Genomic DNA, 144,179 nt, shown 5'->3' with positions numbered 1-144,179 from the left:
TAAGCAGGATGACAATATACAGCCTTGACAAACTTCTTACCCAATTTGGAACCAGTCCATTGTTCCATGTCTGGTTCTAACTGTTGCTACTTGACCTGCATACAGATTTTTCGGGAGGCAGATAAGATGGTCTGGTATTCCCATCTCTTTAAGAATTTTCCACAGTTTGTTGTGATACACACAGTCAAAGGCTTTAGTGTAGTTAATGAAGCAGAAGTTTTTCTGAAATTCTGTTGCTTTTTCTATGATCCAACAGGTGTCGGTAATTTAATCTCTGGTTCCTCTACCTTTTCTAAACCCAACTTGAACATCAGGAAGTTCATAGTTCACATACTGTTGAAGCCTGGCTTGGAGAATTTTGAACATCACTTTGCTAGCATGTGAAATGAGTGCAATTTTGCAGTGGTTTGAACATTTTTTTGGCATTGCCTTTCATTGGGATTGGAATGAAAACTATTTCCAGTGCTGTGGCCACTGCTGAGTTTTCCAAATTTGCTGGCATATTGCCTTCTAGGTAAGAAGAAAAGATACAGAGAAGTAAGTCAAGTAGCAATTCAAGAACTTAAGAAAGTAAAAACATGCTGGTGAAATAAAGTTCAGATGAGAGGTGCCATGAGTTCAGAAGAAAAGAGTACTGTACTAGAATTAAGACAGATGGATTCATGGAAGGTCAGGACAGCTGAGGTTGGAACTTGAAAGTATGTGTTTGAGTGGATGAAAATTGAAAAAAAGAACAGAGCACTGGATAAGAGGACTCAATATCAGTTGGTGATTTATTGAAAAGTGTTAATGAAACAGAAGACAGAGTCTAGGTTTGATGTGTGATACCTACCTCAAGCCATAATCGTCCAGTAACCAGTCATGTAGGAACAGTGATACCCTGACATAGTAGAATGGCCTTTGACTTGGTAAGGGCTGGAGGGAAGGGGAGGTTTTTAGGAGACAGAATTCCATCTCTGTTGCGCACTAAAGATATGGATTTGGATGAGAAGCTAGCCTTTTCCTGTCTCTTTCTTTAAGCGTGAGATGAGGGATTTGAGTTTGGTCTCTTAAAAACCCATCTAGCTAATAATTTGACTGCTTGATTCATTTTGATGAAAAGAGTACAATGAGATCATTGCAGAACAGAGTGAAGGGCTTCTCAGGAAAGGGGTCCTAAAGGGTGCCGGAGGGAGCAGAATGAAGACAGCACCCTGAGAAGAGGGGAGCTGAAGAGCGGCAGCAGTCAGCGCAGAGGGCCATTTCTGTGGTTTGCAGTGACGTCTGGGTCTGGCCCTGAGATTCTGTGTCACTGCCTTCGGCTCCCTCTGCGAAGCAGCCTTGTTCTCTGCCCACTTTCCTCTCGCTGCTGCACTTCCTTCACGGCCATCACCACCCACCCACTCACCATGTGCACCCAAATAGCAGAGCGCGGAGACAGCGCAGAGGAAGCAGGCTCCGCTTCTTGTTGCAGCAGCTCCCACGCTCTTGCCGTCCCCTTTTGCTTTGTGTTTTTTGAATTGCTACTGATGGTGGTCACTGCGACTCTGCTGCTTTGGTTTGCAGGGGCAAGACCCATGACCCAGTGACTGCCTCCTTCAAACCTGCTGAGGCTACCTTGAGACAACATTCTCAAGCATCTCCAGCTCTGTGGAAGGTAGAGGAAACGTTAGTTATGAGCAGGACTGAAAAGAAACAGAATAAATGTAACTCTTGGGACCACATGGAAAAAAGACTCTAGTTATGAAAAAACAGTGACAAGGACAAGGGGACAGCCAGGGGCAGCATCTGAAGCATTTCTTTATCTGCCAAATGCAGGCTTGTGTGGGACTTCCATCAGCAGTTATTTATTGAGTGCCCACATGTGCCAGACAGTTATAGATGCTATAATTTTCTGTTAGATCTAAATCATTATGATAAATGAAAATAAAGTGAACCAGTTTCTTCAAAAAGGAGATGATTTTATAACTCTTTCTGTTTCATGAGGTAGCACTTAGAACATTCATTGTTGTGAAAATCTGTTAGCATCTGTACTTTTTTCTGGCATGGACTCTGTTATTGAAAGCACTTCAATACACTTCATGAATATTTTTCTTTAAAGTGATCAACCTAATTAAGATTTCCTAAGTATTACATGGATATGCTAAGTGTTCTGTGAGAGAAATGTCTCCTGTCATTAAAAATCATCTTGTTGATATCTATCTCATCCCTTTTCAGGGTCCTCTACCCCCCATCAATATATTGATGAACTAGCTGTTGTGCTGTTTTGTGTCTCTAGATCTTTGCATAAGTTAAACCCCTGTCTGGAAATGCATTTCCTTGCATGGAAAGTATACATGCAATACTCTTTATCACTGTTAAAAAATCCCCATTGATCAATTTTCTCCTTGTTTGGGGTCCAATGTATTCTGTACCAACTCCTATTATTGTGCTCTCAAATGGTGTTTGTTCACAGTTATTTCCTCAGTTTCTTTTCGTGGCTAGACTTTATGAATTCATTGAAAGCAAGGGTTATGTCTTATTTGTGGTTATACTCTCACAATGTAAAGAGAAGCTCAATATATGTCTAATAAATTAGATGAATGAATAAATGGATGAATGGGTGGACAAGCAAAGGATATATATATATATACGCATACCTTCAACTTCTAGGAACACATTGTGTGAGCATTGTGAAGAATGCAAAGAAATATGAGATGGATCCCTTCCTGAGAATGCTTACAAGGTGCAACAGCGATGCGCTGTGAGGGATGCAGACAGTGGTTCCTGAATAATATATCTTAAAGGAAAATGGCTCCCCCTTCTCATAAAAATAGTCTTATAAAAGTCTTTGTAAGTTGGAAGATATAGTTTTGAAAGGCAGTGTTCTGTAGTTGAAGGAAATTCAGCAGAGTACTTCGCCTCTCCGTGTGTGGATATAGTGAAAATGTTTAGCTGCCCGCCAGCACGCTAGCACTGCCGTTGACTTCTCAGTTTTAGTATCTGGGCTGTCGTGAACTTGGCATGCTCTGTTAGATTACTCAACCTGTCTGCCCCACAGAAACTCGCCTCCCTAACCACCGCTTGCTGTTTTCTCTTTTTGAGTATGCCTACACCCAAAGCCACCGTCAGATGTCATGGAGATGAGACTTCAGAAGAGTAAACGGAAAAAACAACAACAACAAAAAAACCCAAGAACAAATGCTTCTCAAAACAGAGTTCGGTGATGGCAGTGGCCTAAGGATGATAGGAAACACTACCTCGCAGGGTTTCTCATTTGGAGTGTGGAAGGGCCACACAGCCCTCATTCATGTGGAATCGTAGATGCTGTGAGTGAAAAGAGAGAGAGCCTGGGTCCCAAGTGCCCCATGTGAAAAGGAAGCAGGCTATGTTGTCTAGACAAAAGGAAATGTTTTATTTTCGAGGGAAAATTATCAGAATTTTAAAAGCCAAATGATGGCTAGAAAATATAAGTGAAGTTTTACTGATTCCTTGTTTTTTAAAGAAGACTTTCTTTTTGTCTCATTCCAAAAGTCTATCTTTAAGCCCAAAATGCAAAGTAAAGCTGAATTAGATTAGTGATTCCAAAAAGATATAGTCCTGTTGTGTGCAGCGGACATCCTCTCTTTTTTTTTTTTTTTTAATTTCCCCTCAAGAGTTTTAAACCTGGGGTGAAACCAACGAGCTGATTAAGACTTTCCTTAGACTCCTTTCAGCAAATACAGAGTACATGGCTGTTTTAAATGGCCTTTTAACAATCAATTAAAAATACTCAATGTTTCAATGTTTGAAATAGTTCTATTCCTATATTGTAATTATTAGATTATTAAGGTCTCCTTCAACCTTCTTTTTCATGAAGAGGCAACATAGATGAGAGAGATTTGTGGTCCTCTTCAAAGAGTCATCTCCCACTGACCTTCAGGCATTTTGTGCATTTTCTGGACTGTTTCCACTCCCCCATCTTCCGCCCTCATGGAATGTAAGCTTTACCAATTAAGACATATCAGTTAAGAAATGAAACCAGAGGCTTTGAGACTAGACTGTACAGTGGCAATGAGAACAAATTGCTTTTAACTTTGATTGTTATACATTGTGTACATTTTTATTGATGTAAAATATTTTCTTATATTTGAGACTCAGCACTTGGGCATGTTTTAAAAACTTTCAACACAGAATATTATGACCTGTGTTCATAGGTATTGGGCCTTTTAGCAATGTATCTTGTCCAATAACTTTGTATTATATATTTGTGTCAATTTGAAGTCTGTGGTTCTGACAATGGCAGTTATTATCCCAGAGGACATTGGACCTGAGATCACACCTGAATCCATTTTTTTCCTCCGATGATTTATATTTTCCAATGTAAAACTGTCTTCATTTTCACTGCTGGATCTAATATCCAAACTTCTCTTTGGGTTCAACAGACATGATAAGCCAACAGGAATATCTTGCATTTGTGTAAATTTTACATATATTTATTTTATTCTCTTAATACCTACTCAGGCTATGGTTAGCTTTTATGGAATAGCAAACTCAAATGGCTGACAAAAGCTGTATAGACTCTGGAGTCGGATTGCTACACTAAACTCCTAAACCACTGCTAACTGGTTAATGTGATCTTAGACAGATGCCTTAATAGCCATCTGCCTTAGTTTCCTTGTCTGTAAAATAATGATTTCTACCACACTGAGTGGTTAAATGGGATTATTTATGAAGTGTTTAGTAGAACAGTGCATGTCACACAGTGTGTGTTTTAGTTAATTTGAAAATATACATGCACTCCAATGTTCATATCTAGAAAAGCACTAAAATCATTAATGGAGACATCTGCTCCTCATAGCTAGCAGCAACCGTCTTGTGACCTTCTTGTCGCTGCTAGTCACAAGACGGTTGCCGCTAGGCAGGAGGAACAGTCATCTCCGTTAATGATTGCAGTGCTTTCCTAGATAGAAGATGCAAGAAATTGGGCTAATTTCTTCTGGAAATATCTAACTGCAGGCCTATTCTGCCAGGTTTTCCCAGAGCACAGAGAACCTCGTTCCTGATCTCTGCCCTGAGCTCCTTTCAGGGTGTGTTGAAGGTCAGCGGCTGCAGTGACTAGTGATCTGATCCTTGTAGAGGCAGATGGCGAGTGATGCTTTCTCGTCAGCGCTGTGTGTGGCGGTCACTCAGTCGTGTCCCACTCTTTGCGACTCCACAGACTGCAACCCGCCAGACTTCTCTGTCCATGCAGTTCTCCAGGCAAGAATACTGGAGTGGATTGCTATTCCTTTCTCCAGAGGAACTTCCCAACCCGGGGATCAAACCCTGGTCTCCTGCTTCTCAGGCAGATTCCTTACTGTTTGAGCTACAGGCAAGTCCTTTCTAGTTGACACTAATTTATCACTATCTTAAAGATGAACATCAGTGGTGTAACTTAGGAAGGATGTTAAAAATTATCCTAGTACAATACGAAACTGGACCAACACATAAACCATTTTGAACAGTTTTAAATTAATTCAGAAGTTATTTTTCTAAGAGGAGAAAAATGTTTAAACCTTGAGGTTGGGAGAAAGAAATCTTGAGTAATTTTTGTCTTAGCTTTAGGTTTCCTTTGAGTAATTTCCCCATCAACATATTTACAAAACCAAACTTTCCTTTTCTCAAAAAATGTTACCTATTGTAAACAGGAGAAGTGAGGGAGTAATAGACTAATACAGAGTATGAATTTTGAGTTTCTAACACGTGAGCAATGATCACCAAACAGCAACAGATTGCAAAGGTTGGTAATTGCCTTCTTTCCCTATAAATGCCATGCTTTGATGATCACTTATTTAGACAGAAGTCTTTGGAATATGTGAGCTGGTAGAGTCTGAAGTACATAAATAAGGAAATGCAAATATCCTTGTTGAAGAAAATCATAAACAACCATTTACTTCCTGTTACTTTAACTTAACTCTTCTGAAAAAAAGAGTTTGGGGTGGGGATGTTTTCAGTGTCCTCTTCAAAATTAATGTAGACTTTTTGAATAATCAAAACACGCTGAAAACCTGTACTCGGAATCCTGTGGGAAGTTTGCATCTGTTGATAAGCTCAGAAACTTACTCTCAGTACTAACATGCAACAGTCAGTTGCCTTCTGGTAGAAGTCAGTATAGATAATTAGACATCAGCTCAATAACTCTTGACAAGACAGGTTTCCACAGAGAGGATCCCCCTAGTACCTTAGGGTTTTGCTTAATTGTAAAGTCTAACATCTTTACCCTTTTTAAGATCTTGAAACCTAAAACAATTAAATAATGTACTTCAATCTTATTAGTAGAGAAAATGAGTAGCGGAAAAAGTATTGACTAAATACAATGGCCTTTCATCCCAGACACCAAGAGTCACCCTGGAGAATCTTCATCATAATTGAAATAAAAGCCTTCGCAGACTCTTCCCTGTGTTATAAATGTGTCTGCCAAGCAAAACACTCAGAAACTTATTAGTGGACAGCTATTTAAGATAATGTTCTTTATAAATGTCTTTGAATTGCTGTCTCCAAGATGTATAATTTTCTGTTCTCATCTTTAAACTAGATGAATATAATTCACTTCTAGTAAAGTGTCATCAAAGAATAATAAACAAAATGGCTTTCTTTTAACTGTACTTATGTACTGCTATATCTGTAGTACATTAAGAGGAAAATTGTGAGAAAAACAGGTTTAAAAATAATTTCATGTGGAGAGCTCACAAAATGTTTTCAATGTGATTCAAGTATGAAAATGATCACAAAAGTAAAAAATTAAGAAAAACAGACATGTTACTGGGAACATAATGAGTGATATGTAAGTGTTTTTACATGTGAAAGTAGACATCTTTAAAACAAGTATTTAAAAATGCTTAACTAAAATCTTATGTGTAGTAAAACTTCTAATATTTTGTCTCATGTTTCTCATATACAAATTTAATAAACGTTTTGCTATATCATCTCTTAATCCCATTCTTTCCTCTCTCTCTTTGCACACACACACACACACACACACACACACCCCTGCCTCTATTTCTTTACCAAATGCACCCTTGGAATATTTTGATGGCATTAAGAGATTGGGGTCCATATAAAACTTCAGATGATAACAGCCATCAGCACAAAGATTTTATTTAGAAAACTTAAGAATTTCTAAGAAATGAAAAAAATAGTTAAGTATACAGACTAATTTTCCATGATTATAGAACACATGGATAAAAATTATATACACTCTCAGTTCAGTTCAATTGCTCAGTCGTGTCTGACTCTTTGGGATCCCATGGACTGCAGAACTCCAGGCTTCCCTGTCCATCACCAACTCCTGGAGCTTGCTCAAACCAATGTCCATCGAGTCAGTGATGCCATCCAACCATCTTGTCCTCTGTTGTCCCCTTCTCCTCCTGCCTTCAATCTTTCCCAGCATCAGGGTCTTTTCCAATGAGTCAGTTCTTTGTATCAGGTGGCCAAAATACATACACTCTATTCCTCATAAACTGTGATTTGATTAAGAATTTCTTCAGTGAGGGCTTCCCTGGTGGCTCAGCTGGTGAAGAATCTGCCTGCAATGCAGAAGACCTGGATTCGATCCTTGGGGGAAGACCCCCTAGGGAAGGGAACGGCTACCCATTCCAGTATTCTGGCCTGGAAAATTCCATGGACTAGTCCTTGGGATCTCAGAGAGTCGGACATGACTGAGCGACTTTCACTTCTTCAGTGAACAATTTGATTTAGAAATGAAGAGAAATTTGCTTTTGCAACAGTAACGCACATTCTTCTGTTGGTGTTATCTACCAGAATAAAGCCTTCCCAAATCCGCTGGGTTCCCTAACCACTAAAACGTTCCTCACTTACTTCTTATGTTTAGTCCAAAGAGGTTGATACTCAAAGTGTAGCACTTCCATTGGCTTCATGTAGAACAGTGAGGAGTGAGGCATCACAGACCCTAGGAACTGAGTTTTTCACGCTTCAGCAGAATGCTTTATCCTCTGGTTGCCAATTATACCTCAATTTATTTTGTTTACTTTCAACTAGACAGGATGTTGATGAGATTCATGTAGAATGAGCCCTGGCTCTGGGCCAAGTGGGAAGTTCCTGCCCCTTTTTAACTTTTACTTTCTACCACCTTTCCCCACAACTTTTACATACTGCTCAGTAACCAACAGCCTCAAGCTTATACTTGTTTTTGTTTGTTTATCTGAAAACTATTCCGGAAGTAATTTTGTTAAAAATTGGAACTGATGCATCCAGCCTGGGCTGGTGATCTGTTTCACCCTAGATAATATACATGTTTCGATGCTGTTCTCTCGAAACATCCCACCCTCGCCTTCTCCCACAGAGTCCAGAATTCTGTTCTGTACATCTGTGTCTCTTTTTCTGTTTTGCATATAATCCATGGCTGATTCATGTCAATGTATGACAAAAACCACTACAATATTGTAAAGTAATTAGCCTCCAACTAATAAAAATAAATGAAAAAAAAAATTGGAACTGATTAAAAAAGAGTATTGCAATATAATTATGGTAAGGTTTATTCAGACTTGCTTATTGATGGATATGGCTTCTAAGCCATTAAGAATTCATATTTTCTTTTTAAAAAAATTTATTTATAAAAAAAAATTTATTTATTTATGTGGCTGCACCAGGTCTTAGTTGTGGCAGGCAGGATCTCTAGTTGCAGTATGTGAACTCTTAGTTGCAACAAATGGGATCTAGTGTCCTGACCAGGAATCAAACCTGGGCCCCCTGCATTGGGGGAGCTGTCTCAGCCACTGGACCATTAAGGAAATACCAAGAATCACATATTTTCTTGATTTGAGTTCCAGTGTGAATAAGCCAAGAAACTAAAGTAGGCAAGTGTTTTTGACTCCAAGAGGGAGAAAAATGAAGATGCAAGTAGTTTAGGAGGCAGAAGGGGAAACCATGATGGGGATAGAATCGTCCAAGAAGAGGGAAGAGAAAGAAAAGAGGAGAAAAATGGAAGCACACAAATGTAAAATTTAAACTGAGAATGAACAACTCAGAAACAGAAAAGGATCAGTCAGCAAAGTGAGAGAATGTGGGGTCCCAGAAGGGAAAGGGGACTGTGGGAAGAATGGGGCCAACTGTAATGGCAAATCAAGTGCCAGGAGCCAGCCAGGCGCTCAGGGATGCTGGCGGCCACGGTTCCGTGGGGGACTTTGAGAGAGCGGTTTGAGAAGACCGGCTGAGAAGGGTGGGAAGTGGGGCCAGTGAGAATTAACACTAAAGGGAATGTTTGGTAATGGGGAGCGGAGTGAACAGTCAGCTGGAGCGGGGGAAGACTGAGAGAAGAGATGTGTTTGATTTTTTGGTTTTTGAAACTAAAACTCCATTTCTGATATAAATATGAGAATTCGAAAAGCTCCTGTAGTATTTAGAAGGTTTCAGGGCTGGAGCTTTAATATAACAAAATAGAAATAAACTGACAAAGTTAATTTAGTCACTTGAACTAATTTACATTAAGCATAAACGAAATTTATTTTTCTTAAACTCGAATCAGCTTTATTTAGGACACAGTGACATATCTCATAAATATCAATTAAAGTGACAATGTTCACATTTACGTTTCTGTGAATACTTTATATTCTGAATGCTATTGATGACACATGTATGATAACAACATACAATGTTGTTAGTTGAACATTAAATGAGTAAGAATGCATCTTCAGAATATGCTAGCATATTTCATAGAAATAAAAGAAATATTTTCACTATGATAGTTTGGAATGAAACCTTAAAAATAATATTAAGGAAAAAATAAAAGACAATCTCTATCAATTAAGATCAACAATGATCTTGTTGTATGGGCTAATGAATAGGAAAAAGGATATAAAGACACAATAAGTTTTGTTACAGGCTATCTTAAATGGGTCTGCATTCCTACTGATTCAGCCTATAGTGAATCAGATAATGATCAGATGCTTTAAACTTGATGTAAAAGTGCTTGATATGCCTTAAACAATTTAGGAAAACCGAGCAATGTGTCAAGATCCTCTTCATTCAAAACTTCTAAATTCTGGTGTTTCTTAAGGCAGCATCCAAGGTCCCTTTCTCTTTTCTGACTAATCTTTCCTTAGGTGACTTCATTCACTTCCAGAGTCTGACGTACCATGTTCATTCTGGTGACTTCCAAACTTCTCTCTCTAGCAAACACGACTTCTCTCAATTCATGTATCTACTTTTTCCTTCTTCCATTCTCCTGCTTTTTCTAACAGCTTACAGGAATAGTTGGACATACAGTAAACTGCACATATTTAAAATGAAGTCCTTGGTGAATTTTGATATACATGTTTGCCCATGCAATGATCACCACAAATAAAATAGGGAACATAGTGACCATTCCCAAAGTTTCCTCATGCCTTTTCTAATTCCCTCCATTTCCCTCCCCCACCTCTTTAGTCCCCAGGAAACCAAAAATCTGCTTTCTATCACTGGTCATTGGTTTACATATTCTAGAATTTTATATAAATGGGATGACCGAATATAGTGTATAAGGAATCTTCCTGTATTATTTAAAGGGTTTCAGGGCTTTAGCTTTAAGATGACAAACTACAAATAAACAAGGTTAATTTAAACAGCCATTTGCAATAAGCGTTTTCATCTTTTTTGGGGGGATGGGAAGTCTGGCCTTTTCTTCACTCATCCTAATTATTCTGTGGTTCATCCATGTTGTTGAGTTTATCAATAGTTCATTCCTTTTTCTTGCTGAATAGTGGTATTTCATTGTAACGGCATTCCATTGTATGAATATATAACAATTCATTTATCCATTCACTTACTGACGGGCGTTTGAATTCTTTCCAGTTGTGCCTGTGACAAATAAGGCTGCTATTAACATTTGCATAAGCCTTTGCATGGATGCATGTTTTAATTTATCATGGGTGAATACCTAGGAATGGAATGGCTGGATCATATGGTAGTCTTATGTTTAAATTTCCAGGAAGCTGTCAAACTGTTTTCTAATGTGGTTGTACTATTGTTATTCCCACTACCAATGTATGAGAGTTCTAGTTATTTCTCATCCTTGTTAACACTTGATATGGCCAGTAGTTTAATTTTAATAGGTATGCATTATTTTCTCACATATTTTCTTCTAGAAGTTTTATAATTCAATGCTCTACCTTAGGTGCAGAATTCATTTTTACTGAATTCTTGTGTGGTAATTATGGATTCCAGCTCATTTTACTGCATATATATATCCAATTCCTGCATGAAAGTGAAAGTGTTAGTCAGTTGTGTCCGAGTCTTTGTGACCCCATGGACTATAGCCTGCCAGGCTCCTCTGTCCATGGAGTTCTCCTGGCAAAGATAATGGGGAGGGTTGCCACTTTCTTCTGGGGATCTTCCTGACCCAGGAATCGAACATGGGTCTCTTGCACTGCAGGCATATTCTTTACCACTTGAGCCACCAGGGAAGCCCAGTTCCTGCATATGGAGAGTCAGTTGCTTCAGAATCACTTTTCAAAAGACTGTTTTCTCAACTGAATTGTCTCTCATCCTTGTTAAAACCCTAGCTATCCGTATGTGTGCAGTTCAGTTTCTGGACTGTTCTGTTTTGTTTTTCTATCTGTGTATGTTCATGTCAATGCCACAGCACTTTCATTAATGTAACTTGTATCCATTTTGAAAACGGATAGTGTTACTCTTCTTCTTTTAAAGTTATTTTTATACATTGAAGTAAAATGTATGACTACCATAGCAGAAGGCTGGGAGATGCTACAGGCAAGGCTCTACAGAAGATATGCAGAGCTGTAATAGTCCTTGAAAATAGACTGGGATAAGTTTAATAATTATAGTATATACACCTATTCACTTTGGTTTTATTTTGGAGACTATGTTGTTTTTAATAAAAAAAATATATTACTTAAAAAAAAATAAAGTTATTTTGACTAATCATTCTTGATTTCCTTTAGCAAGTCATAGATTATTCCTCCAAAGCATACCTTCAATCCAGTTATTTCTCTCCATCTTTTCCATCATCCTAGTTGAGCTGGGATTATTGTAACAGTTTTCTAATCTCTCTACTTCCTGCTTTACATTCTCCTCCAGCCCACTATAACATTCATCACATAGCAGTGTTTTTGAGCTTTAAAAACTGCAAACCAAGTCAATTTACACTTCTTAAAATCCTTTAAAATACTTCTCACTGCACATAAAAGTCCTAACTCCTTACAATGTTTTATAAGAAAAAATTTGATCAACATTATCTTAAATTATTCCCACCCTCCTTATCTATGCTTCAGTTACACTGCACCTGTCCTTTCTAGAAGATTCCAAACTCTTTCCTACCTTAGAAACTTGCCACCACATGGAATTTTTTTCTTCTGGTTTTGTGGTTTGATTATGCTCTCTCATGCTTCAAGTCTTGATCTAAATAATATCTGTGCAGACAAGCTTTCACTAACTTTCCCATTTAAGTACTCTATCGTTTGTTATCATGGAACCCTGCCTGTTATCTTTATGGAACTTGATCATCTTGTGACTATATTTTGTATTCATATAGCTATTATTTACCTATTTTATATCTGTCTCTACTAAACTGTAAACTTTGGAGCATCTGACCCATATGTCTTTGCTCACTGCTATATACCCAGCACTTAATACTGCCTATCCCATAGCAGGTATTCAATACTTTGTTGACTGAATGAAGGAAATGACTGAATTTAAGTCATATTTGATGTGATTTCCTGATGCTGGAAAAACTGTCATTGCTAATTTTTAATTGAGTGCTAAAATTCACAATTTGATAATAATCTCTTTTGGTCTAAGAGTTATTACTTTACAGAAAAATTAGACTTTAATTTATGAGGTCATTTCCTGAGGATAAAGATCAGAGGGTAGAGTGAATATGTAAATATTGGTCACATGAGAAGGATATTGAGGAGAGAAAAAAGTGATAGTGGAAGAAATGAGTGAAAAAATGAATTCTGGGATGTACAACATAAACATTTCCTGTGTCATATTTACCTGTGCTAGGTGAATCCTAATCCTTATATTATTTCTGAATCTACATTTGTATTGACTGTATGTTCCATTGCCTATAATATAGTTAACTTTTAATTGCTCAGCCCTACTGCCAGACAACTTGGAGTTCTTGAAAGCTCTTTCAAATATCTGTAAGGAATATTCAGGAAAATACAGGGACTATGAAGGACAGGTGATATTTCTGAGAGATCAGATTGTATTCTGTACATTTAAAATCATTGTTTTCATTTTCCCAGGAGGCTCTCACATTGAGAATTGTGTTCTCACACATAGAAGTTGTTTTGTGAGTTTCCAACTAACATTAGATGTTGGATGACTGATCCCACTCTCCTGTGATATTTAGAATTTCTAAAAGCACTGTTACTAAACTCATGTCAGGCTTTGTGCTGATTTTTTGTTTGTGTGCTGTTGTGTGGTTACCTGTCGGTTGGAATGTAAGTTCAGAGGTTGACCTTCTAAAACTATTGAAAAATGTGGCTTACTTTTAATATCTGAAATTCTATGCAGATGCTAGTTTGTGAAAGTTTATGACCTAAGTTCTTGGCCCTTTCCACCTTTCAGTAGATTACACTGAATAGATCAGAGGTAGCTAGGATTTATTCTTTATTCATACTGGTATACTTTATTGCCCAATAGAGCTTTAACCAGCTATCATAGGGCAGGCTGATTTTACTGCCAAGTTGAGATTGGGGTCAATGCAATAGAAAGGTATGGTTTCCACTTTCTTTCCACTCTTCCTACCACATTGACCATCAAATTCTGTCTGCTGTGTAACCTGCTTCATTTTATTGCTTTCCCATTGTTTCATTCATTCATGAATATTTATGAAGTGAATACCATGCTCCAGGCACTAATTTAGTGCTAGAAATTTAATAGTAAACTAAAGGATGAAAATATGAGCTTGAGGAGTTTATATTCTAGGAGGGAGTTAAACATTAAACAAAACAAGTAAATTGTATAGTTCGTTAGGCAATGTTATGCACTTTGAAGAAAAATAAAGCAGGAAAGGGAAAGTAGAGAGCCAAGGGTGGTTTGGGATGGGAAGAACTGAGATGGTGAATAGGGTACCAGTGAAGGCCTCGCTGAAAAGATGACCTCTGCTAAGACATGAAAGAGGTAAATGAGAGATCCATGTCGGTTTAGGGGTGTGGGGTGAGAGCTTTCTCGTTAGAACAGCAAGTGTTCCATGGTGGGAGTGTGCCTGGAATACTCTAGACAGAGCAAGGAGGTCAGAGAGGGTAGAATGAAGTAAATGAAAGGAAAGGACTGTAAGGTGAAGTAAAAGGAAAAAGGTACAGAAAAACACATCGTAGGATTTATGTAGCATTGTAAATACTTTGGCTTTTACTCTTAGAAATGAGTCCCTTGGAATGTCTTCACCAGATTACTGATATGATCTGACAAATTTTAAAGGATCATTTTGGCCTCTGTGCTAAAAATAGACTTCCCTTGCTCAGTCTTTCAGTGCTGTCTGACTCTGCAACCTCATGGACTATAGAATGCCAGGCTTCCCTGTCCTTCACCATCTCCTGGAGTTTGCTCAAACTCACGTTCATTGATTCAGTACTGCCAACCAAGCATCTCATCCTTTTGTCATCCCCAATCAACCTTTCTCAGCATCAGAGTCTTTTCCAATGAGTCGACTCTTCATATCAGGTGGCCAAAGTATTGGAGCTTTAGCTTCAGCATCAGTCCTTCCAATGAAAATTCAGGGTTGATTTCCTTAAGGATTGACTGGTTTGATTCTCCTGCAGTCCAAGGGGCTCTCAAGAGCCTTTTGCAACACCACAGTTCAAAAGCATCCGTTCTTTGGTGCTCAGCCTTCTTTATGGTCCAACTCTCACAACCACACATGACTACTGGGAAAAACCAAAGCTTTGACTAGATGGACCTTTGTCAGCAGAGTAATGTCTCTGCTTTTTAAAATGCTGTCTAGGGTTGTTATAGCTTTTCTTCCAAGGAGCAAGCATCTTTTAATTTCATGGCTGCAGTCACCATCTGCAGCAATTCTGGGGCCCAAGAAAATAAAGTCTATCACTGTTTCCATTGTTTCCCCATCTACTTGCCATGAAGTGATGACATTGGATCCATGATCTTCATTTTTTGAATGTTGAATTTTAAGCCATCACCATCGTTTTCACTCTCCTGTTTCACCCTCATTGAGAGGCTCTTCAGTTCCTCTTCACTTTCTGTCATAAGGATCATGTCATCTGCATATCTGCAAAATAGTTGTCTTAGGAGGATTTACAAATAGCTGAGAAAAGAAGATAAGTGAAAGGCAGAGGAGAAAAGGAAAGAGACACCCATTTGAATTCAGAGTTTCAAAAATAGCAAAGAGTGATAGGAAAGCTTTCCTAAGTGATCAATGCATAGAAATAGAGGAGAAAAATAGAATGGGAGAGACTAGAGATCTCTTCAAGAAAATTAAAGATACCAAGGGAATATTTCATGCAAAGATGGGCTCAATGAAGAGCAGAAATGGTATGGACCTAACAGAAGCAGAAGATATTAAGAAGAGGTGGCAAAAAAAACACAGAAGAACTGTACAAAAAAGATTTTAATGACCCAGATAACCACAAAGGTGTTGTCACTCACCTAGATCCAGAAATCTTAGAATGTGAAGTCAAGGGGGCCTTAGGAAGCATCACTATGAGCAAATCTAGTTGGGGTGATGAAATTCCAGCTGAACTATTTGAAATCCTAAAAGATGATGCTGTGAAAGTGCTGCACTCAATATGTCAGCAAGTTTGGAAAACTCAGCAGTGGCCACAGGACTGGGAAAGTCAGTTTTCATTCCAATCCCAAAGAAGGGCAATGCCAAAGAATGCTCAAACTACAACACAATTACATTTATTTCAAATGCTAGCAAGGTCATGCTCAAAATCCTCCAAGCTAGGCTTCAACAAACAATATGTGAACCAAGAACTTCCAGATGTACAGGCTGGATTTAGAAAAGACAGAGGAACCAGAGAGAGATCAAATTGCCAACATTCGTTGGATCACAGAAAAAGCAAGAGAGTTCCAGAAAAAGCATCTATTTCTGCTTTATTAACTATGCCAAAGCCTTTGACTGTGTGGATCACAACAGACTGGAAAATTCTTCAAGAGATGGGAATACCAGACCACCTTACCTGCCTCCTGAGAAACCTGTATGTAGGTCAAGAAATAATAGTTAGAACAGAACATGAAACAATAGACTGGTTCAAAATTGAGGAAAGAGTACCTCAAGGTTACATACTGTCACCCTGATTATTTAACTTCTATGCAGAGTACATCATGTGAAATGCTGGGCAGATGAAGCACAAGCTGAAATCAAGATTGTTGGGAGAAATTTCTCTTGCTAGACTTTTACTTGTTTTTTAATTCTAATTTGCCTGTCACCATAGGTCAAGGATCACATCTTTACTCATAAAGCACTTAATACTACAGAAAGTGAAAGTGAAATTTACCCAGTCATGTCAGACTCTTTTGTCCAGGCAAGAATACTGAAGTGGGTAGCTATTCCCTTCCCCAGGTGATCTTCCCAACCCAGGGATCGAACCTAGGTCTCCCTCATTGCAGGCAGATGCCTTACCAGCTGAGCCACCAGGGACCCCAAGAACATGAGTGGGTAGCCTATCCCTTCTCCAGCAGATCTTCCTGACTCAGGAATCAAACTGGGGTCTCCTGCATTGCAGGCAGATTCTTTACCAGCTGAGCAACCAGGGAAGCCCCTGGCATATTACAGATGCTCAGTAAATAAGTTTTAGCATGAATGGAATAGGTGAATAGTTTGAGAGCAACATTGTTATGTATTTAACTACAGTGGAAACCTGTTAATTTTCCTCGCCAAGTTCCTCAAGATAAGATAAAAGGAGAATGAATTTTTAAAAAGTTTCCAAATCAGGCAATAAAATTAAACAAATAAAAACTAAGATGCCCAGATGTTCAGGTTATAGTAAATATTAAAAATGAAAGGGTGTAGAGAAATGAATAAGAGACAGCACCATGGAACCAGATTATACTATACTGGTATAAATTCAAGCTACACATAAGTTTTGTGATATAACTTGTGTAAACCTCAGTGTTTTCCTTTCTAAAATGAAGATTTTCATAATCTAATGCCCAGGTTATCAGTAGGTTTTGATATGTGTAAAACTTGTATGTATAGTAGATGCTCATTAAATATTAGATACTATGCTTATCCCAATTTTCTAGTCTCATTTTTATTTGGTATAAAAATGATTGAATTTAATGAAATAAAGTCCGGGGATGTAGCTTAGTGGTGAGAGTGTGAGAAGAATTGATGTTTTTGAACTGTGGTGCTGGAGAAGATTCTTGAGAATCTCTTGGACTGCAAGGAGATCAAACCAGTCAATCCTAAAGGAAATCAACTGTGAATACATATTGGAAGGGCTGATGGCTGAAGCTCTAATACTTTACCCACCTGATGGGAAAAACTGACTTGTTGGAAAAGACCCTGATGCTGGGAAAGATTGAAGGCAAAAGAAGGGGGCAGCAAGGATGAGATGGTTCGATGGCATCACTGACTGAAAGGACATGAATTTGTGCAAACGCTGGGAGATCGTGAAGGACAGGGGAGCCTGGTGTGCTGCAGTCCATGGGGTCACAGAGTCAAATACAACTTAGTGACTGAACAACAATGAAATAAAAAAGATATTTCAAATAATACTGATAACTCGTGTACAATTGTGAACTTCTAGAAGGAAAGAAAACTGTCTTGCTTTTCAGTTTATCTCCTGTATCTGGTGCATACTATGCAGTACATATGGAATTTTGTCACCAAATAGACAATAAACATGAAAATATTCATCTTTCCTTCTAGTCTCTCCTCTGTAGTATGCTTTCATAGCTAGAAAAAATTAAACCAGAATCACGAGTGTGGTCCCTGATGAAAAACTGAAAGAGACATGTGCACCCCAATGTTCATCGCAGCACTGTTTATAATAGCCAGGACATGGAAGCAACCTAGATGCCCATCAGCAGACGAATGGATGAGGAAGCTGTGGTACATATACACCATGGAATATTACTCAGCCATTAAAAATAATTCATTTGAATCAGTTCTAATGAGATGGATGAAACTGGAGCCCATTACACAGAGCGAAGTAAGCCAGAAAGATAAAGACCATTACAGTATACTAACACATATATATGGAATTTAGAAAGATGGTAACGATAACCCTATATGCAAAACAGAAAAAGAGACTCAGATGTATAGAACAGACTTGTGGACTCTGTGGGAGAAGGCGAGGGTGGGATGTTTCGAGAGAACAGCATCGAAACATGTATATTATCTAGGGTGAAACAGATCACCAGCCCAGGTAGGGTGCATGAGACAAGTGCTCGGGCCTGGTGCACTGGGAAGACCCAGAGGGATCGGGTGGAGAGGGAGGTGGGAGGGGGGACCGGGATGGGGAATACATGTAAATCCATGGCTAATTCATTTCAATGTATGACAAAAACCACTGCAATGATGTAAAGTAATTAGCCTCCAACTAATAAAAATAAATGGAAAAAAAAATTTAAAAAAAAGTATCATATTAAAAGTATCAAGGACTTAAAACTAAAGTCATGAAACAGGCAGGTTATCAGGTGGTTGGTAAGTCTGCATGATGGATTTTGCTTGACAAAACCAATTCTGACCTGCTAGACAATCGTAGTGCAATTATCTTATCTGTCATCTAACCCTTACAGTCTCTTTTGATTATTAGATAGCTCAGGTGTCATTTTTTTTTAAATTGAAAAACAAATTGATTTTGTTTTTCTGCATTGCCACTACCAAACTGCTTTTGGTTTGCCTTTCATTAGTAGAACTGTCTGTATAATTTACACATAAGGCTATCATAGACTTATCATACGAGACAGTATGCCTGGGGATAATGTGGAAATTATGCTCTTTTGAGTAACTGGGAAGGTCTCCAAGATGAGTGCCATTTCTTGGAACAGCAGAATTCTTTTCTCACATGAGCTACATGAGAGAGGAGTGTTACACAGCTCGCCCGTGGCCGCTGGCAGCCGGGTAACACCAAGACAGAGTTCTGGTTCTGCCTTATGTAATCAGAGATCCCTGCAGCGCAATAGCTTTCCTGTGTGTATGGTAACCTAAATTACCGCCTCACTTCTGCTTGGGGAGAACTAGTCAGCCAATGATTTCCATTTTTTTTCCTTTTAGTTGAGAGAGACAATTTATCTTATAGAAAATTTTAGTAGATTTTTTTTTTTTCCGCTTGTGTTTTTTGCAAAGTGAAGATATGTACTGTGCTGCCCTTCTTGCTTTTCCGCTTAATCCTTCAAAATGTATGAGCTTAGTACATCTCAGTGTGTTTGTATGTGGTCGTGTGTGTGTGTGTGTGTGTTTGCATTCATTCGGTTGCTATGTGACACTGGGAAGATGCCTTGGCTATTGCACATATCACTTTTACGTACAAAATATCTTTGCAAAATATGGGAGATACTCTTCCTGAGGTAGCAGCAAGTCTTCTGGCAGATTCCAAAACTATGCCATTGGTTATAATTAATATCAGAGCTGTTTCCTGTGACTTTCTTTCTTTCCTGGATCTATTTGCCTTTTTTTTAACTTGAAAAGTGTTACTGCTCTTTGATCCAATTTTTAATAAATGATTGTTTACCTATGGCATTTTTGTAATAAAAACATGCTTCAATGGAAATTATTTCCTTTTTTTTCATTTTTGGTATTGTATGTTTTATAGTAAAACAGGACAAGGGCTTTCACTCGAAGGGAGATGATACTGATTATTTAGAAATTGGCATTTTGATCCCTCATTGAATTCAAGGGTGTGAAAACCCTTTACCTACCATTAACCTTTACTTGTATTCTCCAGAATATTCTAAAAGGAAAACATCTTTACATGAAAAAGTGTGTCCAGACAGAGAAAGAAAATGATGTATGTTTTATGGAAAATGAAACTCTTCCTCTGTATATCACTTGCAATCATTTCTAGCTCAGCTGCCCTAATCTATGCTTCCACATTATCTTTTTGGAACCCTGGCAATAGTCTCCTAACTGGATTCTTCATAGGTACTCTGATCCTCTATAAACTGTTCTTTGCACATAGAATTCACATTGCATCATGTCAACCCCTTCCTCTCCTCAAAACCAGTCACATACCAGGCTTAACATTCTTCAATGGATTTCCTTTGTTCTTAGGATAAGAAAACAGACTCTTATCACAGCATACAGCCCCCCCCCCCATTCACTCCCTGCTTCTCCTTCTCTGAGCTCGCATCTCACTTACCTTCCTTCATGCCCTCAAAGAGGCCAAGTTCCCTCCCACCCACACATGGGTCCTCACAGTTGAAGCACAGGAGCTCACACATTTTATCCTGTTAATGCCACTCATTCTTCTGATAGCAACCTAATTATCCTTTCCTTAGGGAAGCTTTCTTCACCAGCACATTTGTTCATTTCTTTTTAGCATTATACTCCCATAAGCACTGGGTTTTCCTCCTTTACGCCACTTTTTACAGTTGGCAATTTTACATTCATTGTGTGTAATAATTTTGATCAATGTTCATCTTCTTTAAAACATGAAAGTAAAAATTGTTATCTCTTTTTGGCTTGACCTTGTATCCCACCACCAAATACAGTGCCTGGGATATGATAGGTGTTCTATAAATACTTCTTTCTTTCATTTACGGCAAGAATTTGGAATAAAGCTTTACTAGGTTTTGTTTTGGCTACGCAGCAGTCAGACTGTTAGTTCCTGTGTCCCCTGCAGTGCAAGAGCAGAGTCTTAACCACTGGACCATCAGCAAGCTCCCTGTTGAGATTAAGATAGAAAATATGTCCAGTAAATTGTGAAAGCATATTAGAGCTGTTTTTGGTGAGATGACTTTGGTTGCCAAGTTCACCAGCTGCATTTGAAAGCAAGGATCATTTAGATTTCACATGTCTGAGATGCTCATGTAAGGACACATAATCATATTGAACAGCAAACACGTATTTGTGTTCTTACTATGTGTCAGACAGTGTGCTAAGCTCTAAACCTGTGACAACTCATTTCTATCCACAAGTCTTCTGAGGCATAGGTATTTCCACCATCTGCTTTTTGTAAGTGAAGAAACTGAAATATGTTAAGTAACTTAACCTGAGATTGTACAATTATTAGGTAAATCTCAGAGCTTTGTAGGATTCTAGAACCCAGCTCTTCCACTGCCTTATTTAAAATAACATTGCTAACATCTTTATGTTTTGTTTATCAAATAGAAGATGAACATTCTGTACTTTACCAAACAAGTAGGAGTAGGAGATGAACATACTTTTGAGGATAAGTGCAGATTTTCTGCTTTCCCTCCAGTGCAAGTATAATCTGTATTATATTTTCAAAATGTAAATAATAAAATTATCATCTATTTTCCTCCTCATACTCACTCACAAAATTTGGGGGATAGTTTGAATCAGTACTAGAATTTTAATGCTGCTTATGACTGAGTTCAGGTATTAGTAATGATAACATGATGCTTTCCATTTGGATATCATTTTACAGTTTCCTAGGTACTTTTGTTTACATACTAATTTTTTAAAGTAATTTTTATTGGAGTATAGTTGCTTTACATCATTGTGTTAGTGTTAGGAGTACATCACATTGAATCAGTTACACATATATTCACTCTTTTCTAGATTCTTTCCTCATATAGGCCATACAGAGTACTGAATAGAGTTTTCCGTGCTACATATACAAGAGGTCCTTATTAGTTATCTATGTATCTATTTTATATATAGTAGTGTGTATATTTCAATCCCAGTCTTCCAGTTTATTCCTCCCCCTGATAACCATGTTTGTTTTCTACGTCTGAAATTCTATTTCTGTTTTGTAGATAAATTTGTTTGAACCCCGCCCCACCCCACCCCCTCCACCCCCGCCCTGTTTTTAGATTCGTTGCCGGTGGACTCTTTACTAGCTGAGTCACTAGAGAAGCCCCCTTGGATTACGCATATAAGCGATGTATGATATTTTTCTTTCTGTCTGACTTACTTCACTTAAGATGACGATCTCTAGGTCCATCCATGTCACACCCTAAATTTAATTCTCTCAAATATCCTATAAGACAGAAATGAAGACCTCCATTTTAAAGATACAAAGCTGAGAACCGGCTCTCCAAGCTACAGTGGATGGTGTGGTCAGGGGGAGGCTCCAGATCTTCTGACCCCAAGACCACTTATGTGGGCTTTGTCATCAGAATGCCTCTCAGTTACCCCAACAGCACAGGATAATCTGCTTCTGGGACACATATCCACAGACAATGTCTGAATGCTATTCAATGTCTGCTGAAATATTTTATTGCCATGTGTTCTCTTTTGTTTCATCTCTACTGTGAAATTTCTTAAACATGATTTGTTGTATGGAAAAGAGAGAAATAAAGTTTGGGGTATCTTTTTTTTGAATTAAGACGTTTACCTGTCAAGCTACACACGCACATACACGCATATATATTTACTTTGTGTATACTTTATATTTAAGCATTAGTGATTATTTTACAAGACTGCAGAGGAAGTATGATTAGCAACACTTTCTTCACAGCTCATTAGTATCATGATTTCTAGTAAAAATGGTCTCAAACTGAGCTTAATGCCGCTATTTTCTTATTGTTAGCTTCTGGGAATAGCAATAAGTACAAAACACTTAAAGAGATGTTAAAACAATTAAAGCGGCATTTTTATGATAGGTTATAACATTAAGGCACAAATGATGGAGTTTTTAATGCAATAATTATTGCTTTTTTTATTTTATGAAAATCTATTTTCTAGAATCTTTCTTTTTAATCTTGCTCTGTTTACACCAAACCATTAAAAGTTTCTTCAGCGTAGCATTAGCACAGGAAACAAGGACCACAGGGCGGCCTGCCTGACCACCAGACCTCCCCTTTTTTAACTTTGAAGGCCTGAGAGCTAGTTGGCATTCTACCAGCACTTGCCAGAATGTAATAGGAAAGAAAATAACAAATTTTGAAGAATGTTTTTTTCCCTATTGAATAGCCCAAAGTAGAGTAGATTTCCAAACTAGGGTTAGATTTCCTAACAAGTTTTGACTCTCTTTCATAGTAGTTATACAGACTTCCTTCCCTGGTGGCTTAGGTGGTTAAGAATCTGCCTGCAATGCGGAAGACTTGGATTCGATCCCTGGGTTAGGAGGAGGCCCTGGAGAAGGGAATGGCAATCCACTCCGGTATTCTTGCCTGGAAAATTCCATGGACAGAGGAGACTGGTGAGCTACAGTCCACGGGGTCACAAAGAGTCACACATGACTGAGCAACTAACAGTTTCCCTTCAATTTATATCAACTTGCTGCCACATTGCCTCTTGTTGTGGCTAGGAAGATGGGAATTATATGAGTGGACAGAAGTAAGATAAACATTTAACTCACTATATTTTCATTAACACATTCCTAGATATTAACCAATCAGGTCAGCCTAGGCTTGTATCAGTAGTTACAGTTGGTTATCTAACATCAAAATTACAGCACACAGTGTTCTGAGGTTCTGAGTCAAAAGCTCAAATGTTGCAATCAGTATTTGTTTCATTTTGCAAAATACAGCAGTTCCTTTTTGAGAGTTTTTGACCTTCATAGAGAAATTTCAGTTAAGACCTAGATAACATCATGCTGCTGGGTTTCTCCCTCAAGCATAGCAGTAAATTTTATTAAACATTTATATGTCTCACTTTCCACAGTTGTGGAAAGCATTTGCCCTTTGGGAAAAACGAAAACCCTGACACTTAGAAGACACAGAGTATATAATAGCAGTGATCATGAACTCAGAAAGACCATGGATAGAGTCCTGGTCCTGCCACCTACTAGCTTTGAAGCAGTAACACTAGATGATGGAAAGCATAGCTGATGACCCCTGCCCTACCTAATTGCCAGAGTCATGAGATTCTGCAGGTGATAATTCTGTGAAGCCTCATGCCAAGTACCTCCACCATTTTTATCCTTTACACAAGGTCTAACAAATTAACAGTTCTTTTATCTTCTTTCCTAATACCAGCGTCAATGATATCCAGTCACAAAGTGAAATGAAAGGTGCAGAAAGTGTAGGGACTGGAATTACTAGATAACTGCAGAGAAGTTGGTCATGTTAGCAAGGTTGTGATGGTATTCGTGTACTTCATTAGCTGTCTGTTTTTATTCTCAGCCCTATGTAGCGCTTTAAACAGCAGGGCTTTTGAGAATGGGTATCCCACATGGAGAGTCAAGGCTGAGCTTTATATAGGGTGATAGTGATTGGTGATTGGCCCTGGCTAGTTTCCTTATCTCTTTCAGGAACTGTGAAGAGTATTTATGATGGTGATGACAATGGCGCAGATAACCAAATGTCCTGTTGCTATCATTGTAACATAAAATATGGTGTGTTTTTCAACTTCTTTTAAGTTAGAAGCCAGTGTCATTGGGGTAGTAATGGTGGTGGATTAAGCCAGTAATGAATCATCTAACTTTGGCCCCTTTTTTTCTCTTAAAGCTCATTTGTCATCACAGCTAAGTATACACTTGGTCTAGCTCACTCTCTCTTATCTACTCCATACAAGGATCAAGACTCCTTTCTTCTTTTTTAAATTGACATAATTATTGAATAGATAGTACCCCAAATGACTCAAAAAGCAGAAAGTGTGCAAATACATGAAAAGTCTTCCTTGCTTCGCTGCTCATATGCTTAATTTATATACATCCTTCTCCACCCAGCAATAAACAAGGTAACCCTGCTATAGATTTCTTGTTTATATTTACAGAAATGCTTTTCATAGCTGTAACTCAATATAAATATATATTATTTGCCTTTCTTAAAAAATTGTGAATATCTTAACATACATGGGTTGGCATTTTGATTATTTTTACTTAATATCTTAATCTTTCTTTTTAGGCAATAGTCACCCATGTAATTCTATGTATAAAATTATCCCTTTGATGGGTTGGTTCTCAGGATATACTTCTGTAACTTTCTTTCAGTTTTTCTTTCTTTTTTTTTTTTTCTTTTTCAGTTTTTCTTAAGAAACTGGGGAAAAGCACGGTAACTGGTTTGTCCAGAAATTGAGAAAAAAATGTGAAAAGAGTTAGATGTAATTCTGTTTATGTTTTGAGGGTGGGTCCTCTCAGTACATGCTGTGTGAAGCTCATGAGCATCCTGTTAAATGTCCTTCCTGTTTTTCAAAAGAAAATAGTGTCTATGAATATATGTACTCCAACTCAAGGTGTTAGTATAATGACCTGACATTTAAAGAAAGTCACAAGTATTTAGTCAATTTGCCTTTCAGAGATAGCTAAGAAAAATCTTGGTCAAATTGGTGTTTATCACAGAGTTTAAATACCTAGGCATTGTCTGCATTTCTCTGTTCTTTAAGTATACATTTTTTGGAGACAGATGAGGCTTTTTTGAGCTTCTCTGATAGCTCAGAAGTGGTAAAGAAGCTGCCTGCCAGTGAAGGAGATACGGATTTGGTCCCTGGACTGGACACATCGCCTGGAGAAGGAAAGGGCAATCCACTCCAATATTCTCGCCTGTGAAATCCCATGGACAGGGAACCTGGCAGGCTACAGACCACGGGCTTGCAAAAGAGCTGGACAGGACTTAGCGACTAAACAACAAGGTTTTTCTTAGTTGGTCCTAGTGTATCCAGCTGATGTTTTCAGCATAGTTTAGCATAGTTTTCTCTCAGTAGGGACAAAAAAAAGAAAAGTTTAAACACAGTTGATAAAATTCAGAATTTATGATCTTAACTAAAAGTATATTATTTGTAGAATTGATATTTCTTAAATATTTATCCATTAAAAAACCACACACTGGTCATGAGTACCATTTGACAGCTTTTAGATATGTAAATTATTTCTCTCCTGACTGTATAATTACATGATGGACTGGTTTCTAGAGTATCATATACTTAATGTGAGTTTGTAAAAATCCTTTAATCAGATAATTGCTAGTTTATCAAGTAGAAAATATGGGTCTGAGAACACTATCATTATGTCATTATTCTCCACAAAAGACTGGGAAACACACTGAAGAGGCCATTATGAAGCAAATAACAGTTTTCTATGTGCCTAAATTTGCAAGGATTAAAAAAAAAAAGAACAGCAAAGAAAATGCCTAAAGGTAGAGAGTTTAAGATCTAGCCATGCTCTTTATCTTGTGTCTCTATCTATGAAAATCGGTCCAGACAAAGGAAGTGAATAGTTAAGAGTGGAACAGTAAAGCTGGTGGATTATTTAACTCAATGAGTGACACTAATATTTAATAATTGATTCAGTAAATTCCATGTAGAAAGGCTAAAGGAAATAAACTTGAGACTCAGTATTTGCCTTAGGGTCTAGTTTCACTGTTTTTGTGCTTGTTATGATTGAGTGTACTATGTTCAAATGTGATAGCAAGAGATAACAGTTTAAACTCACTTTGTCTAGAGAGAGTTGGAAACAGGCATATAACCTGGAATGATTAAATGGTACATTCAAATCTAGTTTTCTAGAACTCAAAGATTAAAACTTTTTTTTTTTGGACTCAGTGGGTATCATGAGTCAGAATATTTTCAATAAAGTCTAGCAAAGTGAAAAAGTGAAATTGCAGTCACTCTGTCCTGTCTGACTATTTGTGGCTCCATGGATTGTATGTAGTCCACCCGGCTCTTCCATCCATGGGATTTTCCAGGCAAGGATACTGGAGTGTGTTGCCATGTCCTTCTCCAGGGGATTTTCCTGACCTAGGGATCAAACCTGGCTGTCCCACATTGCAGGCAGATTCTTTACTATCTCAGCCACAAGGGAAGCTCAAAGCTCAAGGTAAAACTGCTCTACCTCTGGGTTTAGTGTGAGAAGACAAGACACCTATAAGCCTCTTTTTGTCGGTATATATTTGTGTTATATATACATGTGTGTGTGTGTGTGTGTATATATATATATATATATATATATATATATATGTTTCTCTCCTCCCCCATTTAAATGGTTATACCTACAGCACTGTGCAGGAGGAAAACCAAAACCATGGTGTTAGATTTATAGATAACTGGGAAGGGTTGAAGATGTTCCTATATTGTGGCCTCAAGATTAGGTTACTGTTAACTCTATTATTGTTTAATCTGCTATCAAAATTAATAATTTTGGTATTAGTAATTTTGATTAATAATAATAATAATAAATTAATCTCTAGCTCATGATTAATATATCCAGATAATTTGTGTTTTCATGTAATAAAAGCATTTTTTCTTCAATAAAGTAGTCATTTAAAAAAATAATAGGTTGCTAAATCACTGCTAAACTTTGCTATTTAATCCTTTGATTTCCCTCTGCCTCTTAAAAAAAAACTAAAAATATTGTAAAAAAAAATTATTTTTTCAAGATGCTAGTTTGTCACCAAGTTCAAGCTCACACTGCTCACCACAGGACAGGCCAATAAATTGAGAGATGAGTTATTAGGGCAAGGAATGGTGACTTTCTTTGGAAAGTCCACAGACCAAGAAGATGGAGGACTCGTGTTCTAAAGAACCCTCTTACCCAACTTAGACTTCAGGCTTCTTTTATACTAAAAGAGGAGAGAATAAAGTCAAATATTTCCTGGTTTGGGTCAGCCTTCAGAGAGGATGTGTTAATTTCTTCCATCCTGTAGTCATTCACAGGTGGCCCTGGTCAGGATCTTTCCTGTGAGCTAAACAAATATATATATATATATATATATTTTTTTTTTTTTAATATTTTTTAACTTAATGTTGATTATCTGGGAGGCAGAGTTCCCAGAGATGGACCATTTTGTGTAAGCTTAAAGGCAGCATTTCTTTAATGACTAACTTGTAATAGAATACAAAGGTTCTTTTCTATACAAATAAGCTAAAACTAGTGAAAACTGATTCATTTCTGATTATTTAGATCGGTCAAGAAAATCTGGAGCTGGAGGCCTGTTGATTGGTGACTTCTGTGAGTCAGAAGAAATAGAGTGGAGTGGGTTTTAAAGTCTGGAGTTGATGGGTCACAAAGTGTGGGTTTCAATTCTGGCTCTGCCACCTACCTCTCTGTGACTTTGATCAACTTACTTAGCTTCCCTGTATTTCAATTTCCCCATCTGTAAAATGGAGATGGGGAAATTAGTTACCTCATAGAAGATTAAAGGCCATTTTGCATGGAAAAAGGCTGAGAACTCAGTGGGGCAGGCTGTCCACACTCGTTAAAGGTCAGGTCTTGGTTTATGTCTCAGGATTCCTTGTTTGCTGGATCTTTGGCTTTCCCGCTTCCTCCTACACCTTCTTCACAAGTCTATGATACCCCCTTTCACAAAATAAGTTGGTATTTAAAACATAACTAGAATTTGTTTAAAAAGTGTCTCTGTCACTTAATAGCTGAGCAATCTTGAGAAGGTTCTTTAATTTCCAAGTCTAATTTTTCTTATTCGTAGGTATCTGTTTTTTTGTGAGGCTCAAATGACATATTAAATGTGAAAATACAGTAAAAGCTGAAAATTATTAGAGATTATAGGTGCAAATTGTTAGCAAGCTATAGAAAGGAAAAATCATGTCCTTGCCTTTTTCTTTTTAAACAAAAGTTATTTTTTCGATTTGAATAGATCTTTAGTTTGTAAAACTGAAAAATACAGAAAAGCAGAGAGAAGAAAGAAATTTATATCTCTTCCACTCAAATATTGTTAGGACTTTGATATAGTTCTATTTACTTTCCATACATTATATTATTTAAATTATACTGTGGAAATGTAATTTGGTATTGATGTCTTTAATTAAAAAAAACCTTATTAAAGGATAGCTGATTTACAATCTTATGTCAGTTTTAGGTATACAGTAAAGTGATTCAGATATATACATACGTATATAAATACTCCAATATATTATATATATATATTATGAATATATGTATATATAATATATCTGAATATACATACATATTATTTTTCAGATTGTTTCCTTATATGGGTTATTGCAAACTATTGAATATAGTTACCTTTGTTATACAGTAGGTCCTTGCTGTTTACCTCTTTCATATATAGTAGTGAGGGTATGTTACTCCCAATTTCCCAATTTATCCCTTCCCCTTCCCCTTTCATGTGGTAACTGTAAGTTTGTCTTGTATGTCTGTGAGTCTGTTTCTGTTTCCTAAATAACTTTATTTGTATAATTTTTTTTAGATTCCACATGTAAGTGATATCATATCTCTGTCTTCTCTGACTTACCTTACTTAGAATTATAATTTTTGAATTTGCTAGCATACCAACATTAAAATGTAATTCAAAGCCATTCTTCCTTAAGTTACTATTGTCAATCTCTCTTTCTTCATATATCATATACACATGTACATGTATATGTACAAAACAATTTTTTCTTCTTCATTTATATTTTGTTTGCATTGCAGTATGATATACGTACCTCCTTTATTTTGCACTTTGGGTAGTGAATTTTACTCTCATCTGTTAAAAATATAAGAACAACCATCTTTAATTCTATCTTCAAATCAGGTACATTTTACTCAGCTACATTATAAGCAATCAAAATGTTCTGCTTTTAGGTATATTTGTCTTTACACCCTAATTGTAGCAAAATTGAAAGCAAAAAGAATTATGAAAGTTTGAGGTTGAGGGAAGGAAGTGGATAAAACCCTCAGCTTGAAGAATACAGAAATTTGAAACCCCTACGGACTAACAATCTGAACCCAATAGTCAGTAAAGCTGTTAAAGACTGAGAGTGATTTTCAATCTGCTGATGATCAAAATAGGTGTAAATACACATATATTGAAATAATTTTAATTTAGTTAAACCATAGTTTATTAAACATCATAGCACTTACAGTTACTTAAGGACAATTTTTAAAAAACACACATTGTAGTTTAATTTTTACCAACCACTTTACTTATTCAGTTCAGTTCAGTCGCTCAGTCGTGTCCGACTTTTTGTGACCCCATGAATTGCAGCGCGCCTTACTATATAATATGATTTGAGAACTTAGAAAAAGAAAAAAAACAGACAATGAGTAAGGGTAAAAAAAAAAAGTACAATTATATATATATAAAAAAAACCCCCACGCATATTAAAAGTGATGCTCAGGTAAAAGGGCAGTTATAGGACTAGATTTGAGGCAAGCAGCTTCCCCAGAGATGCACACCAGCAGACTTGAATCAGACCTTACATTTGGATAATTTAGCTGAGCTTACTTTTTTTAGGCAGTTTCAAACTTGTTTCTCTTAAAAGTAGGTCATCAAATAAGTAGGTATTTTCAGAGCAATCACCACACCGTCCTTTATGGCTGTCTCACATCGTTGTGTCACAGTTTACAGAGCGCTTTCTGGTCGCCCTCAATAACAATGTAACAGCTGAACTTACTTACAATACATATGTTTAGTTTTTTCCAGGAAAATAGCCAGGAAATATTTACTGAATGTCTGCTACATGCTAGACCATCCGCTAAGACACTGGGATTTAAAATTAAAAGAATTGATCAAGTCTCTGCCCTCCAGGTCACAGTGTAATGGTGAAGACAGACCCATACACGGTAATTTAAAATGCAACATGGCAAAAACAGGGATGGTGTTATGCCAGGTTATTATAACATCCAGGAGAAAGAACATGTAGTCTTACCTGAGTGAGGGTGGGGGAATACAGTTTCAGGGAAGGATTCTTGGGGTGGTAACACTGAATTATATGATGATGTGGAGTTAAGCATAGTGTAAAATAGAAGACATATAAACCAAGCCCTGGAAGTGACAAAGTGCCCAGTGTGTTAGCTGTGTATTGTTGGTGCATAATCAGTGAGGCTGGGAGACTGGCTAGGTAGGCAAGAGCTAGATCATGAAAGAGCATGGTTAGCTATGTGAGCAGGCATTATTCTGACGGGGAAGGAGGAATCATTGGAGAGTTTTAAAGCTTCAAACTTAGATTGGTTATCCTGCTATCTCCATGGTGGATGAGGGAAATGAAAGATGCATAAAGCAGAGAGAATGTTGATGCTCTATGACTTTTTTTTTAATGAGTTTATTTTATTTACTCATTTTTGGTTGCAGTGGGTCTGTATTGTGGTGCACAGGCTTTCTCTCGTCGTGGCAGCCGCTCTCCAGCCGCGGTACACCGGCTTGTCCTTGTGGAGGCTTCCCTCGCTGCTGAGCACCAGCTCTCGGGCGCACACACTTGAGTAGTTTTGGCGCATGGGCTCTAAAGCCCAGGCTCAGTAGCTGTGGCACTCGGGCTTACTTGCTCCACGGGATATGGGATCTTCCCGGACCAGGGATCAAACCCATGTCTCCTGCGTTGGCAGGTGGATTTTTAACCACTGAGTCACCAAGGAAGCCCTGCCCTTTGACATTTTAGAATTTCTTCATAGAATCTTCAGAAAGTTAACAAAAAAGCTCAAAATCATTGGGTGGGATTTGTGTGACAATTTTGCTCCCCTCTGTGGACAGAGAAGCTTATGGACGAAAAGCACACTGGGTAGATGGATTGCCGGAAAAAAAAAAGAATGAGATTTTCCTACCAGCCTCCCCTGCAACTGGGGGAGAATGGAAGCTATGCTCCTTGCAGACCCATATAGGTGAAAACTACTTAACAGTGACCACTGGAGAACGGCTTTCTTAGAAGCAACATGTTGATTTGAGGAAGTTATTTAGAAGTCATTAGTTTAATTGATTTGGCAATCCAGGTTTTTACTATATTTCAGATTCCATTTCTATTTCCAATATCTATTTTGAAGAAATAGACTAAATGTATGGAGTGGAAAAATTAAGACAGGAAAGTCTAAGATAACAAATAATTATTTTGTTGATCATAAAGGGTTATAAGCTAAAGAAAGGATTTTAGTAAAAATAAATTAGGTAATTGTGTTACCGCAAGTATGAATTTTGTTAATACTGTACAATATTTTTCATTATGAACAAATCAATATCTAGAGAGTCCTAAATCAGGTGAAACATCCTTTACAATCCCTCCAGCTTTCTCATTACCCTTTTCAATGGCAGTCTCAAAATATTCCCTAACTCTCATTCTCTCCCCCTTACTCTTCTGATCTTATGTTGGCACGCAAAGCTGCCACATAAGTTGGAGAAGATGGTTTAGAAGTGGTTGGGGTTGGCTTTAGAAAAGAAAGGAATAATTAGAGATAAACTGTTATTTTTTCACCATATAGACGAAGGTCTACCACTAGTGTCCATTGTGAATTAGTTGTGACATTGTTTTATTGACTATTTTAATTAATAGTGGAGCAAAGAAGGCAGAGAGACACGTCAAATTTCCTTATGATACAGTTTTTTCCGGCCAGTGAAATCTCAGAGAGTATAAACTGCAAGGTCTGCAAGTGAGCAGAAAATAGCCAGTAACTTTGATACAGACAACTGTAAGACAGTCTTTATGGAAAATAATTAGAACCTTAAGAACTAATGGACATTTGTTTCTTTTTTGCTGCATTGAGTCTTTGTTGCTGCATGGAGACCTTCTCTGGTTGCAGTGAGCAGGAGCTGCTTTTCGTTGTGGTGTGTGGATTTATTGTGGTGGCTTATTTTTGAGAAGCACAGACTCTAGATGTGTGGGCTTAGTTAGTTGTGGTGTGTGGGTTTAGTTGCTCCTTGGCCTGTATGGTCTTTCTGGAACAGGAATTGAATGCATGTCCCCTGCATTGGCAGACGATTCTTAACCACTTGACTACCAGGGAAATCCCTGAGCTAATGGATATATTGTAGTTTTTTTTTTTGTCAACATCAGCTTGACATTCTTTTATGACCAAATAGGAAATCATACAAAGTTATCAAAAATGCTCTTTGAAACCAACTGAAGTATAACAAAGCCATTTTAAAAATAGAATTTTGAAATACATTATTAGCTATTATTGTTTTGTATGTTTTGTGTCAAGAAAGCCAATAAATTGAAGAGAATGAGTGGTCACTTCTTATAGCTTTAAGCAGGAAACTTGAAAACATATAAAGAAGTTAGTAAATGTTCGAGGCTGAGGTAGTCCAAATTGAACCTATACATATTGTCAGAATTAGATTCTGGTTAGATTCTTCAAGGAATCCAAGACAACAAAATCTTCCTGTACAATGGACGTAGGCATGAGACTGAAAGTCAGAAGGAAATGTTTGAGCAAGTTATTTGAGTTAGAATCTCCTTTTTTTTAAATAGAAAGAAAACCCTTTTTATTTTGTATTGGAGTATAGCTGATTAAGAAACAATGTTGTGATCGTTTCAGCTGATCGGAGAAGGGACTCAGTCCTACCTATACATGTATAGTTTCTCCCCCCAAAGCCCTCTCTTCAAAGACTAAACATTAAAATTAAAAAATACATGTAAAGCTGACGTTGGTGCTTTGAATTTAACACAGTGCTTGGCACATAGTAAGCACTTTATAGGATGGTTGCTATTGTTTACCTTTGTAATATACCCCTGTGTGAGTGACTGGAACAGGTGTCTGAGCTAAAGCAGCCACAGACAGGATTTTATAAACCATCTCTTAGGTACAACCTTGCATGATTCAAGGCAGACTGACTGCTTTATGACTTACTCTGAAATCTCAGTGGCTTAATACAACAAAAGGTGTATGGCACAAATTACAGGCCAGTGTGGATCGGCGGAGTTTGGGTGACGTTGGGAGCTCTACTTCATGTAGTTACGTAAGGACATGATTCCCCTTGTCTAGTGGCTCCGCTATGCCCTGGGATTTGAGTCCTCCCCTGGATACTTGGCATTGGACCAGTCGATGAGAGAAGAAAGGAAGATTGGAAAGGTTTATGGACCAACTCTGCAAGCTTTGTATATTACTTCTGCTCACGGTTCATCCTCTGGAACTTCAATGCCCGGCCCACTCTAACTGCATTGGATGCTGGGAATTGTAGTCCAGCTGTGGTCCCAGGACAAGGATCTGTCATAGACCTCTTCCCGAGCTTTCATCTACATGTCAACCAGGATATTGTCATTGTTGTTTAGTTGCTAAGTTGTTTCTGACTCTGTTTGCAACTGCATGAGCTGTAGCCCACCAGGCTTCTCTGTCCATGGGATATCTCAGGCAAGAATACTGGAGTGGGTTACCATTTCCTTCTCCAGCGGGTCTTCCCAACCCAGGTGTCAAGCCCTCATCTCCAGCATTGGCAGGCAGGTTCTTTACCACTGATCCACCAGGGATGCCTGTCAACCGGAATAGAAAGTGGAAACAAGAAATTCCTAGTGTATCACATCCTACTCAGAATATGAAGCAAAGAGTTAATCAACTCTATTAGATAATTATTCTAATCATTAATCCTTGTTTTCAATAATAATAATAATAATACTTAATAAATTTTTCAATTTACAAAATACAGTCCTAGTCTTTAGGTAGGTGGGGTGGAGTAGTGACAAGAGTTTGGTCTTTGAGATGAGAAAGGTTAGGATATAACCTGTGGCTCCCATAATTGCTCTGTTTGTCAGCTGAGTCTAGTTAGCTACCTCTTTTTGCCTTTATTTTTCATCTGAAAAGTGAAATAAAGAATCCTTTCCCTGAGAATTATGAAGATTAAATGAATTACAGTAAGTAAAGCATCTAGATTAGTACTCTTTTTTTTTTTTTTTTTGATAGTGATTATCATTCAACTGACTTATTCAACACTTTACAGACATTGCTAGCTCTGGGAAACTGGCTTAGATAAACAAATTTTTCAAGTTCAGCTAAGACTAAACCTACTTTTTCTGATTTCAAACTCCATGATCATTATTTCCCCAAGAAAATACATCAGAAATGTTTCAGTTAAGATGGTATAAGAGAACTTCAAAGGCAAGCACTAAAATATATATGGGAGTATATCTAATTGTGGCTTACTTAAGAGATTACAAGGCAAATCCATACTAAAGAAAAGAAAATCTTCAAAAATTTCAAATATTTACCAACCTTTAAATTCTGTGTGCCATACTCCTTCCAGATTAAAAATTAAGCTATGCCTTCCCGCTTAGACCTACTTTCTATCTCTTGGGAACAAAATATGTAGTGTTATTCTTTGTGTGATTCTTTGTGGTTCAGCTGTAAGTCAAACAAACAGCAGAGTTCTAAGACACCACAACTGCCTAATTGGAAACTCTTAAGTTGTCCTTCATAAGTAACCCAGTGTAGATGTGTATTGTATAGACTTTCAAGGGTTACTATTATTCTGCGCCGCTATGGAAATGACGTAATTTCTGAGTAGGCAGCATTTTTAAGGTCCCAGGACCCTTACTTAGGCTGGTTGGTGAGAATTCTTTTAGGAATCACAGTTGTAAACATGGACTTAATTACTTTTACATACTATTTTATACTTTTTTTTCTCTGCAAGCATTTTAAGTTATATTCACACCTGTTAGTAAACTAATGACTGCAGATCTTTTCATGCTTGCCCTTGTTTTTTTGTGTACATTTTTCTCACTTACTTCTAACTTGGCTTCACACTTTTTTTTATATCAGAGCTCATTAGTTTTACTTCCTTTCTACTCAGCCTGTATCACTCTCTGCTTACGCTTGGTGAAATAATCTGCTTGCCAAAAAGTAATGCCAAAAACAATATTCATATTTGAAATTATTGATAAAAAATACCGTATTATTAAGGAATGGTAAAGATAAAAAAAGGAGCTAATTTCTGGCAAGTTAAGATCTTAGCTAAAAAAAAAGCCCAAGCAGCACTTTATCCCATAAAAGTTTCAAATTGTCAAATCTACATTTTAAATCCTTTTTGTCTATTGCAGAAAATGGAGACCTCCTTATTAAAACCCTATATATGTGCATCCAAGTTGGCACATGACTATTAAAAATCAAATAATCTTTTTCAAGCTGATCTTAGTCCTTTGAAATTTTGTTCTTGAATAAAAAAATTTGGTTCCTTCAGTCTTCTTTATTTGAATACTGTTTCTTTAGACTATACACTTTTATCTGACAGAAAGAAGTTTATCCAGCTGAAACATTCAGTTAAATTGATGTATTTTGAAAATGGGTTAAAGGAACCATAAAGAAAATATATACTGCTATTTCTAAACCAAATGCCTAAAATATGAGTGTTAGGGCTATTTCTGCTTACCATACAATCACAGGAAAGTTCAAGATGCATGTATTTATGCAACTAGGGTTACTACAGGAGAAGGAAATGGCACCCCTCTTCAGTACTCTTGCCTGGGAAATCCCGTGGATGGAGGAGCCTGGTGGGCTGCAGTCCACGGGGCTACTAAGAGTCAGACACGACTGAGCGACTTCACTTTCATGCATTGGGGAAGGAAATGGCAACCCACTCCAGTGTTCTTGCCTGGAGAATCCCAGGGACGGGGGAGCCTGGTGGGCTGCCGTCTATGGGGCCTCATAGAGTCGAACACGACTGAAGCGACTTAGCAGCAGCAGCAGCAGAGTTACTATTAAATATTTTACAAGTAACATAGCAACTAATCATAACAGACACATATTATTTTGCTGTATACTGTTTGGGTGCATACAGTTAGAGTCCCGTCAACATCAAAAAGTAATAATATATTTTCCAGAAGGTTATTACATTTCTATGTTATAAAACTGTTGTTTTTAATAAAATAAAAATTTTAAATTTTTATTAAAATTTTTCATTGTAATCAGTACTAGTTGCTTTAACAAAAATTACTGTCACATATACTATTGGGTTGACCCAAAGCTTCACTCATGTTTTTCCATAACTCTTTGCAGAGAAACCCAAACAAGCTTTTTGGCAACCCAACAGTTTTGAAATAATTAGTTGTAATTTTTCTAGAGTGGCATAATTAGCAAAGCCACTATTAGTCAGACTAACTTGAGGGGAGAAACAACCAAAACTAGAGGTGCTACATAGATCTGGTACAAGAGTGTTTTTTTGGTTTTTTTTTTCATTTATTTTTATTAGTTGGAGGCTAATTACTTCACAACATTTCAGTGTGTTTTGTCATACATTGACATGAATCAACCATGGAGTTACATGTATTCCCCATCCCGGTCCCCCCTCCCACCTCCCTCTCCACCCGATTCCTCTGGATCTTCCCAGTGCACCAGGCCCGAGCACTTGTCTCATGCATCCAACCTGGACTGGTGATCTGTTTCACTATAGATAATATACATGGAGTGTTTTTGAAGTGTGAGATATCACTAAAATATACCACCTCATAATATTCAGTAATAACTAAGCTACAGAACATTTTGCTTCCTCAACTTTCTACTTTCAGATTATTACAAATTGTTTAGAACTCAGGTACTATAATTACATATTCATTAGATATAGAATATATTAGTATTTATATAATTTTATAATAAATATATATATTAATTTATGCTATATATGATTTATATATAAATTGTTGTTGTTTACTAAGTCGTATCTCATTCTTTTGCAACTCCATAAACTGTAGCCCACCAGGTTCCTCTGTCCCTGGGATTTCCCAGGCAAGAATACTGGAGTGAGTTGCCATTTCCTTCTCCAGGGGATCTTCCCAACCCAGGCATCAAACTTGTATCTCCCACATTGGCAGGCAGATTCTTTACCACTAAATTACCAGGGAAGCACATCTATTTAAATATACAGCACTACATTTTATATGCTATATAAGTATATTATATATTATATAAACATATATAGTTATATAGTTTTATACCATGTATAATTTGATTGACTATTGTATATTACCTCACTCTGTTGAAAGAGATACAATAGGGAGGCGGTTGATAATGGAATCAGTTCCACACATTTTAGATTTTAGTTCTGCCCTTATTAACTATGCAATTTAGGATATTTAATTTCTGTAACTAGTTATGACCAACCTAGACAACATATTAAAAAGCAGAGACATTACTTTGACAACAAAGGTCCATCTAGTCAAAGCTATGGTTTTTCCAGTAGTCACGTATAGATATGAGAGTTGGACTATAAAGAAAGCTGAGTGCCAAAGAATTGATGCTTTTAAACTGTGGTGTTGGAGAAGACTCTTGAGTCCTTTGGACTGCAAGGAGATCCAACCAGTCCATCCTAAAGAAAATCAGTCCTGAATATTCATTGGAAGGACTGATGTTGAAGCTGAAACTCCAATACTTTGGCCACCTGATGTGAAGAACTGACTCATTTGAAAAGACCATGATGCTGGGAAGGATTGAAGGAGGGAGGAGAAGGTGATGGCAGAGGATGAGATGGTTGAATGGCATCACCAACTCAATGGACATGACTTTGAGAAAGCTCCGGAAGTCGGTGATGGACAGGGAAGCCTGGCGTGCTGCAGTCCGTGGGGTTGCCAAGAGTGGGGCACAATGGATGACTGAAATGAACTGAATTTTTGTGTCTTAGTGTTTTCCATTTTAAATGGGGAAAATTAACATCCTCAGAATTTTTGTGAGAATGAAGTAAGGGGATGTATGCAAAATACTTACTGAAGTAGCCGGCAATTGGAAAACATAAAATAAATTGCAGACAAGGGAGAAAACAAGAGGGGGAAGTTCACAGAAGCAAGAAGTTTTGTAAGTGTTAATATAGTCACTCATTCATCCCAATTCTAGTGATCATACTGAACTACTTTATAATATGTAATGTGACTTTCAAAAACAAAGTATGGATTTAAAATCTCTAAAACAAGGGAAAATAATTTGATGTTCTCAAACAAGTGGTGGGCTGTTTATTTTTTGAATGACTCAGAAGGGTGAGATTTTTGAGGATGAAAATGACCAATATGAAGGATGATTTGCGAATGTATCAGTTTTACTATGTGGTTTGTGATTACAGAATTCTTAACAGAATACTTCGTGTGGTGGGAAAATAACTTATTTAAAATTACTCTTCAATTTGGAAGACTCCATATCAGGGTTAAGACTAGTGTATGTAACATGAGAAGGTTGATGTATAAAACCAAGCCACAAAGTCAATACTCCCCCAAACATTGCTTGGCTCAGGGCCTCTCAGTTAACAATAGAATTCCCCGTGTGGCTTACCTCAATTCTGCACTCAGTACTCCTACCAGAAATGCTAATGGAGATTCTCTGAAACAGGAATCACTGTGAAAATTTTTCTGCTTACTTTTCTTCTCAGAAATCAGCATTTCTGTTTTCATAACCAGATGTTTAAGGAAGGAAAATGGTCTTCAGGAATCTTAGCAAATACTCCAGGCATAAACAACTCTCAGTGGTTTTGTTTCATTAAGGGTTAATGGTTTTGTAAAGAGAAAACAGTCAAAAAGAAAAATTTCTGTGAGTTATATTTCTCAAAAGAAGATTTTATTCTTGGTAGATTTAGAGAAGGGAAAGAGAAAAATGGATATAGCAATGTTCTTACTTATTAATTTTATTATCATATTAAAGTTTTCTAGGCTATTTGATTATACAAGATATATGGGATATTTATATGATTATTTTGCCCAAGGAATTCAAATTACTTTATGTAAATTTGAATCTCTATGTTTACATCTGAGTGCAGCTTGATCTTTTAACTTTGATACGAACAACATTCTGATAACTTTCTGCATAAGGCTTTCAAAATATTGAGGTAACCCAAGCCCTTGCTTGCCCTACCCTATAAAGGAAGTATTATCAGCTTTCTTGTTGATGGGAAATTAGAACATAACTGAAGTTTTAATAGCAAGTCTCACATTTATAAAGGCAATGGCATAACTGAGGGAGATATAAAGATACAGAAAGTATGTCCCTAATCCCTGCAAAGTTTACAAACTTTTTGATATAATGGGTAAATCAGCAAGGAAAACTGACTGTACTAAGTGGAGGGTGGAGGATGCTTTGTGTGAATGGTTATAAATCTTGAATTTTTGAGGCAGGTTAGGAAAAAAATTTCTGAGGGAATCAAAGAAGCAGGGGTAAAATAGCAAATGATTCTGAATTTACTGGCACATGTCTCCAAGTATATATTTTGTCTTCATTTTAAAATATATTTTCACAACATACAGAATTTGGGGTTGACAGAGTTTTTTCCCTTCATCCCATGAAGGAGTTTTCTTGGCGGTCTAGCTCTCATTGTTTCTGAGGAGATATCAACAGTCATTTGAATTGCTGTTCCCCTATATGAAGTATACCATTTTTATTTGACCTCTGTCAACATTTGACTCTCTTCATTTATTTTTTAATTTCATGGCTGCGAACCACCTTCAGTGATTTTGGAACCCCCCAAAATAAAGTCAGCTACTCTTCCCACTCTTTCCCCATTTATTTGCTAAGAAGTGACAGGACCAGATGCCATGATCTTCGTTTTTTGTATGTTGAGCTTTAAGCCAACTTTTTCACTCTCATCTTTCACTTTCATCAAGAGGCTCTTTAGTTCTGCTTCACTTTCTGCCATAAGAGTGGTGTCATCTGCATATCTGAGGTTATTGATATTTCTCCTGGCAATCTTGATTCCAGCTTGTGCTTCCTCCAGCCCAGCGTTTCACATGATGTACTCTGCATATAAGTTAAATAAGCAGGGTGACAATATACAACCTTGACACCCTCCTTTTCCTATTTGGAACCAGTCTGTTGTTCCATGTCCAGTTCTAACTGTTGCTTCCTGACCCGCACAAAGGTTTCTCAAGAGGCAGGCCAGATGGTCTGGTATTCCCATCTGTTTCAGAATTTTCCACAGTTTATTAATTTTCCACACAGTCAAAGGCTTTGGCATAGCCAATAAAGCAGAAATAGATGTTTTTCTGGAACTCTGTTGCTTTTTAGATGATCCAGCGGATATTGGCAATTTGATCTCTGGTTCCTCTGCCTTTTCTAAAATCAGCTTGAACATCTGGAAGTTCACGGTTCACGTATTGCTGAAGCCTGGCTTGGAGAATTTTGAGCATTATTTTACTAGCGTGTGAGATGAGTGCAATTGTGCAGTAGTTTGAGCATTCTTTGGCATTGCCTTTCTTTGGGATTGGAATGAAAACTGATCTTTTCCAGTCCTGTGGCCACTGCTGAGTTTTCCAAATTTGCTGGCATACTGAGTGCAGCACTTTCACAGCATCATCTTTTAGAATTTGAAATAGCTCAGTGGAATTTCATTACCCCCACTAGCTTTGCTCATAGTGATGCTTCCTAAAGGCCCCCTTGGTTTTACACTCCAGGATATCTGGCTGTAGATGAGTGATCACACCATTGTGATTATCTGGGTCATGAAGATCATTTTTGTACAGTGCTTCTGTGTATTCTTGTCACCTCTTCTTAATATCTTCTGCTTCTGTTAGGTCCATACCATTTCTGTCCTTTATTGAGCCCATCTTTGCATGAAATGTTCCCTTGGGATCTCTAATTTTCTTGAAGAGATCTCTAGTCTTTCCCATTCTATTGTTTTCCATTATTTCTTTGCACTGATCTCTGAGGAAGGCTTTCTTATCTCTCCTTGCTATTCTCTGGAACTCTACTCAAATGAGTATATCTTTCCTTTTCTCCTTTGCTTTTCACTTCTCTTTTTTTCAGGCTATTTATAAGGGCTCCTCAGACAGCCATTTTGCTTTTTTGCATTTCTTTTTCTTGGGGATGGTCTTGATCCCTGTCTCCTGTACAATGTCACGAACCTCTGTCCATAGTTCATTAGGCACTCTGTCTATCCTACCCAGTCCCTTAAATCTATTTCTCACTTCCACTGTATAATCATAAGGGATTTGATTTAGGTCATACCTGAATGGTCTAGTGGTTTTCCCTACTTTCTTCAATTTAAGTCTGAATTTGGCAATAAGGAGCTCATGATCTGAGCTACAGTCAGCTCCTAGTCTTGTTTTTGCTGACTGTATAAAGCTTCTCCATCTTTGGCTGCAAAGAATAGAATCAGTCTGATTTTGGTGTTGGCCATCTGGTGATGTCCATGTGTAGAGTCTTCTCATGTGTTGTTGGAAGAGGGTGTTTGCTATGACCAGTGCATTCTCTTGGCAAAACCTTGTTAGCCTTTGCCCTGCTTCATTCTGTACTCCAAGGCCAAATTTGCTTGTTACTCCAAGTGTCTTGACTTTCTACTCTGGCATTCCAGTCCCCTATAATGAAAAGAACATCTTTTTTGGGTGTTAGTTCTAGAAGGTCTCGTAGGTCTTCATAGAACCGTTCAACTTCAGCTTCTTCAGTGTTACTGATCAGGGCATAGACTTGGACTACCATGATATTGAGTGGTTTGCCTTGGAAACAAACAGAGATCATTCTGTCGTTTTTGAGATTGCATCCAAGTACTGCATTTCAGACTCTTCTGTTGACTATGATGGCACTCCATTTCTTCTAAGGGATTCCTGCCCACAGTAGTAGATATAATGGTCATCTGAGTTAAATTCACCCATTGCAGTCCATTTTAGTTCGCTGACTCCTAGAATGTCGATGTTCACTCTTGCCATCTCCTGTTTGACCACTTCCAATTTGCCTTGGTTCGTGGACCTAACATTCCAGGTTCCTATGCAATATTGCTCTTTACAGCATCGGACCTTGCTTCTATCACCAGTCGCATCCACAACTGGGTATTGTTTTTGCTTTGGCTCCATCCCTTCATTCTTTCTGGAGTTATTTCTCCACTGATCTCCAGTAGCATATTGGGCACCTACCAACCTGGGGAGTTCATCTTTCAGTGTCCTATCTTTCTGCCTTTTCATACTGTTCATTCTCAAGGGAAGAATACTGAAGTAGCTTGCCACTCCCTTCTCTAGTGGACCACATTCTTTCAGAAGGAAGGAAACTTATGACCAACCTAGAAAGCATATTGAGAAGCAGAGACATTACTTGTCAACAAAGGCCCGCCTAGTCAAGGCTATGATTTTTCCAGTAGTCATGTATGGATGTGAAAGTTGGACTATAAAGAAAGCTGAGCACCAAAGAATTGATGATTTTTTGATCTGTGGTGTTGGAGAAGACTCTTGAGAGTCCTTTGGACTGCAAGGAGATCCAACCAGTCCATCCTAAAGGAAATCAGTCCTGAGATGTTCATTGGAAGGACTGATATTGAAGCTGAAACTCCAATACTTTGGCCACCTGTTTCGAAGAGCTGACTCATTTGAAAAGACCCTGATGCTGGGAAAGATTAAGGGCAGGAGGAGAAAGGGTCAACAGAGGGTGAGATGGCTGGATGGCATCACTGACTCAATGGACATGAGTTTGTGTAAACTCTGGGAGCTGGTGATGGACAGGGAGGCCTGATGTGCTGCAGTTCATGGGGTCGCAAAGAGTTGGACATGACTGAGCAACTGAACCTAACTGAACTGAATTTTGTTTTTAGATGTATGTGTATGTGGATTTGCAGAGATATTTATTCTGTTTGGGTTTTGTTGAGCTTGAATCTGTACATTTATGTCTTTTTTAAAACCAACTTTGGGGAAATTTTGACCATTATTTCTTCTGATATTTTTTTAAATGTAGTGTCTCTTCTATCATCCAGGGACTCCAGTTATACCCATGTTTGAAAATATCCTTCAAATCCTTGAGACTCTTTATTTCTTCTAACGATTTCTTCTGCTTTGGATTGGATTATTTATATTGATCTATCTCTAAGTCCACTGATTTTCTGCTTTTTAAGTTCTGCTCGTAAGCTCATCCAGTAAATTGTTAAATTTCAAGTATTGCATATTCAAATCTAAAATTTCCATTTGATTCTTTTTTAGCCTCTGTTTCTCTGGTGAGATTTTATATCTTTTTATTCATTGAACACATGTTTTCATTGAACACATGTCTTTAAGAGTGATTTTAGTGGTTGTTTTAAAATTCTTATTTGTTGATTTCAACTTCCATGTCATTTCAAATGGTCTCAGTTGAATATCTTTTGTCTTGAGAATGGCTCCTATTTTCCTGTTATTTTGTTTATCAAAGAGTTTTAGATTTTATCATCATTGTGAATGATACATTGTAGAGACTCTGGTTTATGTTATTTATCTAAAGAATATTGAGTTTTGTAAATTTTTCAGCAGGAAGTGAGCTTGATAGAAGTCAAATTATAAACTCTTTCTTCTCCATCAATGGGCAGCAGCTCAAATTTAACTTCAGTTACTTTAATTTCAGTTAGGCTACTTGTAGTTGCCCCACACATGCATAATTAAAGGGCTGAAGATTTGGGCTTCCCTTCTCAATCCTTCCTGACTTTCCAACTGAGTCTATCAATTATGAAGTATGTGACCTTGGAAGTATATTACTCTCTCAAAGCCTCAGTTTCATCATAAAGAGGTAGTGGTAATGGCAACCTCAGGATTTTAATTTAATGATAGTGTACAGGTGAGTAGAGTATAAAAATGAAGAACCAATTAAGTTTTAAAACTTATAGAAAAATAGAGTAAACTAGTCTGAAAAATTTATTTTAATTCTTTCAATTAACAGAGGAGTAATTTGACGCTTAGGAAGATGCAGGGACTTGAGCGACTTGTCCAAGGCTGTTAATCATTAACCCCTTTAGGGCAGATTCTGGAGATAAGTTTCCAGAATTCTATTCAGCATTCTTTCCACTATAACCTACTTATAAGGCAGCACAGTGAACTCAGTTGGAGACCCTGGAGATGCAGAGAAAACAAATGGACTTATGAAAGTTTGTGGAGGAAGATTTGATCAGTGATCAATCAAGTGATGGCTTGGAAGTCCTAGAAGATAGATATCTATAATGTAAATCACTAATAACTAAAAGAAAATTGCCATCAACTGAAATAAGCAATGGAAGTTGGTAGGAAAATATTGTGTTAGCAAAGGATTAGAGTAGAAAAAAATACACTCAAGCTAGAATGTGAAGGATTTAGATAGTGTGTGAGGAAGAATTGTTTGTGAACAAAGTCTGCCAGGGGTTTGTAATAGGATATTTGGGCAGACTGGGAAAATCTTTCTATGACAGCTTTAAAACTAGGATAGTTTTCTGTCACAGCTGAAGTGTAACATTGCTTGTAAGCAAGAAGTCGTATTTGCTGAATTCTCAAAGTTCTTCTGGAGTCTGTGATTCTTTGAAGTTCTTAGATTTAGTACTTGGCTTGGAAAATGGATGTTGGGTATGGGACATAAAAATAGAAAGGATTTGAAATGACCTTTTAAATGTGAGGTGAGTTAACCATTCCATATCAGAAGGTTTACTATGGTATAACCTTTCCAGATCCTGCAGAATGTAGTGCTTCTAAAGACTCAAGAATCTGAAACCTGGTCCACACACTAGCCACATGGAGCCAGCATGTCTGCCAAGGCAGTTACAGAGAAGGAAGACTGCCTTATCAAGAAACAGCATCTGTACCAGATATAGGAGAGAGCCCTAGAGCTGAATTTCATCAACACAAAAGGGATGATGAGTATGACCAAGTTTTCCCAACAGTTTCCTGTTGAAGGTGATTTTGTAACTTAAAGAAGTTACATTTAACATCATTTTCCTTTTCTGGCTCAATTGGTAAATAGTTTTGCTTTTGTCAGTGTTGGTTTTCTTCAAGCATAAACATGGATTCCAAACAAGTCTAAGAACAAGTGTTTTTAGTTGTTGTTGTTTTGTTTTGTTTTTTTGAGGAAAATCCTATATTTCAACCCATACTATTGTGAGAAAAATCAGAATGATCAAAAATGATGTTTCAAAATCCTGCTTTGAACTTGTCTTAGTCTGGGACCCAGAAAAGCTGTTTCTGTTGTGGACGTATGTGGATCTTGGTGATCTAGACCCAATAAATTGTCTTCATTTCAGTGAAGTAGTTTATTTACAGCATCTTGATGGGAGAAAATGTGGAGGCTAGTAGTGCATCTAACTATAGTGGTGAGTACCATTCATAAAGATAGATGTGTTCAAAATTTGGTCTCTTTCTTTACAGTTCATAGATTTTATTTCATGATAATTATAGTCAGAGGAACATGGGATAGAAATTATTAACATTATTAATTTAGGCAAACTAGAGAAAAATTGATAGTCATTATGTCTGTAGATGTGTAGCAGAGCGCTCTCACTAAAGCATGCATTGAAGTTGACCATTTGGGCATGGTGACTGCTCTCAATACCCATCTATAGTATTCATGTATAATGGAGAGGGTCTACAGGGATGAAGTTTTGTGCACTGGATCTTGGGGCCATAGAGAAAGATGATGCTGAAATGATAAAGACATAATGGGGGTGTATTTACAAGCCTAATCTATGAGTAAGAATCATTCTCTCCAGCTTTGGGGACTGAAGGGAAATACAGAGCTATTTTGGTATCTGAGAGGTCTTGCAGCTTTGGAAGCAGTTGGAGGGAGGTTTGGTATACAGAAGTCTCTTAACCACATGGCAGCATGTGGCAAATGAATTAGAACTATTCTTAGACTTTTCCTTGTAGCATTAACTAGATTATATTCTTGTTCTGCAGTCTATGACTATGGAGAAATAGGGAATCAAATTCTTGATTAAAAGTTATTTGATCTTCATATTTGTCACAGCCTTGCTTTTAGCAGTGTTTTGGGGAAAAAAGGCATTTATTATTTATTCCTTCATCGTGAATTGTCAGCTGGATTCTAAAGTGTCAATGAGGGACAATAGGAAATGAAGACAGAGTGACAATCTAAATTATGATGGACCCTCAAGGGGCATGGCAGTGAGATAGGGTTTTATTTGTAACACAATGGGCAACAATTGAGGATCAAGAGAAGCCATGAGAGCAAAGGTCAAACAGTAGAGCTTTTCACTGCCTTTTGGTTACATCTAGATAGTGTTTCAAACTGTAAAACTCATGTCAAGAGTGACATTGGGTTGGGGTACAGACCGTATCTACTGTGTTATACTTTGAGCTCTACACATATTTATGTGTATTGCATGCCCCCCTCAACCATCACAGACATTACTGTTGGCAATTCTTGATCTAGAGTAGGTCTTCAAGCACCAGATAGAAGCACTGTATCTCCATATTTAACATGCATACCACCAGGTCTGACCAACCTATCTGTTCAAGTAGTCTCATTAATGTTAATGCGAAATGATTATGGCTATTCACATGTATGACTATTGGACTTCGGCACCATCTATTTTTGCAAATTTTCAGTGATGTCTCACATACAAGAGAAAAAATTTCACTCATGTTTTCCCCTAGGCTACCAACAAGTCTTTTGAGGGAGTTTTCACATCACAACCCCTGTAGTTGATGCCTTCTTGGGGAAAGCATCTTCCCTGCTGCTCAGCTGGCCCCATGGGTGGCTAACACTGCTTGGCGACAACTCTGCAGGTGCCACCAGATGTTACCACCCTCTCCAGTCCTGAGTTGGAGATGTTTCTGTTTCCATATTAGTTTTAAACTTCTCTTTAGGTGCCAGGCACTATCAGATTTTTACTGGAAAATAGCAACTTCAGCTCTGAATCTAATCCTTCTTCTTTTTATGTGACAAAATCCATCCTTAGGACTGTTTGGCAGAATGACATCAGGACATCCCTTTATTTGCCATTTTCCCTTTATTTTCCCTAGATTCCTCCAATCTCCATCTCCCACATACTTTATTTCCTTCTTTCAGCAAAAAAAGTACAAAACCTCAACTCTATCTCATTTCATCCAAATGGACACTCAGTTTGGAAGATGACCTTCAGATTCTCAGATAAGGAAGCCTAGTTTTGGACTAAGTTCAGTTCAGTCACTCAGTTGTGTCTGATTCTTTGCGACCCTATGGACTGCAGCATGCCAGGCCTCCCTGTCCATCACCAACTCCTGGAGTTTACCCAAACTCATGTCCATTGAGTCAGTGATGCCATCCAACAATCTCATCCTCTGTTGTCCCCTTCTCCTCCCTCCTTCAATCTTTCCCAGCATCAGGGTCTTTTCACATGAGTCAGCTCTTCACATCAGGTGACCAAAGTATTGGAGTTTCAGCTTCAACATCAGTCCTTTCAATGAACACCCAGGACTGATCTCCTTTAAGATGGACTGGTTGGATCTCCTTGCAGTCCAAGGGACTCTCAAGAGTCTTCTCCAACACCACAGTTCAAAAGCATCAATTCTTTGGTCCTCAACTTTCTTTATATTCCAACTCTCACATCTATATGTGACTACTGGAAAAACCATAGCCTTAACTAGATGGATCTTTGTTGGCAAAGTAATGTCTCTGCTTTTTAATTGCTGTCTAGGTTGGTCATAACTTTCCTTCCAAGGAGTAAGCATCTTTTAATTTCATGGCTGCAATCACCATCTGTAGTGATTTTGGAACCCAAAAAATAAAGTCAGACACTGTTCCCACTGTTTCCCCATCTATTTCCCATGAAGTGATGGGATCAGATGCCATGATCTTTGTTTTCTGAATGTTGAGCTTTAAGCCAACTTTTTCACTCTCATCTTTCACTTTCATCAAGAGGCTCTTTAGTTCTGCTTCACTTTCTGCCATAAGGGTGGTGTCATCTACATATCTGAGGTTATTGATATTTCTCCTGGCAATCTTGATTCCAGCTTGTGCTTCCTCCAGCCCAGCATTTCTCATGATGTACTCTGCATTTAAGTTAGGTGAGCAGGGTGACAATATACAGCCTTGACGTACTCCTTTTCTGATTTGGAACGAGTCTGTTGTTCCATATCCAGTTCTAACTGTTGCTTCCTGACCTGCATACAGGTTTCTCAAGAGCCTGGCAGGATACAATAAATACTAGACTAATATTATTTAGTGTAGGTAACAAACTGCATTTACTTTCATGTTTTCATGGTTTGAAGGAGTACTCATGATCACATCAATACAGATATACCTACAAACACAATCTTTGAAAGCTTTGGCTTAAAAGTTGGAACTGTTCTTTGTCTATTCTAGTAAATTTTATTTAAATTCTCCTTTCTTTTCACCTTTAGTTTATTTATACCACTACAGTTAAGCTGAAGAGTATTCAGTTCTTTACATTTCTTCTAAATGAGGGTTGAAAAACTTTTGTTAGTCTTGCCTTGTTACAACTTTCCCCGTATTCTCCAAATATGTCATCCTCAAAACTCAGTTTAGGACTTCTGTCTTTGAATCTTTTCTTGATTAATCATATTTTGTTTTAGCTGCCATCATGTTAGTTCTCATTTTCTGAAACTTTTTTTTTTTAAAGGAGCACTGCTTTCTTGAAAATATTTTACCATATATTTTTACTTGACATTGGAGAAGTATATAGCCAGTTAACAATGTTGTGATAGTTTCAGGTGGACAGCAAAAGGACTTGGCTATACATATACATGTATCCATTCTTCCCCAAACTCCCTTCCCGTCGGGGCTGCCACATAATATTGAGTAGAGTTTCCTATGCTCTATAGTATGTCCTTGTTGGCTATCCATTTTAACAGGTACCCATAGCAATATGTTCATATCAATCCCAGACTTCTGCCTATCCTTCCCTCCTAGTAACCATAAGTTCATTCTCTAAGTCTGTGAATATATTTCTGTTTTGTAAATAAATTTATTTGTATCATTTCTTTTTAGATTCTGCATAAAAGGGATGTCATACAATATTTGTCTTTCTCTGTCTGATTTACTCCACTCAGTATGATAATCTTTAGGTCCATTTGTGTTTTATGAAGCTGATTTCTAATACTTGGAAATTAGTAGATTTTGGACCCAAGAGGTAGACATTCAGAGTTCAAAGGGATCTCCTATTACTTAAGAATTTGCATTAGAAAAAAAAAGAATTTGCATTAGTGTTCTACTATACTGGATTATAATCCATATGGAGCTAAAAGAATTTGGGCCACAAAAAGAATGGTTTTTGGCTCATTTGGTAATTCAACAAAAATTTATTGGATCCGTATTTGATGCCACAGATATATTACACTCAGTGGTGGCAATGTGGTTATGGTTTTCGTTAAAATTCAGTGTCTTCTGAGGAGAATACAACCTTTAGGGAGAGATAGAAAGTTTAAAGATATATGGAAAGCTTAAAAATATAACACAAAAGAAGTTTGTAAAAATGTTACTATAACCTGGTAGAGGAAAGAAAGTGAAAGTGAAGTCACTCGGTCTTTTCTGACTCTTTGCGACCCCATGGACTGTAGCCTACCAGTTTCCTCCATCCATGGGATTTTCCAGGCAAGAGTACTGGCGTGGGTTGCCGTTTCCTTCTCCAGGAGATCTTCCCAACCCAGGGACTGAACCTGGGTCTCCCGCATTGTAGGGAGATGCTTTGCTGTCTGGGCCACCAGGAAAGTCCTGGTGGAGGAACACACAACAAAACTTGGAAAAAGCTCTTGAGAAGTTTTTGGTTTTGTTCCAGTTAATTTAGGAGGATGAAAAGCTTCGACATGAAATGTTGTGTGCTCGGTCACTCAACATGTCCAATTCTTTGCGACCCCATGGACTGTAGCCCACCAGGAACCTCTGTCCATGGAATTTTCCAGGCAAGAATACTGGAGTAGCTTGCTATTTCCTAAAGATGCATAAAACAGGAACAAAACAAAATAGCTTGAGGAGGTGTAGGAAAACAAATATTAGGGTGAAATTCGGGTAAGTGAATACGCATGTTATGTCACAGAGAAAAAATTGAAGAAACTGCTTATGGAGTTAGATAAGGCTCATCTAGTAAAATAAAAGTCTCTTCTCTCAAAACTCTGACCTTTGAAGCATAACCTTCCCACATTCTGTGAAACAGTAGTGATCTTTGGCATCAGCCTTAGAGGAAAAATCATGTTGGTGTGAGGAGACTACTTGCTGTGGTGTAATTTCCATGGCACATCTCAAGGTATCAAGATTCTCATAGTCCATCAACTTCTACACACTTCTGCTATTACACCAAGAAAAAAAAATATATCACTTAGAAAAATATCTAGAATATTTAATTTTGTAAATTTTATTTCTAATACAGAAACTGAATGTTTGGGTTAACAGCTAGAATTTAAAAATCAAACAAAAAGCCAAATGGAAACAACAACAGCAGCAAAAACTCTTCCTGTATTTGTAAGTTAAGAGTTTGGAACAGAAAGAAGAAGGGAAGTAAAACACTGACTTCAAAAATAATGAAGTTTTTGTACCATTTTTTTGATACCACTGCTTATGATTGAAAACACCATGGGTCTGAAAAGTAGAGGAAACATCTTATAGCAAGTGAGTCTGTCAAGATAGTCTCAGATTTGAGAAGCGAATTTAAAGTGAAATTGGAGAATTTTGGCACAAGGTAAGCAAAAGGAGGAACTGTGCCAAGTATTTCTTAGCAGAAAGAGTGATCAAAAGCTGTTTTCGAGGCTTTAGTTATCTATGTTCCAATTTCCAAAACACTATCTTTTATCAAAGAAAGAGAAAGAGTTTGGATGTCCTCAAGGACTGTCCCTGCTGGCAGCTCCCGTTGTTGCCCCACAGGTTTGGATTCCTTTGCTTGTGGAGGCTAAAACGGACCAGGGATGAACTGGTCTCTCCATGCCCTATTTGGAGGGCCTAGTTTACACTTCTGCCGCATTCTCTTGAACCCCGATGAAGTTAATTTCATTGCTTAGCCCTAAGTTTGCCTTTTTCCAGTATTTTCCTTTTCTCAGGCAATTTAGGTCTTGGCAAGCCTAATGCTGAATCACTCTTGTGTTTAAAGTCCCAACATATTGGATAGGCATGTATCCTAATAAAGACTTTTGTTTTTGTTTAGTTGCTAAGCCAATAAAAGTCAAGGCTATCATTTTTCCAGTAGTCATGTATGGATGTGAGAGTTGGACTATAAAGAAAGCTGAGCACCAAAGAATTGATGCTTTTGAACTGTAGTGCTGGAAAAGACTCTTGAGAGTCCCATGGACTGCAAGGAGATCTAACCAGTCCATCCTAAAGGAGATCAGTCCTGGGTGTTCATTGGAAGGATTGATGTTGAAGCTGAAACTCCAATACTTTGGCCACCTGATTCAGAGTGCTGACTCATTTGAAAAGACCCTGATGCTGGGAAAGATGAAGGCAGGAGGAGAAGGGGACGACAGAGGATGAGATGGTTGGATGGCATCACTGACTCAATGGACATGAGTTTGAGAAAACTCCAGGAGTTGGTGATGGACAGGGAGGCCTGGCATGCCACAGTCCATGGGGTTGCAAAGAGTTGGACATGACTGAGTGAGTGAACTGAACTGAACTGAACTGAGTCATTAAGCTGTGTCTGACTCTTTGTGACCCCGTGGACTGTAGCCCTCCAGGCTCCTCTGTCCATGGGATTTCCCAGGAATACTGGAGTGGGTTGCCATTTCCTTCTCCAGGGCATCTTCCTGACCCAGGGATCAAACCCGCATCACCTGGCAGGTGGACTCTTTACCACTGAGCCTCCAGGGAAGCTAATAAAGAATTCGTGTGCCTGCTCTGTTGCTTCAGTCGTGTCTGACTCTTTGCAATCCCATGGACTGTAGCCCACCAGGCTCCTTTGTCCATGGGATTCTCCAGGCAAGAATACCAGAGTGGACTGCCATGCCCTCCTCTAGGGGATCTTCCCAACCCAGGGATCGAACCCCTGTTTCCTGAGAGATCTCCTGCATTGCAGGTAGATTCTTTACCCACTGAGCCACCAGCGAAGCCCAATAAAGACTTTAAGGAGGGTACTTAACTACTCAGATCATATCGGTGATTTTATGTTCTGTGTTAAAAGCATGAATATGATTAATTTAAAACTGAGACTACCAAATGTCTCTGACTTTAGTGACAGTCCCTAGGCTGTCTGGAAAATTATGGGAACAGTTTCTGAAGATGTTTCTTTACTTTCCCTAGCTGATGAGGACAGTTTTTTGATCTGTGAACAAAGAAGTGTAGGAGCTGATGGTGACAGTGCAGGGAGAGGAGAGAAGGAAGAGGATTGGGACTTGTGTCACTTTCATTATCCCGACACCTCGACCCTAGAACTCACCATGTCCAATATCTGGGTCTGTCCCTTTAACCACAGCCAAAGCCCAACTCTCCTCTGGTTCATCAGACCCTCTCATTTCTGCCCTACCAAATTGCAGTTTTCAGAATGAACTTAGTTTTTTGAGTTCAGATGAAGCTTTTTTAGTAAAAGTGGTAAATTTGGGCAGATCTGTTGAATATTCTGTGGATTCATAAACACATTCATGACATACATATCCTAACCCGGACGAGAGATCATATATATACTTATCATTGCTAGAATCAAAATGTATGTAAAAACAAATAGTTTATTATTAACTATTATTATTATTTTACTAAATATTTGGTGGCTCAGATGGTAAAGAATCTGCCTGCAATGTGGGAGACTGGGTTCGATCCCTGGGTTGGAAGATTCCCTGGAGAAGGAAATGGCAACCCACTCCAGTATTCTTGCCTGAAAAATTCCATGGACAGGGGAGCCTGGCAGGCTACAGTCCATGGGGTCACAAAGAGTTGGACTTGACGAAGCGATTAACACTTCAACATTTTAAATAAATTTAAAAGCCAGAGTATAGTCCACTAAAACGCAAAATAGTTAATGTAATAGAAAGAAAAGCACTTTAACCTTCTCATATATCTTCAATTAAAATTATTTTGCAGATATGAAGAAATAAAAGGTTAAAGATTAAATCTATATTTCCTCTGTAAGAAATGATTATGGAAGATGCTATGAAATTTGTACTTAATTGTTTTTATAATAGTCTGGGTCGGAGTATGCTAATGGTAGTATTTTCATTTATTCTATTTAATATTTTGTTCTAATATTTATTCTTTCTTCACTCTTTCTTGATAAGATATAGAGACATGGATGAATCTGTTAATTATCATGAAAATGTAAAATGTCTTTCTTTTCTACCTGAGACTTCTAATTGATTTCCAGAAATCAAAGGTTCTAACTCCCACTTCAGTGCTTTAGTTAACACTTCCAAATAAGTTAACTTTAATTTTAAAAGAGAGCAGCTAATGTGACTAGTCTTTAAACCCAAGATTTATATTGAAAAGATTATTAAATCAAATGTATCAATGAGCATATATATCATTCAAAAATGGTTAAGTGAAATCTGATTCTCTAATCAGAAGAAACAATGTTACGAGAGATGTGGCAAAGCAATAAAATTGTATAAGATCCATGTAGAGATGGAAGAAAGCTGAAGACAGTGCTTCTCAAACTATAATAGGCAAAAGGGAAACAGCTGAAGATCTTCTTAAAATAAATATTCTGCCTTAGGAGAACTGGGTGAAGACTTAGATTCTGCATTTCTAACGAGTTTCAGGCAAAGCCTAAGTTCCTGATCTTTGTACCTTATGTGGATGAGGAACTGGAGTACATACTATGATTCTACTTCATTTTTTTAATCTCCTTTTTCTCCCGCAGTTGACCTAGCTTTTAACTGAGGCAGGTCAGAGTGGATTGTGATGTTAAGGGGGTGGGTTTAAGGATAACTTTTATAAAACTTTGCTGCTTCCGTATCAACTGAAAAGAAGCTACATGTTTTTTCAGTCAAGATGGCTCATGGGCCACAGCAGAAATCACAAAATCATTGTTAATATGCACTGAGTTTTTTTTTTTTTTTTAAAGCTTCATGTAGTTTTGCTGATAAAGGTAGGAAACTTGGAATTTTCCACCAACCTGTAAGTTTATCCTTAATATGTCTCTTAGTTTGAAAACAAGTGCAATTATTACTTGGTTTGGAAAAAAAAAGTATATAGGATACAAATAAATGATTCAACACAATTGTAATGACATTTCTGGATTATCAGATTAAATGTATACACTGTTTTCCTGGTAATTATGTGGTTTATCATCCCCTACAAATCTGTGCATTCCTTGATGGCAAAGACTTTGCTTCACATTTACCCTGTGCACTCTACAGGGTCCAGCAATTTCTGAGTGCATGGTAGCACTCTGGACATCTGGTGCAAACTTGTCTGCTCTTAACTCTGCATTCTTCTGCTTTATTTTGTAAACAAGATACTTAAGTATAAGGCCTGTCCTGCATGGAGAGTTGTAGTTAAGGGTGCACATGTGGTTCCAGTTTTCACTTCCTAAGAGTCATTTGTTTTGAGGTGACTCTTGTCCTGTTTACTTTTGCACAGAGCCTTGTCTAGTGCTTGAAAGGGAGCCTGATAAGAACTGTTGTACAGTGCTTTAGAAACAAATTATGTCACTTTTAGGATTGTAAACATTGGCTAAATAATTTGTTGAGGTTTGGGGATGAGTTTATTATACTATTCTCCTTCTGTGTACATTTGAAATTTTGCAAAATTAATCTAAAAGAAATAGAGAATCAAAACAAGAGAAAACACTATTTACAAGGTTGAGTGAGTATAAAACCAGAGAAACTAAAATGGAAACACAGATACACATCAATGTATCTATTAATAAATTAAAGTATATGTGTGTAATTTGGGAGTTTAAAATCTTACAAAAATATCTACTTGAAAAATTATTCCTTGAGACTAAACAGGTCAAGCTTTTATAGATTTTTATCACTGTCTTGATCTATTCAAATAGGTTTAAAATGGTTAAATAAATGTGAGGGGATATTTCAAAATGTTATTTGGGGTTTGGCTATTATATGGACCCATCAGTTCTGGCATTGCTCACATATTGAATCTGATCTGTCATTTAACATTGTCCACCAAGAAAGACTACCTGAAGGCTTGGAATGATCAGTGCAAATGTAATACTAGTGTTTGTGAAACGATGGGTTAGTCATTCATGCCCTTATTTCAACAACAAACATTAAGGGCATATTTTATATAAGACACTATTCTAAGGACTTCAGGAAAAGCAAGATATATTAAGTTTGTTCTTTCCTCAGCATCTTGGCATTTAAGAAGATTTCACTTGTGTATTTAACGTAACACAAAGAGACTTCCTTTTCCAACAGGCCGTTATAAAGGAAGACTAGGGTGTGGGCAAAGAACTTTTGCCTAGATAGAAATGATGCTCAATTGATGATGGGCCAATGAATGTATCTTCACGTTAAAAAAACTTGTAGACATGCCAGTGTGAGAAATGTTATTTTCTTTCTTTTTTTAACTACTTGGTATAACAACAACTTTTATTTATTTGTTGAAGTATAGTTGGCTTACAATATTATGTGTACAGCAAAGTGATTCAGCTGTACATATATCTATATCTATTCTTTTCCAGATTCTTTTCCATTATAGGTTATTACAAGATACTGAGATTTATTATTTTCTGACCTGAACACATCTTACCCTTTAGGTTTTACTCATTTAGATAGACATTAATAAACATAAGCAGGTCAATACTGTGATTTAACATTGTAATACCAGCTGTAGATGATAAACTATTGAATATACAAATTCAGTTACAGACTTTTATGTACAGTATAATTCAGATTTATAATAATTCATGTATTTCTATACATGCCAATGTAGATTTGGGAAATTTTAAGCAAGATATACACCAAACTATAAGAGTAAGTCTAGGGGAAGGAATTAGATGAAATAGGGAAGGGGATTCTTCTTAGGTCAACTTTGGAAGATTTTTACTTTTCTTTTTAGTATTTTACAGATTAAAGAGTTATGATTTTAATTCCAATATAGAATGATTTTTACAAAGTATTTAGTCCATGTCTTTGTCTTCAGAAAAAATAATAAAATCATGTGGAGAGGCTTTTCTTATTTTGGGGTTTAGATTTTCCTCTTATCTAAGCAGAGCACTATAGTATGTTTGCATATTGTTGCTGATATAACAATACTGGAAGGAAAATACACCAAAACTAATAGTGAGTTGTGTAAAACTGGAGAGATTATAGGTGACCTGTTTTATTTTCCTCGTAGTCTAAATTTTTTATAATGTTATTTTTTATGTTTTGATAAAAATTTATTTAAAGAATAAGACAAAAATCATTTAAAATATATTGGCTTATATAATGCCATGCTTATACATTTCAAGACTGTTACAGGATGACATTTACAAAGCATTTCAAGACTATTACAAGAATAAACTCACAATTAGCTATGTCTTCTAAAATATAAATCACTTTTATGCTTTATACCATACATGAGTAACTAACAAGTTAATGATAACCAACTTGGAGAAGACGCTTATTCTACTAAGTAAGCACTGCATTCTCATTAAAACCGTAACACACAAAGGATATTTCCTAAACATCTGCTAGAAGAGCCAAGGTATTTAGGTTATTTTTTTTTTTTTCACTAAAAGTCAGTGGTAAATAGGGTTCTAACACTGTCAGATATAAACATATTTTATTAGAAAGTGTTCATTATGCATTTCCCACTCTAGTTTCCTGACAGATGCACACAATAGAAAGGTCAACGACCGTGGTTTTAGATCTAGGTTCACAGACAAACATATCAGGTGGATTATCTCTTAGCATGTCACCTAAGTTCTGTGTCAGTTTCCTAATTTGTTTTAAAAAAAATGCCATGGGGGAAAAAGGTTCTTATCGACCCTTGGCGAAAATATATCTATATCTGCTATATTTTTGTCACAGAAACCTTCTATTGCCTGGGTGGGAGGGGGTGGTCAGTGTTATTAGAGGGAAAGGTTGACGGCCAGAAAGGAACTAACATTTGACTGTCTTCTCAGTGACAGCAGCTCTAGGCTTCACGGACACGTGACCAGCACAGTCATGCAGGGCTTCGCCTTCGGCAGGGTCCTGGGCCTGGTGTAGGGTCCTCATGGTGGTCACCGTTCTAACACCCTTAATCACGTTATCTTTGATCTCGCGGTCTGTAAGTGAAGCTGGATATGGGGATGGAGACGTACTTGAACCTCTGCGCTGCCTTCCCACCAGTCTGAGATGGTTTCACAGGTCCCGCCGTGGCCCCTGCCTTCCTGGGCCCTCGCTAGCCTCCCTCTCTAGCTCCGTGAGCGACAGTGGGGACCTCCTCCGTTGGCAGGCGTCGGGGCGCAGGTATTTCAGAGCGGGGCATTGCAGGGCTGAGGGTGGGGCAAGCCTTTCACCCCCTGGGCATCCAGGTGACAAGTGCATCCCTGAGGACTTGGGCTGGAGTGTTGGGCTAGGAGGAGGGCAAGATGCCTGGCTCAACACCCCAGCTCCTAACATAGGCCTGGTGTGTGGGCTGAGCGGCTCTGAGAGTGGCTGCCCACCTGAGGGCTATAAGCGTCCACTTGCAGGCACGCATGCACCCCGTGAGAAGTGCCAGGTGAGGCGGGGCGGGGCGGATGCCCACCTGGCAGCTATAAGCGTCCACAGGCAGGTACGCATGCACCCCGTGAGAAGTGCCAGGTGAGGCGGGGCGGGGCGGATGCCCACCTGGGGGCTATAAGCGTCCACTTGCAGGTACGCATGCACCCCGTGAGAAGTGCCAGGTGAGGCGGGGAGGGGCGGATGCTCACCTGGCAGCTATAAGCGTCCACATGCAGGCACGCATGCGCCGCGTGAGAAGTGACAGGTGAGGCGGGGCGGGGCGGATGCCCACCTGGCAGCTATAAGCGTTCACATGCAGGCACGCATGCGCCGCGTGAGAAGTGACAGGTGAGGCGGGGCGGGGCGGATGCCCACCTGGCAGCTATAAGCGTCCACATGCAGGTATGCTTGCACCCCGTGAGAAGTGCCAGGTGAGGCGGGGCGGCTAGTGGCTGCGCGTTTACTCCTGCGCTTCAGGGAGCTCAAAGGAAAAATACCCGGAGAGAGAGCCCAAGAAAGAAAGGTAACAGTTTTGTATGTTAGTATCTATAATGACACATTGTACCGGCTTTTGGAACTAGGTACCCCCATATTTTCATTAGGTACTGAGCCCTGCAAATTATTTAGCCTATTGGGTGTGTCAAGACATGCATTAGATTGTTGAAGAGGTTAGGTATAGGAAGCGTCTAGCAAAGCGTCTGGTAACGTGGTGGGTTCTGATAAACAAAGGGATTAGGAAGGAAACTGGGCCCTTTCAAAGTACAAAAACATTAGGAGGGAAGTTTTGGAAGGGACTGCTAGTCCTGCCAGAATCTTGAGTGCAAGAGTCTTCTCATTTTACTTTTGCTTTTCTTTCCCCATCTTGAGTACCCCTGGCTAATTCTAGGGAGTGGTTTGTTCCTTTGATCTTAGAGATTTTTTTTTTGAGGATTCTTTCGCCAAGTTCTTGGAAAGTGGTATGGCGATGCAAGAGCAGTCAGAGAAAAAGACACTGAATCTAGGAAATCTTTTGCAGTGCTCCATCCGTGTGGTCAGCTGAGCAGTGTTTCGATACACATTAAAAAGGTGGCTGTGAAATGTTAGAACTGAAAGGCGGCTTAAAGCGCCTTTACCCCAGCGTCCCTTTTCCCAGGTAGATTTCTTGTTCACGGTGTGTGTTTGAATTTCAAAGTAGAACAGGGCAAGAGTGGCATGAGCCTGTGAAAGGCTTAAGGCTCTCAGTAGAAGGAGAAAAAAATAGTAAGCTTAGCCTCGGGGGACGGCGAGGGGAGCCCTATTTTGTGTAGGTGGTTGGATGGCATCACCGACTGAATGGGCATGTGTTTGAGTAGGCTTCGGGAGTTGGTCATGGACAGGGAAGCCTGGTGTGCGCAGTCCATGGGGTCGCAGAGTCGCACACGACTGAGCAACTTAACTGAACTGAACTGATTGGCTTAACTAAAGGATTCTACACAGCTTATTGAGAAACATTTTCCAGATAAGCCGCTGTTTTCTCTTATCTCGTTTTTACCTTTGCCACTAACCCATGAGCAGTAAACTCAGAAATTTTATGAAGTTTTACAGCTAACAAGATAATTCATGAATGTAATATGTTTGGTCTGGGGAAATCTATTTTTATTCATTACAATGTACATAGAGTGCACTGTACTTTCTTCCAAGTAACTTTTGGAAGATATCTGGCAAAATAACTCAATATGACTAGCAGTTATTTTTTGGAGACTGGTATTGTTTTGACATGGAGAGCATTGAAAACATATGGTCTTTCATGTCTCTTGCCTTGTGCTTTCCTTAAAAATGTTTATATTTGCTTATGGTAAAATGCATTAAGTTTCATAATCCCGAACAACCTTCTGGTACACAGATTCACTTTCAAGCAGTGCAACTGGGGAAACAGAAGTTTTTACAAAAAAGATGAGATTTTCTTATGTAGCTATGCATTTTATACAGTACAGGTGCCAATTTTGATCTTTATTTTTTTCCCCTAATGTTCCAATTCTAAAGCAACTGTATAAATTATCTCTATGCCACCTCTCCAATAGCTTATATTCTCCATCAGTGAAAGTTTGGCCAGAATCTGTTGGCTCCAAAGTTAGGATGAAGTCTGAGCTCATTTATAGGGTTTCTACCATAGCCATTGACCCTTGTGATTTTGATGGTGAACATTTCCTGGGCATACCGTAGAGTGAGATGGCTCGATTGAATGGTTTTCCTTGACACAGTGAAGTGAAGTCACTCAGTTGTGTAATCAGTAATCTTTCTTTTTAGCATGTGCCATATTTCAATCAAGGAAGTAAGAGGTAGTTTTGATTGTGCTCACCAACAGTGGAAATCTAAAGTAAATTTTGAAAACATCTTAATGTACATATTTTAAAAAGAGGGATTGTTTTTGGGTATACTGAAATCAAATCTCAGATTTCATGTTAGTTGGGCAAGCTTTACATTTTGATTTATTTTGTTATGCATTATAATTTAATAGAACACATGTCATCTTTTTAAGCCATATAGACACGTTTACTTTGTTGGCCTTTATTTTAGTTGATGACAAATTCAGCCTAAAGCAGTAATTAGCACTAAATTTAGAACAGTCATATCATGGTGGTGATGATTTTATACCAAAGGAGAATTCTGAGACCTCACTATAAGATTGGAAAATACCTTACTGTATTCAGGGTTTGCAGCTTGAAAGTTTGCAGCTTGTCTTTTTAAAGCCCTTTATATTCCAGCTATGTCTTAATTTCTTGATTTATTAGAATTGTGTTTCTTTTAGAGAATTTAGGCATACCAAAGAAGGATTTTAAGAGATATCCCCTACCCCCAAATTTATGAAAATACCAGTTAAAATATCAGTGTAACTGTAATGCCCAAATGCTCATCTTATAATGAATGTGGTTTTATAAGCACAATTTTCCAGTACTTTGGGTCAATTTTCAACAAAAAAATATTTAATTTTTATTTGAGGTATTAGTTTAAGGCAAAACAGCTTCACTCTTAGTACTTTGGGATTCATTCAAGAATCAAATTGTTACACTGTGATTCAAGTGATTCAATCTGTTCACTGTCTTGGGTTTTTCAGAGATTATCCACCTGTAGTAAATTGAAGAACCAAGAAAGGCTGCATTGTTAGAACATTTTCCAATTGGACCATTAAGTACTTTCTGGAGATTTTTTCTCTGAAAATGATGGGCATGATATGCACTGTTCCATTTGTTTTGAGAAGATAATAATAGCAGCAAAGAAACAATCATCAGGATGTACAGATATTCCCATATAGACAGCATATGAATTCTCAAGGTTAAAGCACTTTAAAAAGGGTTTCACTTTTTGGAAGTTACATGGGCATAGAGATGGGAGAATCAGGCCAATACTTATTAGTGTGATTAAACCATTCTTACAAAGGGTCTGACTACAATAGAAACAAGTCATCCAGAACCTGACTGAAGTGAGGTAATGAATATAATAAGCTTCAGAAGCAAGAGAAAACAAAGTACTTCCAAATGGTTCAGTTTGATTAGTATTAAAATTAGAGGGCGCTCATCTTGAAATATTTAGTAACATCACCATTTTCAGATGTTACTCTAAAAATTCTGAAAGTATTGTGGGACCTAGGTAGAGAGTAATTCTGATTATCCAGTTTCATTGTGAACATTTCATTCCCAAGGAAGAAATAATAGAACTTGTGAAAAGTACATGCCATAAAGTCATCAGAAAGAGTATGCCTCTCTGCTTTGCAAATTTTTGATATTCTGGATGTGCTTCTTATGATCTTAATTGCCTGAAATCTGTTTGGCATGCTTTGTAATCTCTCCAAGTCAATAAAATGTTTTGTCTTTTGAACATACTTCTGTTTCAGCAGTCAGATCCAGCTAGTACAGCAGATTTCTGAGTCTGATATTGAATGGTTTTAGTTCAGAGCTTTGCAGACTGGGAATATTTTTGTAGTGAAAGCTACAAAAAAAGAAGAGAGATTTGTCCTATAATTGTATATTCTAAAAAATCAGTCAAAACTTAACAAATTTAGGTCAAATATCTCAAAGTGCATGTTCCTCAGTTTTAGAAATTATAAAAATATTGTTAAAAATATTTTTTCTTACTACAAACCTCTTTTCAGTATATCAGGATGAACAGAATTCAGCTGAAGAAGAATCAGTGTATCTTTTGAGGAAAAGCAGTCCTGATGATTTTGTTTTATTTAGACCTCTTCCAGCAGAATGCAGGTATGAGTTTGGATTCTAGACGCTGGCCCATATAATGTGTGTCCTTCCTCTAAGGAGGTTTGGTTAAGAACAGTACCTGAGCCACAAAAAGAGATTATTCCATTTTAAGGCAGTTTTGAGTTTTGGAGAAACTTTGTGTCACTGCCTCTTGCTTGAATAAGGGAATTTGACAAACACAGCAAAATCCATGGAAATGCTGGTCCCTCTTGAGAAACCAGTAGGAGGCAATGGGCCTAAAATTCTGTGCAGGGAGCAACTGAAAGATGTCCCTGGTGATTTCTCTTGACTAGTTAGAAATTCTTCAAAGTCATATCTTGTTCCTAAGAACAATCTCTATGCATAGCCTGATGAGAAACCTTGGAAGATGGCCTTCACCTGGGGGCTTATTTTTATATCAGTCATTCTGGAACCTAGTACGGGGGAAATGAACAGAAATCAAGGTCTTCTGTGAAGTCAGACAAGACTCTTATTCATCCCAAACATACAATTTAGAGAAGCATAAAAAAAAGTGGACCATTTCTATAGAGTATCTTTTAAAAAATTGTCAGATCTGGAAATTTCACAAAACTGGAAATTATTTAATCTAATCCAATCACCTCCTTTTCTTATGCCTTAAGTACTGGACTGATTTAGTGAGGTTATTGCCAAGGCTTGTTTATGTAGCAGGGTGAAGTAAGTGGCCATCTGGCAAACTGCAACTTAAATTCCCATTTCCCTGCCTAATGATCAATTGTCCTTTGAAGATTATTTCCTTCTAATAGACCTATTAAAGACATGCCCATAACCCAGTATTATGCACCCTTCACACATGACATCTTATGAATTCCTAAATTAACAAGTGAGATGTTTTTGCAATGTTCTACATTTTTAGCAATCTTCAACTTTCAATAAAGTTTTCTAAGTGACCAGTTTTTACTCTGACTGGAGTATAGGTGAAAACTGTTTATTCCTTGTGTTTATTTCTGTATAAAATATTTATATCATTCTAAAACACTGAGTCCCAGCTAAGTTGAACATTCTCATCTTACAGACAAGCTGTGCTTTCATTGGCTTCTTCTATTTCCAACTCCAGGGTTAAGTATCTTGGAGAAGAGAGATTGGGAATGGAGATATATACATACATATGTGTGTGTGTGTGTGTGTATTTTTTTTAATAAGAGGAATGTTTACAAAATGCTGACACTTTGCCAGGCCTACTCACTAGCTAGTTTTCTCTTTGGTCTGAGTACCACTGAATTTTGTGAGAGGTTGAAAATACAAATGTTAAATTTACAAATACCAGGTGTCTACTGTGTCTCTAAATTAGCCTAGTGTAAAATATTTTGGGCTTCTTGGGTGGCTCAGTGGTAAAGAGTCTGCCTGCCAATACAGGAGACGTAGGTTCGATCTCTGGTTTGGGAAGATCCTCTGGAGGTGAAAATGGTAACCCACTCCAGTATTCTTGCCTGGAACATCTCATGGACAGAAGAGTATGGTGGGCTACAGTCCATGGTGTTGCAAAGACTCAGACATTACTGAGCACACACACATAAGGTATTTTGACAAAATATTTTTTAATTTCAGGAAGTACTTCACAATATACTATCTCCTCTGTCTAATCTAATCTGTTCATCCAGAATTGCCAAATGGTTGACTTAGTCATCACTGCATTTCTAGTTGTCCTTTTAGTGGCATCCATGTCACATGTTCTCCTGTTGTCTATTTCTTTCATTCTCACAGCTTCCATGAGCTAATGTGGCTAATTCTCAATTCAAATACATACATTTTTTGGTAAGCAGTCACTGTACACTGGGCTTCCCTTGTGGCTCAGCTGGTAAAGAATCCACCTGAAATTCAGGAGACCCAGGGTTTGATCCCTGGGTTGGGAAGATCCCCTGGAGAAGGGGAAGGCTATCCACTCCAGTATTCTGGCCTAGAGAATTCCATGGACCATATAGTCCACAGGGTTGCAAAGAGTCGGACACGACTGAGCGACTTTCACTTCACTTCACTGTACATTACACATTTCCTCAGTTAGGCCTCTCAAGGGATGTAAGATCTAGCATTACCCTCGTTCTATAGATAATTAATCTGAGGTCTATCTGATTCCAAAACCCAAGCTATGTTGGCTTTCAGAAACCACTGCACCTCTAGGATACTTAGCAGGCAACACAAACCCACCATACTCCAAAGCGAATGATAATCTCCCTTGGGAAAATCAGCAACAGTTCCAGACTTTACTCAACTCTGCTTCTTTTAGTGGAACCACCATCCTGGTCTGGCCTGAGATCTCAGTGTCATTTTTAATGGCTTGCTGTTTCTCCATCTCTTTTTCCAGTTCAGTAGTTGCTTGGTCCTTTCTCTGCACTATCTCTGTCAGGTGTCTTTTTCTTTCCATTGCCACTCATGCCCCCAAACCCCAACTATCTTTACCTCTTACTTGAATGCTGAATTGGTCTCTAATTTAGTGTTATTTTTTCCCATCTCTCTCTTTCCTCTGCAATTAATTTTATTTTCCTTTTCTAGTTTAAACTTAAATCACAACTCCAATTAGCCATTTAAATCCTCACAGTATTTCATAGGTTCGTCACTGGCTACCAGATGAAGAACAAACGCTTCTAGCTAATATTCAGTGTCTTCCTTTATTGTTGTTCAGTTGCTAAGTCATGTCTGACTCTTTGAGACCCCATAGCCTGCAGCACACCAGGCTTCCCTGTCCTTTTTTTAATCTCCTGGAGTCTGCTCAAACTCCTGTCCATTGAGTTGATGATGCCATCCAACCATCTCATTCTCTGTTGCCCCCTTCTCCCCCTGCCCTCAATCTTTCCCAGAATCAGAGTTTTTTCCCCAGTGAGTCAGCTCTTCACATTAGGTGGCCAGAGTATTGGAGCTTCAGCGTCAGTATTAGTTCTTCCAGTGAATGTTCAGAGTTGATTTTCTTTAGGATCTAACCAGTCTTCCTTTATGGTGGAGATTAAAAAGGAAACAAACCCAAAGACCTGCCCTCATCAGACATATATGAGGCTAGGTTGGAGCAAAGCTTTCTCCTTTACTACAAACAACAACCACACGCCAGCCTGGGCATAATAAATGGTAACTGACACTTGCAGAGACAACAGGAGTATGAGGACCTGAAGGCATCAGGAAATTTACACCCTGTCCAGGGGTCCACTTTCTGCTCTGCTCTCTCCACTGACCTGTGGGAAGGCAGGCCCAGGGTTGTTGCCAGAACTTTAGATTTTTTCAAGAGAAGCCAAACTCTTAGACTTTTGTATGTAATTCTCCCATTTTAAAAATACTGGTAGCTACTTCAAATATAGCTAGCTTTCACTCCCTTTCCCTCTTTCTGTGTGTTTCCATGTCTGCAGTTAGAAAATAAAGCTAACACTGACCAGGTCAAGTAAGTCATGGGGTAGCTGCATTCGGTTTGTGGTCTGAAAATGTGCTCCTGCTGTAAGTAGCCTGCTTCTCTCACCCCCTCTGTGGGCTTTATGTCCTGCTCCCAACCTTTCTCCCGGCCTGACTTCCGTGGTCTTGTCTCTCTGCCTTTGTTTTTGTGGTTCCAATCTGCAGAAAAACCTCCTCTATATCCAGTCTATTGAAGCCTTTCCTACGATTGCAGTCTGCCTCAAATGCTATGTCCTCCACAAAGTCTCTCCTGATTCTCTCAGCCAGGCATCTTCCTTTCTTACAAACTTGAGTCCTCTCTTCTGTGGTCCATTTCCTCACTCTGCCTTGCATATGGGCTGTTGTCACTGACCTCCTACGTGACTGGAAGATGCATGAGGTAAGGACATCTCTGAAACCTCACAGTCTTTGGCAATAGCTTCTACATATAGCTGAACTTCAATAAATCTTGTTTTGAACTGGGAGGAAGTCTGTTTTTGGATATTTTTGTTTCAATTTAGAAATTGCAGGTCACCTGCTTCTTATCTAAAGAAGATGGGTTCATCTAGTCATCTTCTTTCTTGCACAGCCCAGATAGTATTTCATCATGTCTATGAAAACTCACCTTTGTAACCCAAAGTGTAACATGGCATCTGCTTGCTTTAAGGAGAGAAAACATCACTGTGCAGGAACATCTTCTGGTATGTGGAAAGTTGATCCGACCCAGGATCCTTTCTCAGTAATAGGATCCTAGCCCACTCCTGTCTCAATAATAAGGCTTCAGATTTGCTCATTCTTGTTCTTATTTAGAGAACTTGTATTCTCTCAGACCCTATGAGGTACCACTCCATCTTCAGAATCAGTGCTCTGAACCTGAAGTTTCCCTGCTATGCCACATCAAGTTCCGGACTGCTTCTGCTGATCAGATAACAGAGCATCAGGCAGCTACCACATAGCCAGTGAATGACCACAGGGTACATAGGGAACTTAGTCGTGCATATTTAAAATCACCCAGCCTGAGCATTTTTATCGATAAATAGGTGCTTTTACGTACCTATATCACCATACTGCAGTTTAAAAACAAACGTGCTGCAGCAGTTGGATCCTCAACTTTTGGGTGTAGATAAGCCTTTACAGAAAGCAGTGCTCCTGTATGATCCTAATTCTTGCACTCTAATCAGCTTGAGGGTTTTAGTTTAAGAAATTTTGCTCAAGCCAGGACATGCCCTAAACTATCTTCTCATGAGCAGAGTTGTAGTTCTGTTGGTATCTAGCATAATACACATCAAAAACTGTTAAAAATATTCAGTGTTACAGTATTCAAGAAACCCTAAAAGAAAGATACCGATTTCCCAACCACCTAACGTGGAATCATTAATTTGATTCCTTGTTTCCTTTCAGTATTTCTTCAAATCTGCAAATATATTGTAACTAGTGTCAAGCATACTTTGTGTGATAAGCACACATTATGAACTGCAACTTTGTTTTATATTAAATATTTTTAACCCAACAAAAATGATTCTGGTATATGCCAGTATATTGTTGTATTTTTTAATGGAAAGTGATCTAGAGCTATAATAGGACCTGCATATGTATATTCTGAGGTTTTTAGTTCCTTGAGGGATTAGAAAAAAGTCATAAAGTAACAACCTCACCAACCATGTGTGTTTAGCCTCACACTTCAGTAGCATATTATTTGCCAGCGCTAGAAACACAGCCCTGTGATGAGTATGCACCATAGAGGTTCATATATAAACTAAAATAACTGTGAGACGGATGCTGGCCAGTATTCATCTTTAAATGGGTTTAACTTGGATCTATGAAGAATGTCAGCCTTAAGAAATGGCTGACACTGATGCCTTATCAGCCAGTCCTGAGTCCCACGTGGTCCAGGTGGCATTTCCTGAGGAAATACTGGGGCGTCTCTGCAGTGGAGGGGCTCACAGGGCTATGTCCCTTCCTTCTTGACTTTCAGTGTATTGAACAGTATTGCATTCTGTGCACTCAGTTAAGTAGGCTTATGGATTATATTTTTTATTTAAAAAAATAACTCACAATGGACAATTAACTTAAAATTTCACAAAAGTAAAGTGTTGAAGATAATACTGATAATAACAAGCACATTGTAACAAACATAAAAATTCTTTTGCATAATTAGTGGAGGAGAAATACATGACAATTCATTTTAATGTATTATTAAACAGCATTTTTCATTCTCAGTAATTCTTTTCTACAGGAATTACTGTTTTTTAAAGGCTACTGCTCCAACACAAGCTTCACTGTGATGTGGGGCAGCACAGAATGTCCGCCTTTATGGCCAGGAGCGCTGAGGCTGTGAGCGATGAATCTGGGGACCACAAAGCCCCTTGGATGGGGTGCAGCAGCTGCACTGGGGACCTTGAGGATTCCAAGGAGCAGGCATGGGGCCATCTGCTGGGGATAGGATGGATGCTCAACCCGCTAGCCCCTCTCTTTTTTGGCCCTGGCACTTTATATCCCTCCCCCGACCCCCAGCCCCAGTGAAGGAGCAGCGGAGGGAAGATGAGAGAAACTCTGGGACTAGGAGCAAACTTGCAGCTACTCTGTGGAACTGGGGGCCTAAAAGAGAAATCTGAGACATTTATAAAAAAATAAAGATTTTGAAATATAGATCAGATCTGAGTTTGTAGCCCGAAAATTATACCAGGTCTTTATGCCGAGAGCAGTTTCAGTTCCCCTTTATTTATCTTCCTGTTCTGACTAGTGGTTCCCAAACTCGTCTGCATCTTGGCTCCACCTGGGCAGTTTAGACAACCATCTGTGCTTGTGGCCCATCCCTACTGATTGTCGTTTCAGCTGATCCAGGCTGTAACCTGTGCTTTGCGATTTTGCTTTTTTTAACATTTTTATTTTATATTGGAGTAGAGTTGATTAACAGTGTTGGGTTAGTTTCAAGTGTACAACAGTGTGATTCAGTTATGCATATATGTGTTTTGTTTTTTAAATTCTTTTCTCATTTAGATTATTATAGAGCATTGAGCTGAGTTCCCTGTGCTGTACAGTAGGTCCTTGTTGGTTATCTATTTTTTTCTGAGTTAATCTCTTTTTAAATTTTTAATTGGAGGACAATTGCATTACAATATTGTGTTGGTTTCTGCTCTGTAATTTTTAAAAGATCCCAGGTGATCCTAATTTGCAGGCAGGATTGGGAATCGCTGCTTTAGAACAATTCCAGTGTTCTGTCAGTATATAAAACACATAGCTCATTTCTGTGCCTTTTCAAACAGGAAGCTCACTTACTCCTAATGACTAATTTTGAACTACAAATATCAAAATACATTTTGAAATTAAAATTTACTTTGTGTTGCAAGTAATTGTGTTCCAATACCAAACAAAAGGCAAACAGAACTGGAGAACTTTTAATAGAAACATTTCTAATAGAAGCAATGTAATCTCCTTGCTCTGGGATTTATGGCTAAAGATATTTAAGTAAATTTTTCAGTCACACCAAATCTGGTAAGACAAGTATCATTTCCATGATCGTCAAGAATCACCAGTCCAGGTTCGATGCATGATACAGGATTCTCAGGGCTGGTGCACTGGGATGACCCAGAGGGATGGGATGGGGAGGGAGGTGGGAGGGGGGTTCAGGATGGGGAACGCATGTACACCCGTGGCGGATTCAAGTCAATGTATGGCAAAACCAATACAATGTTGTAAAGTAAAATAACTAATTAATTAAAAGTATTGTAGTAAATCGAAGATAAAACCTTGTCCTGATCTTTGATGAAGACTGCATATGTCTGCTCTGAAACATTTAGTGTAGTTCTGGCCAATAGACTTTAAGAAAGACAGAGAAAATCCAGAAAATAGAAAAAGGAAATCATAAACTATTGAAGCAAAGTAGATGGTAGGTAGTGGGTAGGAGGAGATCTCATTTTTGAGAGAAAAGAAAATCTAGTCTTTTGCAATCTGAAAGTCAGTGTGATAGTTTATTTAAAACCTCTTAAAACTCACTAAGGGCTTCCCTTGTGGCTCAGCTGGTAAAGAATCTGCCTGGAATGTGGGAGACCTGGGTTTGCTCCCTGGGTTAGTAAGATCCCCTGGAGAAGGGAATGGCTACCCATTCCAGTATTCTTTCCTGGAGAATTCCATGGGCTGTATAGTCCATGGGGTCACAAAGAGTCAGACACGAGTGAGTGACTTTCACTTCTCCTTTTTTCATGTCTGTCCATAGGCATCAGATGGAGAAATATCTGAATATCTTTCTTTTCTTTACTATATAACACATTAGTGTCTTGGGCAGCACATCCTTTCTCACTATTCCCATAAGTAGAAGATACCCAGAGTAAAGATTAAAATATCACTTCCTCAAGAGTAAACCTTTATTTTCTTTTTCAGTTACCTAATCCAACTGATTCTACCTTATAAAGGCCTTTGAATATCACTCTTCTCCCCGTGCTTCTAGTTCAGGCCAGCGTGTCCTTCCTGGATTACTGCAGTAGTTTCCTAACTGGTCTTCATGCATCCTGACTCGTTCTCTTCCAGTCTATTCCAGTATCAGGACACACACCACTCTGTAATCTGGTCCTCCATTTTTATCACATTTTTCCCCACCATCCAACATAGTACATGGCATGTAGAGGACAGAGAATAAATATTTCTTGTGTAAATTGAGGAATATAGGTCTTTGCCCTCTTTCCTCCTCGTTATACACCACCCCAAGCATCTCTTGAATGAGGAAGCTCTCCGGCTAAAACAGATGAGTTATGAAGCATGGCTGCAAGAGCAACCATGTGAGGAAACAGATACACATATGCTCCTCAGCTAAACTTCTTGACATCACCAATTTGCAGATTATGATCAAATGCCAAGTCTGTTGTCATTACCTTCTAAAAGCTCTAGGAGAGAACGTTTCTGCCTTTTCATTTCTCGAATTAGTCAATGCTATACTATGTAGGGGGCTCCCCTGGTGGCTCAGACAGAAAAGAATCAGCCTGTAATACAGGAGACATGGGTTCAATCCCCAGGTCAGGAAGATTCCCTGGAGAAGGGAATGGCTGCCCCTTCCAGTATTCTTGCCCGGTTAATTCCATGGACAGAGGAGCCTGGCAGGCTATGGTCCATGGGGTTGCAAACAGACACAACTAAGCAACTATGTAGAGTGAATAATTAGCTACAGGTTTATGAATGGTTCTTGTTAGGTTGATTCAAATTTATAGCGTTATGTCTTTATGTTCTGTATATTAGTCTGTCCATGATACTTCATTAACTTTTACTTAATTCTAAATTAAATATTTCTTGTTCAATTTCCAGGAATTTGGTTGGTCACAGCAGTAATTTTAAACTTAAAATTGCCAAGTGCAGAGCATAGTGTGTCTAAAGCTGTGCTTTTCTATAAAATTTTAATTTCAGTATGGATAATCATAATTCCATAATTGCCATAAGATCATGGCATCCAGTCCCATCAATTCATGGCAAATAGATGGAGAAACAGTGGAAACAGTGGCAGACTTTATATTTGGGGGCTCCAAAATCACTGCAGATGGTGACTGCAGCCTTGAAATTAAAAGACGCTTACTCCTTGGAAGGAAAGTTATGACCAACCTAGACAGCATATTAAAAAGCAGAGACATTACTTTGCCAACAAAGATCCATCTAGTCAAGGCTATGGTTTTTCCAGTAGTCATGTATGGATGACTATAAAGAAAGCTATAAAGCTTTCTATAATGAAAGCTGAGCGCAGAAGAATTGATGGTTTTGAACTGTGGTGTTGGAGAAGACTCTTGAGTCCCTTGGACTGCAAGGAGATCCAACCAGTCCATCCTAAAGGAATTCAGTCCTGAATATTCATTGGAAGGACTGATGTTGAAGCTGAAACTCCAATACTTTGGCCACCTGATGTGAAGAACTGACTCATTTGAAAAGACCCTGATGCTGGGAAAGATTGAAGGCGGGAGGAGAAGGGGACAGCAGAGGATGAGATGGCTGGATGGCATCACCAACTCAATGGGCATGAGTTTGAGTAAACTCTGGGAGTTGGTGATGGACATGGAGGCCTGGCGTGCTGCAGTCCATGGGGTCGCAAAGAGTCAGACATGACTGAGCTACTGAACTGAACTGAATCATAATTAGATTAACAAATTTCAATATTTCTTGAGTCTTTTAAAAAGCAATTTTGCGCATACATTTTCTGATTATTTATACAAATGGAAATGTACTTGTATTTTAAAATTTGACATTATACTTCACCTGATGTTACTTTGTCATGAGGAACATGGAGCACATGGCATGTGCAGAACTTCAGTTCAGTCGCTCAGTCCTGTCTGGCTGTTTGTGACTCCATGGACTGCAGCAGGCCAGGCTTCCCTGTCCATCACCAACCCCCAGAGCTTTCTCAAACACATGTCCATTGAATCAGTGATGCTATCCAACCACCTCATCCTCTGTTGTCTCCTTCTCCTCCTGCCTTCAATCTTTCCCAGCATCAGGGTCTTTTCAAATGAGTCAGCTCTTCACATCAAGTAGCCAAATATTGGAGTTTCAGCTTCAGCATCAGTCCTTCCAATAAATATTTAGGACTGATTTCCTTTAGGATGAACTGGTTGGATCTCCTTGCTGCCCAAGGGACTCTCAAGAGTCTTCTCCAACACCATAGTTCAAAAGCATCAATTCTTTGGCCTCAGCTTTCTGTATAGTCCAACTCTCACATTCATACATGACCACTGGAAAAACCATAGCTTTGACTAGACAGTTGTCTGCAAAGTAATTTGTAAATAAAGTAATTTGTAATTTGTAAACAAAGTAATTTGTAAAGCAAAGTAATTGTGCAGCAGTTAGTGACCCACACAATAAAGGTTGTTGGCAAGAAGGAAAATAACCTCTCTAGATTTTTAAAAAATAAGTGTTTGTTATTTCTGTTAACTTCCCAAGCCCTTGGTGAATCGTTGAAGGCATCAGCAATACTTTCAAAACAAATTTTGAAAAATGATATTGTGATCTGATACGCATTGTCAAGATTTTCCTGAGATTAACTTCATCTGTTTATTGTCCAAATGTATTTCTTTTGTATAAAATAATTATTCCTTTATCCCATTTTTCTACTTTTTCCTTGTTGATTTGTATGACTTTGTGTGTTCTTTATACTGTCACCTTCCATGTCTTCTGTCATTTTGTGGCTAGTTTTGCCATTTCCTTTAAGTGTCTTTTAATTTTAATATGAGTTTAACTGTCAATATCTTTCTTTACAAATTAAGCCATTTATACATAAACATGCACATACATATTAAAACCTGATATTTAACATGTGAGTGAAGTCGCTCAGTCATGTCTGACTCTTAGCGACCCCATGGACTGTAGCCCACAAGGCTCCTCCATCCATGGAATTTTCCAGGCAAGAGTACTGGAGTGGGTTGCCATTTCATTCTCCAGGGGATCTTCCCAATCCAGGGATCGAACCTGGGTCTCCCGCATTGCAGGCAGATGCTTTACCATCTGTCACCTGGGAATATACATGTGAGTTATATGCATATTTCTAAATGTCATTTTTATGATTCTAAACCTCATTATTTGAAAAGCCTATTATTTGTGGGGCGGGAGAAAGCAGAACATTTATACCACATTGATTGCAGGTGCTCTTCTGAGTAGAGATTTGTCCAATAAAAAATAATCTTCATATTGAATAAATAGTGCATTTTACATTTATTTATTATATGCAAAACTCCAACTACAACGATTATCCTGATATTTTCCTATTTATCCCAGGCCAAAAAATTATACCGTATACACAGTGACAATGTATATTCTCTATAGAGATAATATCTTCTGATAATTACTTGACATTTATAGGCAGATGACTAGTGATGGATCCAAAATGTAAGAAATCACTTCATAATATCTTTTGAGTCGCATCATAAATGCCAGAACATAAAATCATAGCTAACGCTTATTGTGTGAGCACTTGATAATTACCAGACACTGTTCTAAGCATCTCATAGACATTAATCTATATAGTTCTCACAGCCTCTCTCTGAGGTGATCACCACCATCCCCACTTATGTATGATAAAACTGACAGAAGTCAAACAACTCACCCCAGTTGTGCTGAAAAAATACTGGAGCTAGAATCTGAATACAGGCTTACTGGGACACTTTTGAAAACAAAAGCTGCTGCTGCTAAGTTGCTTCAGTCGTGTCTGACTCTGGGAGACCCCATAGATGGCAGCCCACCAGACTCCTCCGTCCCTGGGATTCTCCAGGCAAGAACACTGGCGTGGGTTGCCATTTCCTTCAATGCATGAAAGTGAAAAGTGAAAGTGAAGTTGCTTAGTTGTGTCTGACTTTTAGCAACCCCATGGAATGCAGCCCACCAGGCTCCTCCATCCATGGGATTTTCCAGGCAAGAGTACTGAAGTGGGGTGCCGTTGCCTTCTATGAAAACAAAAGCTACTGCTGCTCAAAATACCTTGGACCATAGGTGTAACCAGGCAGGGTGTTGGTACCAACCAATATGTGTGGCCACCTAGCCGTGAAACATCTTCCATGGATTTTTATCCCTTTGGAAGCATAATCTTTGTGAGTCTTGGCATCCTTTAATATATGAACATAGCTAGTCCTTTTCCTTTTTGCTTTGAGGAGTCATTCACACCTTGAGGCCTCAACCACAAGCGAGACTCAGCATCTGGAGTCCTGCCAGAGTGGGCCTCTTAGATTCCTTGCTCTGCCTTCTCCATGACGGCCTGGACCTCAGTCAGAGATGCCTCCATGCTAAATCTGTGTGTCATAAGGTTTGGTCCTCACACTCTAACCTCTTTTAGATAGAAACAAAGATGACACATCTAGGCCTTCATGCTGTGTAAGAGGAAGGAAATAAATACTGTGTTTTTGAAATATAGCTCAAGAGTGAGAGAACAGTGAAGCTGAGACTGTAGGGCTTCCAAGGCCTTATTTGGCTTTTCTGCTGATTTATCATCCTATATATTGTTGCTGTGTAAAAAAAATCTGTGACGAGGCACGAATCAGCATCAGTCTTCTTACAGCATCCTGAAAAGCGACCATCGTTTACTACTGTTTTTGTATAAAGATAAATTAAGGTTTCTCTTTCTTTGTCTCTTTCTTATTTAATTGGGCTCATTTCAAGGTCAGGTATTGTATATATTTTAAATTTTTCTATATATTATTATACTTTGACACATTAAAAAAAAAATCTTTCCAGCTGTGAAGAAATGGCCCCTTCTGAGGCAAGCCAATTCTTAGAAATAGCAGAGGTTCCAATGCAAGCATGCCTTTGTTATGTAAGTGAAAGTTGCTCGGTCATGTCCGACTCTTTGAGACCCCATGGACTGTACAGTTCATGGAGTTCTTCAGCCAGAATACCAGAGTTGGTAGCTCCTCTCTTCTCCAGGGATCTTCTCAACCCAGAGGTCAAACCCCACAGGTCCCCCACATCGCAAGCGGGCTCTTCACCAGCTGAATCATCAGGGAAGCCCTCACCAGTTAAGGCAGCCCTCCTCATCTGGTCGGTACACCCCAGGCACAATATACCCCTACTTCTCTCATCCCAAGGCCAGGTGCCAGGCAACTAGAGGGCCATCCCTGTTAGTCCAAGGCCCTTTGAAATAATTCCAATTAGCCAATCCTGACCCTTTACCTGCCCTATCTTGCTTTTCCCACAGAAACCCTGACAAAGATAGAGGCCCAAGCTTTCTTCCTCCTCTCTTCTGCCTGTGATCACCTGGGTGATCTTCCATGTGCCTCCTCCCAAGACCTGTGAGTGTAAGAACTTGGTCTTTCTGAATGTCTTCTCTGGCCTGCTCTTATGGCCAATCAGCAAAGTGCCCTGGGCGTCGCTCTTTACCCAGCAGCAGCAGTGCCCTTCTGAGACGTTTGCTCATCTGACTGTCAGCTGCTCCACCTGGGCCCAGCTGAGAGCTCCTCGGCTGCCTGGATGCCTCACGCTGTTGTCTGAGGATGAGGCATGACAGCTGTGAGGTCACAGTACTGCATCAAAGCCGCACTTCACTGTTAGGGCTGGTCCTGATTCAAGTGCTTCTCATTCACAGAGAAGCTCCGCAACTGAAAGGGGAAACTTGAAAACACTTTCTTGATTTAATAGGTTTCTCGGTTTGATGAAGGGCTTTTATTGACTCAACAATGTTAGTCTTGTTGAATAAAGTATCTACACAGATGAGAAAAACCTGATCATTATCTTGTAATGAGCTGTGAGTGATTTTTTTTGGTGTTCCCTTATTGGCCTCATACAGAAGCTCAGTACATTTGGTTTGATATTTGGCTTAATTTCCCTTAGCTATGTCCAGAAACAGAAGCTCTTAAACTGAGCCACAGCTATTAATCATATAACAGGTGATTACTAAATGTGGAAGGAACAATAAAGGGAGTCACTGGTTATTTTTAGACTGTGATGTGATCCTTATTTTACCATGTTTTTCTGAATATTGGCATGCTTAAAATTCAAATGGGAAAGTGGTTTCTCCATTGTACAATAGAGTGACAGTTATAGGTCAAGTTTATCTTAAAGCTACTTAATAGTTTGGTTTTACTAATAAGTAATATATTTTTAATATGTTATCAATAATGGTAAACACTTTGGGGAGAAGAACACCTGCTCTTATATTTTCATTTCATGGAGTCTTAGCTATTCAGGATGGTATTCCAAAACTTTCATGTTTGTTGTAAATTATAAATTTATTTGATTATTCACTTGAGGTATTCAAGAGATTAGAGATTCTTTTTCTGTTTGTTTTTTGTAATTTTTTAAATGTAATTCAAATTAAATTCTATTCATTTAATAAAGGCATTTGGGAATTTTAAGAACTGCAAGTCAGATAAAAAGCCACATTTATTAGCCCAAGGAGATCACTATAAAGCTCAGATGTAAAACCAATTTCTCACAACACACAAAAGGTAGAACTCCCTTTAGTTTGTGGCAGCCATCAGAAAACAGTGATATATTGTTCTTCCGCACTAAGTTGCTTCACTACCAGCAGATTTTAGTTAACATTATTATGATAGTGAATGACCCTAGAGAGGGCTTCGTTCCTTTAAGGCTCCTTCCTAACAGCCTGCAGCTGTGTGAAGGCCGTCAGCTGTGGGTGTCTCTGATGGGCGTGTTAAGTGTTGGAATGTCGCTGCATATGGTTCTGTGGGCTGCCTCTGACGACTCATATTCTGTCAGGCCAGCTGTCAATGGCGTTTCTCAGCTGGGCTGAGGACTTGAAAAGCTGCTCTGTAGTCTTTGTTGCTATTGAAAAGCTCAGCGCTCTTTGCAGTGCGTAGAAGATGGAGAGACACTCCTGTTGGATTAACGCAGCCAAGGTTCTGAATAGGACAGTCTCCTGAACTCTCTGTAAACTTTTTTTTTTTTTAACATACTAAAGTCCACTTGGTTGGGGAGATACAGAGTAACTTGGACAGAAATTATTATTGTTTCAATTGCATGAAAATATAACCACACATTTGCAAAAGAGGACCACAGATTTAAGAAGTGATTATTTTGTTGGCTTGTAATGGATGTATTAACTTTAAAACTTGTTTGCTGAAGAAAAGCAAAGAACATAAAAAGGTAATGTCAGTTTTACTGTAAAACGTTAATTTAGAAAGAATTAATGGCATCATTATGTTTTTCATTTGGGAAAACAAAGAGGGATGTTATTGACAGAGAGCATAAAACCTGCAAACTACATATAAAATTAAATAGAATTTAAAGGGGACAAGAGGTAAACATACAAAGCCTAAATCTGTAAAGAGGTTAAAGTTTTATTTTTTACTCTTTTATTTAGGATCAGTTGTGTAGAGTGTCTGAAGAAAATAATGTGTTTATGTTTATATGTTACCCTTTGTTGATTTTTAGACATTTGTCTCTTTTTTTGGGGGGGGGTTATTTTGTTTTAAGAAGATAGGTAAGAAGGAGACAGTTTCTAGGGAAAAGAATTTCAGATGATTGCCTTCCTAACTTTTGACTTGCCTTTAAACATTCATTTAATTTCTCTGTGTTTCCGTTTACCTGTTTTCATAGAAGGCAAGAAAATTCCAGGATATGAGGAATGTCTTTATAAATACTTATACTTTCCCAATAGTCCTAATGTCTGTACAAGTGATGTTGTAACAGAAAGGGATAATAATGATTATTCCTATTTCATTAGGTGTTAGAGTAAAAATGTTCCTGCATTGCCAGGATCAATTGAAGAATGTTTCGATAGAAACTCAAAGCTAAAGGCTCTAGAGAACTTCAGTGGAACTTCATTTACCCAAAATTAATGGGTTCCAGTGCAGTTGGAATTCCAAGAAAAGGGCTATCACTGTATGATCCTCACCTCTCTAATTACATAGCTACTTTGCTTTTGATTTAACACTATCCTCACATTTTCTGAGTTTGTGTATATTGTGACAGCCATTTATTACTGTCCACACACCCACTACTTTATCTTTCCTCATACATTTCATGTCTTCATCATAAAGACATGTTTTATAGGCAACTTTTCTATTATGTCTTCCAAACAAATATCAATAGCTGGCCCCTTAAGTCTTTTCTTATATAGTGTAAGAAATGTAATAATTATTCCTTGATGCTTCCTTGGAAAGCAAGTGCAAGTGTGGAAATAAAGCGCTTTATTCACTTAAACTGTTTTCTAGAATGTGTTAGCTTACATAAGATACATGTTAGAAAACAGGGTGCTGAGAATTAGAAGAGTGAACGTTTGAAATGTGGAGGGTTTGTTAAATATTGGCAAACAAGTACTTAGGTTTAAAATATAGAGATCATATATATACAGTAAGCTTGTTTCTTAAATGCTTCAACCAGAATTGTTATCAAGCCTATTTGTGGTTTTATTTCACAAAACATTAAGAAGAAAAAGAAAGATAAAGAAAAAGCACAAGATAAAAATTGCAAAGATGTCCAGCACAAAAATTGATTACTGCGTCTGTTTTATCTGCATTTGGAGTAAAATTATGGCAGAGTCAGCAAGCACCCCCCTCCCACCCAGATGTCCCCTTTCATGTTCTCACCAAGGACACACAGGTAGGGAGCATCTCGCTTATTCAGATACACCTTAATCAGTTAGTTAAATTATAAAAATTAGGCCCTGTGTGGAAACTGAGAATATGAAGAATAGGAACATTATTTCCCAAGCAAAAGTCAACTGGAATTTGGGGAGCTCAGGGAATGTGGAAAGTTAATTATAGAAAAAATGAGAGTGCTAGAACAATTAAACATCCACAGGCAAAAAAGTAAATCTAGACACAAGCTTTTCACACACTCACCAAAACTGACTCAGAACAGATCCTTGACCTAAATGCAAAAGGTGAAACTAGAAAATAACATAGGAAAGAAGTCTAAATGACCTGGGGCATGACAGTGACTTTAGATATAACATCAAGGTACCATCCATGAAAAACATATTTGATAAACTGGCCTTCATTAAAACTAAAATCCTACTCTATGAAGGACAATGTCAAGAGAATGAAAAGATGTTATATATCAATGTCATTGGGAAACTGCAAATTAAAGAACAATAAGATGTTAGAATGGTCACAATCCCAAACATTGACAACATCAAAACCTGGGGAGGATAAAGAGCAACAGGAACTCTCATTCATTGCTAGTGGAATGCAAAGCACCGGGTTGGTTAAAAGTTTGTCCCGGTTTTTCTGTTACATCTTATGAAAAACCTGAATGAACTTATTGACAACCCAATAGTACAACCACTCTGAAAGATGATTTGACAGTTTTTTACAAAGCTAAACACTCTTACCATCTGAACTAGCAGTTGTGTCCCTTGGATTTTACTTAAAGAATGGAAAACTTATGTCTACAGAGAACCTGTTCAGGGATGTTGATAGCATCTTTATGCATAATGACCCCAACCTGGAAGCAACCAAGGTGTCCTTCAGTAGGTGAGTGAATAAATGAACTGCGGTACCTCCAGAGAATGTTTTGTCACTCAGCAACTAAAAAGGAAGAAGCTATCAAGTCATGAAAAGATATGGAAAGACCTCAAATTAGCATCACCAAGTGAAAGAAACCAAACTGAAAAGGCTACCTACTGTATGATTCCATCTATATGACATTCTGGAAAAGGCAAAACTAGGGAGACCGAGATCAGTGTTGCTGGGGGTTAAGGGAAGGGAAGGAGAAACAGGCAGAGTACACAGGCCTTTTAGTGCAGTGAAATTTTTCTATGTGATACTATAGTGGTGGATATGTGTCATTAAATATTTGTCAACATTTATATAATATGCAACACCAAGAGTGAACACTAATGAAAACTATGGATTTGGGGAGTAGATAATGATGTGTCGATTTAGGTTCATCAATTTTAACACGTATCCCCTTGTGGTGCCTGGATGTTGCTTGTGGGAGAGATCATGCATGTGTTGGGGGCAGGGGGTATGTGGGAACTCTCTGTACTTTCTGCTTAATTTTACTGTGAAATTAGAACTGCGCCAAAAAATTAAGTGCATTTAAATGGCTGAGGACATTTAAAGACTAGGACTGATATTTTATCTCAAGATACCTCAAGCAGCTGCAAGCGCTCTACATCTCCCTCTGTGGCCACAGACCTCCGATGGAGGCGATGCTGCGTGTCCTTGAGCTTAGTCGTAATCTGGGGGAGTGAAGAACTTGGGATGGTGGCCGCAGAGAAGCATGGCAAAAGCTCAGAAGAAAAATCAGGGCGTGGGGAGAATTCCTGTCAGAGAAGCAGCTGCCAGGTGGCTTGTTCTGGAGTGAGCCAACTCACCTTTTCCCTAGAGAGATACTAAGGAAGATAAATGTTGGGTGGGGTTGCACGTGGGGGCTGGATGATAGCCCACATCTGCTTTCATCCCTGTGCAAAGGAACTTATTTTATTTTGTGTTTTTGGTTCTTCTTTTGGGGTATGTAGGGGATAAAAGAGTGAGGAAATGAGTGTTCCAGCACAGAATAGATACTGTTTAAAGTTGTAAGTGAATGGAGAAAAAAATGTAAGACACAAACTGAACACGAGATGGGTAAGAATAAAGGTGCTGAATATAAATATTACATGAAAGTAGTTCATTAATTTTCCATTTTTAAAAGCACCATGGCAAGTTTATAAGGAAACATAAAAATGAGTATATTTTAAGTTAATGTTTATGGGTACATGAAGAAATAAAGAATATTGAGGGAAATGAAAAGGTTTTTTTTTTTTTAAATTCTAAACTGTAACATAAGGAAATCGCATAGTTCAGTCAACTAGAAGGGAGATAAAATAATGTCCAGGCATTTCTTAATTGGAAATTTCTTTTTCTCAGCCCAAAAAGAAGTTTTCCATCTGTTCGAGCATCTGCTTACTGTGGTTCAAGAATTTCTCCACTTTAACAAGTAGGTGTGACAGTTGTGATATCTGGGAATTTTTATGAGGGCGCACAAAAGAGTTGAGCTAGCTGGTAACTGGTTTCATAAGCTTTTTCCACAGATTCCTTACATATACACAAAATTAAAATAGTTGATCACATGGCGTGTTCAAATAAACTTTCTTAAAAAGAAGCGTTAAATTGATGCGATGCTGGAGTTGTACATGTTTTCTAACCTCTTACCGTGAGAAGAGCAGAAAGTGGTTTGCCCAGTCACAGGCCATAGGAGGACTTAGGAGATGGGACTTCTTGGTCTCTTGGCAAGACCTACCCCTTCGAAGCTTTCAGAAAGTTGCCTTATTTCTAAAACCACCACCATATTGTAAAGTAACTATCCTCCAATTAAAATAAATTAATGTTTTTTTAAAAAAGAAAGTTGCCTCATTTCTCTTGGTCTCAATTTGTCCACTGGTTAAAATGCAAATTTAAATACCAGTGTATCCTGAATACACTGGAATGTTGAGGAAGAAAATATGCTCGGGATACAGTTGCTATAGATGAATGTTTGTGTTCCTCCTTGTGTTTCTGTGTTGAAATCCTAATGCCCAGTGTGATGGTATTAACAGGTGGGGCCTTTGAGAAGTAAGCCATGAAGGTGGAGTCCTCATTAATGGGCTCAGTGCCTTATGAAAGTGGCTCCAGAGAGGTTCTTCACTCTCCCGCTATGTGAGGATATGGGCTATGTACTAGGAGGCAGGCCTTCACCATAACACAACCATGCTGGCACCTTGATTTGGACTTTCTAGCCTCCAAAACTATAAGAAGTAAATTTGTATGATTTTTAAGTTACCCAGTCCATCACATTTTGTTATAGCAGTCTGAACGTATTAAGAGAAGAGTCTATAAATGCGAATGAAGATCATTATAGTTGAGTCTTCTCCTACCTCTTATGTTTACTTAGAAACTCTGGATTCTGAAATTTTGTAATTTCTCATTTTCATTTGAGGGGAAAAAACCGTGGCCTTAAAAAATTTAGAAGTTCTGAATATGTCTTGAATATATAAATTTTTCTTTCCACCTTTTAAAAGCTGAAAAAGTTATCTTGTTAAATTATTTTTGGTTTGTCTTTATAGCTGCATAATGTCACCAGGTTTTCATTGACTGGCAAGCACCCAGTAAAGCAAATGATTTTGTGCAGTCATTATCTCTCTATCTTTCCTGTTTGGAAATAAAAAGATGCAAGAGTACTAGTTTAGTTGGTAATCTGGCGTGTGCTCAAAGCAATTATCTCTTTCCCTTCTGAATTTAATGTATATTCCAGTTCAACTTTTGTTTGCATGGATTTTCTGTGGTCTCACAGTACAGTACATCTGGCTGCAGTCATCAGGTGACCTGAGGGTTCTGTGTTCCTGGCCAGTCAGCTAGTCTTTAGACCGTGACTAGAACTCATGAGATATCCCATTTGAGAAGGTCTTGGTTTTGGGTCACTCAGATATATTCTGTGTAAAAGGGACCTTTCCTGTCCACAATCTTATCTTTGGATTTGATTGGAATTCTGTGGGAGTGAAATGATGTGTGAGAAAGGCTAGAAACTGAGGAATTCTGATGCAAAACCTGCCTGATGTTATGGAAGGTAAATTATGTAAGTCGGGAGTTAATATTTCCTTTAATTGCTATGCCAAAGTACATCTTTTCTCCCACAAGAAGTGCATATTTTCTCTCAACATCCCCCAAGAATCAAAGAGTATGAGAGATTTGACCTCTTAAGTGATCCTTTGTATTTTGTTGAATTGCTAGAATCTTGTATTTGCTATTCTATTATCTATGTCTATATCTGTACCTATAACATTAAGAAAATTGACAGAGTCAAAAATAGAGAAAGAATGAGTATATTACTGCAGAATATATGAAAAGGTGCTCAGCCTGAAATGAATTAGGGAAACAGGACCACAATGAGATACCATTTTTGCATACAACAGGCTGGAAAAAATTAAACAGTCTAGCAATATACCAAGTATTGGTGTGGATGTAGATAACTGAATTTCTTATTTATTTCTGGTAGGAATATAAATAGGTTCAACTTCTTTAGACTATAATTTGGCATTATCTTGTGAACTAGAGCATTTGTAAACCATTTGACTCAGCATTTCTACTCCCTTATGTATATTGGTGAATGTGTGTCTATAAGAGCTATCTCCACAACTGGAGACAGCCCAGCTGTGGTCCGTGAATGAAGCAATGATAGTGTCATGAACTAAGGATAACAATTCTGCCCAACTGTGTGCATCCAAAACAAGACTAAAGTAAGAAGGGCCAAGAGGAGCACCTAGTACAGCATCTAATGCTTAGAATGTATAGAATCATTTCTTGGATAGATGAATGATAAAAGTCATTCATTTGGGGGACTGTGTGAGCCTTCAGGTATGACTGGTGAATGTTTAAAGAGCCCCTCCTTTTTATCCTGTTTCTCTCTGATGAGGCCACAGATATCAAGAGCCTCTTTACCAACTATTTTCACATCACTTAATGATTCTATATTATATCCACTTGTATTTTAATGAGTAAATTTTTCACTCTGCTCTTTTTGTTACTAAAACCAGTTTATGAACTTCTGGAAGGCAAAGGCCATATTCTGAATTTCATTTTTCTTTTATTACAGAACCACATGGAGTAAGTAATCAGTAACTGCTTAGGACCTAGTGGTGAAACAAAATCTACTCAAATTTTCCTCTTTTTTTTTTAAAAAAAAAAAAAAAAAGTATTTTGAAAGGAACAAATCATGGTCAAAAGTAAAATCTTTCAACCAGGTTAGGTGCTCCATGACTTCAAGTGGATACTCTCATTAAAGAAATATTTAATATAGAGATAGTGAAGTTGTAGCTACTAACTTTATGTGTAGGAATATGTTCATGACAAATACAAGGAAATTTTTATGTGGTGATTCTAGGATGCAATAAAATTCTTAGCACACAATGCATCAATGAGAGAAAAACATTGTCTGTCTGATATTCACCCAATTAAAAACATCTAAACAATGTGCTATGCTCATTATCTTGCTAAGAAGAATGGAATCCAGAAAGCTGTTGTTGTTTCTAAGAGGTTATTTTTGTTGTTGTTGTTTAATCAAGTACTAATCAGGAGAGAGGTACTTTATATAGCCGGAGAGCCAATTTATCTGACATCAAGACTGCCCAGGCAGTTAGCCTTAGATGATTATTCTTAGAATTATGTTAGACTATTTCCAATTAAACTGTACTTCCTGTTGTTACAGTGGTTGTAAGAGGCAAAAATTTAAATAGAAAAAATGTATTTCCCTACTCTTCCCCTTCTACCATCTCCTGTTGTAACTTTCTAATGTTAATTAATTCATGTGTATCATATGAGGTTCTTTTGATAGACAGCAGTAGAAATCCCAAACTGAAATAACTCAACCAAAAATGAAGCTCATTGTTTCATTAATTGAGCATTCTGGATCTGTTATGACTAGGATTTATTACTACTTCTACTTACTCTGGGTTGGCTCCATTTTAAGACAGGGTTTTTAGTGGCATCTACTGACATAACAGGAAAGAGAACTTCTGGCTTCAAGAGTAGAGCTAACGCTTGGTTCTCGTAAGCTGATATTGAGCCATGGACCCATCCTTGAATCAATCAGTGTGAGCAGGGAAATAGAATTAGTTTAGACCTACAGTGCAAGTCGTCTTCTTTGGATGTGGGCCTGGAGAGCCAATTGCTTCTGAACACATTCATATATGCCTGCTCAGCCCTGTCTGACCCTTTGTGACCCTATGAACTGTAGCTTGCCAGGCTTCTCTGTCCTTGGGATTTTTCAGGCAAGAATACTGCCATTTCCTCCTCCAGGGGATCTTCCTGACTTGGGATCAAACCCTCTTCTCTTGTGTCTGTTGCAAGGGCAGGCAGGTTCTTTACCACTGAGCCACTCGGAAAGTCCCACAGGCTGCATCTGGAAGGAATAAATACTTGAACAAAATTTAGGGCACTGTTACCAAGGTTAGCTGTGTTTGTGACAAATACAAGGAAATTTTTATGTGGCAATTCTAGGATGCAATGAAATTCTTAGCATACAAGGCATCAATGATAGAAAAACATTGTCTGTCTGATATTCACCCAATTAAAAACATCTAAACAATGTGCTATGCTCATTATCTCAGTAAGAAGAATAGAATCCAGAAAGCTGTTGTTATTTCTAAGATATTATTTTTGTTGTTGTTGTTTAATCAAGTACTAATCAGGAGAGAGGTGCTTTATATAGCAGGAGGGCCAATTAGCATTAATGCCATTTAGCCTCCCTGTGCTAAATGGTCCAGTTATCTGCTATATTATACCTTTCAACTCAGTTTCACATTTTCTCATAGTATCTCTCGTGACTATGGGCTGTACTTTTATTTTACATTATTTTATTTTTTTATATAGAAGTATGAGGGATACCTGGCAAAACAATTTTTTGTTTCTTGATTGGTGAAAAAAGGTGCATGCCACTTTTTTGCTAGGTGACTACAAAGGGTCAATTTGGACCAGACTTTCTTAATTCTAAGAATTTCTTGAAGGTTATTCATTATTCAGATGGAAGAAGTTGGATCCCTTGACTCAGGGACAGGGAAAGTATATATAAGAATATTTTGTGATTCCTTAAAAGTTTTCTTCATGTTTCTTTTGCTATGTGAGCATGGAGAAAAATGAAGTAAGTTTGCATTGTCAAGGACTTCTAGGAGGACATAGAATGTTCCCAGTGCATTTGAGACCCCCTTTATCATAGGTGGCTCAGCTGGAAAGGAATCTGTCTGCAATGCGGGAGACCTGGATTTGATCCCTGGGTTGGGAAGATCCCCTGTAGAAAGAAAAGACTACCCACTCCAGTATTCTAGCCTGGAGAATTTCATGGACTGTATAGTCCATGGGGTCGCAAAGATTCAGACGCAACTAAGTGACTTTCATTTAATTTCATTTTCCTTATTTTAACATAGAAGAGATTGAGATGACTTCAAACAAGTTCACCTGTGTCCCCAGAGAAACATTTGTTCCAAAGGAAGGCAGATATTTGACGAGTGAATTGCAGGAAATCATGAAGATTCATTCTGTGACAGTCTGTGCCTAAAAGACATCTCTGTCACAAGAGGACATTGTGAGAATAGTGACTTAGACAGAAGGGTAAAAGGAGATCTGGGACTTCGGTGAACCTCTGCATCTTGTGCTGCCTCACTGGGGAGGGTAGTCATCATCACAAAGGTTCAGATGAATGAACTGGACCAGATCAGTCAAGGGTGGTGAATTTACATGGCAGTGACAGCAGAAATGACAATTGAATATTGGGGCTAGTCTGAAACTAGTCAGCCAGCTCAAGTGCCTTCTCTTCCTCCCCCTTTAGTTTTCCTCTTCCTGCCAGCTCCATCTCTCCTACTGCCTCCTCCTGTTCTGCTAAAGATGAGGGGCTGGGAAACAGAGATGATCCCTTTGGACTTGTGTAAGCATCCCTGGTCCATGGTTCTTGACAACTTGGTTAAGGGAGAATTTTCAAGACGTAGTCTCTGAACTTCATTTGAAATTGGTCCTGTGGGGGATTGACTGATTAATTTGAATATGCAAAAGATATACTATCTTGATTATACCTCAAGCTGTTGATGCATCAATGGGAAGGGTAGTCATCACAAATGATGGATCAACTTAAAAAAAAAAAGAATCATTCTTAAGGATTTTGCATCTCTTCCTCCTGCGTTCTATCTTCCAAACCTGATCAGGCAAATCTGACCTTTAAAACTCTTCCACACCATCACATGGGGGCTTGGATAGTAATAGCATATCTAAAGAATGGGACACTTGGAAGAGAAGAGGGGTTAACAGTGAATACAAGGACCAGCAAGGCGAGTATTGGTACTCCCCATTCCTGCAGAAGGAACGCTGGTTCAGGACCTGTCAGACATCTTGGCATGGACATCTCAGTTCTCAGTCAAGTCCCTCAGCCACTTGCCATTGAATAGTCAAATCAAGTAATTAACTCCCTTCATTTTCAAATTCCATGTTCATGAAGCAAACGTCTAATTACATTTTGGCCTCCCTATAGGGAAAGAACTGGCTAAATAAAGTATATATTAAACTAGAATCTTTGGTGATAGAGAATGACAATATCAGACAGCTTTAAAAACACCAATTTCCAAAGAGGGCACAAATAGATGGAGAAATATACCGTGTTCATGGATTGGAAGAATCAATATTGTGAAAATGGCTATACTACCCAAAGCAATCTACAGATTCAATGCAATCCCTATCAAGCTACCAACAGTATTTTTCACAGAACTAGGACAAATAATTTCACAATTTGTATGGAAATACAAAAAAACCTTGAATAGCCAAAGCAATCTTGAGAAAGAAGAATGGAACTGGAGGAATCAACCTGCCTGACTTCAGGCTCTACTACAAAGCCACAGTCATCAAGACAGTATGGTACTGGCACAAAGACAGAAATATAGATCAATGGAACAGAATTGAAAGCCCAGAGGTAAATTCATGTACCTACAGGCACCTTATCTTCAACAAAGGAGGCAAGGATATACAATGGAAAAAGGACAACCTCTTTAACAAGTGGTGCTGGGAAAACTGGTCAACCACTTGTGAAAGAATGAAACTAGAACACTTTCTAACACCATACACAAAAATAAACTCAAAATAGGTTAAAGATCTAAATGTAAGACCAGAAACTATAAAACTCCTACAGGAGAATATAGGCAAAACACTCTCTGACATAAATCACAGCAGGATCCACTATGACCCACCTCCCAGAATATTGGAAATAAAAGCAAAAATACACAAATGGGACCTAATTAAACTTAAAAGTTTTTGCACAACAAAGGACACTATAAGCAAGGTGAAAAGACAGCTCTCAGATTGGGAGAAAATAATAGCAAACGAAGCAACAGACAAAGGATTAATCTCAAAAATATACAAGCAACTCCTCCAGCTCAACTCCAGAAAAATAAATGACCCAATCAAAAAATGGGCCAAAGAACTAAACAGACATTTCTCCAAGGAAGGCATACAGATGGCTAACAAACACATGAAAAGATGCGCAACATCTCTAATTATCAGAGAAATGCAATTCAAAACCACAATGAGGTACCATTACATGCCAGTCAAGATGGCTGCTATCCAAAAGTCTACAAGCAATAAATGCTGGAGAGGGTGTGGACAAAAGGGAACCCTCTTACACTGTTGGTGGGAATGCAAACTAGTACAGCCACTATGGAGAACAGTGTGGAGATTTCTCAAAAAACTGGAAATAAAACTGCCATATGACCCAGCAATCCCACTTCTGGGCATACACACCAAGGAAACCAGATCTGAAAGAGATGTGCACCCCAATGTTCATCGCAGCACTGTTTATAATAGCCAGGACATGGAAGCAACCTAGATGCCCATCAGCAGATGAATGGATAAGGAAGCTGTGGTACATATACACCATGGAATATTACTCAGCCATTAAAAAGAATTCATTTGAATCAGTTCTAATGAGATGGATGAAACTGGAGCCCATTATACAGAGTGAAGTAAGCCAGAAAGATAAAGACCAATACAGTATACTAACGCATATATATGGAATTTAGAAAGATGGTAACAATAACCCAATATGCAAAACAGAAAAAGAGACACAGATGTACAGAACAGACTTTGGGACTCTGTGGGAGAAGGCAAGGGTGGGATGTTCTGAGAGAACAGCATTGAAACAAGTATACTATCAAGGGTGAAACAGACCACCAGCCCAGGTGGGATGCATGAGACAAGTACTCAGGGCTGGTGCACTGGGAAGACCCAGAGGGATGGGATGGAGAGGGAGGTGGGAGGGGGGATCGGGATGGGGAACACATGTAAATCCATGGCTGATTCATGTCAATGTATGGCAAAAACCACTACAATATTGTAAAGTAATTAGCCTCCAACTAATAAAAATAAATGAAAAAAAAACCCAAAAAACAAAAAACACTGATTTCAAAATTAATAGAAAAAAATACACTAGAAAATGTAAAAATAAATCACAACATCATTTACAGGTCAGACTAAAATGGATGATCAAGGATGTTAACTCATCAACAAGGACAATAAATAGTTTGTGTTTGACTTTTAGTCTTCATTTTTTGAGAGACTGTGTGAGTTCACTCTCGATAGGTTTTCTTCCTCCATGGAGAAAAACTCTACTGGAGGAAAACTGATTATATAACACTAGTTAATAATTAATTATAACTTTTAGTAGCAGAGGTGAAAAATGAGAAAAAGTACTATTGGAACATGGAGTGAGGTGTCTGTCCTGGTTTGAGGGGTTAGAGATGGCTTTCTTGAGGAAATAATGTATGACCTGGGACATGAAGTCTGAGGTATGAGGAAGATGAATAGTAGCAGAGGGCAGATGGGGGATATTCTAGATTGTATCAGTTAAGGTTCATGGTTACAATTAATACAAGCCAACTGACTAGCTGGAGAAGGCAATGGCAACCCATTCCAGTATTCTTACCCAGAGAATCCTGTGGACAGAGGAGCCTGGTGGGCTGCTGTCCATGGGGTCACACAGAGTCAGACATGACTGAAGTGACTTAGCATGCTTGCATGCATGAACCTGGTGGGCTGCTGTTCATGGGGTTGCACAGAGTCAGACATGACTGAAGTGACTTAGCATGCTTGCATGCATTGGAGAAGGAAATGGCAACCCACTCCAGTATTCTTGCCTGGAGATTCCCAGGGACAGGGGAGCCTGGTGGGCTGCTGTCTGTGAGGTCGCACAGAGTCAGACACGTCTGAAGCGACTTAGCAGCAGGAGCAGCAACTGACTAGCTAGCTAGCAGATTATTGAAAAAAACATTGGATGTATCACAGAGTCAATTGGAAGACTGGGAAATAGGTCCAGAGAATGAGATAAAACAAAACAAAAAATACTAACACAATGGGAAGCACAGTTCAGAGCACACTGGGGTGGTTGTCTGCTTAAGGTGCTATGACTGCTGCCGTCTCCACCTGGTATCTGTGCTGAGGTATAAGGAGTCTTCAGCTGTCACTGTGTCCTTGTTTCATGTTCATGTTTCCCGGTCCTGGGAGGAACATCCAATTGGCCAAGTGTGGCAGCCACTCTCTAAGATGGCGCCTATTCAGGATGCTGCTTGGTGTTCATGCCCTGTGTAGTCTCCTCTCATATCGTTCAGGGTTGACCTTCATGACCAGAGGAATATAGCAGATGTGATAACATGTACCTTTTGAGGCCAGATCATTAAAGACATTGTCACTCGCCTTACTCTCTCTTGGACCCCTGGCTTCTGAGGAAGCCTGCTGCCTCATTGTGAGGGTGCTTCACCAGCCTTTTGACTGACTGACAGGGCGAGGAATGGAAGCCTCCTGTCAGTCATGTGAGTGAACCCTCTTGGGAGTGGATCCTCCAGCCACAGTCACGCCTTCAGATAACATCTCCACTACAACCTCATGAGATACTGAACCAGAATGACTTGGCAAAGCTGCTTTCTGAATTCCTGTCCTACAGAAACTGTGAGATAGCAAATGTTTGTTTTTGTTTTAAGACTTCTAAATTTTAGGGTGATTTGTCATGCAGAAAGAGATAACTGATACACATGCCTGATTCCTAATCTGCCAAAAAGACAGAGAAGTCCTACCATATTAACTCAGATTTTAAAAGTCTTTAATTTTTTTCCCATATCACTTAATGAACATTTGCATGACTTTCCTTTATGCCAGCCACTGTTCTAAATACTTTACAAATATTAACTCACCTAATCCTCCTAGCAATCCTATGAGGTAGGCACTATTCATTTCTCTTTTGGACTTAATTTTATTCTTCCAAAATCAGTATGTCAAAGCCCCAATGCCCAGTGTGACTAAATTTGGAAATGAGGCCTTTAAAGAGGTCATTAAGATTAAATGAAGTCATAAGTGCAGAGACCCTAATCCAGTATGATTGATGTCAGAGAAGAGGGCAAGGTGCCAGACATGTGCGTGCACAGAGAAAGTATCTGCCAGCAAAGGAGAGAGGCCTCAGGAGAAACCATACCTATCAAAACTCTGACTGTAGACTCCCAAGCTATGGAATGTGGGAAGATAGCTTTCTGTTGTGTAGGCCACCCAGTCTGTGGTGTTTTGTTGTGGAAGTCCTCACGGAGTCAGCACCATGCGTCTGGGTGAGTCAGCCTCTTCTGACTTTCCTGTCCATTGTGGTAATTACCCCCATCTTGCCTTTGGTGGTTGAGGCTAGAGATAAACTGAGCACAGAGAAGTTAAGCAGCTTGTTCAGGGTCACACACCTGCTAGGTGGTAAGTCAGGATTCGAACTCTCTAAATGAATCCACTATGCTTCACCTTAATAAACACAGTTATACCTCCTTGTTAGGTAGTTACAATAGGGGAAAGGAGTCCAAAATGGCGGTGGCTAAAAGACAAAGAAGGGAAAAGTCCGTGAAAATAGAACAGAAGAAGGTCAAACGTAGGTCTGAGGACCAGAGTGAGGACTTCAGGTAGAACAGCGCTCCTGGCCAAGCCAAATTTGCATAGGGCAGGTCCAGGGGGAAGAAAAAAGATAAAAAGAGGAGCCAAAGGGCTCTCTCCCTCTCTCCCCCTCCCCCACACGTGCATACGCTCTATCTCTCCCTCCCTCCCTCACGTGTGTATGTTCTTTCTGTCTCTCTCTCTCTCCCACGCGTGCGTACCCTCTTTCTCTCTCTCTCTCTCCCCCCTGCCCACCCTGCGCGCTGGCGCGCTGCTCTACACTCTTCTCTTCTTTAAGGATGGATTTTCCTGCTATCTTCTAAATAAAATAGAACTGTAACACTGATTTGTCTAAGAGCTATAACAGGGTCTGTCCAAGACCCAACAGCTGTGACGTGCTGAAGGCTTTAATGTCCGTCACTCCAAATCTTTGTTGTGATGAGACAAAGAACCGAGGAGCATACACTAGCCTGACATCCTCAAGGACTTTATATTCTGTACATATTTTAAAATTGAGATTGTTGACATAGGTTCTAAATGGATTTAACGAGAAGTTTTAAAATGATTTTGGACTCTGGTAGAACAGAGTAACTGAAAGAGCCCTTATGAAAACCCTCAACTATTTGAGTTATTTCACTTTAGACTAAATGTGTGCTGGGATGCACTGGACTGTAAATAATCTCTGTCACTGTGTCTGTCCTTTCACTCAAGTTTCCAAGTGCAGGCAGAAGCATCTGATTGCAGAGCTCAACTCCTTTCTGCCAGCTAGATGCAGTCCTTGGCTATATAACAGGAAACTCTCACATGGTAATTGGATGGAGACAGAAGCCCCAATTCAAGGGTTTACCCTTCTGTGTTAACACAGCCCACACGTGGTCCAGGATATCTTCAGCCCTTGCCTTGCACTAAGACACTTATCACTTGATTGGTTCCTCAGAACACATCCAGTTTGATAACACTTTCCTGAGAAATTACTATTTCACTGAAACTCTTCTATTCGGAGGGTAGGATTTCCATTACACAGTCTGCCCAGCAGACTTCTGAAATGATTCTCTAGTAGATCATTTGGTTTTCATTCTCAAAATTTCTCTTCTTGTTGTTAGCCTCGGCTGTCATCTTTCTCCTTCCCTTACACAGTCCCTAAAAGCCCCCTTTCCTGTGTTGATTATTTTAGTTCTGTGCAAACTCCACACGGAGAAACAAGTACTCTCCCTTTAGTGGCGTGGTAACTATCTATGACAAACTCTGCTCTCAGTAAGTACCGTTGAGGTGAGCTGAGGCTTTGTGCAAGGACAGGGGTAGTAGAACAAACTGTTGACGAACTCCGAAGCTGCATGCCTTTCTTTAAAGATGCCCAGATTCAATGAAAAACAAGCACCCAAACAAATAAAACCCAATGAACACCTGAGCTAGCTAGACAAAAGGTTTCTGTGGCTGCGTTTGGTTGATTTGCTGTTCTTTCTTCAGTGTTTCTTAGTCTACTGTAAGTGCCTTTTCACAGTATTTAAGTAATGCAGAGCTGTTTCACAGCAGGAATTCTAGGCTAAGAAAATAGCGGTATATAGTGACTTGTCGGGGTGGGGAGAAAGAGTGCTGGACAAATACTCCACCAGTGGACTCAGGGCTTGTAGGTAGGATGATGGATTAATCCATACTGAAATCAAGCAGACAAATCTCATTCCAAATCTTTAAAACAACTGTCTATTTTATAATTATGATAACAGGCTTCATCCTCATTCTGCACTTATTTTGCCATGTGATATTGAGGAGGTAGTTTGGTTTTCTACTCTAGACAAAATATGTTTTCCACTCTGAGTTCTGGCCCAGTCCCAGCTGATGGAGAGGCTTAAATTATAAGCATAGATATTGATGCAGATTGGTAGGCATCTGGAATTTTGGCAGTTTTCTTTGTTTCTTTTCTTTTCTTTCTTTTTTTTTGCTAATTGTAACATTGCCTTTATTTGAATCACTTTAGGGCTGAGGTATATCTGTTTCACATATGTGTTAAACAAAGCAATCAAATCTTGGTAGGAAAGGGTACAAATTGTTCTAATTTTTCTCAAGAATTAGATTTTCAGCCAGGGATTTTTGTAGCATCTCAGAGAATGCTATAACTGAGTAGAGTAGTAATGCACCTAAAAGTTAAACATTGATAATGTATAATGAACAATCTGCTAAATGTTAATACAATTTATCCTTTTAAAAATTTATAAACATGACATATTGCATGCACTTAGTGCTAATCTGTTTTAGACATTCATTTGGTTTGACCTATGACCATAATATATTATGTTCCTTGAGATATTTGTCTTGTCTTTTGGAAACAAGATTACAACTAATGCGACACATATGACTTTAAATTACTACCTCAACTAGAGATGTGTCAGTAATGAATTAGCCATGGCTTTGAACCCTCTGCTTATAATTTAAATTACCACCCTTTTGCTGATGTATCATTGTAATTCATTAAATAAATTGCAGAATCAAAGAACCACATATTGTTCTTAGAGCTATTGGTGACATTTTCCCCTTTAATTTACCTAACTCTAGGCTAATGTATCCAAATTTATGTAATAAAAACAATCATGAGAGAGGGCAATTGTACGCTTATGTTAATATTAGAATAAAATCCTAGCCAGACTTCATATAAACTAGATGTACAGAAACATTATCCTTTTTTGCTACTTTCACTTTTAAGGGGAAAAAAATTACGATACTGGAAAAACTGAGCTCACACTAATGACTTGGTAAGACATTTTTCAGGAGAGAGCCCTGTAAGATAAAGTTTAATTTGTAATGTTTTTTACACTTTCTCAGCATTGACTTTGCCACACTGTATGTTCTGGAAAGGCACAGAGTAGAAACACATTAAATATTTGTTGAATGATGTCTGTGGTAATAAATGATAACCATTTATTATGAATAGCAACAGATTAAATTTTGCTTACCATTTTCCATTTGCTCTGATGGGATAGATACATTTTTAAGCTCTTACTGTATACTAGGCACTGTTGTTTAGGGGCCCAGTCATGTTCAACTCTTTGCAACCCCATGGAATGCAGCATGCCAGGCCTCTCGTCCCTCACCATCTCCCAAAGTTTGCCCAAGTTCATGTCTGTTGCATTAGTGATGCCATCCAGCCATCTCATCCTCTGATGCCCTCTTCTCCTGCTCTCAATCTTTCCCAGAATCAGGAACTTTTCCAATGAGTTGGCTATTTGCATTAGATGACCAAAATATTGGAGTTTCAGCTTCAGCATCAGTTCTTCCAATGAGTATTCAAGGCTAATTTCCCTTAAGACTGGTTTGATCTCCTTGCTGTCCAAGGGACTCTCAGGAGTCTTCTCCAGCACCACAGTTTAAAGGTGTCAATTCTTTGGCATTCTGCCTTCTTTATAGTCCAGTTCTCACAACCATTCTTTATAGTCCAGTTCTCACAACCATATGTGACCACTGGCTAGACCATAGCCTTGACTATGTAAGACCTTTTCCAGCAGAGTAATGTCTCTGCTTTTCAACACACTGTCTAGGTTTGTCATAGCTTTCCTGCCAAGAAGCCAACATCTTCTGATTTCATGACCTCAGTCACCATCCACAGTGATTTTAGAGCCCAAGAGGAGGAAATATGTCACTACTTCCACTTTTCCCCCGTCTATTTGCCATGAAGTAACAGGGCCAGATGCCATGATCTTAACCTTTTTTTAACCTTTACTGTTGACTCTTTCACTCTCCTCCTTCACCCTCATCATGAAGCTCTTTAGTTCCTCTTCACTTTCTTCTGTTAGAGTGCTATCATCCACATATCTGAGGTTGTTGATGTCTCTCCCACCTATCTTGATTCCCGCTTTTAACTCATCCAGCCTGGCATTTCTCATAATGTGCTCAGTGTATTAATTAAACAGACAGGGTGACAGCAGACAGTCCTGTCATACTTCTTTTCCAATCTTGAACTGATTGAAGAACCCTGAACTCCATACAGGGTTCTTTCTGTTGCTTATTGAGCTGCATACAGATTTCTCAGGAAACAGGAAAGATAGTCTGTTGTTTCCTTCTCTTTAATTCCACAGTTTTTTTATGATCCACATAGTCAAAGGTTTGGCGTAGTTGATGAAACAGAGGTAGATGTTTTGCTAGAATTCCCTAGCTTTCTCTGTGATCCATTGAATGTTGGCAATTTGATCTCTGGTTCCTCTTCCTTTTCTAAACCCAGCTTGGACATCTGGAAGTTCTTGGTTTGCATAATGCTGAGGCCTAGCATGCAAGATTTTAAGCATGACCTTACTTGCGTGGGAGAGTGCAATTGTCCAATGGTTAGCACATTCTGTAGTACTACCCTTCTTGGGAACTGGGGTGAGGATTGACCTTTTCCAGTCCTGTGGCCACCACCGAATCTTCCAGATTAGATGCCATACTGAGTGCAACACCTTGATGGCATCATCCTTTAGGGTTTTTAATAGTTCTACTGGAATTCTGTCATATCCACTAGCTTTATTAACAGCAGTGCTTTCTAAGGCCCACTTGAGTCTGCTCTCCAGAACGTTTGGTTCTGGGTGGTTGACCACACCATAGTAGCAATCTAGTTCATTTGGATCTTTTTTGTATAGTTCTTCTGTCTATTCTTTCCACTAGGCACTGTACTAAAGCATATTTCATGTGTAAACTCATGTTATGTATACTAACTCACACATATATATTATGTATCATATGCTTGTTCAGTCACTAAGTCATGTCCTATTCTTTGCAACCCCATGGACTGCAGCCCACCAGGCTTCCTTGTTCTTCACTATCATATACTTAATGTAACATATTTAATATACATTGTGCATATAAAATGTTTATAGGTAAAATCTGTCTTTATAAAAATAAGGTTCTAAAGAGCAGAGATGGTCTTAAGTCTCTTTAGTGTTTCCCCCCATATGCCTGGCAAAATGCTATTATGTAATTGTCACTCAGCAAAGACTTGTTGAGTAAAAATTAAGATGTTCTTTTGTGACCTGGCATTTCATAGTGCCCTAGAAGACAAATGGGTTTCCCTGGTAGCTCAGTTTTAAAGATCTGCTTGCCAATGCAGGAGGCATGGGTTTGAGCCCTGGGTTGGGAAGATCCCCTGGAGGAGGGCATGGCAACCCACTCCAGTATTCTTGCCTGGAGAATCCCCATGGACAGAGGAGTCTTGCAGGCCACAGTCCATGGGGTCACAAAGAGTCGGACATGACTGAAGGACTGAGCAACATCAAAAACAAGACAAATAGTTCCCCAGGGCAATATAGAACTAAATTGAGTAACCTAAACCAGAGGTAAAATAGCAAAAGCCAGTGAAGCCTAGCTTTCTTATATATTAAAATGCCATTGATTTACTAGATTCAGTCCTTCAGCAAGTTAAATGCCTGGTATTAGGCTGGAGAGGGAGGATAAACTTCTACTCACTTAGAGTCTAAATGTAGAGCCCAAAGTAGTATATGTGAATATGAGAACCATTAAATGGTGGATCAACTGGTACTGTTAAGAACATGAGCTCAGAAAAGGAAGGATTAGGGGTCAAAATAATAGTTTCCCTAACTATACAGGCCTTTGAGTCAGACAGGTGGAGCATGAGTCTGGTTTTTTTTGCTGTGTTTTGAGGCAAATTGGTTAACTGCTATAAGCTTTTTGCATCTCTAAAAATGGAGTTCTACCTCCCTGTGGAGTTGTGACAGTTAAAGATCATATATGTTAAACCCTTAGACTTTGCTTTACAAAGGTAAACAGTCATTTGGATTAGTCAAAAAAAGTTTTGAGATGAAGCGGTAACTTAGCTAGACCTTAAAGGATATTTGAGAGAGGGACGGATCAAGGGCAAGCGAAGGCAGGAATGGGAATAGCGCACATGAGCAAGAGTGAGAAAGGGAGTTCTTTAAGCAGATTGGGAGAAGCGGGCAGCAGGGACAAATTAAATTTGTTCAGTGAAATGAATTCATATGATTGGGAGCCTGATTAGCATGGCAGAGGTGCCTCAGTTGTAAATGACATGGGGCTAGAGGATCCTCAGTTGTTCCATTCTCTGTCTGGAGCACTCTGAACCTAACTTCTAGATAGCATATTATTGTGACTAAAGAGGTGGCAAGAATACACAGAAGAACTGTACATCAAAGATCTTCATGACCCAGATAATAACGATGGTGTGATCACTCACCTAGAGCCAGATATCCTGGAATGTGAAGTCAAGTGGGCCTTAGGAAGCATCACTATGAACAAAGCTAGTGGAGGTGATAGAATTCTAATTGAGATGTTTCAAATCCTAAAAGATGATGCTGTGAAAGTGCTGCACTCAATATGCCAGCAAATTTGGAAAACTCAGCAGTGACCACAGGACTGGAAAAGGTCAGTTTTCATTCCAATCCTTAAGAAAGGCAATGCCAAAGAATGCTCAAACTACTGTACAATTGCACTCATCTCACACACCAGTAAAGTAATGCTGAAAATTCTCCAAGCCAGGCTTCAGCAATACATGAACCGTGAACTTCCGGATGTTCAAGCTGGTTTTCGAAAAGACAGAGGAACCAGAGATTGAACTGCCAACATCTACTGGATCATCAAAAAAACCAGAGAGTTCCAGAAAAATATCTATTTTTGCTTCATTGACTTTGCCAAAGCCTTTGACTGTGTGGATCACAATAAACTGTGGAAAATTCTGAAAGAGACGAGAATACAGACCACCTGACCTGCCTCTTGAGAAATCTGTGGCAGGTCAGGAAGCAACAGTTAGAACCAGACATGGAACAACAGACTGGCTCCAAAGAGGAAAAGGAGTACATCAAGGCTGTATAGTGTCACCCTGCTTATTTAACTTATATGCAGAGTACATCATGAGAAATGCTGGGTTGGAGGAAGCACAAGCTGGAATCAAGATTGCTGGGAGAAACTTCAATAACCTCAGATATGGAGATGACACCACCCTATGGCAGAAAGTGAAGCAGAACTAAAGAGCCTCTTGATGAAAGTGAAAGAGGAGAGTGAAAAATTTGGCTTAAAGCTCAACATTCAAAAAACTAAGATCATGGCATCTGGTCCCATCACTTCATGGCAAATATATGGGGAAACAGTGGAAACAGTGACAGACTTTATTTTGGGGGGCTCCAAAATCACTGCAGATGGTGACTGTAGCCATGAAATTAAAAGACGCTTGCTCCTTGGAAGGAACGTTATGACCAACCTACAGATGCTAAGTCGCTTCAGTCGTGTCTGGCTCTGTGTGACCGCATAGACGGCAGCCCACCAGGCTCCCCCATCCCTGGGATTCTCCAGGCAAGAACACTGGAGTAGTTTGCCACTTCCTTCTCCAGTGCATGAAAATGAAAGTGAAGTCGCTCAGTCATGTCCCACTCTTAGTGACCCCATGGACTGCAGCCCACCAGTCTCCTCCGTCCATGGGATTTTCCAGGCAAGAGTACTGGCATGGGTTGCCATTGCCTTCTCCTGACAAACCTGGACAGTATATTGAAAAGCAGAGACATTACTTTGCCAACAAAGTCCATCTAGTCAAGGCTATGGTTTTTCCAGTAGTCGTGTATGGATGTGAGTGTTGAACTAAAAAGCAAGCTGATCACAGAAGAATTGATGCTTTTGAACTGTGGCGTTGGTGAAGACCCTTGAGAGTCCCTTGGACTGCAAGGAGATCCAACCAGTACATCCTAAGGGAAATCAGTCCTGAATTTTCATTGGAAGGACTAATGTTGAATCTGAAACTCCAATACTTTGGTCACCTGATGCGAAGAACTGATTCATTAGGAAAGACCCTGGTGCTGGGAAAGATTGAAGGCGGGAGAGGAAAGGGACAACAGAGGATGAGATGGTTGGATGGCATCACCAACTCAATGGAGATGAGTTTGGGTAAACTCTGGGAGTTGGTGATGGACATGGAGGCCTGGCCTGCTGCAGTCCATGGGGTCGCAAAGAGTCAGACATGACTGAGCAATTGAACTGAACTGAAATACCCCTTTATATTTGCTTTTCCTTCTAGCACTTGGCATGTTGTTTTGTGTACTATGGGCAGTAAATGTGTTGTTTTTATATAAATTAATGGTTTGCATGCTGACAGTCTTACACTTTGCTTTTTATTGCACAGATTTAATGTGTGTATATATGTGGCTGTCCCTCCATGAAAGAGGAAAGGTGTGTGTGTGTGATCATAAAAAGATGATTGGCATGTGCTTAGGAATCTTAGAATTAAAGTTCTATAGAAGTTTAATATGAAATCAATTTTCTGTAGAGTGTGTATATATATATATATATATATATGAATGTTTTCTGTTTTGCTAAATTATTTGTTATCACATAGTATATTCTCTTAAGGAAGTACTTCAAAATGTCAGATTTTAATAAGAGAAGTAATTATAATGCATTGAATATCAACATCAAGACTTTTTTCTGAGTTTTAAAATAAATAAATGGATATCTTTTGGCATATTAAATTTTAATTCATTGAGCTTACTGTGATGTTAATAAATTAAGTCCATCAGTCAGTAACTTGACCTATAGAATTACTGAATATGACTCAGTAAAAAGAAAAGACATTTTCTAAAACACCAGACTTAATTTTAGGTGAAATTAGTCTATTAGCTAGCTACGTGCTAGATACCTTGGTTTTCCCAGGCCCAAAGACCTAGGAATAATTTGTCCTTACTGAACTTGAATATTGTACTCTAAGGAAAATGTGTTTGAAAAATGAATTTTTATTTTCTGTGCTTTAGAAATAGCTATTTGAGGCGTTTATAGGCTTTTCCCAGGTGTCTGACTGAAGCTGTCTAATTCTTATGTAGATTTTCTCCAACATACAACACTTAGTTTGCAAAACGGTGGCTCACAGGAAAATGGCTGCCTAGCAGAGGCAGAAGTATAATTATGACATCATTAGAAATATTTGAATATAAATAACATTCTATATTTGTCCTTGTCACTTGTCTGGGTTTTGACAGGAGGAGCCAGTTTTGATGGGATTCCTGTGGCCCCATAGATTTTTATCCTGTTATCCAATTTTCCGCTGCACTGCTCTCCTTCTGTCAAACTGACTGCCAGCCAGCCTTACATTTTCCCGGGAGGAGGAGCAGCGCTTTGTGTTATAGTGGACAGAGTAAGGAGAACAAAACACTGATTTCTCCCCTCCAAGGGCTGCACTGTCTCTTTCTAATGGAAAATTCCATTGTCTAGGGGTTGAGAGGATAGGGGAATTGGGAAGAGGAAAGACCTCATGTTTCCATTCAATGGTGCAAGGAGATATTGCAAAGCAGACCCAGAGACCAAGCTGAGCAGCATACAGATCAGCACGCAGTTTTCCAGGATGTTCAGTCACAGGAGTGGCTGAAATGCTGCCAAAACTGGTTTGTGCTGAGTATTCCCTAGCATTTCAAATACTGGCTTGCTGTTGTATAAAATAAAAGGATGCTTATCCATCATGGTGTGTGGGAAAAGAGAAGGAGCATTTTCCTTCCAGATGAAGATATCGCAGTGGATGCTATTTTATTTGGGGGTTTTCCATCGACATTGGCTCATAATTCAGGGATTAGAACAGAGATCAGACAAGTAGCAAAAATGAGTGCATTTGACAGTGCTAAAGAATAAGGAAAAGGGAGAAGTAGGGTGCGATGGCAAACAGGCCACATCTAAAGGCCTTCAAAGTGTTAGATTGCAAAAACCAAACCAAAACATGGTTTTGTATGATCCAACATCCGCTGGATCATAGAAAAAGCAAGAGAGTTCCAGAAAAACATCTATTTCTGCTTTATTGACTGTGCCAAAGCCTTTGACTGTGTGGATCACAATAAACTGTGGAAAATTCTGAAAGAGACGAGAATACCAGACCACCTGACCTGCCTCTTGAGAAATCTGTGTGCAGGTCAGGAAGCAACAGTTAGAACTGAACATAGAACAACAGACTGGTTCCAAATAGGAAAAGGAGTATGTCAAGGCTGTATATTGTCACCCTGCTTATTTAACTTATATGCAGAGTACATCATGAGAAATGCTGGGCTGGAGGAAGCACAAGCTGGAATTAAGATCGCTGGGAGAAATATCAATAACCTCAGATATGCAGATGACACCATCTGCATATACCCTATGGCAGAAAGCGAAGGAGAACTAAAGAGCCTCTTGATGAAAGTGAAAGATGAGAGTGAAAAAATGGGCTTAAACCTCAAGATTCAGAAAACTAAGGTCATGGCATCTGGTCCCATCACTTCATGGCAAATAGATGGGGAAACAGTGGAAACAGTGACAGACTTTATTTTGGGGGGCTCCAAAATCACTGTAGATGGTGACTGTAGCCATGAAATTAAAAGACGCTTGCTCCTTGGAAGGAACGTTATGACCAACCTAGACAGCATATTAAAAAGCAGAGACATTACTTTGCCAACAAAGGTCCATCTAGTCAAGGCTACAGTTTTTCCAGCAGTCATGTATGGATGTGAGAGTTCGACTGTGAAGAAAGCTGAGTGCTGAAGAATTGATTCCTTATGAACTGTGGTGTTGGAGAAGACTCTTGAGAGGCCCTGGGATTGCAAGGAGATTAGTCCTGGGTGTTCATTGGAAGGACTGATGTTGAAGCTGAAACTCCAATACTTTGGCCACCTGATGTGAAGAGCTGACTCATTGGAAAAGACCCTGATGCTGGGAGGGATTGGGGCAGGAGGAGAAGGGGGCGACAGAGGATGAGATGGTTGGATGGCATCACCAACTCAATGGAGATGAGTTTGGGTCAACTCCGGGAGTTGGTGTTGGACGGGGAGACCTGGCATGCTGCGGTTCATGGGGTCGCAAAGAGTCAGACATGACTGAGTGACTGAACTGAAACCAAAACATACTCTTCAGGCCACACATGTTATTAAGCTGAATGTTGCCCATGGTCTCTCAGATATAATTTCTGGGTTGGGGAAGGACAAGTCCTATAGGCCTGCCAAGAAGCCAGTGATATGTGAGGTAACTGAGAGGGCAGTTTTTAAATAACTGTGATCTCTTATTTTTAAGATTAAGGCCTTATTGTATCTCAGGAACTGTATTTTGTTTACATTATTTAAGCCATGTAATAATCTTTGGAAAACCAATTCATTACATATATAAAAGGCAGGGAGTTCAGCAAATATTTTCCTTCTTATTTACATTATAAGTAAACCATGTAAGTTTTTCTTAGTCGCTTGGGAATATATTTAGCATCTTACATTATAGGTCAGTCTCTATACTTGGCAATACAAATGCATTATATGAAATTGAAAATGTTGAATTATACAAGAAATTCTGTCAGCTGGTTAAGTTCCATTCTGAGTGTAGTGAGATGTCTTAGTGAGTAGGCTATGATTTTCTTATAAGCGTGTGAGTAATTAAGGTATTAGGAACAAATGTGAAAGAAATTCATCTTTCCTACTTTCTGGGGAGTCTGTGCTTTAAAACGGAGGTTGTACCACCTTATGGATTAGAGATATTTGTCTTTACCCTTGGTCACATAGCAAATGAAAAAGATTAATCTGTCTTTTGACATCAAAAAGAGTGGTGATGATTATTAAAGTTCTGGGCTTTGGGGAATTGCTTAATCAATGCTTGAGTGAATATATTTGCTAATTTAATGTATAAGATACTCATATACTATACAGTACAGTATCCTTGACTATATTTTGAAATATTTTGAGCCCTTTCAATCAATTTAGTTTTTGGTGGGTTCAATGTGTATGAGGTAATGTTTTGAGCAGAGATAAACACTTGAAACCCCACTTGATTTGTTTTTTGACTCACGTAAGTGTGTCTAATCAGTCATGTACTTTTGCCCCATCCATCTTAAGAGACATGGGTATGAGACAAATAAGAAAACGGCAGTAGTCCTTAATAATAGCATTTACTGTTCACTAGCTTTTAACAGGAGAAGGCAATGGCACCCCCTCCAGTACTCTTGCCTGAAAATCCCATGGACGGAGGAGACTTGTAGGCTACAGTCCATGGTGTTGCTAAGAGTAGGACACGACTGAGCGACTTCACTTTCACTTTTCATTTTGATGCATTGGAGAAGGAAATGACAGTCCACTCCAGTGTTCTTGCCTGGAGAATCCCAGGGACGGGGGAGCCTGGTGGGCTGCCATCTATGGGGTCGCACAGAGTCGGACACGACTGAAGTGACTTAGCAGCAGCAGCAGCTTTTAACAAAGCTAAAATTAGGTAAGTTTGTACAGCTGTAGTGTAAGCATTGAAAAAAAATCAATAAAACAAAAAATTTTGTTGCTGTCAAATCTACATGTTAATTTTATCTCCTGAAATTCTATTTTAATATGAAATTAAAAACACATGTATTCTACTCTTTTTCTTAATAAAGTATTCTCCTTGACCATCTATATAGTTCATCAGAATTATACATTAACCAGAAAAATAAGAGAAATTAAATAGTATAGTCTTGAGTAACTAGCAGGTAGAATTACCTGATTACCTACTTAAGGTTGTACTAAAAATATGTAGACAAATAGAGATCAACAGTTAGTAGTTATATGTTTTAACTTGCATTTTCCTATCTCTTTTAAGAAGAGCCAGATACGAGTATTTTCTGACTTTGTTCACAGGGACAAGTTTATCCCAGGTTTTACCATGTTTTAGTGAATCAAGGTTGTAATACATGAACCCAGCTATGCAGTGTCAGAATCTCTTGAGATAGATTTTCCTGCTCTTCACTAGAATGAATTTAAAACTAGAAATAGGAAATCATAAGAAACTATTTCCATGTGTATTTACGTCCTTTTTTAATAGAGTTGAGGCCATGGAAGATCTACTTAAGCTTTCCTGGCTTCCTGTTAGTGTCCTGCTTGTATCATTACACTTAGTCTGCACATTTTTCAATTCATGGTTTCCAATAGCATTTTAATGGTGTCTTTTTTGCTGGTCATCTGGAGGACATTGATTCCGTTGTTCCAATAACAGATGAAATATAGTTTGTAGTTGCTTTGGGGACTAAAAGAAACTCATTACAGCTTCCTGTTCCTCTGTGTGTTGCCAAAAATGTTATTGTTGGTCAGGTCTGGAGATATCTTCTGAATCTGTGACTAGTTTTTAGATTTTCACAATAGCACATTTCGTAAATACTGCAAAATTTGCTGCAAGAGTTGGTCTTTAAATAATCAGGGCTCTCTATCTCTGTTCCAGAAACAGAGAAACAAACAAAATGAACCTTTTGGAGTGAGTAATTCTTACAGATTTCTAAGGGAAATTCCAGATGTACAACATTTTTTATGTACTAAGGAATATAAAAGGAACACTTGGCTATTCTAAAGGTTAAAATTCTAAATGAAACAGTCAAAAATTGTGAAGTAAAAAGGGAAATATTTAAAGAAAACTTACGGTTCTCTAAACCTTTGCTATTCAGAATGTGACCTGCTGGCCTGCAATTTCAGCATCACCTGGATGTCTGAAGTGGTAAAACCTTCTCTTTATTCCAGACCTTCAAAATCAGAATCTGTATCTTAACAAGATCATGGGTGATTTCTGTGAACATTCAAGTCATAGAAGCATATAGTTTGTTTATATGCAATCAACACACTAATTTCAAACATCACTAGATGGTATTTTTATAAAGCATTGATGTTTACAGAGGCAAACGCTTTATAAATACAGTCTGAATTATTTCTCTTTCAATCTGCATCACAGGTAAATTATCTCTCCAATATGGCCAATTTAATTTTTAATTGCTATTGTAAGCTTAAAGATAGATAAACTTAGAGAACATAAAATGAAATCAAACCCTAAGGTCACATTTGAAAAACCAAAATACCTGCAAACATGCTATGAAATATCCATGTGTGTTTAAATGTATGAATCTTCAAAATTACCCATTTTTTTTATTACTTGAGTTTTTGACAGAATAGTTACTTTTGACTTATTTGACTGTAAAAATGCCACTGGGGAAGGAAGCATATGTTTTCCTCTTCTCAAAATTCAAACTGGCTGAATGAATTAAACTCAAACCTAGGAAAATAATTTACCTTCAGGCTGCGCCTTTCTCATCATAGTGACAACCAGAGTTTAAGAGTGACATGAGGGGTATTTATGGACACCTGTAATCATAAGTTTTAATAAGGATGTTTTCTTAGGTAGCAGTCACAGTTGGTCGTTATGTCAGAATTGGTGGTAAAAGTAATCACTGATATTTGCGCTATTATTTGGATACCTAATGATCTGATGGTACAGAATTATTTTCTTGAATATTCTCATTTTACCTCCTTTCCTCTGTAAATTCTCCCCTCTCCTCCTCCTTCCTCCCTCCCCCACCCTAGTAAGTATTTGAGTGCCTATTGTGTGTGTGGCTTTGTTTCAGACTGTAGAAAGATTAAAAAGGAACCAAAGGCTTGACTCTGGTCTTCCAGAATCTTCTAAGTTCCTAGTAATTTCCTGGGATAAACGCCCTTACTGCCATATCCTGTCTTAGTGATTTTCTTGTCGTCATTATGATCTCAGGGTCAGTTACTTCTATTTTTCACTTTAGTTTCTTTGTTCTCTTTCCATATTACCCCTGTTTCTTTATAAGTAGATCAGTTACTCTGGAAACATTACTGTTTTGGGTGTGGTGACCACCACAATTTATGTATGAGTCTTCAAATTTGAGTTCGTGAAACTAAGATCACACATCACCCTTGTAATAATCTTCATGCTTTTTTTTTCTAGACATACTGTACTTTAACTGAGATGTTTTCTTATGAAACAGGTTTTACTTGTTCAGTGCATTTTAAATTTTAACTTAGGTGTATTTAGCAAAAAAACATGTTTGTGTTAACCGTAACATGCTCACTTGGTCCTAAAATAGAGAAGTAGCATTCAACTCTATAACAAAGTTTTCCAAACCCCATAAATTCTGGGGAAAAAAAATCAAGACAAATTAATATAAATTAAAAAATTACTCTTTAAAATCTAGCTTTTAGGTCTATAGTAGGTTGCCACTAAAGAGAAGGTGGTAAATTTTTGCCCTTCATCTCATGTCCCAGAGTGAAAGCTTCCAACTTAAATTCCAGTGGTGGGGCACACAAATTAATTGACAACAGACAGAGTAACACGAAGAAAAGTTTATCATGTGTGTGGGAGTACTCAGTAATTAGCAGAATAGCCAGAGGCAGAGGTTTATGTAACAGTTTAACCAAAACCAGGGTGAGGGGTGTGGGTGTGGTTAGCTCTTCAATGTGAAAGCCCAGAAGGTTCCCTTGGGCAGTCTCCTTGGAAAGAGGCTGGAAGCTGCCCCAGAAGGGGGTTAAAGTGAAAAAGTGAAGTTGCTCAGTTGTATCCGTCTCTTTGCGACCCCATAGACTGTAGCCCACCAGGCTCCTCCATCCATGGAATTTTCCAGGCAAGAGTGCTGGAGTGGGTTGCCATTTCCTTAAAGGCACTATATATTGGGAAGGCTTTCCTGTCATCGCATAAGAACATTTTAGATAAGATTTCTTTCTTCTGACCTCTTCAACAGCTTTTCCAACAGTTTTTGGAAAAAACTTCAAAAACTTATGCTTTGCATTTGTAATATGCATTAATGCGCCACTGATTCATAGGAGAGTCCCATTTAATGCTGCAGAAACTCCAAACAGCTTTTGTCCCTTTAATAGAAGCACCGAGATCCCAAACAGGATTTTATTGTCATTTTCTTTAAACGAAAATGTCATTTTCTTCAGGCAAAACAGGATATTTCACTAAAACATGTACCTTTGACCCATTTTATCTAAAAGTTGCTTAAACTGTAGATTTCTAGATTAGCTTTATTGTAAATTATCTGACAACAGTGATAATGCTAAAATTAGTGCAGTGTTTGGAAAGTGAAATTGGAATGACTTGGAAGTAACTTGTGAGGTTTTATGTTTAAGAGCAACAGATCATGAATGTTCTAAGTATATTTTTTTTTCTTTGCTAAAGTTTCATGACTTAAAAAATATACAGTTTAAAAATCAAGTGATTGGTTATAAGATTACTACCAAATATTGTTGTTCTCTTCTTACTTTTGATGTCTGATTTGGAATCTAAATCTCCAGGATTCTATATCAATAAATTTTCTAAGAGTTAATCAATATTAAACTCTTTCTTCTTCCTCCCTCCCTCCCTTCCTTCCTTTCTGTCTTTTTTTTTTTTTTTAAATAAAGATGCCTTCTTTATTGGAGTAAAATTCTCAAAAAGTCACAAGTGGTTAACATTAACAAGAAATGATGACCACAGGTTTCCATCTGAAACCATTATCAAGTGCATGGAGGCACACCAGTGTACCCGTATACTGGTACGGTGTTACAGTGGACTGCTGGAGAGGGGAGACAATTCTGCTACTCTTACTTCCTCCTTTAAAACACTCCCTCTATAAGCCTGGCCACAGGACTTGGAACTGGGCTTCTCCACTGACAGTGACAAAAAGTCCTTTGTCCCCTATTATGAGTCATTTGCCTTTTAACTCCAGTATATGATTTCATTCTGTGGAACCTAGAAAGTTTTCTTGGGTTCCAAGAGTCCCTTTATTTAAAAATGCAAATTCTCATGAGATGGCTTAGTTATCACTACTGCCGTAGTAGGATACAGTTGACAGTAACAGGATACATGGTACTTGGAACAGACTGAACAGTTGGGAGGTCACCCAAAGTGTTGGGAAGGTGGTGGATGGAAACTCATTCAGGTAATTCTATGTTGTAAGTCAGCACTTTTCATGCAGAATATTGATTTCATCTATAAGATGGGCTTCCCCTGTGGCTCAGCTGGTAAAGAATCTGCCTGTAATGTAGACCTGGGTTCGATCCCTGGGTTTGGAAGATCCCCTGGAGAAGGGAAAGGCTACCCACTCCAGTATTCTGGCCTGGAGAATTCCATGAACTGTATAGTCCATGGGGTCACAAAGAGTCAGACACGACTGAGTGACTTTCACTTCACTGTGATTTGGACTTCCCTGGTGGCTTAGATGGTAAAGCGTCTGCCTACAATGCAGGAGACCTGGGTTCAATTCCTGGGTCGGGAAGATCTCCTGGAGAAGGAAATGGCAACCCACTCCAGTACTCTTGCCTGGAAAACCCCATGGACAGAGAAGCCTGGTAGGCTACAGTCCATGGGGTCACAAAGAGTCAGACATGACTGGGCGACCTTACTTTAACTCTTTATGATATTGAAGAGGACCCTTTTGTATTTGAAATCATTGTCTTAGAAATCATTTCATGGGACTCTTCTGGCATGGAACTGATGTCATAGGTACATGGGTCATACTGCTTAGGATAATAATACATGCCCAGCACCTAGGGACACCGCAGACCTACTATAAGGATATTGTGGTTTATCAAGGCCTTCATTTGGGGAGTTTCCTGGGTCTGTTGACTGTTGTCCTGTCCTTGTGCCAGAACCAGATGTAGCTCTAAATTATCTGATCAGTTTAATCTTAAAAAAGATTAAGCAGATACCTGCCTTTTGCTACCTTCACAGATCTCCCCACCCCTGCCAACTCTCCACTCCTACTTTGCAGGGGGTGTCTGTGTCTCAGTGCTACTATTCAAAAATGTTAAGATATAGTACATCTGCTTGTATGGATTCCTGAGACTCAAAAAGTTCCCAGCAATTAAAATTATATATATATATATATATGTATTAATATTTACAAAAGTTCTTGAAGTATTGTTATAGCTTAGATTCCTCAGACTTTGAGATGCAAGAGGTTTATTAACACACTATTGATGGGGATTTTTGCAAAAACTAACAACTATGGCTGGCAGTTTTTTATGTAAGTGAACATTGAAACACTCTGGTCAATAATGTTTGGGTAACAAAGACTTACTAATACATTTCTGGTCAATAAATTGTTAGGGATTAACACCTGTGTGGGGGGGGAAGGAGGTGAAACTAAGATTGGGTAGAAGAGGAAGTGAAACTGTGAAGGAGACCTGGTAAAGCCTTGGCCAATCTGGTGAGCACCTCTGGAGAGACCGTTGTCTGTCAGGGTCTTGGACCAAAATGCCTAACTTAGAGGATACAGGCTGGCCCAGGTAGCATAAGACTATAAACATGGTGGCTGTCTGCAGTTAAAGCTGATCCTGAAAGAGCTGACTGCACAAGCCTTGCTTTTCATGATGCCTATTCACTACCTGATATCTCTTCAAATGATTGAATAGTAACTTTTTAGTTTTCTTTATCATTTACTATACTGGTTTATTTCCCAGTGTGTTAGAGCTTATAACTGCAACCATTTGAGTGTTGCATAATGATTAAGTGTAGGGGTTTGGCACTCTACTGTGAAGAAGGAATTCATAGGGCCTGGACTCCATCTCAGGTCTGTCCATGCTAATCGGGCTAGGCCGCCTCTCCAATGGACTCTGAACTCTGTGCTTAGGCCTGTGGGAATGACAATGGAAGGATAAGACCCCCTCTGGGCAGGGGAATCTTGAAGATCATATCCAGGTTACTCATTGCCTAAGAGAAAACAGACACTAATGACCCCTGCCTCCAGACAGTATCTATCGAATGTAACCACAGGCTTAGTGATTATTAACTGTTTGAACACATAACACGTGAATGATGGGGTTATTGTGATTGTATTTACCCTTCCTTTGTAAGCCTCAAGGGATTTGGGCTGGTGGGTTTGGATACAATCGGTATAAAAGATTTTCACAAATGCTGGTAGGGGCCCTTGGCTAAGAGGAGACTCTGCCTTGGGCCCACCGGTGTAATAAACTGCACTCCACTATCTGCATTGTCCTTCTGAGTGAGTTTGTTTCCCAGAAAGCATGGCTATAACAACTGAACATAGTATTGGAAGTCCTAGTTAGAGTAATTAGGCAAGAAAGAAAAATAAAATGTATACAGATTGGAAAGGAAGAAGTAAAACTGTCACTATTTGCAGAGGACATAATTTTATACATTAAAAAGCCCTAAAGGCTCCACCAAAAACTATTGGCAATAACAAATAAAATTTTACTAAATTGGAGGATACAAAATCAGCATACAAATTTATATAGTGTTTCTATATGCTAACAGTGAGCTAGCAGAAAGAAAAATTAAGAAAATCCCACTCGTGATCACAGCAAAAAGAATAAAATACCCAGGAATAAATTTAACCAAGAAGTTAAAAGACCTATGTACTGAAAACTAAGGACATTATTGAAAGAAATTAAGGAAGACACAAATAAATAGATTATTCTCTTCTCTCTGGAAGAAATAATGTTACTAAAATGTCCATATTACCTAAAGCAGTCCACAGATTCAGTGGAATCCCTATCAAAATCCAAATGACATTTTTTCACAGAAATAGGAAAAAAGTTCTAAAATTTATATGGAACCACAGAAGGCCCTAAATAGTCAAACATTTCTGAGGAAAAAGAACAACGCTGGAGATGTCACATTCCCTGATTTCAAGCTACATGATAAGGCTATAGTAATCAAAACAGCATGGTATCAGCAGAAAAACAAACATTTAGATCAATGAAATAATTGAGAGCCCAGAAATAAATGCACACATATATGGACAATTAAATTACAACAAAGAAGCAAAGAACATACAATGGAGAAAGAATCTGGTCAGTAAATAGTACTGGAAAAACAACCACATGGAAAAAATGAAACTAGGACCACTATCTTACAGCATACACAAGAATCAACACAAAATGGCTTAAGAATTTGTAAGACCTAAAAACATAAAACTCAGAAGAAAACATTGTATGCTTTCTGCCATTGATTTAGCAAGATCTTTCTAGATAGGTCTCCTTAAGCAAGGGAAACAAAAGCAAAAATAAGCAAATAGGACTAAATCAAACTATAAAGCTTCTCTGCACAGCAAAGGAAACTATCACAAAATTGAAAGACAATATTCCAAACATGAAAGTCATATATCCAATAAGGGGTGGATATAAGAAACATATAAAGAACTCATACAACTCAACAATGAAAAAACAAATAACCCAACTTAAACAATGGACAGAGGAGTTGAATAGGCATTTTTCTCCAAAGAAGACATATAGTTGGTGAACAAGCACATGAAAAGACATTCAGCATGATTAATTATTGAAAGTGAAAGTGAAGTTGCTCAGTGGTGTCCAACTTTTTGCGACCCCAGGGACTGTAGCCTACCAGGCTCCTCTGTCCATGGGATTTTTAGGGAAGTGCAAATCAAAGTTGTAGTGTAACATTACCTCTAGCCTGTTAAAAAAGATGTTATCAAAAAGTCAAGAAATAACAAATTTTGGCAAGAATGTGGGAAAAAGAGAACATTTGTTCATTGCTGGTAGGAATGCAAATTACTGCAGCTACTGTGGAAAATAGTATGGAGAGTCCTCCAAAAAAAAAAAAAAAAAACAACTAGAATAGATCTACCAAATGATCCAGCTATCCCACTTATGGCTATTTATTCAAAGAATACAAAATTATTAATTCAGAAAATATATCCACAACTATGATCATTGCTGTGTTATTTACAATAGCCAAGATTTGCAAACAAACCTGGGTGCCCATCAACCAATGAATGGATGATATAGTATATTATATATATACATAATGGGATACTACTCAGCCCTAAAAAGAAACTTTTCCATTTTCAGCAACATGGATGAACCTTGAGAATATTACACTGTGAAATAAATGAGACAAATACTATATTTTATACATATGTGGAATATAATAAATATATAACAAACTAGATGAAAAAAGCACTCACCTGTAGATACAGAGAACAGAGTAGTGTTAACTAAGGAGAAGAAGCTGAAGGAGGGGGAGGGTAAATGGGTAAAGAGGGTCAACTGTATAGTGATGGAAACTAAATGTTTGGTGGTGAGTACACCATAGTGTACACAGAGGTAGCAATATAATGTACACATGAGGCAGTGTATAAACCAGTGTTATCTCAAAAAAAAAAAAATTAAGAAAGTAGGCGCTTGGTTCAGATTCTCTGTCTCCACTTATTAGCTGTAGAAGTAGGTTTCTTAACCTCTCTAAACACCAGCCTCCCCATTTTTGGGTCTTTGGATGATTAAATGAATTCATGAAAATTTATTGGCTTTTGTATCTGGCATACTATAATGTGCCCAGTAAGTGTTACTTGTTATTAATAGTAAGTTTTTATCATCCTTATTCTCTGCCCTTACTTGATCCGGAATTTAGACCCTAAGAAAATTTCCAAATGCCCTGTTCAGTATTAGAGGTAGAAACCAACTCCCAAAATATATCTGCCTATTAGGCGTCATGGTGACAGAACAAAAACTAAGTTAAAATAATTAAATAAGTGCAAGGCAAGGGGTGAGAGAAAACACCATCTGCCGGCTCTCCGTGAGTCATTTAGGAGGAGTTGGAGGATAATGAAGGCCGTTGCATTCTGGTCATGGATGGGTCCTTCTGCTTGGCTGGTGTCATCGCCTTTCTCTGAATAAAAATAGCCCATGCATCCTTTACCACAGCTCAGTAAACACGGATTATGTGATAAAAATAAAAGGATGCACAACAAAAATCTTTGGGGAGGTTTGCTGCAATTTATTTTGTTTCTTAGTGTACCAGGGAATTTCAGTAAAATCAGCAATTTAATCAACAGCCAGGCATTCGATTTTTGGCTGTTTATAGTCAGTCTTATACTATTTTCCTAGCAGGACTGTCGTACAAAATGCTTATCACGAAACCATATTTCGACTTAAAGCAGTGTGGCAGAGGGAATGCAGCACTGCGCGTGTCACGAAGGCTCAGATTGGGGTTTGGTCTCTTCTACCTGTGAAGATGCTGGGTATTTTCCAAGCCTTGGTTTCTTTCAACCAAATGGCGATGTCAGTCAATCTTGTAAAATTTAATTGAGATTGTATGAGAGACGAGTAATAAAAATGCTCTGTAAATATTAGCTGATCATGATTGGAAAGCTACTTTTGAAGGACAGTTTCACATTGTGATTTTTGAGGTTAAACTGAGTGGCTACCGGTCCATAGCCATGCAAAATTACTAAAACTGGGGGACTCTGCCTGGGGAAATGACTCAAATTTTGGTGGCTCAGTTTTCTTGTTTGTATATACTGACCTCAGAAAGCTGTTACGAGGACTCAGTGAGATGATGCAGGCCAGACGCTCTGAGAACAGAATCTGGCTCTGCTTATTTGGCTGCTATTGTTACGATTTTATTACTGAAGCCAATAGGAGGTATTTCTTTGTGGTTTGCACTGTTAAAAGTAGTACTTTGGGGGGCGATTCTGGAATGGCTTACTAATATTTTCATTTTAAATCTGGAGTTATATAGTGACATCAATTTATAGCTGGCTTTCGAGAGAGATTGCAATAACAGAAAAATAGAAGAAAAGGAAGAGGCCTTTGAAAAGGGGAGAGTAGGAGAGTAGATCTAGGTTTTGTCTTGGTTTTTAAAGTTATTTCTATCATCAAATTGATTTCAACTTCTAAAAAGCACGGATTATAAGAGGTATATAGTATAATGTAGAAGGAAACAACAGGTGTGGAGGTTCGGAGCTTGAGGTTATAGTTCGTCCTCTGCCACTGACAACTGTATATGGTCACTAAATGAATATTTCATATTACTGGCCCCAAAGAGGTGGGTAGACAAGGTCACAGCTCCTGGTGCTTGGCTGTTAGAATCTCTGAGAGTGCTGTAGAGAAATAATGTATCAGGTTCCATCAGGTTCACCTGGGGTCAATTGTATTATAATCTCTCTGGGGAAGAACCAGTCTCCAGGCTCACCAGGGGTTTTTGGTATACAGAGAGGCTCACCGACACCTGACTCAGTGACCACGAGGGTCTCTTCTAACTCTGAAGTCTCATAGATCTATACATCTCTCTTTCCTCCAGTCATGCATAAAGGGTAAAAGCTGCTTCTTAAAGTGAAAACAGAGCAGTAGCTGGAGAAGGTCAAGGAATTCAATTTAAACTATTAGCTTCTGGAAAAAAGCAAATCATTTCCTCATCCTCACCATTAGCCATCAACTTCTCTCCTTATGAGAGGTGTGACGTCTGTTCTTCAACTGTGCAGGCTATATATTGGACGCAGCTTTCCCCTTTTCAGTTTAAATTTACCTGTTTTTCATGCAGAAAGTTCTACCCTTGCAGAGGCTTGTTTCTAATACAGGCAAAGTGCTTCATGCAGCATTTAAAAATCACACATAGACCTCACCTCTGCATATGGGTAATAAGAGAAAAAAAAAGTGAGAAACTGTTTTCAGAGAGGGATTTTCTTATCCACTGATTTCAGCACAGAGCATCAGCCTGGAAAGAGCATTTTTGTAGCAGAAATATTCAGTGAAAAACAACAATTTCCATTTATATCGTTAAGATGATGGAAGGAACATATGGCTAGATTAGGAAAGTGAATCTTAGCTATGAGGGTGCATTTGCAGGAGACATTAATTAGGGCTGAGAGTACCTCAAGTACTTGGAAAGCAAATTTGTTTAATAAGCTTCATGGTTGGCAGATGCCATTTCCCCTCCTTTCACCGTGACTCCAAACAGGGCAGTTGTGTCTGTGCAGAGCCGGGCACACTTGAGAAGTCACGTGATGTTTGTGCTTTGCTCCATTCATGCCTGAAAGCAGTTGACAGGACCTTCGCATGAGTAAGATATCTCTTGTAGCAGTACCCACACCCAAGTGAGGGCATCATCGTGCTAAACCGGGATCTGACATCTCAGCTTGATGCATTCAGGGCTTTGCCTTCGAAGAGACCCCCATCCTTTGCTCTGCTTCAGCTGTCTGCTGATGTGCTGTCTCTATTCCTGGAGACATGACCCTGGGGTGTGCTTGAGTGGCAGGTACTGCATGCATCCTGACGTGTTTGTGTCAGTCCCTACTGCTTCCTTTGATCAGTTGCTGATAAAATATCTCTAGAGTTTTGTGGAGCTGATGAAAGCCATGGGTCTGGGCTAAATATTTGGAACTTGATTTTTGGCATTATCATGATGTTACTGTCAGTACATTTGAAAACATGAGTACGAGGCCTTAGACACCTGGAATTGTCTGGTGAATACTGGCTAGGGCAGCTAGTATGTTGAACCCTCAAGCATATACTGTATCACTTTCTTAAGTTCTGAGTCTGTAAAGACTCTCTTGGGACAAATAAACATTTCCTGTGAGGTCTCCCACTTGCATAATTGCTAGCCTTGAGTTTTAGGGTCCTTGCTACCCTAAGTGAACTCATTTTAAGAAAAATTTTTCAGCTGTTTGAGTGGTCCTTGATAAAGAAGGCAAAGATCAAATGGATATCAAGAAAGAACTTGTTCTCTCATTAAGGTAACATTTGTGGGGTGAATTAGAAAGGTAGGGTCTGTGGACAAGCAGACCAGGGTAGTGATCAAGACTAAGAATTCTGGAGCCAGATGTCCTGGCTTTAAGTCTTATCTCTACTGCTTGCTAGAGAGATAGCAAATTAGAGATACGAAGGGAACATTTCATGCAAAGATGGGCACAATAAAGGACAGGAACAGTATGGACCTAACAGAAGCAGAAGATATTATGAAGAGGTGGCAAGAATACACAGAAGAACTATACAAAAAAGATCTTTATGACCCAGGTAACCATGATGATGTGGTCACTCACCTAGAGTCAGACATCCTGGATTGCAAATGGGCCTTAGGAAGCATCACTATGAACAAAGCTAGTGGAGGTGATGGAATTCCAGTTGAGCTATTTCAAATACTAAAAGATGATCTGTGAATGTGCTGCACTCAATATGTCAGCAAATTTGGGAACTCAGCAGTGGCCACAAGACTGGAAAAGGTCAGTTTTCATTCCAACTTCAAAGAAAGGCAACCCCAAAGAATGCTCAAGCTACCGCACAATTGCGCTCATCTCACAGGCTAGTAAAGTAATGCTCAAAGTTCTCCAAGCCAGGCTTTAACAGTACGTGAACCATGAAATTCCAGATGTTCAAGTTGGATTTAGAAAAGGCAGAGGAACTAGAGGTCAAATTGCTGAAATCTGTTGGATCATAGAAAAAGCAAGAGAGTTCTAGAAAAACATCTATTTCTGCTTTATTGACTATGCCAAAGCCTTTGACTGTGTGGATCACAACAAACTGTGGAAAATTCTTAAAGAGATGGGAATACTAGACCACCTGACCTGCCTCTTGAGAAATCTGTATGCCAGTCAGGAAGCAACAGTTAAAACTGGACATGGAACAACAGACTGGTTCCAAATCAGAAAAGAAGTATGTCAAGGCTGTATATTGTCACCCTGCTTGTTTAACTTATATGCAGAGTACATCATGAGAAATGCTGGGTTGGAGGAAGCACAAGCTAGAATCAAGATTGCTGGGAGAAATATCAATAACCTCAGATATGCAGATGACACCACCCTTATGGCAGAAAGTAAAGAAGAACTAAAGAGCCTTTTGAGGAAAGGAAAGTGAAAGAGGAGAGTGAAAAAGCCGGCTTAAAACACAGCATTCAGAGAACTAAGATCATGACATCCAGTCCTATCACTTCATGGAAAATAGACGAGGAAACAGTGGAAACAGTGACAGACTTTATTTTGGGGGGCTCCAAAATCACTGCAGATGGTGAATGCTGCCATGAAATTAAAAGATGCTTACTCCTTGAAAGGAAAGTTATGACCAACCTAGACAGCATATTAAAAAGCAGAGACATTACTTTGCCAACAAAGATCCATCTAGTCAAGGCTATGGTTTTTCCAGTAGTCATGTATGGATGTGAGAGTTGAACTTTAAAGAAAGCTTAGCACTGAAGAATTGATGCTTTTGAACTGTAGTTTTGGAGAAAACTCTTGAGAGTCCCTTGGACTGCAAGGAGATCCAACCAGTCCATCCTAAAGGAAATCAGTCCTGAATATTCATTGGAAGGACTGATGCTGAAACTGAAACTACAATACTTTGGCCACCTGATGCAAAGAACTGACTCATTTGAAAAGACCCTGATGCTGGGAAAGATTGGAGGCTGGAGGAGAAGGGGATAACAGAGGATGAGATGGTTGGATGGCATCACTGACTCTATGGACATGTGTTTGAGTAAACTCTGGGAGTTGGTGAGGGACAGGGAGGCCTGGTGTGCTGCAGTCCTTGGGGTTGCAGAGAGTTGGACACGATGAGCGACTGAACTGAACTGTAAATCTCAGGCAAACAACTCAACTGTTTGCACTTTAATGTCTTCACCTATAAGACAAGGATGACAACAAATTGATTGAGTTAATGCTTGTCAAGTGATTAGTTTTTGTACTTCAAAAGCACTTAATAAATACTACTGTCCTTTGGGCAGGGCCCTATGTTGGCATTTCCTATAAATTTCAAGTGAATGTCTGATTTCAGAACCAGGTTGATGCTATGATCCTGATCTAAGTTTCCACTTCTGAAGGAAGTGGAATTGTTAGTTGCTCAATCATATCTGACTTTTTGTGACCAGATGGACTGTAGCCCACCAGGCTCCTCTGTCCATAGATTTTCCACTTCTGAGTCGTGTGCTGAATAATTTTGTGATGCTAGGTAGAGTGTGAACCCCCACATATCTAACTGTCCATGTTTATAAAGTGTAGGTTAATTCAATGCTGCTTATAAGTATGTGGTAACCCACTCTTGTATTCTTGCCTGGAGAACCCCATGGACAGAAGAGCCTGTCGGCTACAGTCAGTGGGGATGCAAAGAACTAGACATGACTTAGTGACTGCACATCAACAGCAATAAAAGAAATATCTTGGGAGAAAAATATAAGAACATTCCACTCCACTGGAAGAGTATACAGCAGGACCAGAAAGCATGTATAATAACTTATTAGTCAAAACTTTTCCAGAAGTAACATAAATGCCATGATATGAGACATCTTCTAATAGAAAACAATTTTAAAGCATCTAAATCCCTGAGTTAGAAAAATAAGAAATGTTATTGAAACATAACTGATTCTTAGATTATGTCCACTCAGGTATTTTTATTTCAGCAGTCATTTACTAAAAACAGAACAAAAACTCACATTTTTATTTCTATGTTGCCCCACCTCACTCCAAAATGGACTTAAGACCAGTGAAAAGCACGTGTTGAACACGTTCAGAAAATAGGAGTCACTAACGTTTATCATCTTGTGGCTTTCAGTATCACTACTTGGTGGAAAGAGGTCAATGATATTTTTCTTCCCAGTTTCATTTAAACATGTCTTTGACTGCCACATGTGTTATTCATTAAAATCCAATAGAAGCCAAGTAACAAACTCTGTTTTAAGGAAAAGTCACATGTTAGACAGCTCAGGATTAAATATCCATATTGTTTATTATTAGATTATGAACTGACTATAAGTTGACAGTGAGTGGTCAGGTTATCATAGTCCTTGACACCTCCAAAGAGGCCCTTCTGTCTGACTCCACCCAATCTTCAGTTCCTTGACTGTGTTTTTGGTGACTTTTTTTCATAGCTATCTAACTGGGTCTTAAGATAAGAGACCAACCTGTACTGTGGAAGGAGTTGTTTCCCTTAACACATGCCAGGACTTTAGTAAATGCTGGTAATGGTCAATGTACCTTTCATACAGAACATAATAAATTTGAAGACAGTTGAGGGGCTATAAAAGAGCTGGTTTATAGTGCTACCTTTGATTAACTGTGGAAATCCAGACAATCACTTGATTTCCTTCAAACTCAGATTTCCACCTATGGAATGAAGAGGATGAGATATTTCTAAACTCTCCTTCCTAACTAACATGCAGTGTTAAGTAAGATACTAGGAATCAGCCTAACTGTAGAGACTTTAGTGGTTACATTACAGCTTGAATGGCTAATTCCTTAAAATTGAGTTTACTTTGTACATGTAACACAAAACCAAAATATTGGGGTTTTCATATATTCAGGTATCTGACACAGATATAACCAAGGCTTTTCCTTCTGTTTTGTATAATTAAAATTTTTTTTAAAATTTTGTATAATTTTAGTGTCATGCCTTTTTAAATATGTTTCCCTTCTCCTGTTTTTCTTACTCTTGGAGTGAAGTGTATTTGTGTTTTAATTTGTTTATTGCACAGTATGGAGACATATAATTGATTGAGAAGCAATATTCTTGTCAAGCAAATTGCTAAATCCCACTGTGCATTAATTTCAAGAAATATTTATTCAGTAATCTAATGACTAGGAAGAAGAAACACTAAATAGCACATGGGGTTTGCCCCCAAGAGGCTTATTGTATAGTGAGAGTATAGAAAAGTAAACAGATAATCATAAAACTGAGAAATACAGATGATGATTGGGAAAAGTGGGGTGTGAAAAATGAGTACATATGGAACACTTAATTCAGCCCAGTGAAGTCACTGGAGACATGACGTGTGAGTGGGTGATTAGAATTAGTCAGAATATGGGACTGGTCCCGGCATGGTAAAGCAGCATGTGCAAGAGCCTGGAGGTGAGGCAGAACTATGAATGTACAGGAACTGAAGGTAACTTAAAATATATGTTGCAGGGGTGGGAGGTGAGGAGATATGAGTCTGCAAAGGAGCACAGGGAGTTTGAGTTTGATCCTGAGGACAATGAGAAGGAAGCCCCAGATTCTCGCAGGCTTTCTCGAAAACAAGTTTCGAGACTATCGTGTAAGGAGAGAGAACCCAAGTAGAGAGCATCAGTTTTGCCAAATGAAGGATGAGTTTGTACCTGCTAAGCTGGTTGATGTTTGGGTTCAGGACAGTTGAAATGGAAGACCTGTATCTGAGTGGAAATTTTTCTTAGGTCTTTGGTAAACTCTTGGACTACACATATATGGGATGAAATTCCCCAGGATGTCCTGCTCTATTGAATTGATCACACACTGAATTAGATACTAATTCAGCCATAAATAAGACAAAAAAAAGTCTCTGAACTCATGGAACTTATGCTTTAGAGAAAGAAAATGGATGATAGACAAGATGAATCCATTAATATTTGATGTGTTAGATGCTACAAACTGCTGTTGAGGAAAGGAAAGAACAGAAATAAGTTAGGACATTTTAAGAGGGTGAGATTTTAAGTAGGAGGCCAGAAAAATATGTGTCTTATGGGCCTTGTGGGGAATCAAGTAAAAGACTGAATTCAGGTTATGAACTTGTGCTTTTCTACTGCCTTGAGATAGGCAATATAAGGGGAGGAACAGAATTATTTGTACAGAGATGATATTTTGGGAATGTATATGAGGTGTCTGTGAGACTTTAATTGCAATTTCAGAGTAGGCACTTGAACACATATATCTGGAGAGCAGAAGATGTTAATTTGGAAGTGTTCAGCATATGATAAAAACTGTGACTAACAGTGGGCTTCCCAGGTGGCACAGTCGTAAAGAATGTACCTGGCAATGCAGGAGACACAAGAGATGTAAGCTAGATCCCTGGGTCAGAAGATCCCCTGGAGGAGGAAATGGCAACCGTCTCCAGTATTCTCACCTGGAAAATCCCATAGACAGAAGAGCCTGGCACACTACAGCCCGTGGGGTTGCAAAGAGTCATACATGATTGAGCACACACATACGCAACAGGGTAAAATGAGAAGGAAAAAATAATGAGGTACTTCAGGATTTCACATACAGACATGAGACATAGAAGTGTATCAGCGAGACTGAAATAACTGGAGAGAGAGGATAATCCAGTAGAGTATGTGGTCATGTAAGTCTAGTGTTTAGTGGGAGGAAGTGGTCAGTGGTGCCAAACACTGAGAAATCAGATACGCACTAAAGTATTTTCTTGAAGGTAGAAACAAAGAGCTTTTTAAAAATTGGTGAGAATTATGATTAAAATGTGGGGGAGAATTCATATTGCCTTCTGCTGAAGAGAAAAGAAGAGGTAAATTGGTTAAGATTTCACACCTCTAATTCTGGCTATTGTTGTACAGTCACTTAGTCATGTCTGACTCTGAGACCCCATGGACTGCCGCACACCAGGCTTCGCTGTCCTTCACCATCTTCCAGAGCCTGCTCAAACTCATGTCCACTGAGATGGTGATGCCATCCAACCATCTAGTCCTCTGTCATCCCCTTCTCCTCCTGCCTTTCATGTTCCCCAGCATCAGGGTCTTTTCTAATGAGTCTGCTTCTGGCTGTAAAGCGCAGTAATAGAAGAGGAGGGCTTCCTTGGTGGCTCAGTGATTAAAAAAAAAAAATCCCACTTGCTGATGCAGGAGACACGAGTTCAGTCCCTGGGTTGGGAAGGTTCCGTGGAGAAGGAACTGGCAACCCACTCCAGTATTCTTGTCTGGGAAATCCTGTTGACAGAGGAGGCTGTGGGCTAAGTCCATGGAGTTGCAAAAGAGTTAGGCATGGCTTAGTGACTAAATAACAGCAGCAGCAAATTGATGAGGATTGTCGGGTTATGGGACTGTGAAGAGGGGGTGATATATGTGTGTATTTTCAGAATGAAGACAACACATACAAGTATACTTACAAATACTTTGTGAAGGACTATTTAACTGTGCCGTCTCTACTGGGAAGGGATGAGAGCCTGATATGATAACACCTCAGCACATGGTATACTAATTTGGGAATGATTCTTCAGTGCTACTCTGGTGGAAATTTTCACTCTTTTTATACCATTATATGGAGTGTTATATGAATGCCAAATCTGGCACACAAGAACATCTAGCTTTATCTCAGATTCTTCCTCATTTCACTTGTTATAAGTAATTTTCCTTTTTTTTTTTTACTTCAAAACATGACATGGAGAAAGACTTCTTGGCAATTGTTCTTATTCAGTTTATTTAACATTGACTCAAGTGAAGTTTTAGCCTAGCTCAATTTATATAGACCTCAAATTAAAAGAAACTCAAAAATTACTGCAATCACTATTGTTGACATTGGGATCCAAAAATTATTTAAAATAGATGCACCTTTTGTTATCTACATAGACAAACTTTGCTTTGTGTTTATACACATTATTCCTTAAACAGGGAGAATCCTTTATAGTGTTTATTACAATCTTAGCCATTGAGTCCCAATTATAATTGATATTTTTGTCAGTGATGTGTTCAGTTACTGTCCAACTTTAAAGGAAGAATACTGTGCAAAGAGACTTTCTTCTATTAATGGAAATATACTATAAAAAAATGTAATTGCTCTTAGAAATCTATTATCTTCTTCATTCAAGTTTAAGATAAGAAATATTAGTTTTAGATGGTCTTGATTAAAGTTCTAAGAATAAAGTGATAAAATTAGAGTATTTCTGAGAACTTGTGCCATATTATTCCAAGAAAAAAAATAAGAGGAAATTTTGAAGTGCATGTTTATGCCAGTGAAAATGAATTGTAACAAAAACATTATGTCCATTGAATGCATAAGAATTGAGGCTATGAGCTTGCTTCTGAGAAGATTGAAAGACTTCACATCTGAATTATTTTAATGACTGTCTTTTGACTTGCAAAGTAAAAGTTATTACCTACTAGAGATACATATTTTTCCCAAGAATCACCAACAGATTTTGAGACATTCCAATTTTTAGACTAATATAGGAATTTTTTTGAAAACTGTTGCTTTGTTATTCATCTTGACATCATTTGCCTTAAAAACATCTAGTTATCCTACAGTATCTCTTTTTTCATGAATGGAGGTCATCAAGATAGATAAGCTATTTCAATAAATCATTTTGAAGAACTAATTGCTGTTTTATTATACTGCTAATGCTCAAAGTGTTCATATAACACTTATGCTATCTTGGTTCTGATAAACTTGAGAACAAGGAATGTAGTGAAGGTAATGACACTCTTTTATGTTGCTTAAAGGCATATATTGAAGAGGATGACCTGTTGTGCTCTTCAAAGCCAGGGGGAAAGATTGTTCTTAACCTGGTGTGAAACCAGAAACTGATCTGTGTTCAATTAGCATTTCCAAAAGTCTAGAAACATCTCTAAATATGTCGTTAAGTATGTGGTTTATATTTAGTAAAGTTCACATTCATATTCTAAAGATGAATATAATTTATTACTCAGAACTTAAAGTCAAATTCTCATGTCAGTAAAGTTATGGAAGTGAGCAATTCATATTTTGCCAAACTTACCCCATCTAAAAGAACTATGTAATTGACCTGGTGTATTATAATGTTTGGGTGTGAGGTCCGAATATTAGTCTTTTCTTGATGTGGATGAAGGCAGAAGGAAAGAAACACACGCCTTTTTCAGTCTCTTTCCTGGTGGTTGTCCACTGTCTGAAGCATGCTGCCTTCTAGCCCCAGATGGTCTGCAACAGTGGCCCCACTTAGCTGTATGTCGCATAAACCAAGACTACTCAAAGGAGAGCTTCATCCCTGGCCTCTCCTCCTCCCCCTCACTTTTTTTCTTTTCAAGTTCTTGAATGCTACTAGGTACTTTGTCTTGAACTTTCAGGCCTTTTGGAAGACAATGAAGCGCCATGCTCTCAGACATTGTGGGTGTCTAATTTCCATGTAAGGATTAACTCTGGTTTGAGAGTGAGGAGTCAGCAAATCACTTTATCTCTCATCAGTAAGACTACTTACACTAGAGGTTATAATTTATCCCTGATACTTAGGATGGGTACCTGAGTGTTTCAATTCACCTCCAATTTCCATGGTTCTCTGAATTTTCCTGAAGTCTGTGCCAAGACAGAGTAAAGAAAATTTACTACAGCTCTTTAGGACTTCTCTGTGTATGAAGGTAGTGAAATATGTCATTTGTAAATGTGTACATGAAAGTGACTGATTGATCCTCTTAGGTGTTTGGTGGGCCTAAGAGAATGAGTCTACTAACCAGTTATCCAGTCAGATATCTTCAGTGATAAAGGAAGCAGAAATTTGTTCTTGAGGTTTAAAGTCAAACCTGATTTCAGTTTAAAGGCAACTCCTAACCTAGTTGGTGACCATGCTTGCAGTGGTTAATTTTATGTATCAACTTGACTACACCATGTTACCCAGACATTTGTTCAAACGTTATTCTGAATGTTTCTATGAAGGTTTTTTTCCTTCTTTAGATGAGTGAGATTAACATCTAAATTTGTGGACTTTCAGTAGATTACTCTCCATAATGTGGATGAGTGTCCTCCAATCACCTGAAAGCCTTAAAAAGAGTGACCTCCTGGAACAAGAGGGAAATCTGCCAGCAGACTAGCAGTGGACTTGAATTGCAACCCTTCCCTGAGTCTCCTACTGCATCACATTTAGAAAGTGTCAAACCTCTGAAGATGTATGAACAAATTCCTTAAAGTAAATCTATGTATACAAACATCCTGTTAGTTCTGTTTCTCTGAAGAACCCTGATCCATTGCTTAAACATGTATCAAACTAATGTCTGGCCCATGAGAAGAACCAAGATTATTGAGTGATTCAATTAATATAAATATATACCAAGAATTTTGTTTGGAAAAAAATCACTTAATAAGTGAAATCTTAAGGGAAAGAAGAATTCTTAGTACCTTTGAAGCCAGTAAAGGGCTCTCTTCCTTGCATCTTATTAAACTCAAAGGTTTAGAAAAGATGTCCCTAGTTTAGAAAGCAGAAGGTCTGCATTCTAGTCTTAGCATTGCTTATCATTAGCTTTGTGACCTCTGAACTGTCAGAGTCCCCAACTGTTTCTTCAACTTTAAAATGACAGATGTGAGTTAGTTCACCTTTCAAGTCTCTTTGACTGTGTAATGTCTTAATTCTGGAATTCCCTCTGAAAACCCATTCCTGTGGTTCTTCTGAATGTATCACTAATCTTATGGATTCCACTAACCAGTTCCCAAGGCAGTGATACTGTAGGATACATCAAGTCCTGATAGTTATATGGTTAAAAGGGAAATAAAAGAATCTACTTTTTTCTTATCTTCATACAAAGCTTATGTTTCTTTGAGTATCACAGGTGTCTCCTTTCCCCAGTAGACATTGCAGAGAAAACTTGGAGACAATAGAAGTTCACTATATTTACAGTTGATGAATGATAAAAATATTTTTCACATTTTTCTTTGGGAATAAAGGAAAGAAGGCCTCATCACTAAATTGGGTCATGAATAAAATTTCTCTCATTTATATTCATTGCTTTGCCTGTATAGGAATTTGGTTGTTTGCCAACAACTTAATGTCTTGAGAAAGCAATAGGTCATCTTGCAGCCCAGCATTTAATGCTACTGTCTCACAAATCTGATTTAATCTTTCTATTTTGTCACCTGTTTGGGAGTATAATATAAGCTCCAAATCATAAAACTCTAATGACCTGAGCAATATTTCATGTTTCGTCTCCAAGATATTTCTTCTACAGAAAATTCTGTAAATTTTCTCTACCATATTCTTTGAATGGAGATATTCATCTGAGCTGAAGAATAACGTATCATTGCAATTATGCATCCTGTCAAAGAATAAATTAAAATGTGTTCATTTTGGATAAGGCATGAGTTACCAAGTGCCTGCTTTTATTAAATATCATGGGAAAAAATGAAATATCAGCAAGATCAACATTAACTGGAATTTCAGTTAAGATTATTTTTCCTAAAATAAAGTTGCTTTTTTTTTGCTGTTGAAAACTCAGTATTTGGTGTCAGAAAATATAGACAAAAGAAGAACATTTAAAAGAAGAATACAACCCACCCAACAACAACTATGCTTAGTGCATTGGTGTGTCTCCTTTCATACAGGTTTTTATACTCACCAATAGATAGCCTCCAGTTTACCCTCCAACCCCACCTCTCATCTAACATGCAGCTATACACTTAAACCAAATATCTTCACGACTGACTAGTCTGTGGCATCAAAGTGAGGCCATGTTTTCTCCAAGACTAAATTCATAACACTTTCTGTCCCCCATGTGCCTGTAATTATGGAACACTGGCCTTTATTCTTCCCTTAGTATTTTATTTAAATATTTTTGCGAAGATAGGTCCTTAAAAACTGGACAGATTAATAATATAACAAATATCAAAATCAGATGAAAAATACATTATTGCTCTCATTCACTCTGTCCTAATGTTAAAGATATTACAAAGATACACAGATTATCATCATGCTGTTCTTTTGGGAGGCTATATTCAAACTGACAAAAAGGTGTTGTCAAAGGGATCTTTCTCTGATTTTTGCAAAGAAAAACAGTCCAAATTGTATTCTTAATGCTACGTTATTTAACTGTATCATACTTAGCACATGGTATTATTATTTCTCCTACTGGAGCAAGTTCTCATTTTCTCAAAGCCTTTCCCCCAGCTCTTCGAGAAATAAAGCTTAAACATCTTGTTTTCAAGCCTTCAAAATAAAGTTAACCTCATTTATACAGGTACCAGGTTGGTATACTCATATATACATTTTCCAAATTGCAGGCTAAGCAAAGGCATGCATTTAGAGCTGTATTAATATACTGAAGCAAAAGACAATCCAACTTAATATCAAGAGAAATTGTGACCTTCCATGTAGTGTTTGATAGAGAAAACACTGATTCTGACACATTGTCTTATTTTATTCAAATAGCAGTCTATTCACACATGGTCCAAGAACACTTGAATAATAAAGCAAATATAATCACATGTTAAAAATTGGTCTTCAAACATCATAGCCAATGATGCCACGCTTGCCTATGATCTCGCCAACATTAAACCACATCCACACCTCAGTGGCCACCAAACCATTCAGTAGAGCTTCCTTAACAGTGAGCTGTTTGAAGCTACCGGTTTTAGCACTGTTAATAATTTTTTTCAAGCTCTGAATTGCTGTAGGGATCTCAGCAGGGGTTGGAGGAACCAGCTCAACCTTGGCATAGTACCAAAACGTGGCCAATCGAGGCTTCGAGTAAGTCACAGCAGCGTTGACCAGCGCCGGGGCCTTCTCCGCGAGGTTACGGACAAACTGGGCCATGGTACTAGGACGGATTTTAAATGATGTGGCCAAGAATCCAAAGTGTTCTGACTCAAGCCAGAGGATTCCTCTCGTGTACCTCACCTTCATGCAGGGCTGGACCATTTCCCGTATGCCCCATCTACCTCACTGCATTTACTTCGCAGAGCAGTTCCTTGGCATACAGGAGAGGAGGTGCCTTTCCCAGATGTTAAGTTCAGTCACAGATACACTTCTTCCAACTGTTAAGGTCCAGAATTAGAGCTCTCAGTAATCAGATTTTGGATCAGGCATTAACGTCCTGCCACCTTCAAAACCAACTCTCCTATAATGGCTTAGGTCAGATGCTGACAGAGGACCACCAGTTCAGATTTGCTTGTTGTGGCTGTTGCTTAGGCTTTTATTTTTACCCTAGATTCCAATTTTCTTTCCTTTAGTCAGGTCTCAGTCAGGGTTCCCCTGGATCAGAAGAGCTGATCTTTGAGTCTCAGAAAAAAAAAAATTGAGTTTTGATCTTGATGCTTTTTTATTCTAGAAGTCATCTTGAGCCCTATGTAAATTTCGAGATGTAGTTGAGTATATGGGGGAAGGGGCTCACCCATCAAAAGCACCGAAAAGATGGGCCTTGCTGTGCCAGATATAACTAATTATCATCCTTTTCTCTGAACATGGAGCAGGTACTGGTCTTGAAGTGACCTTCCTGCTAGGGAAGATCTGTGGCATAATGGTTAAATAAACAGCCACTCTGTTTAGATAACTCACATTTAAACCTCTGTCCTGTCATTTTCTGGCTGATGATAATGTGAAATTTACCTGAGAGCTCTGTGCCTTAGTTTCCCCATCAGTAATACAGGAAACTGATAATAATTGTACCTTTCTCATGAGGACTACAGACATAAATTCATGCTTAGTATTGTTCCTGGTACATAACGACTACTCAGTTGATGTTAACCACTACTGTTTCAGTGATTCTCATAAGGAGAGCTTCCCAAAGTGGTTCCCTCCAGAATAATCAAAGGAAAACTATCATCACTAAAATTAAAAAATTTCTAGTAAAGTTGGACTATCACTTCTCCCATTTTATAAAAACCCTTAATCCATTAATAATTCATTTTGCATTACCTCAGCCTATCCATCCATACATCCATTTATCTGTCTGGATTTAAATGTTGTTTTCTCTAGGTGCACACTTTTCTGTAACTTACTTCTTATGACAATATGTTATGAAATTGTTCTCCTTGCCAATAGCTATAGTTCCATGATATTTTAATCTTAATTATCTTATTTCTTGAGCTGTATTTCACCAGTTACTTCTTGTTTCCATGTTTTTATTACTAATGGATGGCAGAGGAAGGTCTCATGAGCAGGGGCTCATACGGCTCCTTAGGTATTTTGGGGGGCAAACACCAGAAAAGGAATTTTAAATCTTTCAAAATACACTGGTAAGTTGTCTCCGGAAACACTTGCCAGTTTATACCAGAGTCAGTGGCCCTGCACCATCCCCAATCAAGAGCATTAGAAAAAACTAGATGTAGTTTGATAGACGTAAAAGGCATATTGCTTTAATGTATATTCTCTTCTTAATTATTAGTGAGAGTAAATGTTTTCTTATGGTAGGCTTTTTAAATATATAGACTTCATTTTTTAAGAGAAATTTTAGGTTCACAGTGAAATTGAGAGGAAGAGGTCCTCTGTGTACCCCCTGACCCCGCGCATGTGAAATCTTTCACGATCAACATCTCTGACTAGAGTGGTATATTTGTTACATTTGTTACAATTGATAAATCTACACTGACACATCATTATTACTCAGAGTCCACAATTTACCCTAGAATTCATTCATGGTATCATGGTAAGTTTTTAATTTCTTCTTTTGTGAATTATGATCTTAGCTGTTTTTTTTTTTTTATTGCTTTAAAAGAGACTTTTATATATGTAAGAGAGTCATAGATTTACTTAGGTTATCCAGAAAGAAAAGAAATTTAGTTTCTGTAATAGCGCAATCTTTTTTCATGAGCCCCAATCCTGGGGGAGGGTGTTGGTGGAAGTGGTGGAAAGGAAGAACTTAACCTTCTCAATGAATATATCGCAGGTAGGTCAGACCTGTTCTTTAGATATAATGCACTCCTAAGTAAATATTCAGACTTTAAGATGTACTTTCCTTTACCTCGTCTTTCACCAAATGGTATATCTAATCGTATTTATGTATTGGCGAGAGCTGGTATTCGGTGGTCCCCTGCAGCGTGGGGTCCTCTGATAAAGGCACAGAGGCGTCTGATTAAGTCTCCGTGTACCTTATTCTCTCTCTTGTTGTTTAGCTGTCTGGTGGCATCTGCTACCGAGACTGGTCCCTCTGTCTAGTCAGGGCCTGGTGACGCACTTGTCTGCCTCAGCGAGGCCTTGTCGCCTCCAGCTAGCTCTGGGTTAGCTTCTCCACTCTTCAGCCTCAGAAACATTTCGTACTCAGAGAGAGCCAAAGGAGGCTGATACTATTAACTCAGGCCCTTTCTCTTTCTAATGACTTCAGGTGGACATTTTACCTTCTTCTTCAAAGCTTCACATTGGGAGTAGGGCATGGGTCTCTCCTGCCTACAGCTTTTTTTCTCTTCATTTTCCTGAATTCCTTCTGCTATCTTGGATTTGGCTCAGGAAGGGAGAGCTCAGATACTTTTATCTGAGTCTTCTGCTTTTCTCTACTAGAGTAGAATTGGTGTGTTTTCTTCTTCCTCGTCCTGTCTAGCTGGAACTCCTCATAAGCATTCTGTTCCTGTGGACAGTGAGTTTCAAGCATGGGAAAGAAGCCCTAGGCTGAATCCGCTAGTCTTGGCACTCAGAACAGGGACCCCAGGGCAACTACAAATCAGAGATGACGCAGGGCAAAGTGCATGGTTTTGATATTCCCTAGATGTTACTTGTTTCATAAATATATATGGACATACAGATTCAGACAGAATTGAGATCTGTCCCATATACGTTACAAAAGCTTATGCCCCAATTTTTCCTTTTTAAAAAAATTGTTATGGTCCTTGTAGTAGAAAAGTGATATATTTTCATGTCAGTCAGTCAATCAGTTCAGTTGCTCAGTCATGCCTGACTCTTTGCAACCCCATGGACTGCAGCACGACAGGCTTCCCTGTCCATCAGCACTTCCTGGAGCTTGCTCAAAACTCATGTCCATTGAGACAGTGATGCCATCCAACCATCTCATCCTGTGTTGTCCCCTTCTCCTGCTTTCAATCTTTCCCAGCATCAGGGGCTTTTCTAAGGAGTCAGTTCTTCACATCAAGTGGCCAAAGTATTGGAGCTTCAGCTTCAACATCAGTCCTTCCAATGAATATTCAGGACTGATTTCCTTTAGGATTGACTGATTTGATCTCCTTGTAATCCAAGGGACTCTCTAGTGTCTTCACCAACACCACAGCTCAAAAGCATCAATTCTTTAGTGCTCAGCTTTATTTATGGTCTCTCTCTCACATCCATACATGATTACTAAGCCATGGAAAAACCATGGCTTTAACTGGACAGACTTTTGTCAGCAAAGTAATGTCTCTGCTTTCTAATATGCTGACTAGGTTTGTCAGAGCTTTTCTTCCAAGGGGCAAGCATCTTTTATTTCATGGCTGCAGTCACCATCTGCAGTGATTTTGGAACCAGGAAAATCAAGTCTGTCACTGTTTCCATTGTTTGCCCATTTATTTGTCTTGAAGTGATGGGACTGGATGCCATGATCTTAGTTTTTTAAATGTTGAAAATGAATCAGGGCAAAGGGTAATAGTGTTTTGCCAAGAGAACACACTGGTCATAGCAAACACCCTCTTCCAACAACACAAGAGAAAAGTCTACACATGGACATCACCAGATGGTCAGTACCAAAATCAGATTGATTATAATCTTTGCAGCCAAAGATGGAGAAGCTCTATACAGTCAGCCAAAACAAGACCAGGAGCTGACTGTGGCTCAGATCATGAACTCCTTACTGCCAAATTCAGACTTAAATTAAAAAAGGAGTGAAAACCACCAGACCATTCAGGTATGACTTAAATCAAATCCCTTAGGAATATAGGGTAGAAGTGGCAAATAGATTCAAGGAATTAGATATGACAGACAGAGTGCCTGAAGACCTATGGAAGGAGGCTTGTAATATTGTACAGGACTTCCCTGGTGGCTCAGAGGGTAAAGCATCTGCCTGCAATGTGGGAGACCCAGGTTCAATCCCTGGATCGGGAAGATCTCCTGGAGAAGGAAATGGCAACCCACTCCAGTACTGCTGCCTAGAAAATCCCATGGATGGAGGAACCTGTAGGGTACAGTCCATGGGGTCCCAAAGAGTCGGACATGACTGAGAAACTTCACTTTCTTTCAGTATTGTACAGGAGCCAGTGATCAAAACCATCTCTAAGAAAGAGAAATGCAAAAAGTCAAAATAGTTGTCTGAGGAGGCCTTACAAATAGCTGAGAAAAGAGAAGAGAAAAGCAAAGGAGAAAAGGAAAGATATACCCATCTGAATGCAGAGTTCCAAAGAATAGTAAGGAGCTATAAGAAAGCCTTCCTAAATGATCAATGCAAAGAAATAGAGGAAAACAACAGAATGGGAAAGACTAGAGATCTCTTCAAGAAAATGAGAGATACCAAGGGAACATTTCATGCAAAGATGGGCACCATAAAGGACAGAAATGGTATGGACCTAACAGAAGCAGAAGATATTAAGAAGAGATGGCAGGAATACACATAAGAACTATACAAAAAAAACCTTAATGACTCAGGTAACCACAATGGTGTGATCAGTCACCTAGAGACAGTCATCCTGGAATGTGAAGTCAAGTGGGCCTTAGGAAGCATTACTATGAACAAGACCAGTGGAGGTGATGGAATTCCAGGTGAGCTATTTCAAATCATAAAAGTTGATACTGTGAAAGTGCTGCAGTCAATATGCCAGCAAATTTGCAATAGTTAGTGGTGGCCACAGGACTGGAAAAGGTAAGGTTTCATTCCAATCCCAAAGAAAGGCAATACCAAAGAATGTTCAAACTACCATACAATTGCACCCATCTCACACGCTAGCAAAGTAATGCTCAAAATTCTCCAATTAAGGTTTCAACAGTATGTGAACTGAGAACTTTCAGATGTTCAAGCTGGATTTAGACAAAGCCAAGGAACCAGAGATCAAATTGCTAACATCCATTGGATCATAGAAAAAACAAGAGAATTCCAGAAAAATATCTACTTCTGCTTTATTGACTATGCCAAAGCCTTTGGCTGTGTGGATCAAAAAAATAACTGTGGAAAATTCTTAAAGAGATGGGAATACCAGACCATCTGACCTTCCTCCTGAGAAATCTATATGCAGGTCAAGAAGCAATAGTTAGAATGGGACATGGAGCATGGAACAAGACTGGTTCCAAATTGGGAAAGGAGTACATCAAAGCTATATATTGTCACCCTGCTTATTTAACTTATATGCATAGTACATCATGCGAAATGCCAGGCTGGATGAGGCACAAGCTGAAATCAAGATTGCCGGGAGAAATATCAATAACTTCAGATATTCAGATGACACCAGCCTTATGACAGAAAGTGAAAAGGAACTAAAGACCTCTTGATGAAGGTAAAAGAGGAGAGTGGGAAAGTTGGCTTAAAACTCAACATTTTCATGTAGTCAAATCCAAAAGTAACAAAAACACTAACTTGAAAATGTATCTGTACCCTTATGTCCATCATAGCACTATTTACAATAGCCAAGATCTGGAAACAACCTGAGTGTCCATCAGTGGATGAATGGATAAAGAAGTGGTGTACAAACACATTAGAATATTATTCAGCCATAAAAGACAGGAAATGTTACTGTTTTCCACATCATGGATGAAGCTTTAAGGCATTATGCTAAATGAAATAACTCAGAGAAAGAAAAATAGTGTATGATATCACATATATGTGAATTCTTAAAGAAAAGCAAATAAACAGAACCCACCAAACTCATAGAAAAAGAGATCAGACTTGTGGTTACCAGATACAGACTACAGTGGGAGAGGCGTTCAAGGAAGGTCATTAAAAGGTACACACTTCTAGTTACAAAGATTAGGGATATAATGTACAACATTAGTTGACATTGCTATATGATTTATAAAAGGTAAGACAATAAATAATGAGTTCTCATCAGAAGAAGAAAGTGTTTTTGTTTCTTTTCACTTGTTGTATTTGTAGAAAGTGGATTTTGCTTGAACCTAAGTGGTGGGTGATTCCTGCTTGTTTGTTTCCGTACCTTCTACTCTGCTCCGTTGATACCTGCCTTTTCCTTTACTAGCTCAATATATATTTTAAAGGCTAGCTCTGCAATATTTTAATATCTTTTTAGGTTATTTGCCTCATTGTTCTTATTTTTAAGCATCTTCTTGGACCTTTTCATGAATTTCACTCAAATGATTCCTAGAATAGTTTTTATCCTCTCCAAATTGATTGTCATTATCTTTGTCATGCATTAAAATTTAAGATGATAATCAATAACCTTTAAAAAAAAAAACCCCTAATATGCAATCTATTTCTTCCACAGAGCTTGTTAACACTCATTAATTTAGGGCATGGCAATAATTGCCTCTATCTTCACCCTCCTCCTCATCCTATTAAAACTAAAGTACAATTAAAAATTGCAAAGTAGAATGAAGTGTCAAGGCTTAACTAAATAACAAGAGCCAGGAAAACACAGCTTAAATAATTGGTAGTTTTGAAAAAGAGTTGTTTTGCTTAATATTATCTAGATGAGTAATGTACATTTTATGCAAGTTTCTTTTATTATAATTTTCAAATTCCAAGACTTTAATCTTACATTTTTTTAGCCATTTCAATGACTGAACAAATGCAGTGTAGAAGTTGAATATCAATTTTATCCTTGTTTCTCCTTTATTTTTCAATGTTTTAATTATATCAAAGTTTCTTTGTGTAAACTTTAAATACTAGGGATTTTTGTCTTATTTCTTCTCCCTCATTTCTTATGTTTTAATTATATTAACTTGTTTTTATGCTCTCTAAATTGTAGAATTCTGTTTTGGTCAATATTCATTGTTCTCTCAGGCCTAAATTTATAAAAATGACCATTAATCAGTAGATTCTACTCCTGTGAGAATGGATGAATGGATGGGTAGATCAGTAGATTCCTTTTGAACTTAATCTTTTCTTTCAAGAACTATCTTTGGTTGTAACTTGACAATGAAGATTGAATATTGTGGTTCCTGGAAGGACCCTGGTGTCTTGGATTTTGTGGAGGTTCCTCTAGTGAATTTCTATACCATGAAGAATCCAGGTCATCACACTTGTTACTTTACCATCCTCATCCTGCTTGATCTCCAAAAGGCATATACAGAGTTGAGTGAATTCAGAGAGACAGTGGAGGGGCAGATGATATGAATGGTGTGTTGTAAACTCATTGTAAGGACCATAAAAGTTTATAACCATTCTGCCTCAAGTTCATAAGCAAAGGAGAGAATCCAGATGTTTGCTATTTATATCACTTTACTGCTCTAGACTCCTGGCTTAGTACTGGGAGATGAAGGAACAGTTACTAACTCAAACTGGAAGGGGGAAAAAATGAACACCAAAGAGTAATTTCACCTAAAGAGAACCAGATTTGGTTGTGCCACCTTTAGGTGCCATTGATTGCAGGAAAATGATTTCAGGTTTCAAGCATCTATAAGAACTTCTATGACTTTTTTCATCTAGAATATTTTCACACTAATCCTCAGAATATTGAATTTCACAAAAAAAGAAAATATAACATTCTGCATATAAGGTTATGTTCTGTGGTTTTAACACCCTCAGTTATTTTTAATGAGAAAATTGTGTTATAAATTTTAACTCATGGCAGTAAATTAGCAAAAGCTGCATTTATCTGCTATTATCATAACCACCCACATCTAACACAGATGTTCAGCAAAAGGTTTAGAAACTGTTTTGAAGGTTCTCATGAGTTGAGATAAATTAGCAGGATATTTATGGATAATATTAAACTGTTCAAGTACATATTTTCTTCTTGATCATTTTATAGAGGTCTCATAAATATCAACAGCTGGCTTGCTTTTTCTTTGGGAAGTTCTTATGGGTATCAGTAACACCAAAGTCCAATATTTTAATGCTTCTCAATGTCAGAATAGTTAACTGGCCAGATGGTGTTCAGAGCAATCAGGAACTCCAACCCATCAGATGAGCCTCATCTCATCTCCAGTGTCCTCTTGTTCTTGGAGGAGCTCATGGGGTTTTTATAGACTAGAGTGACTTTTCCCAAGGGATGTAATTTTTTATAGGCTATCTCCTGTGTAAAGAGCCTCTCAGAGCTCAATTAATATTTAGAAGTCAGGGAATATAAAGAAAGTGAATAATTGAGAGGGTACTTAGAAAGGACTGTTATGTGTACCATGGATTCTTTTAATCCAAATCCATTCCCTAGTAAGCATACCTCCTCCTTCATCATTCCTGGCTTGTTCTCTCAGGAACCCAGAAGATTCAAGAAAGGGCATGGTTAGATTCTAAATCTGCTGGTAGCTACAGAACACTGCAACTGTTTTTAGAACTTGTAAACACTCTGTGAGTGGAGTGTGAGCACTCAAAAGTTGAGTATATTTTTCACTGCCATGTCTCCTTGGGGACCATCTTGCAGAAAAACAAATCATAAACTTGAGATATTCAAAATGACAGATGAGGTTTTACATATTGGGAAGTGTAAGAACTACTTATGGGGAGTATGTAGTTTGATCTTGGGGATCATGAATGCCAGGCTAAATTTGACTTGTCTTACAAGTAATATAAGGAGACCAATGGAAGCTTGTGATAAAGAACTAATGGTAAATTGTTGCTGGGGGGATGGAAAGGGGCAAGAGATAGGGAGTTTGGAATGGACATATGTTTAAAATGGATAACCAACAAAGACCTACTATATAGCACATGGAACTCTGCTCAATGTTATGTGACAGCTTGGATGGGAGGGGAATTTGGGGATAAGGGAAACATGTATATGTATGACTGTGTCCCTTCGCTGTTCACCAGAAACTGTCACAACATTGTTAATTAGCTATACCCCAATACAAAATAAAAAGTTTTAAAAAGAACTAACGGAAGATGGTAAAACAGTGGATTAAACTTTACATGGGACTGATGAGAGCTGGCAGCACTTAGACGCAGACAACCAAGTCCAGGTAAAACTCCAGAATCATTCAGGTAAAGGTGATGTGTGTCTGAAGGAGACATAGAAACCCAGGGATTATTATGAAGATTAACTAGAGGCAGCAACTAATTGTTTATGAGGGTGGACATGAGCTGTACCATGACATTTTGAGTAAGGGAAATTAAGATAGTGAAAATGCTACTGAAAATAATAGGCTAACTGGAAGGGTTCTGTCTTTAGTCGAAAGTGGTGATTTTAAGCAGATAACCCTGGAAAGAGTTCCACATCAAGATGTCAGATATTAAGATAGTGGATTAACTTTCTGATCACTTACCAGTATGTCATTCTGAGAAGGCACAGGCTAGAAAAGGAAGGGGAATGATGAGTCTTCATGTGATGACACTCTGGAGTCGTTGGGACCCTGAAAGAAAGCATTGAGTTAGGATGTAGATGTAGAATGAAAGGTTCCACCTCATTACCACTGACTCAAATCCATTCTTTTTTATGGCTGAGTAATATTCCATTGGTATCTTTATCCATTCCTCTGTTAGTGGACATCTAGGTTGCCTGATATACAGAATGAAGTAAGTCAGAAAGAGAAAAACAAATATTGTATATTATTCATATATATAGAGGCTATAAAGATAGTACTGATGAACCTATTTACTGGGAAGAAATGGAGATGCAGACATAGAGAACGGACTTGTAAACCCAGTGGGTGAAAGAGAGGCTAGGAGAAACCGAGAAAGTATCATTGATATATGTACACTGTCTTGTGTGAAATAGATAACTAGTTAGGAAGCTGGTGCATAACACAGGAAGCCCAGCCCGGTGCTCTGTGATGACCTCGAGAAGTGGGATGGGAGGGGGCAGGGAATATTAGGAGGGACGGAATGTGTGTGTAGTTGCTCAGTTGTGTAACCCCATGGACTGTGCCTGCCACTCTCCTCTGTCCGCAGGGATTCTCCAGGCAAGAATACTGGAGTGAGTTGCCATGCCTCCTCCAGAGGATCTTCCCAACCCAGAGATTGAACCCGTCTCACTCACTGCAGGCAGATTCTTTACTGTCTGAGCCACTATTATAATTGATTCGCATTGTTACATGACAGAAACCAACACAACATTGTAAAGCAATTATTCTCCAATTTAAAAATAAATAAATAAAATACTTTTTTAAAAAAAGTGAAAGGGAGGACATTTTAGGAAGCAAAGTGTCACTTCACGCTTGTGGCAAGAGAAATCCTGACCAATCACATTGAAATTGAAGGTTTACACAGGGTTTTCAGAGTCAGAGGCCACAGGAGCCAGTGTGATTATTTCAGACAGGGAATTTGATACTGGACACTGTTTACACAGGTGATATAAGGGCCCAGGAGACCAACAGGAAATGGTGAGCAAACCCAGAGAGTACCCACAGCAGGAAGCCACCAGACCCCGAGGGATGGAAGGACTTAAGAGGAGGTAGTGGTACCAGAGCTTAGAAGCTGGGACTGCATCTGTATTCCTGTTGTGCAAGTAGGTCCATCAGTACCATTTTTCTAGATTCCATACAGATGGGTTAATAGACAATATTTCCGGAGATATAGAGAATGCATTTGTGGACTTTTAAAAACATAATTATGCTCTTCCTCTTTTATAATTACAGCTGAACTTCATTTTGTATTTTGCAAATGGTTTATGATCTCCTGGCTATTGGACTGAAAAAAGTTCATGTTTTCAGATGGCTAGGCTTTAGCTTTCTGTGGGTCTCTTGAAAAGTCATTTGTTTGATGTGGGACTGTACTTTCATAGAAAAAAGGAACAGGAAGTCAAAAGCAGAGAAAGGCGGGATACAAACAGGAGCGCCATGTGCTGAAAGGTTGCTGCTGAACCATGAAAGATGCCGGGATTCTTGGCCTCCAGAGGAGAAGAATTTAATCCAGGGCCACAGACGAGGCTTGATTGCTCTGAGCTTTTGTGTAATAAAGTTTTATTGAAGTATAAAAGGGATAAAGAAAACTTCTGACATAGACATCAGAAGGGGGCAGAAAGAGTACCCCCTCTCTACTCTTAGTGTTATATACCTTTTAATTAGTTAATACAGTGAATCAAAAGAACGTCTGGAGGTTGTAAAGACCTTGCTAGACCTACTCCCATAATATACACCTTAAGATAACAGGATTAGCCAAAGGTTTTTTTTCCAGAGAATGTCCTCAAGCAGGATACATTATTGTTATATAATCCTAAAGAATGTAGAAGGAAAATAAGTTTGTCCTTTCCTCCTCCTTGAGAATTCCAGACCTCTCTCTCCTTGGGGACCCCTGGACTTCTTATCAATCTGCCGAGGAATTGACTCTCACAGCACCTCCAGTAAAGGAATCAGGGTTCCCTGTGTTACTTGCCACTTTTTGCAGCACCATGGGACTGAGTCTGGTGTTTGGTGGAAAATAATAATTAATGTTTATGGAATACATGCTATTTGTCAGATAAACTTTAAATATTTCACGTGTGTTACTTCATTTAATCCTTAAACCCAACCTGTGAGGGTGATATCCTTATAACCCTGTTTCTGAATGAAGTAAACCAAGGAGCAGAGGGGAATCTGCCCATAGTCACATACTTGGTATGTGACAGGCGTAGCATTTGAGCTTTGTAACTTGTCCTGAGAGCCCACGCTGTACCCAGCTCAGGTTGTCTTAGACGTGGAGACCTAGAATGCTAGTAACACACGCTCTGCCTCGTCAGAGCCATGGTGCTGGTGTCGGGAGGAAGTGGGTTAGTGAAGCCCATCTAAGGTTCTGAGTGGACAGATGTGCTTGAGCAGCTGCCGGCAGTGAGGGAAGAAGATTTCTGGTGTCCAGGTGGGAGGCAGGAGAGAGGAATGCTCAAGGACACGGAGTCTGGTCAGTCTGACCAGGCTTCTTGGTTATTTTACATAGACTTGGGGGGTTTGTTACCATATCTATAAAATAGTCATACGTATCTACTTCATAAGGTGGTTGTAAGAATTGAATGAAAGAATGTAAGTAAAGTAAAGTCCTTGTCACATAGTAAGTACTCAATGAAGGGTTGTTCTAATTATTGCTATTAGTGTTATTGTCAAATAGAGGAGGGGTTCAAATTTGGAACTCAATTAGTTAAATTTGGGATTGATTTGGAATTTGACCCAATTAGGCTAAATCCTAATTAACCACTGATTCATCCCCCAAATCCATTCCATTATGTATATTGTGCGTGTATGTGTATATACACTTATGTATTTTTTTCACATCTTCTTTGTCCATTCACTCATTGGTGGACACAGGCTATTTCCCTCTTGGCTGTTGGGGCTGCAATAAAGCTCTCCATGTCCACACCGCCTCTGTTTTACAGTTGACTGAAGTGTTTCAGTGCAGCTGGTTTTCCTGACCTATGTTCATTGTTCATATACGAGGTAGATAAATAAGGATGCCACAAAGGAGGTTGTAAAAACAAAATACTGAGTAAACCTGGGAATGCAGAGCTCTCTTCTTGAGAAATTCAATTTCTGCTTTGCTTCTCTCCATCTCTGGCCTGCTCCTCAGTTCTGTTGAATTCTGGCTGGAGGCTTTCTTCCTTGGTTTCAGGTTAATCAGTGTCCAAATAACCTATGCATTGCAGAAGCCTTCAGTGAGAAGTCCTCAGTGAGGAACTTGAACCTGGGAAGCTGCTCAGTCATGTCTGACTCTTTGCAATCCCATGGACTGTAGCCTACCAGGCTCCTCCATCCATGGAATTTTCCAGGCAAGAATACTGGAATGAGTTGCCATTTCCTTCTCCAGGGGATCTGCCCCACCCAAGGGTCAAACCAGGTCTCCCACATTTGCAGGCAGATGCTTTACCATCTGAACCACCAGGGAAGCCCAGTTGACGGACTTACTGCCATTCATTTTGATGTTAAATAAGGGCAGAAGAGTTTTGAATTTATACCCAACCTGCCATAGTCTTTGGAATGGCTCTTTAATTGACCATTAAGTATTTGCATGTAAATATAAACCCTCTTTAGTGAGTTGGAAAACATGCTACCAAACAATGCTGGCTTTTCCCAGTCACCAAGGGAATAAGCACATTTTGAGTGGGTCAAAATCTTTATTAAATCCTTCCCTCTGTAGGAGATCCTGTTACCTCAAAGGAGGTGGACACCCAAAACTCTTAGCTCAGAACACACATACAGACACAAATCAGATTTCACCTTTTTATTTCTTTTCTAATCCATTGATATTATGGAAATTAGAAAAACGATTTCAAGGGAAAAAATTCTGATTTCTTGAATTTTGTGTTTCCATCCTGATGAAATGAATGTGTTGGGAAGTGAACACGTTTTGAATCAATGGGCCATAAAGACTCTCTAGCTGCTGTCACTTGGCAGTAGGGTTTGGTGAGAGTGTGTGAGTATATTTTAAATAGTGTGGTGAGAACCATCCCAAGGGGGGAAACACAATGAAATGCAAAGCCCTAGCCTTTCGATTTGTGTCTACCGAGGGTCTCTGTGATAATGTGGCAAGGTTCCAGGCTTTAAGCTCTTGGCCATTGCAACTGGATTCTAAAAGAGTCCAAGCCATAAATTCTGGTTACAATTAGAGCTAGTGAAAAGAAAAATACCCTAGGAGTTATTAATATGTAAATCTAGTAATTTGGAAAATTGAATGATCTCAGGTTAGGGTTTCTGAATTTATGCAATCTAATTTTGACCAAAATGACATCACACTTCAGTAGTTGCGCATAAATTGACAGCAAATTGCATAACGTTTCTTGAAAATTTCTTTCAGAAAGAGTGCTTAGAGAGGGCAGAAGACAGGAACCCACATGTGACTACAATGCATCATGCCCATGACCCACATAGCCTGAACTCATTCCCACAGTAGCCAGTATCATATGTTTTTGTAGGAAAAAAAATAACAAAGGAAATTTTGTCTTTACAAATGGGGCAGAATGATCCCTTTAGATATGTTCTCTTCTATTTTTGTCAAACTTAGGATATTTTCTCTCTCTCAATACTAGTATAAGCAGAATAACCAGCTTTTCTTATCTTTGTCAGTAGTCCTGCTGTTGAGAGGGATAGTGTTGATAGTTGGAAATGTTTCTTGGAAATGCTCAGGGGCCAAGCCTTAGACACAGCTGGAATCAATCGTGAAATGGGATACATGGCTAATCAGCTTACAGTATGGACATGAGATCTGACCACTGTTGCTCTGCTTACAAACGCTTAAAACAATCTCAAGTAACCTGAAATAATCGATTTGTTTTGAAACCTCGTCACACAGTTCTTTTGCTTGACTGAAATAATTTGGGATAGTTAGCAGGCTGCATTAATCAATTCATATCCTCTTAGTACTATAAATATTGAGAGGCAATCCATATTCTTTTCTCATGCTGAAAACTGTTTGAATCAAATATTCATTCATACCCTGATTTATCAGGTCCAGTTACCTATTTTCGACAGTCACGTGAAAGCAAATTTGTGAAGAAGAGCATGGCTTTCTCAAAGTTAAGAATTGTTTCAGTATATCTTGCTTTACCTTAATGATCTTTTGTGGATGTGCCATATACATAAATGTAATTGCTTTTATGCAGCTATTTATATTATTACAGTCTAGGTAAAGAAGGGTGCCTCTTGATTTTTAAAAACCTCACTAGTTTAAAGCTCCAAGAGTGTCATCTGATTTGAATATTTAATATTTGGCAAACAAGTTCCTGAGTCAATTTAGGAAAAAAGCATTGACCCGTAGTAAGAAAACTTGCATTTGAATCTTAGCTTTGTCACCATCAGTTGGCTGATTAGGAGCAAGTAATTCAAATTCTGAGCCTCATTTTCTTTTGACACTTGAGGTTGGTAATCCCTACCATATCTAGATTCATTTTTTCTTTCATCTCTCTGATATTTAATGAACTCTTTTTACATGTTAGGCCCTTAGGGGATTCTAGTGATTTAAAAAGCTTCGTACCTATAATCCAGGGACTCATTCATACGTAGAGGTATATTGTAAAAAAATTATCAGGGCACTATTATGAAGAGTATCATAATTGAGATAGGACCAAAATACCAGGAAATTGAAAGCAAAGGTGAATTTATCTCTCTGCTGTGTGGGGAGGCTTCAAAAAAGAGGTAACATTTAATGTATCTCAAAGCACCAAGAGGAGGATGAATAAGCATGGAAATATGAAAGGGCATGGCTTATTGAGAGAATTGTGAAAACACTGTGTGATTGTTATAGCATGCGGGTGATGGGTGATAGAGTGAGGGGAAACAGACATCCCTTTACCACAGAAGTCTAACAATCATATCCATTGTGTCCCACATCACTTTTAGGCTTATCTGTCTTTTCAAAGAAATCCAGTGGGTTTTTCAATTTTTTCTTCCTTTAAAAATATGTTTCCACTTTTCATATATGTATGTGAGTGCTTAAGTATTCAGTTGTGCTGCTTTCTATTATGGATTCAACCAGAATTTCAGATGTGGGGAGAAGACTCACCAATTTTTATTTACCAGAGTTTTCCTTGGAAACTATCTTAGGTTTAGGAGTTGTACTGGCCATTTATCATTTTTTCTAACACAGTGTTCTAAACTGCAAGGATACATAGATTGTCCAACGATTCTACAGTTTCATTATCTACTCATAATGTTCTTAGGTGGATGCCTTTCAGTCTCATTCTGTGAACATCCAGGTGGCAAAAAATTATTCACAGTTGTGTGACCCAAGGCAATTCTGTGTAGATGAAAAATTTTATCTAGGCCCTAAAGGATAAACAGAAAGTAAATGGGCGTTCCAGACAGAGGAAACCTCATAAATGGGTACAGAGGCAAGCAAAACAAACACACACACACACAACCTCGGAGCAGAGAGCAGGAAGGTGGATAGAGTAAACACAGCCATTGAATGAGAAATCGGTATGGTCTACTCAAGTAGACTTGGGCTTTATTCAATAGGTAGTTTGGGGTAAGCAAAGATTTTACATCATAGACATAGGACCAGAATTAATCTCTAGGAAAATAAATCATAAATCTGACCATAGAGGGAATACTGGGGATAGGGAATCCAGCTAGTGAATATTTTAACATGGTAAGAAGGAAGGCTTGAATTGTGATTGCAGTGTTGAAAACAAAGAGAAAGAAACAAATCAGAGATAAATTCCGGAAGTGGAGTCAATTGCCAAGTAACCAGCAGTGGAAAGAGGGGGCGACTAAAATGATTCCAAGCTTCAGAACTGAAGTGATGCTAGTTCCATGAATAGATAGAAACAACACAGAAGGAGGAGGAATAGAATGTCTCAGGGAGAATATGACAAATTGATCAGCTACACATTTGTCGTATAAGTAGAGATCACAGATTACCTATAAAATTAGACATGTGGGCTGGAGGAAATAAAACCTTTCCAATTCCCTGATATTTTGTCTGCTACTGTTCTGGTTTTGGACTATAGTTGATGAAAATGAAAGGTGAATTATGATTGCAAACCTATCCCCCCAAGTTTACTAAGAATTTAGTACAATATTGTCTTCATCACACGGTACTCTCATCTATGCAGCCTCTTCCCATCCACATGTGTTTCCTCACCTGCGTCTCTAACTCAGCAGTCTCAGATCCTCAGCAAACAAAGAACCTCTGTCTCTCCCCGTCACCAACATGTGACAGCTGGAAAAGCTTCTGAACCCAGAGAGCTGCTTTGTCTTTCTGAACTCTGATAATTCACCTTTTGCCGGCTGACGATAATTCTACTGTCTTCATTTCACAGACCCAAACTCACGTGGTTTTGCAGCACTTCAGATAACGTATTGCCAAGCTGGAAAGGAGTGGAGGTCCTCCTTCAGGCTCCCTGGTTTCGCTGTGTGCTGGCAGCTCAGCATCTTCACCACAGCTAAGCAGGGGCAGCCGGAGCCCACTCCCTCAGTGACAGACTCATCCCGCAGCGTCAAAGGCATTTACACTTGTGAGGCAGAGAGAGATGCTTTATGACTAAAAGTTTCCCACCACGTGTACTCCAGAATACAGAAACGAAATTCTGAAAACAATTCATGTCCGGTTGTTAAACTTTAATTATGCGAACATTTAGAAATAAACTCAGTCTGTTTTATTATTAAGTGTCCAAGGACACTTTCTAGAAGAACATTAGTGTGCTTGACTTGAAGATGTCTATACTACTGCTTATGCAAAATTCAAAATTGGATACTGTGTCCTATAATAAGCCTTACGTATTTTAAACCTCTGTATTAAAACTGAAAAAGGAAAAGTGAAATACTGTTAAGGAAAAACTTCACTAATTTGGATAACATAACATATATCTTGTATTT

General features: G+C 38.5%; 1 long non-coding RNA gene and 1 pseudogene across 2 annotated transcripts; both read right to left on the bottom strand.

Moving 5' to 3' along the window:
• Positions 1-77,105: 77,105 nt before the first annotated feature.
• Positions 77,106-143,840, bottom strand: LOC139038027 (uncharacterized). Of its 2 annotated transcripts, XR_011490925.1 has the most exons (4): positions 143,636-143,840; positions 136,227-136,313; positions 114,433-114,590; positions 77,106-84,582 (listed from the first exon to the last, which is right to left on the bottom strand). It is a non-coding gene; the product is annotated as an uncharacterized lncRNA (long non-coding RNA). The 2 variants fall into 2 exon arrangements; XR_011490924.1 differs by lacking the exon at positions 77,106-84,582 and having other exon boundaries at positions 114,226-114,590; positions 143,636-143,826.
• Positions 126,329-126,773, bottom strand: LOC139038026 (ATP synthase subunit g, mitochondrial pseudogene; annotated as a pseudogene).
• Positions 143,841-144,179: the final 339 nt, after the last annotated feature.

This window comes from Odocoileus virginianus, chromosome 13, assembly GCF_023699985.2.
Source record: "Odocoileus virginianus isolate 20LAN1187 ecotype Illinois chromosome 13, Ovbor_1.2, whole genome shotgun sequence".
In the NCBI taxonomy this organism is placed as follows: domain Eukaryota; kingdom Metazoa; phylum Chordata; class Mammalia; order Artiodactyla; family Cervidae; genus Odocoileus; species Odocoileus virginianus.
This window is presented reverse-complemented; position numbering and strand designations above follow the sequence as displayed.